Source organism: Pygocentrus nattereri, chromosome 24 (genome assembly GCF_015220715.1).
Source record: "Pygocentrus nattereri isolate fPygNat1 chromosome 24, fPygNat1.pri, whole genome shotgun sequence".
Taxonomy (NCBI): Eukaryota; Metazoa; Chordata; class Actinopteri; order Characiformes; family Serrasalmidae; genus Pygocentrus; species Pygocentrus nattereri.
In genome coordinates this window covers 22,619,981-22,724,245 of record NC_051234.1, presented here as the reverse complement: position 1 = coordinate 22,724,245, position 104,265 = coordinate 22,619,981, and the positions used below count along the sequence as shown (strand labels likewise).

General features: G+C 38.5%; 3 protein-coding genes across 5 annotated transcripts in view; 2 read left to right on the top strand and 1 right to left on the bottom strand.

Moving 5' to 3' along the window:
• The first annotated feature begins 2,982 nt into the window (after positions 1–2,982).
• On the top strand, positions 2,983–79,608 carry oxsr1b (oxidative stress responsive kinase 1b). 2 transcript variants are annotated; one of them, XM_037533977.1, is made up of 20 exons: positions 2,983–3,052; positions 22,892–23,004; positions 36,554–36,662; positions 45,157–45,298; positions 57,026–57,081; positions 60,861–60,970; positions 63,092–63,193; positions 63,389–63,522; positions 65,039–65,087; positions 65,841–65,906; positions 66,141–66,263; positions 66,877–66,954; positions 74,075–74,110; positions 74,201–74,341; positions 75,079–75,137; positions 76,289–76,341; positions 77,087–77,155; positions 77,821–77,885; positions 78,366–78,479; positions 78,561–79,608. In XM_037533977.1, exons 1-19 carry the CDS (start codon positions 2,983–2,985, stop codon positions 78,438–78,440), a joined length of 1,650 nt encoding a protein of 549 aa, XP_037389874.1. In that variant the 3' UTR covers positions 78,441–78,479; positions 78,561–79,608. The 2 variants fall into 2 exon arrangements, with proteins under 2 accessions (XP_037389874.1, XP_017573204.1); XM_017717715.2 differs by lacking the exon at positions 66,877–66,954 and having other exon boundaries at positions 78,366–79,608.
• A 6,863-nt stretch (positions 79,609–86,471) lies between these two features.
• Positions 86,472–96,396, top strand: slc22a13b (solute carrier family 22 member 13b). The gene is made up of 10 exons (XM_017717743.2): positions 86,472–86,888; positions 88,777–88,880; positions 89,971–90,125; positions 90,330–90,498; positions 92,380–92,500; positions 92,601–92,695; positions 92,899–93,113; positions 94,235–94,343; positions 95,434–95,643; positions 95,844–96,396. Exons 1-10 carry the CDS (start codon positions 86,514–86,516, stop codon positions 95,923–95,925), a joined length of 1,635 nt encoding a protein of 544 aa, XP_017573232.2. The 5' UTR covers positions 86,472–86,513; the 3' UTR covers positions 95,926–96,396.
• Positions 96,397–100,193: 3,797 nt separating this feature from the next.
• The window catches only part of LOC108439374 (xin actin-binding repeat-containing protein 1), a 21,843-nt gene continuing 17,771 nt past the window's right edge, over positions 100,194–104,265 (bottom strand). For both annotated transcript variants that reach the window (XM_017717752.2, XM_037534098.1), the window contains one exon: positions 100,194–104,265. This exon is cut by the window's right edge and continues 625 nt beyond it. In XM_017717752.2, coding sequence (XP_017573241.1) covers positions 100,484–104,265 — 3,782 coding nt within the window. In that variant the 3' untranslated portion in view covers positions 100,194–100,483.

Here is a 104,265-nt window from a genome sequence, read left to right as displayed (position 1 = left end):
AAGGTTTTCCTTAGGGACCTCAAAACACCCTGCATGTACACATTTGCCATAAAGGCATTTTAAAAATATGCTTTGGGCCAAAACCTTCTTAAAATGATCATGAAACGATGTCACAAGCATCAGGCAGCATATCCATAACCATTTTGTGTAAAAACTTTGCTTGTAGAGGTTTCAGCCATCTGGTTCCTATCACCACCACTGTGAACAGTACGTTTCTCTACAATGAACCATATCAAACCACTCTGAATGACTTTGTTCATATCTCGACTATTTAATCATATAAAAGGTTTGAAAAATAGAAAGAACTCCCTTTTAGAAATGATCACGTTTACATGATGTGCAGCTTACAGACTAATAAGGCTTATTATTCTGTAACCATATGGACTACAATGAGTACTTCAGACACAGCACTCCCTGTCCACTCTCTGTCCACTCTATTAGACACTCCTACCTTATCAGTCCACCTTGTACATGTAGTCAGAGATGTTAGCTCATCTGCTGCACAGTTTGTGTTGGTCATCCTTTAGTCTTTCATCAGTGGTCACAGGACGCTGCCCACAGGACACTGTTAGCTGGATGTTTTTAGTTGGTGGACTATTCTCAGTCCAGCAGTGACAGTGAGGTGTTTAAAAACTCTGGTCCACTCAGACCAGCCCAGCACACACTAACACACCACCAACAAGTCAGTGTTACAGCAGTGCTGAGAATGATCCACCACCCAAATAATACCTGCTCTGTGGGGGTCCTGACCACTGAAGAACAGGGTAAAAGAGGGCTGACTAATTATCAGAGAAACAGATGGACTACAGTCTGTAACTGTAGAACTACAAAGTGCTCCTATATAGTAAGTGGAGCTGATAAAATGCACAATGAGTGTAGAAACAAAGGAGGTGGTTTTATTGCCATGTCTGATTGGTGTATATTTTTGCCCTGTGTTTCTAATTTATTATTATTGTTTAACTTAGACTGGTATCCATCACTGTTCATTTTATTTGACTTTATTTTTATTATTAAAGACTTTTTGCCATTGCATATTTATTTCTTCTTACTGTCTCTTTTCTGGGACCTTATCACAGCTGTGTCAGTCTGTATCTGAACTGTGTTATGATTTCTGGTTCACCCTGACTTTAATAGCAGAACACGTGATTTTTTAAAATGTGATTATTGTGCTTGGTTTATGTTGTAAACGTGCAAATCAAAACGTTATTACGTGTTTTTGCATGATAAGACAAAATACGGCATGCTCAAGGTTCCCATGAACAGCTTACAGCACTAAGCGTGAGAATAGTGTGTACTGAGAGTGAGTGTGTAGGGCGTAGTGTGTAGTGGGCTACTCGATATGGGACGCACCGCGGAGCCTGATTTCGGCCATGATGGATGTTGCAGCCACACAGGACTTCGGTGCACATGTCCAAGTCGAGGCACAGCCTTACATTTCTCAGCTCTGTGCACCATCAGCGCTTTACATAACATCACCCCGAGGCCAGCGGGGCGTTTATCTAGGATTTATTCGTTATGTGGATTTGACGGATTTGTATATACACTCGATGACACTAGTAAGCCTAACGCGATTAAAGGGATGTCATTTCCTTCAGCTTCATTATTATTTCCTTCCTAATTGCCTTTTTGTGTTGCATTGCTTTCTGTTCTGTAGCTCAAAGACTCGTTGCTCATTATTGGTGACACGAGGTGTGCCTCTAAACTCGCCGTTGTCTATGGGTGCGTCTCAAATCTACACCCTGTTCCCTACGTAGGGATCTAACCAGGGCTACAGTTTTTCACGCTGCCAGAACCAAACTTTCTATCTAAAAACCCTTTTTTCAGGAGAAGGAGAACACGTTCTTAACTTATATCGTAAGTTAATGTAACACATGTTTATTAAGTTTATTTTGGACATGTCTATTGCTCCATTCATTGTGAAATTTCAACACCATGGCAGCTGGAACGAGATAATTAAGTCGTGGCCTCGACTTAGTAAGGCGAGGGAATTACATAATTCAGCCTTGATCACAGCTTAATAAGGCATGATCTCGTTCCCACACCTTACTAAGTCATGGCCACGGATTAGGATCTCATTCCCACACGTTAATATGGCGTGACCATGACTTAGTAAGGCATTATTTATTTTTATTTATTTGGAATGGCACCAGCAGGGCTCTGTGTGTTTTCAAATTACTAAGAAAGTGGGTAGAGCCCCCCTGTGATGCATGAGGCCTTTTACCTGCACCTGCTGTTGTAAATGTCACTGATGGTGGGTAGATCAAGGCCAGTGTACTTCAGCCTCCTCAGAAAGTAGGGCCTTCTTCACTACTGCATCATCTAATCGTGGCAGCTTTTTTTGTGTGTGTTTATGCTCATAAGTGACCAGTCTGGATCAGACATGACTCTGCGGTCATTCTGAAGTCTCACTTTACTGGTATAATGGTAAATGTTCCAATAAACTGAAAATGGAACCATGATTAACAAAAGGCACTTCTTATATTTGCTATATTAAGACATGTCTTGAATTGAGACACCACCACATTGAACTATAAGATTTCGATTGTGCTGTATAATCAATATTAAACAAATCAATAATGTGACCTAATACAGGAAATGTCTTATCGCTTTACTTTAGAAGTGTCTTTTTTATATAAATATGCCGTCTTAAATACTTAAATTTGAAGTGTAAATGTTGATCTAAATGTGAGGCACTGAGTAGGGTACCAGCTCGGTTTGCGACGCGGCCTTCCCCTCTCAGCATGGCGGCGCTGTCTCTCCGCCTCGGCGCTCCGCAGGAATGTGAAGGCGGGGGCTGCTGGTGGCAAACTTTGGGAATGATATAGTAGCAGGAGCTGTATGGGATCGGTACCATCTGTCGATGTGGACGGCCTACCTTTGAGCGTTTCTCCTTTATTGTTATTTTTCTGTTTCCAGAGCGCAGCCCGAGAGCTCGGACTCGGCGGGGGTTGAGTAGAGAGAAGCGTCGTTAGACCTAAAGCCATGTCGGAGGACCTGAGCTCCCAACCCTGGTCCATCCGCAAGGATGACTACGAGCTGCAGGAGGTGATCGGTGAGTGTCCTGCACGTTTTCTGGCCTCGTTTCCCTTCGTTTCATTGAACTGCAAACCTCGCCAACACCCGTGCGTTTCAGCGTGTGGCGTAATAAACCCGCCTCAGGCGTTTCTCTTGTCTGGCTCGCTGTCTTAGCTTAGCTCGCTAGCTACGCTAAGCTAGCTCTGGGGACGAGGTTGAAGTTGGCTTCTAAGCCAATTTTCCGTTCCACCTTAAAGGGTGCAGCAGTTGCATTCGGTATTCTGGCGCGTGTACACCCTTCAGACTGTGTCTGCTGCACCTTATTAAGGTGGAACGGAAAAGTCGAGCAAGAAGCTGGAGACTATGAAGCTAACTTCAGCTTCGTACGGTTGGGGGGCGTTTTGCAGCACTGCTGCCGCTCAGACAGTCAAAGTTTTATCCATATTAGGGCCACATGTTATGTTGTAAGTATATTGGAAGTATTTAATAGAGCACATTTGAACAGATTTAAGTTAATTGTTTTTGAAGTCAGGTCTGTCTTGAGTTTGAGGTGCCGCATTTTAGGCGCGTTAGGCTAGCTTAAAACTCTGAGAGTTGTAGCCGCTATTAGCTTAGCAAGTACTATTCTGAAATAAATGAAGTTGGGCTTTATTTTGTGTATATTTGGCCCGAGTATCTTAAGTCAAGACTTGTTTTCTGTCCATATCCTCTCTGTACAAGCTAGAGTAGGTGATGAAGCCACATTTTAAACACAGTTGTAACGTCTTCGACATACAGTTCACATTTTAGTGCTTCCTTGACCAACACACCCATTTCTACCCCGTGAAGGGTTTGGTAATGAGCTAATGAGTTGATTCAGGTGTTTCAGAGCCAAAAGGGGCAAATCCTCAGATTTTTAAAAATGTGTGTGTGTGATTGAATAATTGAGATGTAAACAAAGTCTTTCAGAGTGGTTTATTGTGAAATGGTCCGTTGTGTAGAAACTTGTCAACCCAGATTACTTTACATGGGTGCTGATAGGAACCAGGGGCCACAATGTCAACAACAAATGTAGACTGTATAGACCGTTTATTTGTGTGTGTAATCGGTCAGGGCAGTTGATCAAATTTTATTTTAAATTGCGATTTTTGAAAGCCGGATAGTCGAGAGGGAACGATTATTCTGCTGCATTTTGTTTCAGAATTATATCGTCTTTTGTCTAAATTCAGAGCAGCTCTATCCTTTTGTTATTTCTTCTTCATTATATTTAAGGTTAAAGGAAATTCACTGTTAAAAATACAAGTTTTCGAGAGGTCGGGAGCTGCATCATGTTTTCAAAGTCAGTGATTAATTGTGTTAAATAATCGTGATCTCTGTATTAACCAAAATAATCCTGATTATGATTTTTGCCATAATCGAGCAGCTCTAGTATGCAATAGTGATGATGGTAAAATAGTGCTAAATCACAAAAATGACTTCTCTTGAAGTGCCTGGCAAAGCCCTACATGCACCGCTCTGCAGCGAATAGATGAAAAGAAAGTTTTAGGCCGAAGCTTCGTCTTGAAACGATCGTAAAACGATGCCACAGTCATCGGGTCAAGTATTTTTAACTTTGATTTGATGTAATGAGCTTATGCGAGGAGCCTTTTAGAGGAACTAAACTCTTTGAATGTCTGGTTCCTATCAACACCACTTTAAACAATTTTATCAAAGTGACTTTGTTTACATCATAATTATTGAATCATGCGCATATATTAAAAAGCCGGTGGAGTTCCTCCTTCAGTACATACGGATTGGCACACCTTACCTGGCGTGTTCAGTGTGCTTGGAGACTGGTGAGTCAGACAGATAGTGCTGGGAAGTATTTTGCAAGTATGTCTCTGTATCGAAATGATTAGCATTAATAAAGTTATGGAGAACCCCTGCTTTCAGAGTACAGATGTGCTCTGCTACAAACCTGACACAGCTCTGTTTTGTCCTGTACTGTTCTTGTAAAATGACTCAGAAGAGGGAACCTTAAACAGGACTTTATCTCATAACAAGATCTCTTAATTCTGTCTTGGTCTTCATGCAACAGTTTACATTGTCTGCAGTTTAGTGGGCTGTCTGTTTGCATGGTGTAGTTCAGAGTGGCGTGGTCCGTGGTGAGCCGTCTTGAAAGATTTGGTTCTAACTAAAAGTGTGTCAGCTGAAGAGGGGCCGCCCACAGTTAGCGCGAGATAAAGAAGAGCAGTTGGAGCCATGTGGATTTGCCCGATTATCAGGTTACTGTCACTTCCCTTTGACGGCCTTGGTGCTGTAATTCAGTTTGTATGCGGTAGAATGTTTTACTTTATATTGGCTTTTATAGCTGAGTAAATAACAGACGTGTAGAGTACAACTTCACTTCCCTGCTCTGAGCCGTGCTGACTGTGTGAAGTCTTGCAAAGGCCTTTTCTTTATGCAGAAGATAAATGCTCTACGCTTTTGGCTGGAGCGATAGATATGACTTTATGCTTCTTTTAAGGGTGCATAAAAGAATTCTTGCATTTTTTTTTTTTTTTTAAATGTCATGAAGAATAAGAGTGGCGTTTGGAACCAGATGATAGTAGGGTTGGCCTGGATAGCATTTCACAGGCTTTGAAAACTTGATGCTGGTACTTGAAAGCTGATTCTTAATACTTACCTGAAAAAAAATCATTTCATAAGTACCACTAATTGTGTTCATTAATCAAAATAACATTAACCTTCAGTGAAACCATTAAACATTTACACATCCCTTTTTACAATGGGTGTCCCAAAGAGGGATATGCTGTAATGTTGTGTCAGATATTGAGAAAAAAAGAGTCTGACTGGATTTTTGCTTAACTAGACGTCAGCGATGATGCAGACGTTCATGATGTACATTTTGTAAAATCTTTGTTTAAACGACGTCTTGGTTGGTGTTGCTGGTTTACGGAATAGATAGTCAAGTTCATATTTTGCTGCTAACTTATGGGTGCCAGTTCAATTCTGTTGTCGACTCTGCATGTTATTTAATGTTTTATGCTAAATTTCTTTAGATTTACTGCTGCTCGTAACCAGAGTTGTGCAGAATACTTTAAAAAGTAGTGATGGCTGAATACTGTACTAAAAGTAGTACTGTGTAATAATGTATTCCACTACAATACATAAAAAGTAACATTATGAATACAATTATACTGGAATATACTGGATATTGCTAAGGCACATGGGAAAAATCGACAGCAGTTTTATTTACTTCACACTGTTCATCACTGTTACTGGTTGACCGTTTTCTTCATATAATTCTTCTGTTAATCTTGTGAACAATTAATGTATTTAAGCAAAGTTATAAAATTCTCATTATTTTGACTCGCATTCTCTCTTCCGTCCACTCCTGCTTCCCCGATTCAACATGTAAAGTGGGCAGCTATGTGATTTTTCAGTTAATGGTCTGCTGTCATGTTAACATATAACAGGTCAACTCTTTGGACTTGAGTAAAGCTGAGATTAATCACTGGCTCGGCATATTTATTTATCAGTCTACTCAGGCTTTACTAGAAATCTTGGTGGCTGTAAAGAAGCCATTTTCTACATGCTGGGATTTTAAAATGGTTAATAGACAAGTGTTGTTTCTTTTAAATATGGTTTATGTATCGATATGTTTTCAACGTAGTGGGTATGTACTGTAAAATATTCTCCTAAAAATATTAAAAGAAACTGTGTTCTGAGTACTGCCTTTACAAAATGGAACTTGGACTGAATTAAAGATACTAAATTTCTTACAGATCCTTCAGTTCTTTTACAATACTTGTATTCTGCTACATCCCAGCCCTGTTCACAAGGCACCACACACAAACATGGAAACGAGGAAATGCAACATTTTAGCAAATGCTGTTGATATTTTGTCAAACTATGTTCCAGTTTGTGAAAGTGTTTCACGTGTATGTTCTTCATAACTTGTGTTCTAAATCAAAGTTTTGTTGACGGAGGCCCTTTCGCTCCGGGTCAGGCCAAAAGAAAAACATGTTCATGTAAACATACATCAATCATTCTGGCACTGAGAAGAAAAACCCCACACATGTGGCCCTTATTGGAATTGGGTTACTTGGCAGAGATCATAAGCAAAGATCATGACTTTGGCCTTAGATTGATGTTTTAAGAGAGATAATTGGCTTAGGAAGCTGCTATTTTGGGATGGTAACTTAGCTTGCTAATATCCTGACTCATGATGTCAGACTTGACCACTGTTCAGCTGTAAAACGTATTAATGCCCTAATAAAACAGTAGGTCATGGTTTGCCAGCTGATTAAACAACCTCAAAGAGGCTGAAGCACTCCTGATAAGACCTTGCCCCTGTTGTAAATGCAGCCATGGACTTGAATGTCATTGACGTGGCCTGAGATGTAGGTGTATGTTCGTGGTGCAGCATCGTGAAGTCATGAATTTTTATGGAAGATTTTGATTCTGATTTCTTTACAGCCTTATTAGTCTTATATCTTTTTATTTTAAGCAACAGGTAACAATGACAGTAGGGTTATGTGCTAAGCCTTTTTTTTTTAAAGATATGAATGTCTGCATAATAATCTACATAATGTATCCACATAAAACAATGTACAACATTAAAGTAATTTCAGTGATTGAATTATGGTATCGGTATCAGGCGCAGTAAGTGTTACCGTATTGGGCCCAGACGTACCATTTTGATGCATCTCTACTCTGAAATATTAACCATCAGCCTTTTTGGCATGTTATAGCCACAGTATTGGAATGCAGTGTATGTATATAGTTGTCTGCCTCACATGTCGGACTAGGTTTGGACATTTTAACCATTCTTCTCTTTCAAATATTCTCATTTTGCAGAAGAAATTGCAGAAAAATCCAGATGTTAAATAGGCTTACACTGAAATGTCAAAATCTAAGACTTCATAAATAAACTTAATGGCAAAGGAAACAAGAAATAGTGATTAAAAAAAAAAATCTAGTCATAGCAAATGCATCCAAACAGTTTGAGCAGCAGCAAATAAATGATGAATATGGTGACCATGAGGAAAGTTGGCATGGTTTTTATGAGGGAAGTTGGACAAGAGATTGGACAGTTTCATGTTTTTAAAATAAATTATTATTCAGACCTTGCAAAGGATCATGTCATAATATAAAAACACAGGAATAATACAAAAAGTCACAGGCTTATTTCCATTGTTGTCATTTCAGTATTACATTAACACTGTAATTTTTTGCTGTTTGAATTTAAGGAGTGCAGAAATTGAACTGCGAATCCTATCCGTTAGCGGAGTCCTGCATGTAACTGTAGGTACTGGAATATAAAACAAAAATCAGCTGATGTTGGTTTTGGAAATTTTTAGCATTTCATTTTGGTATTTGCCCTGAAGTTTTCATATAGGTTGGGTCTTGGTAGACGGCTGCAGTCGCCCATGAGCAATGTGTATAGTCTGCCTGCCCACTGTAATTCATTTGTGTGTGACATGTTATTTGCTCCTGCAACATAAGGCCTGCAGTGTATTCCAGTGTATTCAGTGAATGAGCTCTCTGACAGATCACAGACGTGTCTGTTGCGCACTGTTTGAACATAAATCTGATAAATCTTGGATGATCCAAACAAGGCTTTCGTAAGTGTTGTCATAAATAATAGGTATTTATGTACTGAGACAAATATATATTGTGATGTGTCAAAAATAATGAAACTGTGTTGAGCTGTGTAGAAATATAAATTCTGTAATAGGGCACGAGGTAGTGAGGTACCATGAGCCGAAGACCATGCTGATCAGCACATACATTTCAGGTGGTAGCGGTGTCAGATTGGGGGGCTGTTGAGCAGGAAAGCACTTGATTTTGAAACATGAACAGATTGGTCAAGATAAAAGTTGAAGGAGCTCGAGTTTTTTTTGTAATGTATGTTATTGTTACTCAGGAGTGCTAAGTTGCATCTTTGATCAATTTTGGAAGTTTATTGAGAAATCGTAATAAAGTTTGTTCTTTTTGCTGCAGTTCTCTGTTCGCAGTAGAAATGTACTAAACTAACTCATGCTCAGCGAAATGATCCTTTGTTTATAAAAACATATGTGAGAATGCACTGCAGTTACATTCTAGGCATAGTTTTGTATATACCTCAAGCAGCCGTTCTATTGTATACAAAACTAGAGGCGTGTCACTACCATGTTATTACAGAACACCTGCAGGTTATTATTAAGTGCTGATGTAAAGTAAAATGTCAAAGTAGTTCTTTGTGATATAAACAGCGCTGTTTGGACTTGTGATTGAAAGTTCCATACAGCATTAACCAGAGATGGTTGTTGATATTTGAATATTTCAATATCCAACCTGATATTGGTATTCCTTGGCTTATCTATGTGTCTGTTTTTTCAGGGCATGTTATTTTCCCCCCAGATAAAAATAGAAAGAGCAGTGACGTGTAAGACTGTAACACACTAAATTTAGTTTTTAAAGATGTGAGTAACCATTGTGGCTGCTCCACAGATAGGTGAGGTGCATTACTAAGCGGCAAATGATTTGAAGCTGTTCCAGTTTCACAGCTCATAGCATGGCATGCAGTGCAGTGACTTTGCTGTGGCTGGTCCAGTAAATTCATTTACATGTTCTGTTTTTGATTCAGTTGAAATAGTTGTTTCTCATTCAGTATAAAATGTCCATCCCTCCAGTTTATAATTGATTGACATGCGTGTAAATTAGGGTCCCGACTGATACGAACATTTTGTAACTGATACTGATTTAAAGGCGCTAAACATTTGGATTACGGTTACATATACGAATATTATATGATCAAAGAGACTCCAGTAATTTTAGGAAACAGTGGTTAACTAATTAACACGCCTGTTAGTGTGAATCGTCAGATCTAGTTATTGGTTCCCAATTTTCAAATTTCAATGCCTTAAAAAAAAAGCTACGCTGAGTTTTGGGAATATGACATCTCTCAACTCATTTGCAATATTTGAAGAGAACTCGGTCAAAACTTGGTGAAGGACATGAACTTTTTTCAGCTACTTGGTCTAATATCTCGTCATATCTTCATTAGTATAATTTTTGCATTTGATTTTGCATTTGAGACCTAAACATCAAGTCAGACTCTATATGTGTCCATGCATGACACGTTTATATATATATATATATATATATATATATATATATATATATATATATATATATATATATATATATATATATATATATAATGTGTGTGTGCAAGTATTTTAAGATGTTTTTAGAGAGATGCTGAAATAAGCAGCTTTGTGTTTTATTGCAACTTGATGCAACTTTCCTGTATTTTGATCCTGGTGGAATTTTATATGGGCCATGTAAAACTTTCCAAGAAGGAACCGGTCCTGGTCTCATGCTGTTTGCGTTTTGCTCAAGCTCTCCATTTGAAATGAATACATGTGAAGAGGGACGTCCTAGCTCAGGAGCATGCTCAGCAGATCCAATATTTTGGTTACTTATTACATAGATATCTCCACAACTAAGAACAACACGTTCTTACGAACAACACTAAGTGTCAGATGTACTGTTTCCTAGTCAAAATGTGAATAAGGACAGCTTGAACTGACTCAATTCAGAGCAAGCAGCTGAACAAAGCTCACAGTGGAAGGCTGTGTATTTTTCCTCTGTATTGTGTTTTCTGGAGCGGCATGAATATCCTTTTGAGTTAATTTGGTGGTATCCTCTGGAATTCCTATATATAGAAAACAACAAAATTGTTTTTTCATAATAAAAATGAACCTATATGTATAGCACAAAGTAACAAAGGAAAAACAACCAAAAAATTGGACAGAGTCTACATAAATATTCAAGATATTTCATGTATACTGTTTTAAAATTTTTATGGTTCATAAATAAAATCCATCTCTTGCATTCTTTCCCTGAATTTTGAATATAGAGCTAACAGTGAAAGACTAAACATGCGGAACAGTTTCTCCTTCATTAAATATTGCTATTAAAGAGATCTCTCAATGAATTGATTTGCAAGCTGTCTAAGACTCTTCAGGGAGCTTTCCAATTTCAGACTGGTGCATGAAACTTTAATAAGCCAGTATTTGGATGTCTCAGATTTGGATCAAATTCCCAGACCTGGTGTAGAAAACCAGTTATGGGATGTTATTAGGCAGTGGATTAGCTTGGAATTAGTGAATAAGTCAGTTTTACCATCAGCCAATTCTTACATTCTTACACTACTAAACTGCAGCATTGTGCTGGTTTGAACATATCAGGCCAGTTGAATAAGCAGCTTGAGAGCAAACTGCTATTAGACTTTGTCACTTTATTTAAATGTTCATACAGTGCATTAGGCCACACGCTATCATTATTTTATCATATTCAAATTTACGAGATGTGGTCTAAACTTCCTCAGGCTTTAAAACATCAGCACAGTTTTCTAAAACCTTTTCATCTGCATCAGAAAGAAAAAAAAAAAGATTTGAGAAGACTCACAGGAGAAAGGTTGACTAGGATGAGGTGATAATACGAGTGATGGACCCTGGTATGTGACATTTCCCAACCACTATTCCAATAATCCCTGCTCTGTGGTGGTGACTGTCATGTCTAATAGTATTTGTTATAGTCCTTTTTTAGGAATGCTTCTTAATGACAAAAATAATGTATGTGTGGACAAATTATATAATGATAATGAAGTAATGCCTTCACATCCAGCAACTACATTGAGTATTGTTGGCAAAATGTCCGACTTGTTTCTGATTGATCTAAAATTATTTTGTACTATACCTTGAACAGTACTTAAAGAAACTTTATTACATTTTCATACTCAGTCAGTTTTTGTTGATGTGACCAGAAAACAGAATTGAATAATACAGTAAGTGATAAACTCACTTTTGAGCGATAAAGTTGGATTGATTTTGTTTTTCTTTCCAGATTTGTTCTCAGGCAAGCTCATATAACTTCATAAAACATCACCCTGGAGAGTGCTTTTCCAAAAGCTCCAGCCTAAAATGCAGTATTCTTGTGGACGGGAGGCCAAAATGCAGAGCAAAAAAAAAACTATGATTTAATGAGACCAAGGTCTGAGGAAAGCAGTAATGGTGGTCAGGCTGAGGGTAGACAGTTGGTCCTTGGAGTCAGTAAGATCCAAATGTGACATGTCTCATTGAAGGCTGGAATTATGTGAGGAATGTGTGAGGCATGCAATAGAAAGGTAATGAAGGGCTCCGGATATCAGAAGAAGCGGTCGGCCTGAGGAAATGCAAACACAGGGCCGAGCCTGAAGGAGCTTATTGACTATCACTGCTCTGAGGTAGCACTGTCCACTCACCAAGTCTGCTGAGCATACCTATACATAGAATGTCTGTCTGGAGGTTAATTAATCTGTTTATGACATGTTGGGGTTTTATGAACTCTAAAAAGAGATTTGACATAGACCGCGCACCGAGTTTGCTGGGAGCTAATGAACGACATCGATTCTTGGTGTTTGAAAGTGTCTATTAATAACGCTGAAGTTATTATGAGATGAATTCTCCATGTTTGAATGTGTGTAAGTATATTTATGCCTGTGCCACAATATTAGCAGTGCTGTTTGACAGTATTATTTTTGCGTCAAGATATATCTGTTTCTTTGCCACTTAATAGCAGAGACTCAGTTGTGTAAAAAGCCATCCACGGCTTGGTTGAATGTATTATCTGGGTTGTGGATCATTCTCAGCGCTGCAGTGAGACCGATGCAGTGGTGGTGTGTTGGCCTGCGTTACGTTGGTACAAGTGGATCGGACACAGTATTGCTACTGGAGTTTTTAAACACTGTCCACTCAATGTCCACTCTACTAGACACTTTAGCAGTGACATTGAGGTATTGCTGTGCCTGATCCACTCATACCAGTGCATTAACACACCACCACCACGTCAGTGTTGCTGCAGTGCTGAAAATGATCTACCACCAAAGTAATACTTGCTCAGTGATGGTGCTGTGGGCGCCTTGACCATTGAAGATAAAACAGGGTGAAAGTGGGCTAACAAATTATGGAGAGAAACAGATGGACTCTATATGGACAGTCTATAATTGTAGAACTACAAAGTGTATTAATATGGTAAGTGGAGCTGATAGTCAGTAAAGATTGTAGATACAAGGAGATGTACTTTGACATTGTTTGGTGTGTGATGGCAGTAGTCATTCGCTCGGAAGACGCATCTTTCACCAAGGTTTTAACTGAGTTTTCTTTCAACACACACTTAACAATCAACATGTTCATCCACTCGGGGAGGGGTATAAAGCACAGCACGTTCTTCTTTATGTTTTGTACAGTTACATGTTTCCACCAGAGAGGCCTTAAAATCCTGAAATTTCACGCTGCTTTAACTTCTATTAAAACTTAAGAATGTGTGATGGAGAAATGATTGAGGTTTTGCTCTGAGATCAACAAAATACACGAGAGCAACAATACGCTAGAACAACTTTGCTCAGTTTATTTGAAAGTCGGTGAGTGCTGCAAGAAAACTATTGAGCGACATGTTATAAATTGCCAAATTTTCCAAAATGCATTTGCCTTTTATTCTATGACCGACTTCTGAACAGAACATGGTATTAGGCAGGGTCTCTGAGGTAGCTGAGCATTTTCTCTCCATGACATATGGGGATGGAAGGAAGTGGTGGGCTGAAACATTATATTATTGATTTAATAGTACTTGTCCTGCCTTTTTGGTGCACTCAGATGATGTTTGAGGTGAAGCAGATGTCATTACAGTTGATCAAAGATTACAGGAAAATGAGAATTTTGATTTTAAATTGTAATATAAATCTTGCTAACATGGGGGGGGTGGTTAAATGAGAATTACACCCATTTTTCAAAAAACGTCTACATAGACGAATCATTAACACAATTATTCAGAGAGGTTTGATATATTTAGATTTGAAATATTTTACTATAGAGAAACTTGCTGATGGATTTCTTTACAGTGGTGGTGAAACCAGAGGTCACAAATTGTTTGCAATGCAAATATTGCCATTTTATTTACTATACAAAATGATCCATGAATCTACATGTTTTTCTGAGTTTTTATGTGTAATGTTGATGATGGTTTTATTGGGGACTGTTTTGCTATAGAACACACTGCGTGTACTCATGAATAGATTTTAAAGAACTCATTTTAAGCTAAAACAGTCTTAAAACTATCGTAAATGAACGTTTCAGGCTTCAGACAACATATTCATAAGTATTTCATGTAATAACGTTCTGTGAGGGAGCCTTTCGAGGCTTTAAATTCTTTGTGTCTGGTTCCGATCACCACAGATGTGAACAATTCTGACTCAGTACGTTTCTTTGGAATTCAACATGCCATATCAAACCACTCTTAATGGCTTTGTTTACATCTAAATGATTTCATTATGCAAAAACAACTCTATGGAATTCCCCTTTAGTTTTAATTCAGGTTTACTTTAAATGACACAACTAAAGCCTTTAGCTTATTAAGTATTAGATATTTTAAAAACAATAAAGGACATGATAGTGCACGATTAATATACTATATTTTGGTGCAGTTGGTTCAGTAAGGCTTTATTCAGCACGTGTGCTTAAAAGAATCAAAGCATTGATGGTAATTGTGATAGTGCGTACATTGGTTTGTGTGTGGTTGGGAATTCAGCCAGCTGGGGTGTAACCAAATAACGTCAGCTGGCTCTTCTTTACTTAATTCTCTAATGTGGTAACCTAGTAACCTAATATTGAATTATTTGAATTGGAAGCCAGCAATCAAAAACAGGCCTCCCTGACAGTGTTGCTGTGGCACAGACTTGAGCTGTAACGGAAAAGATGATGCTTGTGTTTCCCTCGTAATAATACTGCATAGTGGTTTTTGATGTCCGTTCATTGAGGAACACACCCTGGGCTTTCCTTGCATAATCCTGTAATCAGACAACAGCACTTTACATTGGCTTTGCTTGATATTCTGTCTGTTATCACATATACACAAACAAACAAATAAATATAATACACACACCATGGAAATAAGTACCATAGATTAATAAAATGAGGAACAATAAGTTGGCTTTGTCATGCCAATTTTCTAAAGACAATACTAGCATTCTGTCCATATAGTGCAATCTTACTGTAATGGGTGGTGAGGCCTTCACCACCCCTTACAGTGCACAGTTAAAAGAAACTGAAAAACATCACCACAGACGGAAGCAATACAGCAAGTAACGTTACCTTGTGTTAGGCCATAATCGGCAACATATGTGATGACTGCCTGAGAGAATTTCAAGCCAAGTCAATGTAAAGTGCTGTTGTCTGATTGCTGGCTTACGCAAGGAAAAACGCAAAAAAAACTACTATGCAATATTATTATGAGGGCAAACACAAGCATCATCTTTTCCGCTGCAGCTCAAGTCTGTGCCACAGCAACACTATCCATATCCTCTGTAATTCCTCAATATAGAAAACAACAAAAAAAATATTCATGATAAAAATGAACATATGTATAGCGCAAAGTTACAAAGGAAAAACAACCGGAAAAAAATCTAAGATTCTACATAAATATGTATGAAATATCTTCAGTAGCATTTAAATAATGGTTCATAAATAAAATCCATCTCCTGCATTCTTGAACAGTGTATGTGTGTCTGTGTACAAATCCATTTCCAAAATAGTTGGGGTGGGTTTAGGAAACTTTTCCAATTCCTTTCAGTCCATTTTAAATGAGATCAGGCCCAGAGAAGATGGCGGTGTTTTTGGATCCTGTTTATATCTGGTTTCTTCTTTGCAATGTTGAGTTTTAACTTTAGCGTTTGTGAATGCAGTGATTAACTGTTTTCACAGACAGTGGTTTTCTGAAGTGTACCTGAGCCCATGCAGTGATTTCCTCTACAGAACCATGTCTGTTTTTGATGTAGTGGCTAATGCATCTTTTTTTAATCTTATGTACCGTAAATGATGAAAAGCAAAAATACTTTGCAGTTTTACATTGAGGAACGTTATTCTTGAGTTGTTCTTGAATTGTTGCACTGTTTGATCGTGCAGTCTTTCACAGAGTGGTGAATCCTTCATCTTTACTTCTGAAAGACTCAGCCTATCTGGGATGCTTTTTTAAATTCCCAATCATGTTATTGACCTGTTGCTAAATAACCACAAGTTTTTTTTTTTAATTATTATTATTTATTTATTTTTCAAGTATGACACAACTTTACCAGCCTTTTGTTGCCCCTGTCACAACTTTTTTGGAACGTGGTGTTGGCACCAAATTTAAAATGGGCTTATATTATTGTTATAAATAATAACGTTTCAACGTTTGATTTGTAATATTTTCAGGGAAATATAGGTGTTAATAAAAACAAAATGCAATTATGTGCAAATAATTTAACATTTTTAGTGTCCCAACTTTTTTGGAAATGGGATTGTGTCTATGCATGTGCGCAAAATCTAATCTATACATGAAATTACTTGGAATACCATAGCAACTTCCTGGGATAACTTAGCAATACCTTAGCAACCACCTAAGATTTCGTAAGAATGAACTTTGTTAGCGTGACAAAGCCATTCACAGCATTTCCTCTTCTGGTATTGCTACATATTATAATTGGGCTACTTCTTTTAATATATTAAAATATACTTGTTTATTAATAATTTGATGATTAAAGGTTGACCTGCTCTAAATTAATTTACTTTTATTGTGATTTGACGGTTACCTTGATGGTCAGGATGCTCACAACTGTCATTAAATATATATTGTGATTTTGGTCGTGAGCCTAGTTTGAGAGATCAAGATTATAAAGGCTAATATTGCGACATCATAAACAAATGATTGCCCAACTGGTGACTGAAGGTCCCATATTTGTGTTTTCTTGTATCTTATGTTTTTCCTGAAGTCCACTTATTACATTTGTGTGGTTCTTTCGTTTGTGTACCAAAAACTCTCAGAAAATTTTTTGCATAGCCATTTTTCAACCTCTTTATTCAGAAATAAACAGGCTCTTTTTGTTACTGTGCCTTTAATACTGATATGAGCTCTATTCTGATTGGCTATCTTGTCTTGTGTCTCATGCAAAAGCAGGCTTTGCTGAAACACTCCTTTTAACTTCAGTGTGACTGGGCAGGGCTAAACTGCTGCCATTTTAATAGACAGAATAGATAAATGCAGAAGCAAGCCGTTTTTGCAGCTTACTTTCCATAAATGGCTCATATAAACTCAGCAGGGAGCAGTGTGTTTTTGTCAAATTCTTTATTTCAGAAAATTTTATTTTAGAAATTTAGTTTTCCATGATATAGACTTTCCATTTGATTCCTTAACAGTGGCAATGAACTTATTTGATATTGATATGCTATGTCTAAAGCATATAGGGGTGGTCAGGACGATGATATTTATTATTAAAAATGACATCATTGTCTTTACTGAGTAAAGCTTGGATCTCAGAAGTATTTCAACTATTTATATGGGACTTTTCATTCAGTTCAGTTCTTAATTATTCTACTTCATGGCCCCAGAGTGGAATATTATATGAGAGTTTATATTGCATGCTCCCTTTAATTTGGATTTAACTCCGATGGGTTTCATTTACTGACTTGGTTTGGTGCCACTGCAGTGTATACTATATTGAAAATGTCATGTTTTTTTTTCATAAAACAGGGAAAATATTCAAAATATTCTGCAATGTTTTTGGGTCACTAAGGACATTTGTGACCCTGACCATGTTAATCGGCTTTGTACGAAAAGGTCAGATTTTTTTTTTTTCCTTTCTTTTCCAGTGAAACTCGTGTTCAGACAACTCTCGGGTGGATTTGATCTACTCATCACAGGCATTTGCATGAACTTGTGGAGTCAAACTTCTGTGCCAGCTCGAGTGCACACTGTCTTTAAGACAAAAGAATGACTTATCAAATACTAAGAAACTCTGAAATTCACATTAACTGACGGCTGATTGGCTCTTTGTGGGGATTAATATTGGGACCTTGAGTCAGTGCTGGCATCAGAGACTTGATCTTCATTCCCCTTGACACACGTAACCTCACCATTCCTCCACATCATGTTAGACTGGAGTATTAAATATAGTTCCTGTTCCTGATTGATGAAAGTTAAGAGTCCTGCTTGGATGGTCTGCTTTCCATTCTGAGTGTGAGGAGGGTGTCTGTTAACTGTCCAGGGACTCGCACTGTGTGGCTGCTGTGAATACTTGTCTTTAGGCCAAATCATGACCGGTGAGGTCACTGGCTGAATTAAAAGGGAGCAATATGTGGGATCACTGAAAGGAGCCTTTGCAAATTCTGTCTTTGCAAATCCTGTACTTTGATCACATAACTTGTGTGGTATTTAGAGTGTGGATCAGTCCTTCCGTAGTCTTATTTTAGGGCTATTATGATTAATCAATTAAGCTTGATTTAAAAAATAGATTATCTTAAATTTCACCCACAAAATTTTACACTTCACTTTTATTGATGGCATCCATTTAGCAAAAAAAAAAAAAAAAATTAAATCAATCCCAAAATTAAAAACCGAATATCTACCCAACGAATGAGTATCCAGGTAGTTTAATATTCGGGTCTAGCTCTACCAAGCAGTGCTCAATCACCAATAAGTGCGTGAAAATGTAAACTAGAATGGTGTTTTATATTGACTGATAATTTAAAATGATTATTTTGCGGAAGACTTTGGGAAGGTGCTATAGGCTGCATCCACATTACCAGGTTGAAGTGGCACAAATCAGATTTTTTGCATTAATGTGACAGATCTGATGTTCTTGAAACTGTGTGGACATGCAAATCTGATCATTTCAAATCAGAGCTGAGCCACTTTGGCTACATTCACATTGTAGGTCTCAATTCCAATTGTTTGCTCATATCTGACCTTTTAAATTCAATGGGTTCACATTTGTGTACGTAACTGAAATGACCCTCATGTGCACATCCTAATCACTGTCATGTCACCAAATCACAGGCATCATGAACAGCACACAAAAGGCTGAGTAGGCCTTCATCTCAGAGTTTGCTCTAAACAGCTCTTAACTGTTCATTATTAGAGTAAGACAAAGGGGGAAAAGGGTCCAATACATTGATTTTGCACTGTTTACTGTCTTTAGATTAGGTGCTGCTGCCATGTTAACACTAAATGGTGCGTTCCACAATGGGGGGAAGACTCCCACATGGATTCCCTTCTAAGCATTCTAGTAAAGGTTGCATGGCCACAAATAGAATGCTTATCCGATCTAGGACCGCATATGAAAGTTCACATCGACATCTGATTGTTTTACCTTAATGTGTCACTTTTCGGAGCTGTAGTAAACATGTGTATCTTGTCTTTTCAAATCAGACCTGATCCACTTTCATATCTTCTCCTAGATCAGGTGCATATCTGATTCATGGCCATGTGATCTCATCGTCCAGTTTTGGCAGCATGTCAGCAGCAACTAACCAAAAAAACCTGGTGGTACTTCATAGAAGCTCCAAATATTTTGGCCTTTTTTACCTTCACCCTGAATCATGAACAGCTGACAGTTGATCAGAGCTGGTCAGAGCTTGAGGCTCACGTTGCTAGTTTGTTTCTTTTGTTGTTTATAAAACACATGGCTTATTCATGTGATGCTATTGATCAAGATGTGCTCTTTTGGCTCATTTCAAAGCACTGGTTTGATAGATATTGGACACTTATAAACATGATTAAAGATTTGCTCTGAGCAAAAAAATTGGAATTGATAAGATATAAATATAAGCTAAACTGCAATTATTAATTGCAGGTACTGTGAGCTAGAACTAGTTTTGTTGGTTCCTGTTTGGGTCAGTTCTTTATTTTTAATGTGCAGTGGAAAAACACCCATCGGTATCATTCTTTCATTCTTAAACTTTCTACACCCCCCCCCCCCCCCCAATTACATTTTGGCTGTTGAAAAACAGCCTTATGAATATGGTTATAAACCAGGTTTTAATTAAAAAAAAGAGGGCACTTCATTTAATCCGTGGTGCCCTGCTGGCTCAATCAAAATACTAAAGAAAGAGGTTGTTGTTAATATCTGGGCATATGGAGAGAGCTTGGGACACTGATGAAAGCTCATTGTAGGGGAAAAAAAAAGAAATAAAACGCCTCATGCTGTACTCTTTCACTACAGTAGGTAAAACTCTGCTGCAGGGAATGTGGCAGTGGTGCCGTCATTTGTGTATAGACTAACTCAGAGTGGAAACATGAGCGTATGCTGATTTGAGTCCTCTATGCCCTGGAAGTGTTCCCTAGGCTGTGTAGGCTAAAATAATGCTGCTTACTCGATAAAATGTCCATGTGTGTAACTGAAATGGGATATAGTCGCTTTTCTCGTATCTCTGGCAGGAAACTTTTCCTGAAAAGTGGAATAATTTCTTGCAGAATGTCTTACAATGGCCGACCTTTTACAAAGCTAAAGTCAGCTTCTTATTCTCCAGCTTCAGTTTCCCCATTCCACCTTAAATGATGCCTGAGGTGCCAGAATGTAACTGCTGCACCATTTAAGGTGGAACTGGACAATTTAAACCAGAAGGTGGCGAATAAGAAACTGACTTCAGTTTTGCGACTTCTTAGTGTTTTATTTGATGTTTAATCTGCAGGGAGAATTAGCACTTGTTGGCTTCTTTAACTCTAGTGTTTGACTATTTATTGTTAAAACTGCATTGAATGATCAGCAGAGCTTTATTTTACTGCAAAAGAGGTCTATTTTGTTTTTACCTAATAAAAAAGATAATTCTGCTGTGGAGCCACAACAGGGCGTAAAAGAGTTGCATGTTACTGACCCCTGCGTTAGAGCTATCTGTGAATTACAGTATAAAAGCAATGTCTTGTAAATGTCAGTGTTTTATTAGCAAGATTTTTTTCAGCCTTATTAAGGCAGAACTCCTTTGAGGGTAATAAGGTCATTCAGAGTGGTTTGATTTATAGAGTGGAAATATAGTTTATTGTAGAGAAACGTACCAGCTCCGATTTAGTTAGGGGATAGAAATCAGGTCCAAAATTACCAGTGAACTTGCATGTGTATTTTTAGTTTTCTTTGGAACAAATTTTGCCCCACAGCACCATTCATGTACGTTTAGGCCATGAAATTGCGGGGAAAAAAATTATTACCACTTCATGTAAGGTTGTTTTTTTTAATGTACCTTTTAGAGACATTAAACTCCTCAGACATCTGGTTCCTATCACTACCACTGTGAATATTTCTGACTCGCTAAGTTTCTAAGTCAGTAAGTAATTGAAAACCACTGTGAATAACTTTTACATCTCAACAATTGAGTTAATCATGAATCCTAGAATTTAAAATGGCAGAGTTTAGAAGAGCCCTCTCTCCTCCCTTTTTCTCTTCTGTGCCAGTCAGTGGCGCATCAAGCACAAGCTTATTAAACACCTCTAGAGATTAACCTTAGAAGTAAATTTGAAGTCCAAGTTTAGAATGTCCAGTCAAATCCTCTGTAGTTGGTCAGGCGTGGGCTGTGTCCTCTTCTGTGTTGTATGTCTGACAATGCTGAGGCTAAGCTGGTGCTTTAATTTTAACTGTCTAGCCCTCGCTCATGTGCGTTGTCCACTAGGACTTGTTAGAACCTGATCTCTACCCTGGACAAGTCTGTGTGCTTGGTCAGCAATAGCTCATCCTTGGCTGTTTGTTCTCTGAGGCTGATTAGTAAACGCTCTACATTAGGGGTGGGAATCTCTAGGCACCTCACGATTTGAGTCGATTACGATTCAGAGGCTGCGATGCGATTATAAAATGATTATCAATGCATCTTAATGCATCTTTTTTTTTTTTTTTTTTTTTCCTGTACAGGATTTCTGTTTTCTCAGAGTGGGAGGACTTGATACTTTTAAAGATAAATATTTGTAATGATCCGTAATGAATTTACTTCCAGTATCTTTTATTAATAAAACAAATGGAAGTGATGTGAGAAGTGAATTGGAATACTGTCATTAACTGCTCTTGTTTGGAGCACATGAGACACTGGTTCTTCTTTTCGACTACCCATCTTCTGTTTTTCTTGTCCGTTGATCCAGTGAAATCAATGACTTAAAAATATGGCATTGGACATGGTCATGTGCTGTGTTGCCATTGGTTTGATTGTTGACAAGTGGAACTTGTTCCACTAAGTTGAGACACTTGCAACAGGATGCTTTACATTACGCAACTCAAGTGCAGTTTGGTTTCGTGTAGGTTTCAGGCATCCAGAGTTGCATGAAAGTTTCACCGTGTAAAGCCAGCCTTGTAAAGTCTGTGAAAATATTTTTTTTGCTTTTTAGTAACATTAGGATTGCACTTAAATACGAATTACAGCAATTAAAAAAAAATTTCTGCATAATTCGAAGGTGGAGATGTAGGTAGTCATTTGATGGGAGATCAAATTTCTTTGTGTTGGAAGCTGGGGTTGTGATGCCTATAATACAAATATGGCCACTTTATTTACTGTCCAAACCCACCAGTGAACATGCACATCTTCTGGGCTTTTCTATGTATTGCTGTTGATGGTAAAATAGTGCCAAGTCTGATAAAATAAGTGTTCTTTGTGTACTGTTTTGCCTAGCGTGTACTTCTCTGCCCTGTTTCAGGACAAAATCTTCAGTCTTCTGTCTCAAAATTTCATGTATTAGTTTTTTGTGAAGGAATTATTTAAGGCATTAAATGCTTCGGTTGTGTGGTGCAACACCACTGTGAACATTTGTCTGTTTCTGGAGAGCAGAGCTTTTTGTATCAAATCACTCTCAATAGGTGTTCAAAGCTTGACTGTTTAGTTAAGAGGAAGTTTTGAAAAATCTGAGGAATTTCCCTTAAAGACTGTAGACTGGGGGAAGGTTTCTTTGCGAATGGAAAGCTGCTGTTAATGTGAGCTTCTGTAAGTGTCATCATACAAGACAACATACAGCACAGCTCTCTGGGAGGCGGGTGGTCTGTCCTTGCAACAGCGTTATATTAAATGCAGCGTTGACTTTAACATTAATATTTGCTTTGTTACAGGGAGTGGAGCCACAGCAGTTGTCCAGGCGGCCTACTGCGTACCCAGAAAGGAAAAGGTTGCCATTAAACGCATCAACCTGGAGAAATGCCAGACCAGCATGGACGAGCTTCTGGTAATGAAACAGTTGCACAAACACAAACAGATTTGGAAGTTTAGTTACCAAACAGCAGTACAGGTGCTTGTGATGGCAGTTATTTTATGATGTTACCATGTTGTTTGGCTTTCGACTGCTGAACTCTTAAGAAATCTGTTGCATAACAGAATGGTTTGGTGAAAAATCCGATTTGCACAAATATACGACTTACCCCAGATTTATCAGCCAAGACATGTTTGATGTCCAAGTTTTGCTTCTTTAGCATTAGAGCTGTTAGAATAATGGTGCTACTAGACATCACTAGTCACCCAAATCTTTTTTGCAAATACATTCTCAAAACTTATTTTGACCTGCTTAAACCTAATTGAGATATAAATAAAGTCACAAAGACTGGCTTTACACAGTGAGACTTTCAAGCAACTAGTTGCATGTTGCGAGTTCCCTAGGGCAGGGGGTGTGCTTTTCAACTGGCCAAAAAACCTCTTTTATTTTATTTTCTTGTCCATTGATCCATTGAAATCAGTGATATTGAAAGTTTGGCATTGGACATTGTCATATGTCGTTCACAGTAGTTTGTTGTGAAATTCTCTGTTCACACATGTACAGTGTTTTTTTTTTTAAATATCCAAAGAATCAGTGAACCCACACAACCGCTGAGTTTTTAATGTATAGTATTCATGGTAAAATCATAGTAAATCTGAAAATAAGTTCTCTGGGGGAACTATTTTTCCTTACAGCACTTGGCATGTACCTCTTTCCTGAATATATTCAAGTTTTATGTCAAATCTTTTTCAATCCTGTCATAAGTCTGTTTCAGACTTAAGTCATATTTCATGCAGTGCATTCTTGTGAGTTGGCCTTTAGATGTGTTTTTAGATGAATTCCTTAGATGCCTGGTTTCTGCCACCACCTCCTGTTTTAGAAAAGTTTCTTTAGAATTCAGATATTTAATTTCAGACTAATTTAAGTCTGAATGACTTTGATTACTTCTAAACAGTCTCATTCTGCTGTTTTTGAAAAATCAGTGCAGTTTCTCTTAAACAAATACATCCAAACTGCAGTTTATCAGAAAAATCACAGCTTTCATGTAGATATATGGACATTACAGATTATTTGTGGTTTCTGTTTTATAAATGGCTGTTTATCTACAATGTTTTAACTTAAAATACATATTTACAAATAGAAACAACATTTCACAGTGTAATTCATGTAATTATGTCCTTATGATGCTTGAATGTAAGGGGGAGCTGATACAGTAAGTCACACTTTGCTCTACACTGCTTCTACCAGCCTACACAATCTTGGTAAAGCTTTGGGCATGAATTTATGGAAAAGACTCTGGTGTGTACCGATGTGTAGTGTTTGTTAATAATGTTAGTCGTATAGCTCCAGTGCTAATCTAAAGCAGAATCTGGACACCAAACATGTCTTGGCTGATCGACTGCATCTGGGCTAAATGGAAATTTTTCACTGAAGTGTTTCTTTTAAGGCTTTCCTGAAAAGCATTCATTGTGCTGTTTTTGGGGTGGGAAATCTAATTGGTGAGTTTAAGGTTTTCTGCTGGAATGCATGTGGAACCTGTCCAGCAGGGTTTAACCAATGCAGTAGTTTCTTACAAAGAACACCTCATGACTAAAACATCATTGTCATCACGGATCATCGCAGGCCATACATGAGAAACTCCCAAAGGCGAAGAACAAAGACCAGCATTGTGGAAGTGTCGCTTGTCTTCTGACAACTGCTCATTAAATCGTTTTCCCAACTGCAAAGAGATGATGCAGTCATCCTCTCCTAAAGGTACTGTGGAGTATCAATGTAGACTCATTACGCCTGTATGGGTATTTCACATGTGACTCTCCTGGATTTAATCTTTGTCCTGCTTTATTAACTTAATTTTTCAAGGTCTTGAGGAGCTCAAAAGGTTGTCCACAGGTTGTAAATGTAACTTACCATCAGGCTGTAAATCTTCTTTGATTCTTTAGTGCTGGAAAAAGCTGATTGTGTTGTTCAGGCAGAGTGGAGGGGGATAACGACTAATATTTCTGATTTTCTACAGTATACTGTATGGAACTATTCTTCAGAATTAGTTCAGGAACTGTGATCCCCCAGTCATCTTCTTCTTTCGGCTGCTCCATTTAGGGGTCGCCACAGCGGATCATCTGCCTCCATCTTGCCCTGTCCATTGCCTCCTCTACTTTCACACCAAAAACTGTGATCCCCCAGTAAAAAAAAAAAAGCTAACCATTTAATGCCAAGGCATTTAAAAAGATAAAAATTAATATGCGGAATGTATACAAAATCACTATTTATAGAATACTTTCTATTGGGAGGGGCTGTTCCAATTTAAATTTCAACTTGTAGAAGTAATACTTTTAAAATATTTTGGCACTTTTTTCCAATTTCATTTTATATTTTAAATATTTATATTTTAGATTCATAGTGAAGTTGAAAGATTTATATTTATCATGAGTCAAATTTTAAAATAAAAACACTATATACAAAAAACACTGTCCCACATTTTCATGTCCCTATTACGTTGTAGTCTATAGGTGGATTTTAGTGTGAAATTCAAGTCAGTTAAAAGTCCAAAATGGGGTTTCAACTCTGACTTTGAACCAGTTTGTTAGTTAACCACAAATCAGACATTTTGTCAAGTTTTTAAACTATTATCAATATCGCATATAATACCAGTAGTAAGAATGGAAAATAGAACATACTACTATACTATAATTTGAGCTCATGGCAGTTCAGTACAAAAGTGGTTATACTTATTGAACATGCACATTGGTATAAACAAATGCTGCAACTATTCAGTGTTTCATTTAAGTACAGATTACACTGTGCTTTTGTTTTATGCCACTGACACAGCCATAAAATAAGTAGTACAAAGCACAGCTAGTGCAGAAGCATATCATATACTGCAGTAATACAGCCTTTAAATGTTGTTTTACAGTAATGATGACACTACCCAATCACGTTTTATTTAGATCACTTTTTTTAATACTTGGCAGTCCATGTAATTTTAACACTAGAAACTTTGGTCAGTAGGGGGAGCAGTGCCCCCACTGGTCAACCTCAGACTCCACCTACGAGCACAGCCATTGGCTCACAACTCCATTAAATGTGGTCATTTTGGCTTTCTACCGACACATCTTCATGAATTAGGGTGTGTCTCATATAAATTATGCTAGTGAGGTACTGGTATTGTGGCGCTTGATTTCACGCACTGGAGCTGATTCATCATTTGCTCTCAGATCAGCGCTTATTTTCACACCAAAGCAAAATTTCATGGTGTGGAGTAGAATTAGATGCAGAGTAGTTTCATTTATTTTTTTTTAATACAACTTTGACTAATAAGCATCAGTGTTTCCAAATATAATGTTATCAAATCAGATAATTAACTAAGAATACAATTAACTGAATAATGTTATGAGCCCATGATTCTTAAATATTGCTACTTTGTGTAAGTACCAACAAGGGAACTGTGGGACAATTATTTTATTTGTTTTTTACATATATGTATTCCAGTGAAAAAAAAAGATAAAATACATACAATGGAACTGAGCCCAGCTGGGTTAGCATTAGACGGATAACACTTAGTTGTAGAAGGACTCAAATGCAGGAAAATGAGTACAGTGCAGATGTTTCAGCATAGTAGCACACAGTCACCTAACTCTTCTGCTTTTCCGATGATTAGAATAATATAGGTGCCAATTCTGTGGCTTATTCGCACAACTTGACACAAGACTTCTGATAAAATACTTTCATGTAACAAAAACAGTCTTGTAGGTGAGTTTTGAGAGATATCTATCCAACTGCTGTCAAAAATTTCCAGGTGATGTAATACAAGATGACCAAAAGCATGTCCTGCTTGAACTCGTTCAACTACAATAAAAGATCAGTGTTCCATTTGAGCTCTTATTAAGTTCTTTAGGCGAGCCATTCCACAGTGAAAAACGTGTTCATGTAGCACTCTGATGTCGTTCTTCTAAACAACGGAGTTTTTTTTAACCTACTGGTGGGATGAATTGGATGAAGGATCAGAGTTTTGTGCAGAAGTGGCCCACATGGAAAGTAGCCTGGTTGGGTTTGCCTTTATGTCCTGCTGAGCAACTGCAGGAAGCGTTAAATTAAACACAGATTGCTACTAAAGTGCGCTGGATCTGCGGTCAGCTAAAAGCAAGCATTCTACATTTGGGCTAGAACCTTGGGCAAATTCCTCCAAGAAGAACGGTCGATTGCACGCATGATACGGCCCGTTTACCCCAGCAGAGCATGCTCTACTTCTCCTCAGTATGATCTCTGATGGTCAGTGTCTTCAAGGATCCCAAATATGTGAGAAAAATAAGAAATGATTTGTACGATTGACTCCTTTTCGTTGAGTGAGATCTTTTATCACAGAAACTCTGCTAGTGTTGTTGTGACCCAGGCTCTCACTCGGTTGAAGCCTCCAGACTAGCAATGATGTAATGGTGTGTCCATAGTGGCTCCTCTGTGTTTCATCACAGCGTCCATATGACGTGACTCTCCCCGGGTGTTCTCAAGACACGTGACGAATATGCTAATGCTTCATCTGATGAAACCGCTTGCATACTAAAAGCACTTGACTGCGAGACAAATTTCACTCTAAATTCTGAGTGAAATTCCTCGTTGTAGCAGCTGTTGCTGGAAGGAAGATCTCTGCCTGCAGCAGACACAGAATAGTTTGGTCTATATTCCCCAGTCATCCACTAATCAGAATTCATTTGCTTCCCCTTCTCTCAGCTCCAGCTCTCCTCGCTCAGCTTTCGTTTCAGAACTGCTGAATATTAAAATCTGTGCAGTCGATGTGCTGAGATCGTAGCCTTTGTTCGTTTCTGAAGGAGTGCCCCCCCGCGCCCCATGCCTCGGAGGAATGCTTCTCCCTGTATTGACAGCTCTCTTGTGAGGTGAATCAGCAGAATTTCCTTTCCAGCCCAGTTCCCTTCGGAATATCTGCTTTGATCTGACGACGCGTCCCAGTAATGAATCGGACACTTTTGTCTTTTGTTGGAGGCGCTTTTCGCCTTTTGTTGGGTGCCAAGCTGCATGAAGGGTGGGTGGGGCACGGGAGGTGGCAGCTGTCACAGAAGCCTGTTTCAGCATGAGGTCATCCTGCTGCCCACGGCTGCCCAGCCACAGGGTTCAGGGCTGGTGCAGAGCCGTGCGGTCATGTTTTCAGCTGTGCTGTCGTGGCAGCATCCTTTGGCAAGGAAGATTGATCCTTTTGGTGGGTTCAGCTGAAAATAATCACACCAGACATCAACTAAATATGGCCAGAAAAGTTCTACTCTTGTTTTTGTGAAGACACGTGTTAGAGTACGTTTGCTATTCATGCAAAGTTACCTGTTGAATTAACTGCAAAAGAAAATATACCTCGACTTGGAACTCTGATGGGAGTTTCTAGATAGATTGATAGAATATTATTGATCCTGATGGAAAATTGCAGTTAGGCATATAATTGCACATAAACTTATGTATATTAAGTGGAACTAAAAATAAAATGGAGACTGCAACAGACATAAATTAAGCAGAAATAAAAATTAGACAGAAGTTAGATTAAAGGGAAGTTCTAATATAGTCAAGTAAAAGAACCTAGTAAATCTATAATGTGGCTGAGTCACCTTTTGTGCAATGATTTTATTTATTTATTTATTTTTTTAGCCGATGTTAAACCAGCGAGCCGTATCTTCCTTCGTTTCCCTGTTAAATTTAAATTGGATTCATCGTTTAGCAGTAATACAGCTGGATCCACTGGAATTTAGTCCAACCAGGGCAGGTATGGTATTATCCTTTATCCAGAAGTCATTAACATCCCCACATTCCCACACAATGTGCAAAAAAGTTCCCATAGGTTGTTGTGGGCATGCAAGTAACGGGTTTTTAAAAAAATCAGACAGGCCACTATTTCAAACTGATATTTGGTGCCATGTTTAGTTGATGCTGGCCTCATGTGCTGAAGTAACTGGATTTTACTACATTTGTAACCCTAGAAATAAATTTTTTCATTTCTCTGTAATGCCAGTCCAAGTGGATCTTGTCCCAGCTTCTGCATTTTATAAAGGTTTATGTATCGGCACATATATACATGAAAATATCAGATCAGTACAAGCATTGGCCCAAATATCCAATATTGGTGCATCACTACTCTTCATAAACCTGCTGTTTTTGAGCTAAGCAGTGTGTAAGTTATGAGGTTTGTGGACTAACATTAGCATTTGTTTGTGTATTTTAAAAACTTAATATTGACTTCTTTTCTAGGTGTGCATTAGCCATGTCACCTATGGATTTTTGTGGTCTAGTTCTGGAGATGCTGGGCTCAGAACTGTAGAGAAGTTCTTCCTTTCTTCAGCACCTAATGTTAGCGGTGTGTGCAACTTCTTTACAAGCATTCATTTAACATTTTTGGATGTTTGTCATATTATGATATTCATTTATTTGTTGTTATTATTATGTGAAGGAATTATCTGCCTGTTAATGTGACAAGCTGTAATAATAATGTATGCAGATTTTTATGGCAAACTGAGGATCTCTTCACCTAGAGCTTAAATACCACCACTGAAAAAAAAAACGTGTGATGCTTTATTTAAGACCCATCAAGCACATGGCTTTTTTTACACATGAAATCTATATTTACTAAATGAGTTGAATTTTAAGCTAAGTAGAAAGCTGTGTTGTCTCCTAGCTAATGTATATTGCGCATTGACAGAATCAGCTGCCGAATGTTCAGGCGTTTTTGATGGTTTTAAACTGAGATGGTTTAGAATATTCCATTGACTAACGTTAGTAATGCAACATGATGAGCCTCAGTGATGTTGTAAGAGCAATGTAAGGTCATGTTCACAAATCACTTACGGTAAGAAGGGGGAGTAGTTTGGTTTGTCAGAACATCAGCACGAAAGAAAAAGCTACCATTTACTGGCTGAATTTAGATCCTTTTTGCCAGCTTCATGCTGGAAGTTTCCATTCCAGATCTGTTCTGGTGCCTGTATAAGTATTTAACTTTCAGTTTGTCCGTTTCCTCGTCATTCTCCTGCTTCAGAATCGACATGTTTTATTTCTTGGTGGTCAAAGGTAACTTTATGCTTCTGGGAAAACTGAGTCGTTTTGAACGTTGTGTGTGACTACTTTATCCTTCATTTTAAGCCATAATCATACTTCTTTTTTTTTTATTATTAATTAATTAATTAATTTTTTACACTGTCTGCTTTCATAAGTACATTGTCATCAGTGAATTGCTGTCCTTTTCAGATTAGGCCATTAACTCACTCTTGTAGCAGTACCAGAACTTTTTAGAATAAACAAACATGTAACACTACAGGATTGGCATAATTAATTACACAAAGTAATGTACTTTGGATGCCTCTGTTTTAAGCAGGGGTCACTTTGAAAATGTAAAATGTAATAAAAGATCGACTTCAGAAATATTTGTTGATTGCTCTGTGTTGTAACTTATATTGTGTAATGATTTATTTATTTATGTATGTATGTATGTATCTATTTATGGCAGTATTTCAAATATGTTTTGCATACTGCCTTACAAATGCCAATGCTGTGTCTTGTCTCTGAGGCCTGAATAACTAAACATAATTAACTATATTCATACGTTATACTGGCTGCACTCTGTTAGGACAGAGGAAAGGATTGCATTCCTCTGCTTGTGAGAGGATCTATATGGTGGCACTTTGTTCTGCTTGAGGAGCTTGTAAATGTTGCATGACTAAAGCGCCTCCTTTAAAATGGCCTCTGAGTAAATTGGGAGGAAATATTTAGAAAAATGTTAAGGAAAGTACTCTATGAATTATGCATGAGTCTGTGTGAAGTGAAAACTGCAGATTTATCCCTTTCCAATTGAGCATGAAAATGAACCGGGGGTCCTCCAGAGAGCACAGAGGCATATTATGGCTCTCTTTGCGGTTCACTCAGGGAGCAAAACCTGCCTGTAATCATGGTGAGCACCATATGATTCCTCAAATCGCATTCTGGGCCCTCCAGGGGGTCAGCCGAGCGGGCAGGACCAACAAGCAAATCTCTGCAGTCATGCATTAGCATGGGTTATGCCGTTGCACCCCTTTGTGGACCAGATTTTTAAGTCTGCATACTTCCGACATGGTGTGTGGTGACCTGTTACAACTATAAAGACACATTTTGTGGTGAGAAACATGGGACCATTGCACTGGACAGGTTATGTTGTCCTTTTAGTTTGTTTTGAAAAGAACATCAAGAAATGTGTTCTTTTCTCACCCGTAAAATACACAAACAATTGTGTGCCTCTCTTACTGTCCACACAGTCCACGAACACCGAGACCTCAGATGTTGGCCTGCAGATACATGGCTCTCTCCAGCGTTGACTGAGTTTAATTCTGGAGCAATTCAATCCGTTCCAGTTTGTCAGTTCATCTGTCTCTGCACAAGCTATTCCTCCCAGATACCAGAGAGGAGAGAGAAGAATGACAGTGACACAACTGCAGACAGGGGGCTGGGCCTGAAAAACATCCACGGGCTCATAATCCCCATCCACTCCCAGAGCAGTGAAAGCAGAGGTTCATCCCCGCCCGACTGACCAAAGTTGACCCTGAACAAAAAAGTGGAGCGTTAGGTGGCTGGGAGGACGCAATCAGGAAAGGGTTTCCCATTCTTAACCCACTTCCACCCAGACAGTGTGCGTAGCTTTGTTAGCGTAAACAGATCCAGCACTTTTGTTACTAGAAGAGGCCTTTTGACTCGAGGACATTTCTCATGCAAGTCCAAGTTTTTATTTTCTGGAGTGAGTCACTCGCACTTCAGGCGTAATTGTAATCCTAGGTTAGATCTCTCTTATTTGTCCCTCTAGTCTATCCTCTGGCAATTGGTGAACAGACCAACCTCTACCCATAATTCGTTTTTTTTCATGCTTCCTGCATTTTAGGAAGTACACATATTGAAATGTTCAAAGTTCAGTACAAGGTTGCAAAACATACAGTTTAAAAACTTCTCAACTGTGCAACAGTGTGTAGTCACTTTGCGCAAGCAAGTTATTGAATGTCATTTTGAACTCGTTTTAGCATGTTGGAATGCAGTGGCTGGATTCATTTTTGATTTTGAGTGTGAAGAAATGCTTTATTTATTTATTTATTTTTGTTGTTGTTGTTGTTGTTGTTGTTGTTGTTGTTGTTGTTAAATAATAATAATAAATAATAATAATTATTATTATTGTTGTTATTATTATTATTATTATTATTATTATTACATTTTAAGAATGTTCCCCAGAACCGAATGATCATTTTAAACCAAAAACATGCAAGTGGGTTTCTGTCATATGGAGTATTTGGGCAAAGCTGTTCCTTCCCTCTTGAGTTAGCTGTCATGTACTAAACCCAGTTTTCCACAGTAGAATGCTCTCCACAAACTCTTGTACTAGTGTGTCATTTAAACCCAAAAAGAAATTTGAGCCATTGTGCATTGATCTCATTATTTGGAACTGAATGCAGGGACCGACCATATTCCCAAACCTTCATTCTGGACAGCTACCTTCCTGTAGAGTTTGCTTCCAATAAGCTGTTTCGTCCCTTCTTTCACTCTAATACATATGATCCAGCCAGTCAGATGTTGATCAGCTGGAGCAGATGTGAAAACTGTCATTGGAACTAGGCTCTGGAGGAAAGTAGTTCTGCAGGACCAGGGTTGGAGACCACAGTGAGTGGTAGTTAACCTTTTCTTTACTGGCTGTTTCCCCCACCGGCATCTCAGTTTGTGTTTGCTAAACACTTAGGAAGTTTAGTTTTAAAAACTTTTTTCCTCTTTCTTGCTGTTTTCAGGCACTTTGTCTATTAAACTGAATACATGTTTAATGTAATTACCTTTTATTTATTAAAATGTATTAAAATTATACATATGTGTCTGTCTGTCTATCTAAATACACACACACACACACAATATAAAGAGCAACAGGTGTTTTCAAATGGTCAAAAATGGAGGTTTTCTTCAGACAGCAGCGATGTGTGTATATATATATACACATATAAAATATGCAATTGTATTTGTATATTATAATTTGTGTGTGTGTGTGTGTGTGTATATATATATATATATATATATATATATATATATATATATTATATATATATACACACACACAAACATTCTCAAGAGAGTTTTAAACCTACTTCTGTTTTCTTTTTGTTTTAAAGAGCATTCTTCTGTTTTTTTTGGAACATATTTGTGAGTCCAGACTCAGAACTTCTTGCTTCTCTTGCAGCACCTTCTCCTTTAACAGTAGACTAACTTTATAACATTTCATGGACCACCTTCTTGTTAATGGCAGTATTCATGACTCACCCGTATGGGAGACACCACACCTATGGCAGTCCTGTATCCTTGGGCTCATGGGATTTTCCAGGTTGTGCAGGTTGAAACCTACACCACAAGGTTTTTGGCTCAAATGTCCCATCATGCTAAAAGTCAAGTTTAGTGTTGTTGCCCAAGGTTGCCTTTTGTTTTCTTTGAGCTTCTGCACTCCAAGCAGTTTCTCTTGGCCTTTTATTATGATTGGCAATGTTCAGTCAAAGTTGACTTTCACTTCGTTGTGTTGAACTTGTTAAATGATTGGATTGCTTATTTTGTTTGGATTTGTAGCTCAGATGTTTGTTGATTTTGATCTCAGTTGGCCATGGAGAATACTTTTACAGAGGAGCTTCAGGGTGCAGTTTTAATCAGCTGACCATCACAAGGGACATTTGTTTTTAATCTACTATGATTTCTGGTCCTATTTCTCAGGAGTTCAGGTTCTGCTCTTTCCAACCCCGGTACCATGCGATTTGGGATTGCATCATGTGCTGTCTTTTTTTGAAGGCATCTCCTATGGGCAAGCGCAGTTGTTTGGAGAGAGCATGGTCTGTAATGGCTGGTTTGATATTGACAACGATACAAAAGAGTAGAATTAGATTTGCCAGTCAGTCAAGAAATCTTGAGGTACAGTATATGGCCAAAACTATGTGGATGCTACAAGGATGCTTTCCACACAAGTCAGGGTAATGTCTGCCCCAGTCAACAGTAAGTGATATTATTGTGAAATTAAATACTTAAAACACAATACTGGGTGTGAGAACAATCCTGATCCAAATTGGCTGCTTAGCTAAATGGTTAAGTCGCTCATCACCTTGTGATGACCAGTATAATAATAACAGAAACATAATATTGTATTGTAAGAAAATTGTAGCATTTGGGCCCTTTAAAAGCTTCTAAGACTTGAGAGATAGGCCTGAATTTAGCTCCTTCGCACCTCCACTAAACCATATTATCTTTCACTTGCGTGTTTGCGCCAGTCAACATTGTTTTAAAGGGACCAGCATGCAGTAATCTAATTTCTTCAGGAAAAAATGATTCTAGAAGAATCCAGCTTTAATCAACTAATTGTTTTCATGCAACTTGAAACTGAGGAATTGTGAGGAATCCAAATTGTGTTAGTTTGTGTAATTGATTGTACCAGACCTGCAGTGTTATATCTGTATTCAGAAAGGTTCTAGTTTTGCTGGAAGGTTCTGGCTGTTGAACACAGTGAGAGATTTGGGCAGCAGCTTCAGTGTTCCCTCAGTTCTCCCTCACGTCCAGCATAAGCGTTCTGACGTGCATGGCTTCAGTGTTGCACCTGGAGAGAGGGAAGGAGGGGTAGAGGGGAGAAAGTGGGGGAACTGCCTCTATTTATATTATAGACAAATTAACACTGGCCTATTTTTCTTCTGAATTGTGTTGTCAACATTTCTTTCTCAATTTAACCAGCTCATGAGAGAGCTGAGGCAGGAGAGTGGTGGTGTTAAGGATGAGCTTTTGCTGAAAAGAAGTGATTCATTGGGTTTTGTCTCCAACTAATTTAAGAATGAGCTTAAATATATAGTGACTAGACAGACATTAAAGGGAACTTTAATTAAAAAAAAGATTATACCTCATATACTGACTGTATGGACTGGGCATTTGTAGATTATACCTCATATACAGACTGTACTCACTAGGCGTTTGTAGATTATACCTCATATACAGACTGTGTGGAGTGGGCGTTTGTAGATTATACCTCATATACAGACTGTGTGGAGTGGGCGTTTGTAGATTATACCTCATATACAGACTGGACTGGGCATTTGTAAATTATACCTCATACACAGACTATATGGACTGGGCATTTGCAGATTATACCTCATATACAGACTGTGTGGAGTGGGCGTTTGTAGATTATACCTCATATACTGACTGTATGGACTGGGCATTTGTAGATTATACCTCATACAGACTGTGGAGTGGGCGTTTGTAGATTATACCTCATATACAGACTGAATGGACTGGGCGTTTGTAGATTATACCTCATATACAGACTGTGTGGACTGGGCGTTTGTAGATTATACCTCATATACAGACTGGACTGGGCATTTGTAAATTATACCTCATACACAGACTATATGGACTGGGCATTTGTAGATTATACCTCATATACAGACTGTGTTGAGTGGGCGTTTGTAGATTATACCTCATATACAGACTGTGTGGAGTGGACATTTGTAGATTATACCTCATATACTGACTGTATGGACTGGGCATTTGTAGATTGTACATTGTACTCTATACTCTGTGTACAGACTGTATGGACTGGGCACTGAACAGTACGCTTTTAATGTTTATTATATCAAGTAAGGAAAAATAGTTTTTTTCCATGATAAATGCTATTTAAAGGAGATATTAAGACCAATCACAGTTATTTGTGCACTCTATTTTTTCCCCACGTTCATTGAGGTTCCACAGCCTGTTAAAGTGGTCTAAAAGGCAAAGTGGAAAATGAGAACTTTGAGAATATTTTCAGTGGCAGTGCTTTACTGTGGTTAAAACCTGCAGAATTAAATAAGATTAAACGGGTTAAAACCTGTTCTAATAGCTGGTCTAGCTACTTGCCGTGAGCAGAATGCTGCTGGAAGCATTCTCCGTGTGGAACATCCTGAATTTTTTGCCTGTGCTTTTGAAGCACCATTGCCAGTAACAGGGTAATTCTCTTGAATCTTACGACCAAATCACTGTAATGATTTCCTTGTAAACCATGAGTAAAAAGGAAAACCTCAAGGACTTTTGATGACTTTGAGAGAAAATTACAATGCTCTATCTGTGTGTGTGTGTGTGTGTGTGTGTGTGTGTGTGTATTCTTTGTAGAGGACAAGTTAATGTTGTCAGAGAAATCAACGACTGTATATTGACTGGGGGTCAAATCCAGATTTATTCAGACTTTTTCAACACTGTTATTTTTACTGCTTTATTACCTTGTTTGTAATGATTTTGTTGTTGTTATTGGATCCCTTTGTTGTTTATTTGCATCTCCAGTTAAATAAAAGTTTGAACTAAATTGAGTTGTTGCTGACCTCTCCCTCTCCCTCTCCCTCTCCCTCTCCCTCCCTCTCTCTCTCTCTCTCTCTCTCTCTCTCTCTCTCTCTCTCTCTCTCTCTCTCTCTCTCTCTCTCTCTCTCTCTCTCTCTCTCTCTCTCTCTCTCTCTCTCTCTCTCTCTCTCTCTCTCTCTCTCTCTCTCTCTCTCTGCAGAAAGAGATTCAGGCCATGAGCCAGTGCCATCATCCCAACATTGTCTCATACTATACCTCGTTTGTAGTGAAGGATGAGCTGTGGTTGGTGATGAAGCTTCTCAGTGGTGGTAAGCAAGCCCTCCATTATCTTCTTTTTATCACCCAGTCTCCCTCTCATTGGCCCTTTTCCCTGAGAGTTTTCTGAACCATAAAAACTGGCATCGGTCCTTCTATTTTTCCCAGCTAGTCATCTGGTTATAACTAAAAACTAATTCCTAACTAATTAGTAGGACGCTGTTGTGCAGAATAAGTCGGAAGTGGCTCGTATTAGAAATCTTGTTGGCTTAATTGGTTCTGTGAAGTTTTGCTAATTTTTATAGCTCACAGTAACTCTTGCTGTGTCACAAACCACATCAGTACTCAGCATCACTTTAAAGAAGACCTGGATGCTATTTTAGTGGGCTGAGAAGTTTTGGGGATGTGTTCACAGGAAAGATGAGGGTGACTGTTGATTTCTAACAGTTTGTTAGCAGCATTAGCCTCATAGCTCCAGTGCTCCAGTTAAAGAACCAAAACCTGTCTTGACTGATCAGCTGCATCTGTGATAGGAGGAAAATTGTCTAAATTAGATTTTTCACCAAACTATTGTTTTAACTGCAGATCATCACATCGCACATCATCCACTGTGCTACCACTTCATGGCTCACCGCATTGATTATTCATATCGTGCAGCCTTGCAGCTCATGCAGTGAGAATGTAGCAGGCAGTAATGAGCGTTAGACTGGAGAGTGATCGTGGGGCTGGTAGCTAGGGTCTGCCAGGGGCTCCCTGCCTGGGCTAATCACCGGGCTGAGGCAATAACAGGGCAGAAACGCACTGCAGCAACACAGTTTGATGAAACTGAGAGGTGACAGGAAAAGGAAGCTCATTAGCAGTGCACTAGTTTATCATGAACAGATCTCTCCAATGTCTATCGTTGTCATGGTAGACCTGCATTTTCAAATTGTATTATATACAGCATCTCAATGCATTCTTCTTTCCCAAAATAGCTGCATGTGCAGAGCAGTTGATGTATCTCAGCCATGCTTCATCAGGTGTGATCAGCAGACAGGGAGATTACAGACTGCCTAAACGGTTGACAGCAGAGAGATGCAGCGGGTTTCCCTGAAATCACACAGGCTGCTCATTTATAGTCTCCCTGAACATGGAAGACTCTTCTCCTTCCCCCCATGCTGCTTTCACATCAGCACATATGCAAACAGGAGATTGGGTTCACTTCAGTTCAAAATGGGTGCAAAGGAAACCAAATCAGGAAGCTGCATCATGATCAGTCATGTGTCTAACAAAATGCATTCAAGCTAATGGGGCAAATTCAATCTTTAGTAATATGTGTTATTTGGCCTCTTAAACTCTATCCTAGTAATTTGACTTACAATACCTGACCCAAACCTATATAAATGTATAAAAGGGAGTCTGAATGGAATGGAATGAGAGGTTTTGGTCGTGGATTCAAAGCCAGTTACAAGGCTAGAGTTTAAAATACTATATAATATATATTGCTAAAGTGTAAATTGACTTAGAATGCATGACCCCAAAATCTATACAAATGCATTACTTCATATTGGAATCAGAGGTTGTCCTCAAAGAAAATGACCCTGTTATTATCCTCATCTTCAGCTTAATGAAATAATTTAATAATACACAATCATGTTGGATCACTTTCCGTCTACATAAACAGTAAAGCAAGATGCACTTCAATACTATTTAAAAAAGCATTCTAACTTCTCAACTGTTTGGGCAAAGAGGCACCAGAATGAATAGCTTATGAATAGTCTTCTTTCGTTCATTCCGTTGATTCCATTCATTCCATTGTATTAATTTGCTCCTCAATAACATTTCTAGTAGTAATAGAGCAGAAGCACCACTCAACATTTGCTTGCTACAATTAGCTCTTATAGGTTGGTAGCTAGCTGATTTAGAATATGTAAACATACAAGTTAAAATTGACAAAGATTCTAAATAAAACCTCAATTCAAGATCAAATCAAGATCCTGTAGTAATGGAATTGACAGACAATAGTCACATCAAAGTGTCTTTTGAAATGGATGTGAGCACAACCATTTTTGATGAATCCAAGGAATTTCAAGGAATAAAATATTGTAATTGACACATTAAAAAAAATCATGATTTATAATTCTGTAGGAAATGAAAATGGGTCATTTTGAGTAGTCATACATATTCTTTTTTCAGATTGTAAGATCAAGTATCATGAGATTTACATTTGGGAGGCTCATAAACAGGATTTTTGAGTAATACACAGAATATCAAGGGATTGAATATTTTTATTCATAAAGTATTGCAGTATTCACACCCTGTCAAGTCAGTTTGTCCTCCTTTAAGAGTTTACATGCCCTCATCCACCTTGACTCACCACTCGAATATGCGTTACGCCTACATTCCTCAAGTGACCACTCACCGTATGAGGCTAGGAGGGGACGATGTGGAGCAGATTTTTCAGATAGAATGTGTTCACCCTTGGCTGGGTTAGAAGAGGGAAATGTGTTTGATTGCGCTAATCTCTGGGCAAGTTTTACGGCTGAAGCCGACACTTCTTCACTTGATCCTTTGGCCCTTTATATTATGTCAGTGATTTCCTCAAGGAGAAGGTGGACATGGGTGTGTTCAGCTGGGGGCTAAAACAGGCTGCTGAGGATTTCACAATTGGTGATAACTGTTCTTTCTAGCTTTAAGATGGGCAAAAGTAAAATATTTCTCATCTGTTTTCTTTTGATGTGTGTTCCTCTTTTAAATAAGACATGGAAAACTATTATTATCAGTAGTGTAGTAATAATGGACTACAGTAACAGTAGCCTTTTTCATTTTTTTTTGGCAAGAAAAACAATGATGATAATACATCCTGTTTAATAGGGCTTTTATGGAAAATGTAAATATCCAGTTAAATTCCATTTAAGGTCAGCAAGTTTGAATGATGCAAAGCCTAAACAGTGTTTGCGTGTAAGAACACGATCATTTACTGTTTGCAAGTTTCTTCTTTGTTCTGGTTTGGTAAATTTAGCTGTGCTTCGCAGTTTGCACATTAATGTTACGTGCACGTGTGTTGGCAAACAGCTATTCAAACATCTATGCATGATGCAAGCCCATATCGCACACATAGTAAAGTGTAATTCAGCCTTTAGTAGGTCATGGCATGGCACTTGTTTGTGGCATGTCCAAGAGAATAGCAGCCAACCTCAGATCTAAAGCCCACCAGATGTTCTTGCCTCTGGATCTTCATCGTTATGCTGTAGTCCAAACACAGGTCAGCAATCAGAATACAAAATAGCTCTAAAGGTGTTAGGTTTATTGGGTGGTGTGTTTTTGTTTTTTTGTGCATCTCGATGAGAGTCAGTAGGCTGTGTTCTGAGAGGCCTGACTGGCTGAGAAGCCAGTCCTGACTGAAAATGTCTCTTGACCTCGATTCATATGAAAAGCAAAGCCTTTTTACAAATCCATTGTAGTCCTCATGAGCATATCTGAAGCAACCATGTGACTGCTTACTGAAAGTATTTTCAGGTCAAGCTGTGTTTTTGTATACACACTATACTGCCTTTCTGAAACTTACTATTTAGGTCAAGGCTGTCAAACTCAACCACTAAAAGGACTATTTTAAAAAATCTCAACAAATCTGTGGTTCAGAGAGCGCCTATATTTATGCCAGAGTGTGCCATTATTTATTCAAAGAATACATTTTTTTAAACCTGTGTGTTTGCTTGAACTGGACACCTGGCATCTTATCTTTTTGTGGTGTAACTGTTGTTCCATAGATGGTTGTTAGGGAAGGAAGTGAGAGTGCACATTATTTTGCGGTCCATGCTGGGGTTTGTAGTGTGGTGTATTGGGAAACAGGCTAACGTTAATAGGAAATTAAGATAATTTCGTATTCCAGATAAGATTGTACAACAGACCTGACCTTGCCTGCAGGCCTTGTATTTGTCACATGGGATTTAGGTGAATTAAACTTGGTTTGGTTTAGGGGTGTTCTTATAGGAATTAATGCACATTAATAAGGGTAGATTTCTAAAGAACATTTAAAGTGAATGGGAAATCATGACACGTTCCTCCAGTGGGTGGGCAAAATGGCAAAGATAATATGGCAAGATACTTAGACATTTTACAGATAAACGATATGCATCAAGATTTTTGGATTTTCTGAGATTTATTAAGTTGGAACAGTCCAAATAGAACATGTAGTGTCATATATAATACTATACTCATACAAAACTTAACTTTTTTACAAACTGACCTGTCCAGGGTGCATCCTGCCTTCCACCCAATGACTGCTGGTATAGGCTCCAACATATGAGGCATAAGTGTATAGAATGTATGAGACAAATAAATTAGATAAAGCTGTGGTTGGCTAATTATTTGAAACCATAATTATATATCATTTACATTTTTGGCTGTATTTTCCACTGACTGTTAGTATTTTATTTCCCATGGTGTCATTAATGATGCACACTGTGTTATAGGTTAACCAAAGTTAAAGCCTAATACATCATGACCTATAGTCACTCAGTGATTATAGTTCGAGCTTAGCAGTGGCTGTTAAAAGGGATCATAAATTGACTTGGCTTTTTTCCCATGGTCCTAACCTATTGCTCAGCAGCAGATGCTTCCTATGTTTACCTCGCCCCTCGTGACCTTCTCTCCTTCACTGAAACACTGATCCTTCCCCCGTCACTGACCTGGCACGCTTCTCTGCTCTTTGACCCAGTGGGCGTGTGTTAACTGATGCCTTCCATGCCAACCCACAGCCTACAGGAAACCAGCGCTGGCAGTTCCAGCAGCTTGTGGACAAAGAGCCTTTGCCTGCTGTGCAATCGAGGGAATTGCTCTACAGCTTTTCCATTAAGTGCTGCAAAGGAGTTCTGAGAAACATCTCATTCCAGCTGCTTCCAAGAGGGCCTTGGATTAGAATCAAGCACGTCCCTCAAATTGTAGGCTTGAACGCTGTGAATTGGGCAAAGCTCGAGTCTGCGCCCTGCCTGCCAGCCAGCTCAGTAGGGGGCTTTACATACACAGCAATCCAGATTAACCTGGGCTCTTGGCTGTCAGTGGTAATGCAAATCTCATTTTTAACTGTTCTCTCACTACTTTTCCACTCACTCACAAACCATTCCTTCAGATCGGTTGCACCTTGTGCTGCAGAACAGTTTGAAAATAAAAGCTTAAACGCAGAAGAAAACTAGCCTCTTGCTATGGGTTTGTGTATGTTGCCATGAACACCATCTCTGAGACATCTGTACAGTCCCGGTCACACTTAAAGGCTTTTCTAAACTTTTCTAGCTTTTTATACCTTTTGAATGATGAAATTAGGAATTATTTTGAATCAGAGTTTGCTTAATAATCATTGTCAAGTATCTTCACTGAAATATTTTTAATATTTGCAGTTGACCAAATTCAAATACACAGTTTGGGATGACGTCAGTGTTTTCAAACAGTTTTTTCTAAAATCTCCACCGTGCAGAGCGTTTTCAAAATCCTCCATTTCAGTTCAATGCTGCTTTGTTTGGATGGGAGGACAAAACACTGGGTAAAAAAAACTGTACATGTGGGTCGGGCGTAAGACATTGCCACTCGTGCCAGCGCTGAAATTGAATCCCAGTTGCCAGGGTACCTAGCTTTAGTGTTATCCATCAAGCTGTCTAACCATTAGGTTAGTTACTTACTGCTGACCTGTTTGGTTGCTCAAAATAACCCCTTCTACAATGTGTCGCTTTCTTGAAGTCGTTGCTGGTGCTTTATAGTAGGGATTTCTAGTGCTTTTTTCCATGTGTGCGTCCGTGAGCTAATGAGGCTGACCAGTTAGTGTATTCTCTATGAACCAGTTGCACCTCACCAGATCAGGTTTTGAACACTCTTGGAGGCAACATAAAATACAAATATCATATGTGCCCGAACCAGAGGGCACTGTTGCAGTCTGAGGACAGATGGGGCTGTGGCCAATGCCCCCTCTGGGGCTTTTCTGTGCTCTGCAGTTGACCATCAGGGAGGTTGTTTAGAAAGCTGAACTGAAGATATGCAATCCGTTTAGAGAAAGTAAGTGGCATACCCTATCAGCCTGAGTTTTATGCCTCATATCATCTCTCTGCCTCTTCTTTTCCTCTTGCCCTGCGGTACTGTAACTGGACGGTTTAGCTCATCTCAGTCCCAGGAAAGCCTCCATGACCCCTCTGCACTCTGAAATGAATGTTATTGAGCGGTCGGGAGATGGAGAACATCCTGAAGCAGAGCGCCAATAAAGATCCTCGTGGCTCTGGCCTGGCTTCATGCCCTGACCACAGTGAGATAAATCTAATGGGAATACTGCCCATTTCAGTAGCGGCACATCTCAGGACCTCCAGTCTCGTCTCCACGTACCAACTCACCCCTGCTGCCTTTCCAGTGAATTTTATTTGAGATGGTCTTTGAGATCGGTGCTGCTTTCTTCTTTCTTGGAATTCCCGTTCTGAGAATTTCACTCCAGGACTGTGCATGTGTTCTTTGTTCGGAAGAACGACCTTCAAGGCCCTTTCTGTGAAATTTCACAAGGATGGAAATGACGTGCTGCTGTTAGGCATGTTTTATCAGTGCAGAGCTTTTTTTTATTATTTAGCTGAAGACTGCGAGATTCTTTTGTGCTCAAAACTTAAAAGGATGTTCTCATGAAACTTTTACTGGTTCAGACTTCACATCATTCACATTTAAACATTTTACTGGGATGCACACGTTCATACTTGCCCTGACAGTCCCAATAAATGGGACATGACGTCTTGGGACGTGGACAGGTGCTTAAGTGCTCAGTTAAATGTGGGAGTTGGCAGTATTCGAATACCAAAATCACACATTGCATTTCATCACAAAGTAATAGTAATATTATTGTTGCACTAATACTGCTGTATCCGTCTCGTCACTGATACTATCACTTAAACGTAGTATCGGAATTAGTAACGGCGGTGCCTGTGACCGATACCATAAAGCAGTTTGTGCCGCAGTGTGGCTGCTTACTGTCTGAGTTAATGTTATTGAGAGAGCGGAAGGAACTGCTGGATCATAATGATTTAGCCTCGATTTAGCCTTCAGAGTAGTAGCCTGATAGCTGGGCCTGTACGTCCACTAGTCCTGCCTGCGGTGCTCAGCAGCATAATGTTCAGTTGAAAATGTAAACCTTGACTCCAGCACCTACTGCTTATGAATAATTCAGCTAAAAATGGCGAAAGTGAAAGCTACAACTAGCCTAGAAGACCTAGTTGTACTAGATGGAGGGACCAGTTGTAAGAGTCACTTAAAAGTATGGTCAAATAATGCAAAACACTGTTAATTCAGTACAATTCTTTATTGTTTGATGGTGCTTCTCTGTCGGTCAGCTGTATCACTTGGCAGCGGAGTTGCTTAAATAAACAAATACGGTTTCTTAAGCATAATAAATATAATGCAACAAGTAAATATCTAGCCAAGCCTAGTGTTTCATTTGTGACGCAGAACATAGACCTTACCAAAAAAAAAAAATGTAATTGTAGAAATATCAGGACTTTATAGGTAGGTTAGGTTAGATAGTTACTATCTGTATTGGTGCTCGATATCGGCTGATACTAAAGGATCAAGTATTGGTATCAGAAGGGGAAACAGTAGTATCGGTGCATCTCTATAAAATATACAAACCAGCAATGCAGTGAAACACTGATTTGTTGTTTTAACAGAACTATAAAACGTGAAGGTTTTGTTCATATTTGCAAGAATGTTAGGTTATCTCAGCAATTAAAGTTTCACATTGGGATATTTAAATACTATTTGTTTAAAAATGTGTGTTTGAATAGTGACAACTGTTGAAATGTTAATCTCCAGCGTCAAGAGCCTCTTTCAGCAGTTCGGCTTGTATCTCAGCCTGGGACGCTTACGTCAGCTTGCTCTGTCTGACTGGGAGCATCCTCAGCCAAAGGGGTCTGGCTTCCATTCAAGTGCACTTAAGATGCTATCAAGCAATAAAGATGCTGATAGTACAGTTCTTTTATTTTTGGCTTTTGCCCAATCAGAGATGTCATGGGAAAAACTGGGATCAACTATGCAGTTTACCTTGAAGCTTTTGCCTTTATGGCTGCTGTATATCGCAAAGAAAAGTCTTGTTTTACTTAATCTAATTAAGAGATGGTTCTGTAGAGACAGGGTTTCCTGGACAGCTGCCAGAGAACTAGTGTGTGCTCCGACCCTCAGATACAGCGCAGAAGTCTGTTACAGGGACTGCCTACTGCACACATGGTGTAATGCTAAGCTGGGGGGGTCGCTTGAAAGGCTGGTAAATTAATGCAAAACATTTTTAATTTAGTACAGTTCTATGATGTTTGAATGAGATGTTTCCAATATAATAAAAAATCTATATTGAAATAACAGTAGGTTGTCCTTGACAGAAGAACACTTAACAAATTTATCACATGTGGAAAAAACATGATCATGAATGAATGTGTTATTTATTTATTTTAGTACAGTTAAAATCAACATTGTTTAGAGATTGTATGGCCCAGTGCTGGTTCTGAGTGCTCTAAGGACCTTTCTCTGATGTCATGTCCTGTCTTTTCTTATCGTCAGGCTCTGTGCTGGATGTCATCAAGCACATTATTTCAAGAGGGGAGCACAAGACTGGAGTGCTGGATGAGCCCAGTATAGCTACCATTCTGAAAGAAGTTCTACAAGGACTTGAGTACTTGCACAAAAATGGGCAGATTCACAGGTAAGACATTCTTTACATATTATTATGGAAATGTCCTCATAAACCTAAAGGGGAATTTTAAAGGGTTAATCCTTTTTTGTGGTGATGGAAACCAGGGCTTGTGATTTTCTACAGCCATTTTATTTACTATCTACAATAATTGAGTTTTACATCCTTGCTGTATAAAAAATAGTAGTTTGTCAGGCGAAAGCAAAACGTTCTTTACTATTAATATAAGTTAATGCAAAGAGATTTTAAGTCATTTAAGAGCATTTCTATCGTTCCATTCACCGTGAAATTTTCACACAATGTAAAGTACAACTGCTGCGTTCACTGTGTTGGAATAGATGACTGTATATCTGCAAGTTTTCTCCTAGGACTACAGTAGAAGTTAATTGAGATTGCTTGGAAAGCTGCCAAGTATGTCTGAACTGCATAGTACAGCAGTATGTATCCACATAGGAGAACAAATGCTTACAATCACAGGCACATTGCATTAAACTCAATTTCATGACACTTAAGCTAATGTGTATACGGCATCATCTCTTCAAGTCTCAGGCTTCCCAGGCTGCAGTATAACACTAAATGTATCCATTGTATACAGTTGTGAGGTGAGCTCACCAGTTTTAAAGCTGACAGATTTGGTGACTCGAAAGGCGTTTCATCATCATGGGGAAAATGGGGGGCTACGGCACTTAGCTAATTGATTGCGTATTTGCACAGACAAGCTTCTGAAATACCATCATAGACAGAGATGGAGATCACATTTCCATTAACCTCACCCTACAGATGAAGAGTAATGCAGACCTCCAGTCATAGTTTTGCTGGGAAGTTATAGTGAGCTTCAGCGTGGGGCACATTAATCAAGTTCCTCAGTGTGACACCTAGTTGGCAGCTCTCTGTGTATGTGCACATCACTGAATTTGGTAATTGCAGTATGTATGACACGCTTTATTATTGGACGTTCCCAGAATATATGCAGCCTGATTTCCGCATAGACTCCAACATTGAGTAACAAAAAAAAAAAACGAACAACACTAAACTCCCGCCATACATATGAATTTGTGTACTTCCGTTGTGAGACACATAATTTGACCCGGGAACCATTTGAAATAATAACAAAGCTGCCTTCCTTTTCCCTTTTGTTTTTAATGTATTGTGTAACATAAGGATTTCTCTGTATGAGACCCATATATAATATAATTTGCAATATAGTTTCATTCATGTCCAGAGTTTTTTATTTTATGATAAGTAGTGAAGTATCTGGAGGTATCTATAAAAATCTTATTTTTTTCCAGCAATACTTTTCTTTTAAGGTTTGGAAATCATTTGACACTCATTTTCCAGTTAATAACACCATATTTTCACTACTCATGTAACGTCACTTGAATGCTCTGAGGTAATAGTGGATGCTTTGGGAGGCCTGCATGTGGTTGTGCGAAAAACTGTCATGCTTTTTTTGTTTTGCCAGTGAAGCCATTCATCTTGAAGATATGTGAACACTTAAATAATGAATTACATGTACTTGTAAGACCCTCAGGATTGTGTATCTGTATACATCAGGATGAGTCAAGAGAACCTTTTACTCATTGCTGTTATCATAGTGTGACTTCTTACCATGCAGCCACCCTAGAACTTCTAGTTCATCATTGCTTGAATGCTTCCAATTCATATCATCCCTGTTTGGTCACTTTAATATGAATTGGTTTCTTTTCATTTCTTGTTTTCCTCTGTATAGTACAGGGGCCAGTTGAAGCAGACAGTGTCAATAATTCATGGCCTTTTAGCCTGGTTAAGTACCTGCATCTTGCTAGCATGTGGCTCAGAATCTCAATCAGGCAGGACTCATCACTTTGCCATCATATGACTGGGAACATTCGTAGAAGAGCAAAAAACAAGGTGTCATTTTGTATTTATGCATAGTTTTGCTTTATTTAAAATAATTCCGCACAAATGAACCATCTGAACAGGCGGTGTCATACACAGGACCTTGAGGTCAGTCATATTGTGCTGAAATAACATCAATCTACACTTGAAGTAGGCTTGAGTTTTTGTTTTTTTTTTTGTTTTTTTTTTTCCCACATTTTTTTTTTTTTCTCCATTTTTGGAATAGTTTTGAATATCTAAAACCCAAATAGTAACTGGCTATTTTTGATGATCAAATTAGCTGCTCACTAACGCTGTACATTGAATGTTTAGAATAATAAAAAGTTTGAGTGAGAATTATGCCTGAAATGTCCATCCCTAATTTGAACTAGATGGACAAATGAAAACAATATGTTGCTGGATTTCAGAGGGATACATATTAAATTGTGCTCTTAAAAGAATTAAATTGTGCTCTTACTGCTGAGAAATTGGGATGGGTCAGAATTTGAGGTTTCAGTTAGTCATAATAATCTTAATTATTCTGTAGTAAATTATCATTTTTGATCATTTTACTTCTCTGATATTCCTGTATGTAAAAGCCAAGAGATGTCAGACTTCTATGCTCCACCAGAGGGCAGTGAAGAGCAGGAGATGTAAAGCTCAGCTGTAGCACATAGGAAGCATTGCAGAAAAGGCTTGAAAAGCATCATGCTTTAGGCTCATTTTACACACTGCTCATATAAATTTAATTTAATGTTTTTAAGCTTAAATGTAGGTGAAATAAGTTGATGTGATGTCAGCTGGTAAAATTATGTAATGTAGCATTTGTATGGTTATCTTAGACTTTATGCTACATTTCACAGCTGTAACTTTTGTGATCTGGTTCTGGTTTTGGTTTAAGGCAGTAGCTGAGTGATTTTGCACAGAAACAGTAAGCAATGCTGAAAAGTGTTGAGCAGTAGCAGTCTATGCACCTTCATTAAAAGCAGTGGTTTCCCAAACAAGGTTAGTATGTGGTCAAAACTGCACAGTCCATATCAGGAGCAGCCTTCCCCTCACTACAGGACATGTATCACACCAGGGTCATCAGCAGGGCCCACAGCATAATCAGAGACAGTACACACCCCTAGCACCCTTACCCTCAGGCAGACGCTGCAGGAGTGTCAAGTCCAGGACTACAAGACTGATGAACAGTTTCTATTCACAGGCCATCAGGCTGGTGAATACCTCATTCACTACCTCTTTCACCCTCAAACTCTGAACTGATTTAACTTTTGGCCAACCTTGCACTCAATAACTGCACCCTACTTCTGTTTACATCTATTACTTGCAGCATGCACTTTGTGAATCGCTGCCCTACATACTTGCACGTGCAACTTTTTATTTTCTTTCAACTTTGCACAATAAACTGTACTTTTTACTACTGTTTTTAGTGTTATTCTTTTTTTCATTTTTTTCTATTTTTCTAAGATTATGTTAAGATTATATTTGGTGAATGGAGGAACAGCAAAATAAGAATTTTATTGTATAATGTAACTGCCTCTTTCTGCTGTGCATATGACATTAAAACTCTTGAATCTTGATAGGGTGTTTTTCCAATGTTTTTTTTTTTTTTTTTTTTTTAAATGTATCAAATTTGATGTCCACCCCTGCTAAGAAACTCCTATGAAAGAGAAAACAGTCAGCAGTATGTGAACAAAAAAAACCGTAGTTTTTTAAATTTGAAACACTGGGGATGAAATAAGTATTTTCAAAAATTGGCTAAATCTTTTCATTTTGAAAAGTTTTTCCCATTGTATAACTATTTTACAGTTACAAATTCCATTTATGGGGCAGTTTCCGTTTGTCTGAGTTATACTGACAATACATTAACACTAGCATCTCTCAGATATGAGCTCACATTTGCTCTTGTTCATGTTTTGAGCTCCAAGCTGAAGCAGAGCCTTGAGCTCACAGCACTGCTGCAGAGCTTCAACTTCTGTAAGCCAGTGAATCTCATCACACTGAGTAAAAGCCCATTCTACTGAAAAAGTTTGTGTTGCTATTACTCTGTTAATCCAGGTCGTCTTCTTGGTGTTAGTGCATTGGACTTGATGTGAAGATTTGAGTGTGTTAAAACCTGTAAAAAATGTGAAATTATACAGTGTAAAATGCTGTTTGATGATGTTTTACCTGTGTGCCAGCACACCAGTATAACATTCACTCACACTGTGGCCAACAGGATTCACTGCTGTGGATGTACAAGTAAAACCAGGACTGGAGTTTTGGATAGAGATTTGCACAGTGCTTATGCAAACAAACAGAAAAGATGCAAAAATTTATTAATTCTGCGGCTTTCATGGCAGTTAATTCTCTATATGCTGTTGAAAATCGGCACAAGAAGCATGTGTTTGCTCTGTAATCTGGATCATATGAGTGAGGGGTGGGGTGGGGTGGGGTGGGGGTGACAAAGTATCTGGTGGGACGTCAGAAGGGATCACATGATATCCACTCTCAACCCAGCAGAATGCAATTAGAGGCTGTGGCCCAAGGCAGAACTCCTTTCCGTCTCTTTGTCCACATCAACGTGTTTGCCCCAGCAGCAGGGCTTAAAATGAACTCCTGACCTCTGTCCCTTACAGGTACATGATAAGCTTCACTAGCACCTTAGCCTTAAAGGCTTCAGGTGGTGCTCTAATTACTTGCATGTGGTTCACAGTTTCTCTTTTGTTTCTCTTCGTTCGAGTCAAATTGATTTTGTCGGATGGACGTTGCCAGAGCTGGAATGTGCCAGTCATCTAGGAACAGCTTGTGAACAATCCTGGCTGTTGGGGAAGCTGGAGAACATTGCTCGGGAAGCCTGTTGTAGCACCATTTGTTTGACTGGTTTGTGCTGTCACAGGTTTATGGTTACGTAGAAGGTTTGTGGCTTGAGAATGAGTTGTTGTCATGGGAACCTCAGGGTGAAAGTCAGTCCAGCTCATCTCTGGACTGTACAGAATGACCTCGCCAATGACGAGGAGCAGAGGGACCTGTTGGCTGGTATAAATCTTCAGTACACTTTCATAACGCTTACACCTGCATGGCCACAGGGAGCATTGACATCTATAAATAAATGGACCACTTAATTTATCCTTGTCCTCAAAGGATAGGCTTAGTGTTTCTTTGTATTCAGTGCCTTTGCTGAAATCCCCGTTTTTCATAATTTGGTTCTTTCAGACTGAATATCCTTGCTTTCAGTATTGTGTTTTTTTCGCTTACAACTACACAAGTGTATTGTGTGTGGAACAGTTTGTTTACAACACAGAATTGGACGAGTTTGATGAATTGTTGTTTAGAGCGCTGTGGAAGAAATATTTAGAGTTTTACTGGGCCTTTATTGATGCAACACATTGTGTTTGCTTAGTATTTTAGTTTTGAACCTCTGCAATGCCCTTACATGCAGTAAGCGTAACAGGTCCCACAGTGAAGATAAATTAACATGTGGTTTGTTAAGGGAACAGTGTTTTGCTTATATAGGACGGGACGCTTTATTTCTAAAGGACACTTTTATTATTTTAGTAGGCCATAATAGTTTGGCTAATTGGTACCTTGTGATTCTTAAGGCCTGAGCTAAAGGAATGCCGTACTTTATTACTGTATAGTTGGATAGTTCGGTCTAGAAAATACTTTTTGTGACCCTTTATATCCATATGTTTTCAATGAAAACGCAGTTTGTGGAGTTGTACTTCTGCAGCTCTTAATCCTGTTGCTGCCATTCAAAATAGTATTTGACCTTTTTGTAGAGTTGCCATTTTTCCTTCTGTTGTATTTGTGGAAGACTTCCAGGCTTGGTGTTAGCACTGAGGCATAGAGAATCCAGCTACAATCTTAAGTGGTCTAAGCTCGGCCAGCACTGGTTTAGCATCAGTCAGCCTTATAATTATAACATGGCTAAAAAGGTAAAAATGTATTTTTTTAAAAGGTTTGTGTATCTGTATGTTACACTTTCATAGACTTGCGCATTATGTTGAAGATATATTAAGCTAACAGCAAGTTAAGATACTGTTTTTACATCATGAAACAGTGTAAGTTGTAAAACATTGCATGTTCTGTAATGTAAACATCTTAATATGTTTTGTTCTGGGCACCTCTGATGATGTCATTGTTTATTGTGAGGATTGACTGGTCAGCTTGGTATAAGCAAGCAAACAAAAACAAACTGAAAACAAGATCAGACAAGACATGAGCCTCACATAGTGTCTTAAGGAGTGGATTTGCATGATTTTGTATGTATTAAACTTAGTGCTACATGCATGCAAGTGTTGGCCCTGCTGCTGTTTGGTGTAACTTTTTTGTTTTAGAATAACCCATTTTAATGATGACTAACCAGAAAGGCTGCTTCTGAAGGCACTTATAGATGTGTAATCATGTCATGAGCACTGTTATCAACAAAGCTATCTAGATTAAAAGCATTTCAAGCTGAAGTGGAAGCTTCTTAGTAAGCTAAAGTGATGTGGAATGTAAGTTAAGTCTCATGCAGTTGTGTAGGGAGAGGGATGCAGATGCAGATGAAAAGGCCTATGCTGTAGTAGGAGTGTTTCCACTGAGATAGGAGTTATCCATTAGCCTGCAGTGTAGCTTAGAGCTCCTTAGGGACCTGCTAGAGATGCCATGCCTACTCCTCATCTTTATTACCACTGTCAGCACCACACTTACATAACGGAGAGAGAGAGAGTGAGCGTGCATGCATGCATGCATATGTTCATGTTAGGTTGCACTACCATACATGCATGTGTAAATACAGTGCCTGTGTGGACCTGCCTCAGCTCGTAGTCATCAGGTATGCTTGTGGATGTCAGGAATGTTTCCCACCGCTGAAATCTAGGCGTGGATGGTACATAGAGTGAACTCCCTTTTTTAATATTTGACAGTGTTGTACCAGTTGCATGAAGTGGTCATCATGTTCATTTAAAATTCTCCACAGAGGAGAGGTCATCATTGTTGTAACTAATGTTTGCAATTTCTTCATCACTTTTGCAGATTTATAATCATATATATATATATATATATATATATATATATATATATATATATATATATATATAATGTATATATATATATATATATATATATATATATATATAATGTGTATATATATATATATATATATATATATATATATAATGTGTATATATATATGTGTATATATATGTATATATGCATATGTGTGTGTATATATGTATGCATGCATATGTGTGTGTGTGTGTGTATATATGTATGTGTGAACACACACACACAGTGGTGTTGTTTATCTGTTAATTGTGATTAACAATTAACAAAACATATTAGAGCATGACCCCCTAAATTGGCCACCCCCAGCAATTAGTGCCTCTTTTAATAAATCTTTGTGTTGTCACTAACCAAAAGCAGAGATATATCTGGTTAAAGGCACTTTTTCTTTTTTGTTCTTTTTCTTGATACATTTTTGACCTCTGTCCATGTGATTGTGGTTCCTGAGGGGGATTGTGTTATTGTGTGTGAGACTAGGGGCCCCTCAAAATGTAGCAGAGAGAAAGAGAGCGAGATTACGGTTCTATGTCTCTGGAGATCAGAACGAGGCCCCTTGTAGTAGAGAGTGTGTGTTTTATGACGTCTGGACCCGGCCTCGCTCTTCTGAGCATTTTGAGAAAATATTTCCTATGCTGCCCCCACTTGGACAGTGTGGGTCAGTCTCCTGACACATTCCAGCCAGAATTAGAAAGGCTAATGTATTCATGTATTCACTCCTTCACTGGCCTGACCTTTGTTTAGCAATTAGGCCCAAATCCCACCAGCTTTGGACTGAAACCAAATGAAATTAAATTATGCTGATACCTGAAAGGAATTTGATTATGTAATGCATGTTCAGAATCAGTTGCATTACTGTTTCCCAGGAGGCTTTTTGCTGTATTGATATTAGGGAGGGTGTCATATTGTCTGTTTTACCTTAGACTTTCATCACCAAGCCATTTACATCGATAATGTTGTGCTTATTAAAAGTCTGTCAGCTTCTCGCATCTGTCAACTATGAGCATTTTTCATGATGTAGTGTTGGGTGTTTTTAGTGAACATTTTAGCCATTTTTGCTCTTTCAATATCCACATTTTCTTTTAATGTAAGTTAATATAATGAGACTTTTTCTCAATTAATTTGAGTATTTCTATTAATGTATTTGTGAAATTTTCACACATTATGAAGGACAATGGTCTTGCTCTCATAATGTTGCAGACAGAAATAATAAAAAATGGTGATTTTTATTTGTTAATTACCTACCTAATTACCGTAAGTGATCTGTACCTGGTTGCTTGATTTGATTTTGTGATTTATCTTTGTTTAAGGTTTAAGTGAGGCTACACAGTATAAACAAACAAACAGAATCGGGGGGTGAACCCCAGCACACCATTCCTCCTGAGACACATGAAGCTCTTTTGCATCAAACTGCAACTAATGCAGTATCTCTGGACAGCTAAACACGCTTGGAGAAGAACACAAACGGTCTGTGATACATCAGCTAGAACTAATTCGTGTTGGCTAGAATAATGGGGAGAGGGAGGACAATCTTGAGCACCCAATTTTTTAAAATGAATGAACTGGGTAAGTTTATAATTACGCTGGGGTAGGTGTTTGATAAAAGCATGCACTTAATATCAGTCTTTTAAAGAATTTATCCTGTTTTTGTCACAAGGGCGCTCACACTACACAATCAGCTCAGTGAGAGTATTACGCCTGAGTTTTCATGTGCAAGAAGTACTTAAAACCAAAATTCTTGCTGTAATCAAGTGACACAATCAAAGATACACTGGATGAGAATAGTTTCTTTTATATATTGCAGAACCGCAAACTGGGGATGAATGTGTGGATGAGAAATGCAGATGTTACACTGAGTACTGGAGAAATATTTTACTATAAACTAGCAGCCGACATCTGGATTCATAATACACACATAAAGCTCCTCTGTCTGTGCAGTCTGTTGCACATGCAGCATCACTTGACCCTTTTTTTTTCCACCCTTATTGCTCGCTTTTACGTTGGCGGTCACCTTGCATTTGTTCGGTTATATTGCTGACCATCTCATATGTCTCAGTCGTTAAAAAAAAAAAAAAAAAAGTTTGAGAACATCACCTCCGGTCACTCTGGAGCTAAAGATGGACTCCTTTCCCTTCTCACACAAGCAGATGATTCCTTGTCGTCTGACATCTCTGTTAGACTTTCAAAATCGCTTTAGATCAGGGCGAAATGTAGCGCTGACTTCACGGTCTTTGAAATACTGAACTTTGTGGAAAAATTGTATGTCATGATATTTAAAAAATTTCATGATTAACGAGTGATTTTTATTCTCTAGTTCACATACTGTCCTGCACTAAAACCAATTTAACAGGACTGATTATGGTTTTGTTTGAATGAAATATGCAGTCAGTGTTCTTTAAGTACGAATGTTATTCCATGATATGCTCAGAAATGCATATTGTGTGTCACAATAACTAAAAATATGAAAACTCTACAGAAGGACTATTACAATTATGAAATTTTAGCTAATAGCATTGCAATTAACTACTAAGCCACGAAAAAACAATTCTGTTAGCATACATACTAAACACATTAGAATTAGTCAACTGACACCACCTAGTGCTGCCCTCCAAACACATCAGAGCACCAAGTTAAAGTTGTTTTGGTTCCGTCATGTGTCTCAGTGAACATGTTTACTGCTTTTTCTGAATTTATGCATTTATTGGACTCAACCCAACATCCAGTTCACACTTGCTTGTTGCTGCATATCACGATTGTGAAATCTAATGACTGTGGGAAAATTTACAGACGTCTCAAATTATTGTGATCTTCTCAAAGTTTTGGGTGTGTGTGGTTATGTAATAATTGTGCCAGGTTTACTCTATAGCCCCACTGTGACCACTTCACTGAGCAAGAGATGCAGTGTCAGCTGCTGGGGTCTTGATGTTATCTACAGTCCTATATCATAAGCTCAGTGAAATTACATATTTTGCTTTATTTGAATGCCCATTAATAAATGTTAAGATGAAAAACCTCACCCAACATTACTTTATGACCAGTCTTGCATTTCTGAAGCTAGCATTACTATATCTAAATTAGCCTTGCTTTATTTATTGTTTGTTAGAGCGCGAATGAAATATATCTGCTGGAAAGGAAATGTAGGTGTGGCCTGCCCTGTTTGTTTGATCTGTTGGACTTTGTTTATTGGTAGTGTAGGTAGAGTTTTTGTAATTTCCTTTCCCTTTCTTTTGTTAGTTAAGCTAGTTATATTTTTTTTATTGTTTTAGGCTCTTTTGTTTGTTATTTTGGGCCCTGGGCCTCCCTGAAGTTATATTTTCTTTATTTTTTTGGGTTCCATCAGTTGACTGCTGAGAACAATTTTGATGACTGGATGAAAGTGCAAAGCATCAAATAAATGATCAAATCTGTACTTGATGTTTATTATCACTGTAATTAATCAATAATATATATATATATATATATATATATATATATATATATATATATATATATATATATATATATATATATAAAATTGTATTTTTTTTTTTTGGTCTGGTCTGGCTTCTGGGTGGGCTGTCTTGCTTCCTCTTAGTGCGTCTTACCCCTAGGAGACGTAACAAGTAATATTGGCTCAATTTGATGACCCTTTTTTTTTTTCTTTTTTTTTTGTGTTAATAGTAAGGTATACATGGCATTACACCCCTATAAATAGACACATCCTGGGTTGCAACTGAAAGCTATAAAGAAATCCACAGTGTGCACTGAGGATTTTCAATAGGCCTAAACGCTTCAGTGTGGGAGTTAAATGAACTGCTTCTGACTTTCAGTTGGCTGGAAGGGCTTCAGACTGTCTAGACACACACATCCTCCCTGTCTCTCTCTCTCTCTCTCTTTCTTTCTCTCTCTCTCTCTCTCTCTCTCTCTCTCTCTCTCTCTCTCTCTCTCTCTCTCTCTCTCTCTCTCTCTCTCTCTCTCAAATCTTCTCTCTTCTCCAATCTTCTCTCTTCTCCAATCTGAGGTGACCTCCAGTGAGAGCTTTTATCGGGAGTCTGTCGCCATGACTACAGCAGGCAGGACTGTCCAGTTTGTGGCTTAGGAAAGGATACACATGCTGCACACAGCTGTCCTCAGCTGAACGTGCTTCTTGCCACTGGCGCTTGTGCTCTTGATTTGCTCAGTTCAGAATGGACAGACACGGTGTGAGGTAACGGTAGGGCAAAGGATTAGAGCCTTCAGTCTAAAATAGGACACGCTGACTGAACTTCCCTTTCAGAAAACTTCCAGTATTTGCACTTTGAGTTCAGTAGCGAGGTATAAACTCAGGCTGTTTTATGTATTTCTTTATATATTTGTTAACTGCTGTCTTAATTTCCTTCGGTCACAATCGTTAATAAAATTGCAAGGTTTAGATGTCCATAAACATGATATCTGTGGATTTAGGATGCACAGAAGTAATTTTCACATTTTCACTGAATGTGTCTTATTTGAATGTGTGACATTAGAATAACCAAACTATATGAAACCATTTAAAGAATAAACTAACTATATCAAAACCAATCAAACCATACCAATAATAATTGGTTTACCCAGAGTCAATATTGCCATGCTATTTTAAATCTGATCAGTGGTGGTCCAATTGTGGTTTGTGGTCCTTTTTTATCGATGCACTAGGTAGAGGGGTGCTGCAATTGTGCTGTAAATTTCGTCTGTATGTGCTCCTGTATTGTAGGTGTTTGTGATAAAATGTGTAAAATTATAGGTACTTGGAATAAACTAGCAGCTCATGGGCTACTGTTTATTCACTGTATTCTATTGTATGCTTTTGTATTTGTAAATCTCATTGTGTGTGTGACTGTGTGTGTGTGTTGGCAGGGATCTGAAGGCTGGAAACATTCTGCTTGGGGAGGATGGCTCTGTTCAGATTGCAGGTATGCTGTTCACTTTCCCATGATGTGAATGCATTCATTTACAAGCGGAATTCCTTTCCAGTCCAGTTTCCCATTATTCAGCACTCTGGAATGAATGAATTCAAACAAATAATTTCAAACAAATGAGATCAGTTTAAACACAAGGGATGTGTTTGTGCCAATATAAAAGGACACATACTGACTTGTTAATGGGCCTGGGGTAATGATGGGGTAAATTTACACATTTAGAAGCCCACATTAAAACTAAATCTACATTAATTATACTTTCAGTTCACCTGCAATGGAAGAACAAGGTGAACAAAGGGCTAATACTGTATATGATTGATGAAAACAGCTTTGAATGGCTCCTGAGTGGAGCACATGGCTGACAGCATGCTACTATGTAAGTCACTGCTGTTGTTGAGAATGGCTCACCACCCAAACATTATCTAATCAGCTCTGTTTATTATTTTTGACAGAGCTAATATTTCTTTCATTTCTACCGTTTCCTGCTTATGTGAAAATATGTTAAATATCCTCTGCAGAGAACACTTCTGCATATTTTAATGCACAATTGCTGTTAATGTGCTGAATTTAACATATTGGAGAAAAAATAAAACCTAAAATGTCGCCTTAGCAAAGTTGTTTGTTTTTTTTTTGTTTTTTTTCTTCTCTCTCTCTCTCTCTCTCTCTCTCTCTCTCTCTCTCTCTCTCTCTCTCTCTCTCTCTCTCTCTCTCTCTCTCTCTCTCTCTCTCTCTCTCTCTCTCTCTCTCTCTCTCTCTCTCTCTCTTCGCCCCCAAATGCAATGTGTTAATTTATTTTCACATTAGTGGGACGCTTTAAGAAGGAAAAAAATATTAGATGTGTCCAAAATGGACACAAGAACTAGATGATTCTATAATGATCAAGAAAGTTCAGGTCGCAGTGATAATAAAATTAAAATCCAAAATGACGTGTATTTGAAAAAGTGTGATCCTTGTCAGGTAACGTATTGGAAATTACTATAAAAAACAATAATTATTGTTATTATTAACTTCTTGGTGATTTAAAAAATGTATAACATTGAATAAAACATTTTAAAGGGCCCATATTCTATACTTGTTGTATTTTATCCCTAAAAGTCTACTTAGTCGATTTGTGGTCATCATTCATTTTTACGTGACCATTTCCAGCCTCTCTTTATCTCTTAGCATTATGAATTTGTTCTGTTCTGATTGGCTGCCAGAGCTGAAACAATCCTTATAAATTCAGCATGAATGGGTGTAGCTAAACTGCCTTATACTTTCATGTAAATATGTTGGATTTTGTGAAACATCACAGAAACAAGGAATTGCAAACAAGTTGTGTTTGCAGCTTGGTTTCCACAAATAAACAGTGTGGAATGAGCAGTGAATAGTATGTTTTGACACTTGTACAGTGTTTACATTCTACACGTAAATCCTTTCATTTAAAAAAGCAAGAGATATTTTGTTTTCAACAATGTGGGCCATTTAAAATAACTTTGTGTCCAATGTGTAGTATTTCCAGTTATTGAGTAAAATAAGTTATTTGGAAAAACCTGGAAAAAAGACGATGGTTCTTCTATGGCTTTGAGTTCTTTTAGTCATTTCTATCTTGGAGTATAGAAGAAATTAAGAGTGATCAGTGAAGCTCCTTGTTGAATGCTGTGAGTGGATGAGTCATTGCCAAAGGTTTTGCTGTTTGTTTAGTGAAAGGGATTTCCCAACTTGCAGAGACGTGTTGTAGGACGTGTTTTCTGCATTGTCTTTATCTGGGCCTTGACCTGAGTAGTTCTGAAGGGCTGGGAACTAGATTTCTTCTGTTTTTCCCACCATTTGTGCACGGAATCTTGCACAAGCAGTTCTACTAAAGTTTTTTAGTAGCAGTAAAAACATTTACTTATACAAAGTTAGTTCTCTCACTTTAAAGTCACTGTGTCTTTGAATACACGTGAAGAAGGAAAGGGGACATTTTCACTAGGCGGAGACAAATCCTTTGAAGATCAAAGTCATGGGAATGAGCTAAGTGTGTGGGGAGGAGAAAGGAGGTGTGTGTGTGTGTGTGTGTGTGTGTGTGTGTACTCTAATGACTCTCTTCTCATAAATTGTAAAGTGTGTCAGTTGTAAGTCCAATGGGGATTATTCATTCACTCTCAGCTCCTCTGAGAAAATCTCTGCTTGATTAAAGCTCAAAACAGCCCATTTTCCATAACCAAGACAGAAAGTCTATTTCTGTTTTGGTCACATTAGAACAGGCTTTAGACTGCCAATTATATTTGTTATTGTGTTTTTTACCACTTATTTTAATGATGTAGTTTTCTAAAAAGACCCAAATGTTTTGTCAATTTGAGAAGTGAGAAGAAGTGAAAACGTCCTCTATATGTGGCATTTTTCTGTATGCTTTCAACTTTGAGCACAAAGTTTGAAAGAAAATTAAATATAACGTATAATATGTGCTTTAACTTTTTCAAAGGCCACATTTGCACAGACTAATCTGTTCGAATTAATAAAATGTAATTTGACCTGGGGTGTCCAAAGTTTTGCGTATGACTGAAGTTTTCAAGGCTTCCAAAGTTCTTTTTGAAGAGGAGGGAAAAAAGTGAAAAGCTAGAACTCCCTACCTCCCATTCACTCTTACGGAGCCCCGCTGGTGACATCTTGTATAAATAAAATAATGCGTGGCTACTGAAGCAATTTATTGTTTTGAGTTGTGCTATATCTGTGTTACATATTCTGTGCTGTAACTGTATTTAGAACATTTTTGTCTATTCTTGTTTATCCCTATATGGTTGTGTTGGTCACACCTGTTACTTGTTCTGTATGAGCTGGGTCTAATCTTGGCATCAGTCCAGCTATATAGCTGTGTTAGCCCAATGTCTTAGGGGCTGGCTAGGTGTATGGTACCTGTGCACAACAATAAACTTCACTGTACAAACAACAGGCTGTCTCCCTGGATTCCCAAAGGGTTTGAATTTCTTCACTACTTAGTAAGGCAATAAGGCATGATCTCATTCCCAGGCCTTACTAAGGTGTGGCCACGCATTATGATCTCATTTCCACATATTAATAAGGCATGGCCATGTATTAGAATCTCATTTCAGTACCAATATATGGATGTTTATTCAGTATCGTCATTGTGCCGTTACCTGTGCCTCCTCGTACAGTCATTACTGCCCTGCCACTATCGTCTCAGGTTATAGATCTTATTGCAGATTTCAATAAATCAGTAATCTGTCTGCCTGTTTGTCCGTCCATCCATCCATCCATCCATCTCTGTCTGTCTGTCTGTCTGCCTGTCTGTTTACTCTATCTAATCTTCCATGCATTAATATATAATTATCTTTTTCCCCACACTTTACTAAGTCATGGCTACGCATTTCTACACGTGGCCACAATTTATTTTTTTTTATTTATTCATATGGGATGTCTCCAGCAAGGCTCCATACATTCTTGCAAATTCTGAGACGGCTGATTAATTATTTGCGTAAAATAAGCCACATAGTCATAACTACAGTTCAGAGGAATGAAATCAATTTATAAATATTCCGATTTATTTTCCATCAGTGTATAAGTCATGCATCGAATGAATGTGCTCAGGATTATGAGTGTACATTATTGTTCTATAAAATATTCAAAGTTTAGCATACGACTTGCACAGTGCACCACGTTAGGAATGCATTTGCTGTTTTAGTTCATGTTTATGGGTGGGGAAAAAAAAGCCCAGTCAGTCATGTCTCTGGGCAATTCCTGTCCCGTCTCTCTCTCTCTGTCTCAGTTCAAACTGTTTGTTCTTCCTGTAGACTTCGGTGTAAGTGCCTTCTTGTCCACCGGTGGTGACATCACCAGAAATAAAGTACGCAAGACATTTGTCGGAACACCATGCTGGATGGCTCCAGAGGTCATGGAGCAGGTAAGACTTCAACTACTTTCCCCTCATTCACTCACTTGCACAACCACTCACTGACCTGCTGAATCTCTACTCCATTCAACAAGAGTTGCAGTGACGTCTGGTTGTGATGCAATTTCACAGAAGAATAGAGCTGAGCAGAATCTGGTTCCACACACCACATGAGTGGAGAATCAGTGTTATAATAGTTAGACTATTCATTGGAAGGAAACAGTATGTGTTAGATATGAAATGACTACACTCCTGGTACCTGATTGCTCCCCCTGCAGTGTGATGATGCAGTTTTAAAATGAAATAAATTTCAGCTGGAATCCATGCTGCTCAGAATTCATGGGTGGGTGCAGTTGCAGGTTGGTGTCACACTTTCACATCTATATATTCTACAAAAATGTGGTTCAAAGCTTCTACATAGTTCACAGTACTACACCTGCTCAGGTACTGTCAGTCTGACGTCTGATTTGAATAATTGAGGGTGCATATTGATCCTCTGTTTAATTTACATTTATTTGATAGACTTCTCACGAGTTACAGTGCATGCTCATGTTGTCTTAGCCTTGGCTATAGCCCTATAAAATCTGTTTCATTACTGTTTTTTTTTTTTTTTTTTTTCTGGTTTATTTTGGATTCTTTTAACTTTGTCATTTAACTGTAAAACAGCTACAATAGCAAGCAATTGAGATGACTTTTTTATTAAAACTGTTGAAATAATATTTAGCAACAGAAATAAAGGTTAGTCATAAATAAATTGTATAAATGTATGAAGTCATTTAAAACTGTCGCTCACTTGCTCGCTCGTTTAGAAGGCTGTGTATTTCCCCAAGGGGGCAGTTCTGTGCTAATTATTTGAAGGGAGAAAACCCACATTAGCAGGATTTAATGAATGCAAATGTTTTCTGTAATTTTTTTTCCTTTTTGGGAGTGTATGATGTAAAAAAAAAACAAAAAAAAAAAAACAAAGAATTAATTAATTTCACTTAATTACTGAATGTTCACTTGGAGCGTTATGCCTGGCTGAAAAAAAAGACCTGTATTGTTTGTAATCAGTGACCTGTTTTTGTTTAGATATGATTAATTCCCACACTTAACCTGGTAACCCATGAGCCTTAACTGATGTATAGGGGCTGGATAGCATGTACACTATGATGTACACAGAAGCCCTAAAGCATTTATGCAGAAAAAAAAAAATTTGTGGGCGCAAAATCAGAACACAGTAAAATCCTGGGGGTGATCCGGTCATGACTGTAGTTCTGATTTTTTTACTGCCAAAATGAGGATTTCTCGATTGATTTTAGTAGCTCCACCTCTTTTAAAATGTTTGTTTATTTATTTATTTATTTAGAATAAGTAACTGTGGCACACTGTGGGCAGTAAATAAAACACACACACATTAGCATAGCTCCAGAACTTATTAGCCAAACTCGCAATAGAAGCGCCATTATTTGCTCTTAATGGGCCAGAGTAGCATTTAAAATGCTTTATTTTAATATAACGTGAATTATACAAAGGGCTACATCAGAATTATGATACGTTTTCCTGCAACTGTAGCAGCAGCATTCAAATACAGTTTCAGTGAACTTGCCAGGATCACGTTACTTACATCATATAATTGCAACACGGATCGGCCAAAATAAAAACAATACATGGGCTAGTTACTGATTTTGTGTTTTAAGCAGAAAAGGCCTCAGATTCCAATCCTGGCTGGATCCGTTTGTGCATCCACATAACATACATGTTAATGGTACTAAAAAATGAAGTACACAAACATTTGATGTGTTCAGGAATTTTATAGTCATTTCTAATGACTATTCATAATTAATGACACACAAACATATCTTATTCTTTTATACATATATATTAATGCAACAATATTAAAAAGCGAAAATAATTATAGGTATTTTGGCGGCACTACAGTTTGTCATTAGGTTAGCTAGTATTTTTTCATGGTTCTGTAACGCTCGTCCAGTGTTGCAACAACTGCTAAAAAGCATGTATAGCTTAATTGTCTGTAAGCCATAATTGGTGGTCAGGTACCTACCATCTGAATAACTGTTCATTCTCGTGTAGGTGGTAAGCACCGTTACTATGCTTGATAAATCTGAGCTGTGCTTGTTTCTCTGTGTCCAGGTGAAGGGTTATGACTTCAAAGCTGATATCTGGAGTTTCGGGATCACAGCCATAGAGCTGGCCACAGGAGCCGCTCCCTACCACAAATACCCTCCTATGAAAGTGAGTAACCATGAAGCTTACATTGGCCCGAATCAGTATAATCTCCTCTGAGTGCTAATACTAGCTTTTAAAGCAAACAAACTTATGAGTTAAAAGTTCTCATAGGACACTCATGTAAACAGCACCGTATTGTGTTACATGAAAAGGGGATAATTTAAAGTCTGAAATAACAGGCTGCTTTGTGGCGTTTTGTAGGTGTTGATGCTAACCTTGCAGAACGATCCTCCTACACTGGAGACAGGTATCACAGATAAGGAGATGGTGAAGAAATACGGCAAATCCTTGAGGAAGATGGTCTCGCTGTGTTTGCAGAAGGATCCAGAGAAAAGGTGACGAGCAGATTTCAAGAAAAAAGAATAATCTTTTTAATGTAAAATCCCAAATAGTCTTTTCATAGTAAGAGAGATTTTTGCTTTGGTTGTGGTGTCACAATAAAGGATTAAGCTTTGTCTTATTCATGAATTGGCCTTGATTAGTTAACAGTTAGCATGATAGATTTTTTTTTTAACTTCTCTCATACAGTAAACTCTCCTAGAATCTATCTTAGAAAGGCTGTGCATGATTTGATGCTACATATGTGGAATTTCTGGGCCAGTACACTAACAGCTAAGACCTTATTGTTGTCTATATACAGATATCTTGACCTGATTGTTTAAATTCTTTAATTAAACTAACAAATCTTTCCGTGTTTAACATGATTAAATATAGATATTTTATAGTGTTTAGTGAGTATTATATAATATAAAGAAAATTTCCTATAAAAAAAACAATGTGGAATCAACTGAATGCTACAACTAACAATCATTGATTTGAACTTGATAAATAATGTCATGGCCATATAGCTAAATGCTATATAGTAGAAGAACTCCCCTTTTATGAATTTGCATGTGATCGTGTATTTTGAAAGACTGAAGATAAATGAGTGGAAAAAATATCAAAACAAAAAGAAGGGGTAGCCCCCTGCAGGTTATGTTTGACTCCAGGTTTTAAATCTGAATGACATTCATAGTGGAGCTGAGAGTGCCATGAGTCACTTGTTTCACTGCAGCAGATCATAAATTTGAGACTTATAAGTTTAGCTGTTTTGTATAGCAAATGAAATCATTTTTCTATGTCTATACCAAAAACTAGAATAACTTGTACAGCCAGTTGTAAGCCTACTGACATTTTCACTTACGATTGCCTATTTACATCTGAATGGCTTGGCCTTTGCAGTGTTTATTGCAAAAGGGAGTTTATAAACAAAACTTTTGTAAACTGACTAAAATATAGTTTGTGGTAAAAGTAGATTTTCTGTCAGAATTCATGTCAGTATATAATCGTTGACAGCTGATGTGGGGAAGCTGGGATTATCCCACCACAACGACCTATACGTTTTCCACACATGTACACGTACAAACCTAAAATAGGACACACGTAAAAATGGAATTGTTGGCCATAATTTCAATGTCATATTGATAAGAAAAAAGAGAGGTTTTCCATTTATTGGCAAATAATATATCGGTTGATGATGTATTATTATTAATTTATGTAGGCTTTTTTTTATTATTATTATTCTACCTCCCTAAATGACTGCATGGTCTGATTGCTTTAATATTGAAAATGAATTGAAAATGACAGCAGCATTTCTTTGTGTTGTTGCCTGTTTGTGCTCTGTATATGATGTACCAAGTCCACATACATGCAAGCATATTTATCCAATAGAATCCAAGTGATTCTGACGCAGGACTAAAACTGTCTATGTTCTGACGAAGAAAAACTTTGAGGGGCTAGATGTAATGTGGATTCATGATGTGGTCGTCACAGTTTATCTGCAATATTACTTTTCTCTTTTTTTTTATCCAGGCCAACATCATCAGAGCTCTTAAAACATAAGTTCTTCCAGAAGGCGAAGGTAAAAGACTTTATTCTTTTCTGTTGGGATGTGTATTTACATGTGTGCCCTAATTCATGTGAATCAGAGCTGAGGTCAGTCCAGCATTCCAGTCATTACCGGGTGAGCACTGGGCTTCTGAACAAAAGCAGGGATAAGCAGCCTCGGAGCCTCTTTCCGGCTGCCTGTTACACTCACCGCCAACAGCTGGAGTGCCTTTTCAGCAGTTTGGGCAAGCCCAGTCTGCTGTGTGTCTGGCGCACTCCTATGTTTGGTGGCCAGAATGTCTTGCTCTAAAACTTAGCCAGTACTGGGAGAGGCCAGCAGGGAGCACACATGAGCTGCGTCTCTGCTAGTGTTATGATAATAGCTGAGAATGCCTCAGGTTGAGGGAGAAATGAAGTATGTGTAAAGGATGAAGGATGTGTAAAGAGTTCTTTCATAAGCAAAACTGTCTTTTTATTTGTAAACGTAAGTGTGGTTTCTAGCAGAAAATATACATTGACCGTGCTCAGAATTGAGGTGAATCTCCAATTCTGTGGTGTTAGTCGCCTGATCTTTAATTTACCAGAACTGGAACCAGAAGTTTGTTTTCTTGTGCCCACTGAGCCACGGCCTGTCAACTTAATATCTTATACTAAGCAGTAATTACAAGGGTAAAGCAGTTATTGTGCTTGATCTTCAGACTATAATTTTGAGTAAATTAGCACGTTTAACACATTGATTGAACCCCCGACTTCATCTCTGCTCTGCGTGTTCCATTTTCTTCTGTAGAATAATGAGTTTCTACAAGAGAAGCTACTACAGAGAGCACCTACAATATCAGAAAGGTCGAAAAAGGTGAGGCTCAAATACAGTAATAGTAAATTTATTTGCTGTCTAAAACTTTGTGAATGTTTTTTTAACAATCATTTGAAAATACCTACTGGATTTGATTGTTGAGAGAAAACTTGAAACAATTTGGAAGAAAAGTAGTTTTTTTTTCTTACCAGACCCCAAGTTTCCATTTCAGGAATTTTATTATGAAAATTATTCTCTGCATGAGTTTTTGAGAAAGTGACTGTGTCTGTGTAGGTGAGGCGGGTTCCTGGATCCAGTGGCAGGTTGCATAAAACAGAAGATGGTGAATGGGAGTGGAGTGATGATGAGCTGGATGAGGAGAGTGAAGAAGGCAAAGCTGCTGTTGCTGCTTTACGGGTAAAGATACACACTTACACCCTCATGTGCATGCATACATGTGTACACTGTGACCAAAAGTATGTGGACCTTTCTAATGATTTCACTAAACTGTGCTGTACACCAGCCCTCAGTCCTTCACCGCTGCCATAAACACAGGCAGTAAAATGTGATTTAATTGAGTTCAGTGAAACTGTCATAGAATGCCACTTGGCTATAAGTCTATTTTATCAGATCTATGCCCTGCTAGAGCTGTCCCTGTCAACTGTGTGTTATTTTGAAGTGGTTATGTCAGAGCAGCAACAGGTCAACAACAAATTAGTTGAGATAGCAGAAAACTCCATGTAACTCCATATAAATGCCCAAAAATTACAAAATGTTTTTGTAATAAGTACATATGGATGTGATGTTCAGGTGTCTACATAGTTTTGGTCATGTTTTGTTATTTTTCCCTTCTCAAAACTAGAAGCCTTGTGTCTGTCACGTTTCCCCAAATGTGTAGATCCCTTATTGTTCGATAACTGTAGTGGAGAGTTTTCATTAATATTCATTCACATTGCCTTTTGGGTCATTTGGAGAGCTTGTCTGTATGTGTTTGTATCTTGTGATGTGTGTTTTGTGTTCGACACTAAAGGAGCAGCCGCCCAAGTCTCTTAGCGCACCGCGGCGACAAGTGCGCTTCTCTCAGCCCCTGGAAGTGCCCCCAGCCAGGGTTGTCCTTTTCTCCCCTCACATACAGATGGCTTCCATGTCAAGGAAACACTCCCTCTACCAGAAATTACTGCACTGTCTGATGGAAACGAACAGCTTTAAGCCTGTTGGTGTTGGGTTTATTTTACCCAGAGAGGTTCTGTAATTGAAGTGCAGAATTGTATCCAGTATAAATCTGCAGTGTGTATGTTGTTTTCACCGTGTTATAGTAATTGTGGGGTAATTTTAATCCAGCATAAATTTAGTGTCTGTAATTTTTACAGCCTGACAGTAATAATCGTGGAGTGATTTTAATCCACAGTAGTTTTTATAGTGTGACCAATAATATTTGTGGAGTGAATTTAATCCAGTATGAATCTGCACTTTGTGTAGTTATACAGTCCGACAGTGATGCTGTGGAGTAAATAGTCTTTTGAAATTGACTGAACTTAGATCTTTTTCAGTAAAAGTAGTCCTGTTAGAATCTACTTCATGCTAATAGAAAAACAAAGTTTGCTAATAGACATGGCCTTACGGCATGTTGTTATCGAGTCCTGTGGTGTAGTGTTAAGGTGATCATCCTGGGTGTCTGTGGATATTTGTGAAAATTACAGATACTATATCCTGCACCAATTAACCAGTGAAATGTGACACATCACATTGCAGAACCTCCTCTGAGAAGACTACTCCAGCTCCAGCAGTGCTTAAGAAAGGCAAACAAAAACAGGAGCTAGCAGAAATAGAGGAAAGTGAATCTTGTTTTCTGCAGGTCACTGTAAGAAAGCCTTTTTTTTTTTTGATATGCACAGTTCATTATGTGTGGACCAATAGAAATGGTCCAAAATTACTTAGGATCTGCATTAAGTCTGCACTGAAGTTAAGAATGTTTCTTCTTCTGCTATAAAGCTACAATGTTTCCTTATGACAGCAGTGCTATGTTGTCCTCAACCAAATGAAATGTTATCAGGATTAGACAAATCTGTATAATATTCCTGGCAAATTTTAACAGCGCTTAAACTCTTGACCACAGCATTTTAACCTCTGATTAACTTTAAATAACAATTCAAGCTTGTCTTCTCACAAGCTTGTTTTCCAGCTGCAGAAACCCAGCTGAGCCAGGCTGTTTTGCCGTGAACGGCATTTTGCTAAGTTAATTTCTGCGGGAGGAAGCCTGGAAGGGAGGCCTAATTTGGGGAAGTGTCTTTTCTGGAAGCCATCTGTATCACTCAGTCTGTTTTGATAGCTCACACTCATTAAATCAGTGTTACCCGTTTTAACCAACCAGCATGAAATCATTTAACTGCTGAATAATTAGTGCTCCAGGTGAAGCGCTAACAAACTAAGGGCCTTTAATTAAATGTGTATTGCACACTTTTGTTTTAGAAGCCATTCGTTTGAATGAAAGGCTTCTGTAGAATATTGGTTTCCCTGTTTGTATTTCTGTATTAATGCAGTTATTCTAGGTACTTTAGAACATGATAACTGACTGCAGGTCATTTGCTGTCATTTTATTCCTTAGGTGTTAATGTGACACTGATAGAATAATCATCATCAGTAATCATTAATCTGGCTGTTATTAGTGCTTATTGATTGCTGATTGATAGATGAGTTCATGTTGTTTACTGTGGGACTAATTTTTAGCACAGAAGCTTCTGTAGTAATTCCAGATAGTTTGCATATTTCTTGGCTAGTATTTAGGCCTGTAATGAATAGTTAAACATGATTTATTACTTTCATTAATTCATCACTGATGTACAGTGAGAGCAACAGTGGCTGCATGTTCCAGCCAATGTGTGTAAATACAGTATCATATATATATTTAAAAAACCATTGCTTCTCATAGTATTTGAAACCCATTCATTCTGATTTGTTTAAATCTTTAAATCTTATTGGTTGGTATTAATACAGGTGCACTGGAGTTAATAGTACCGGTGGTCTAGTTACCTGAGATAACTAAAGGACTGGCACATCTAGGGAGTTTATGAAGGCTTCTTGCCATGTAAACCTTCAGTAAATGCAAGATGAGAGCCTGCACGAACAACATCTGATTGGACGACCAATATTTTGATAGCTATAGAAAAACAAAGAGCAGCCCAGCTGTTCGAGTTATGTGATGGAACATTTTCTCATCAATCAATCGTGTAATATCCTTTATGGTTAAATCCGCTGCAATAAATAAGGCAGTGAATAGAGTGTAATATAGTTTAGATTAGCTGCTCTGATAATTTTCAAAGCTGATGAGCCGTCCACTATCTAAAGCTGCAGTCATGGCTGAGTTCACGTTTGGTTTTTAAAGCTTGAATTACATGTGACTTGCAGCTACAGCTGAACACCTGAGTGGAACGTGGACTGAGATTTGCTTTAGTGCTGTTTAGGTTCAGTTCATGCCTGTTATCGTGAGAATGAGTGGCTGTTCATGTAGTCCACTGTGGCTGCTGTATAGCAAGCACTGGATTTGAGATTTCAGAAATTCCATCAAAAAATCTAGCTCTAGATGTTGTGCTCAGAAATTTGAGTAAGCCAGCAAACATTTCCCTCCCGTTCATGTTAGGATTATAAAATTTTGTAGGCAAATCAATAAAGAATTGGAAGAAGCGTTAGAGCTCAATGATTATATCCAGTACTATTCATTATTCATCATGTGTTAAATTTTAATTTAAGAATTTTAACCTTATAACACAGTCTGGATGTTTTCATGCCTGAAGTCCAAAGAAATGCATACGCTGGTCTTCTTGAAAATGGCCAGGAGCTTAATTTATACACAATAAATGCATTTAAATCACAACATTGGTCAGCAGAAGTCTGTTAGATATTTCCTCCAGTCGTTCAGCTCTAACAAGCTTTTAGTTTCAATTTTTGAACGAAGAAAGGCTTCATACCTTGCTACCTTGAATATGCTTTGTCTGTTGAAACAGGCCTGGATCTCTGTACAGCTCTGAACAGCTGTAGTGTATTGCTTTCAGAAGGTACGACCTTGAGCTGAAACACTGGTTACTCATCTTACAGCAGCGTCCCTCACTTTGATCAGAAAGCTTTTTTTTTTTTTTTTTTTTTTTTGAAGACCTGACAAAGATTTTGATTACAGTTTTACAGCTGTTGGTTCTTCTTTTGCAAATGCATCTTTATATATATTATTATGCAAATGTACACACTAGATTACTGATGGCCTTATTATCCTGGGATATTTAGTCTTTTAAAGTCCAGTGATGAGTTTAAGCTCAGTGGGAAAGAAAAGAAAAATTATTATTACTACTTGAAACATAATTACTGGCAACCGGGAATCCGAGTGTGTACAAAGGACTGTAAAATGAATCCTCTGTTGCTCAAATGAGGCTACAGGCTGTGTCATTAGCCAGGTTTATCATCCAGCTTTTGAATTATATTGAAGGAAATAAGTGGAACGACTCAAAACGATGAATGCAGGTTAGTTTACATCAGCTTTATACAAGAGAATAAAATTACAAGTGTTCTTTAAAAACCTCTGGGAAATCAGCTGCAGGCACCATATGTTTGTTTACTATCTAATATCATCTTTATAATAATGAAGGTACATTTGAATTTCTTCATTAGTCCACTGCTTAAGACATTTTCTTTCATGCTTTATAGCTATTGGTGCAAAAACTGAAACACTTGATAAGGCATATGACCCTTTTCTATTCACCTTGCATTATTTATCTAGCAAATATGTTTATCATAAATTATTCTTTTTTTTTTTGGCAAGAAATTAAGTAAATTCAAGTGAATTTACAAACTTGTATGTGCATTATATTTAAATGGCCCATTCATTGTGTTTGTGATGCCACAAAGACTGTTTAGCCTAGAGTAGTTTAGCTGAAGTTACGAGGTTTACAGCCTTGACTACCCTTTCAGTAAGTTGCAGTATTTACAGGGCAATCAGAACAGAGTTCATTTATAAATATTGATCTTAAAGGCACACTAATCTTTGATTGTAATGAATGTTGAGAGGAATTTAGTTTTTATTACATCATTTACTTAATTATTGAGTCAGCCCACGTTAAGCAAGTGTTCAAACCTTTATGTACATTTTGGCAATTTTATTCAGCATTTATTGAATACGTTCATATAAATACAGATATGTTAAAGGGTATGTAGCTATTTGGACTAGAACCTGCATAAAACATTGTAGCATAAAACCAGGAGAAAATGACAATAGCTTAACAGTGGTTGTGCTGTTAGCCTATAAATGTCATATTCACATAACCTGAGCTAAATGGGAGGACAGCCACAGCCCCGCTGCGATTCACTATGTTCCCTGTTCCTGAGGCAAGTTAGTGAAAGATGTTAAGATGACAATGTTTAAACAAAAAAACAAATACAGGCCTGTATCATTGCTGTTATCTCGGTAAGCAGAAATCCAGTAAGACCCATCAGACGTCTACTTATCTAACGTAATCTAACAATCCATCAAGTCTAGAGTCATTTATATAGTGCATTTTACAGCAGATGTTGTCACAAAGCAGCTTTACAGAAAATCTAGGTCCAAGCCCCAGTGAGCAACAGGTAGAAACCTCAAAAGGAAGCAAGACTAAAAAAAAAAGGGGGGGGGGTACCAGATAGCAAAACAATAACGCAACAAGAGCAATGTGATCAATAAGATTTAACAATTAATGTACTGTATGGAATGTGCCAAAAAAGCAGCCTGTCATTGGACAAAAGAATTTAGATTAACCAGTAATAATCGGTGACTACTGTTAGTAACCTGGCAGGGAAACGCACGAGAAACATAACAGTGAAAAGCAGTCACGGTTACTGACGAGTTAGTGTTACAATGATAGTTACAGTCACTGTTACTGACGAGTTGCAGAGTATTGTTACAGGCTTAGTAGTGTAAGAAATAGATCAATGAAAACCAGTCATTGGTACTGACTTATAACAGTATTGGTGTTACAGTGACAGTCACTGTAACATTGTTGATTACTGTTAAATGAGTATCAGAGTGCCAAATTAGAAACGGATCTATGAAAACCAGTGACTACTATTAGAAGCAACAGCACATCTGTCTCTCTGCAACTTTTTGATGTCCATCATAAACAAGGATGTATAAATGTATACCTACAATACTACAGATTTTGATTAAGAAATATATGCACATACTTAAAACTATGCTTAATTATGGATTATGAAAATGTTATAGTTTGTAAGGGTATTTGACACCTGTAAAATGCTGTTCAGGCCAACTGTAGTGATTAGTGCACTTGCTATGCTGACCAGTCCCAAACACCCATTGAATTTGTCAATAAGTTTAATCTACAGTGTACTGACACGAAATGTGACCAACTAATCAGCACTAATGGCAAGGAATAATTGCAGTCATATTGTGCTGTGCTTTCTGTGTGAGCTTATTACAGTATATGCTCTGTATATATTTTTCTGTAAAAAGTCATTTGTTTTAGCTCTTCCTTGTCCACAAAACATGCTTGGACAGACAAAAGTGTGCAGCAATCACATACAGTACGTTCTTCAGTTAACGCTGCCCCCTTCTGCTATACTGGAAAGCTGCAGTTTAAATGAATATTCCAGAGATTTTCAACCCAATCTCTTCTGATGTATCTGTAGTGTAGTGGTGCGGGAAAAACTCTATTCTTAGATGCATCACGATGCGGACGTGAACGATTCTGAATCGATTCGCAAATGTCAAAAATCGATTTTCTAAATATTTAATTTATAATGCAATGTTGACTGAACACAAAGGGCAGAACTTGGAAGTGTCTAAGTGCAGTGCCTGGACACTGTGGCAGCACATAACAAAAACACAGCTGGATGAGTGCAAAATCCAACCGGCTCCCTCTGCATTAAAAGCCAGGTTAGATCAGGAGTCACAACCCAAAAATAAGAAGACATTTTCCTTTCAAAAAAAAGTCAAACCACCTTGGGAGTCACAATATTTAATGTCCAGTATGTCTCAGTATGTGTTAATGTCCTAGTATAGGATAAAAAATATCCAAACAAAAACGCAGACTTTGCTCTGCTTTAAGCTTTAGCTATAGCCGCTTTTCTCCCATCTCCTTCAGGAAACGTTTCCACAAAACTAGAACAGTTTCTTGTAAAATGTCTCTCAGTGTTTGACTGACTTACGAAGCTGAAGTCATGTCTCATTCGCCAGCTTCTTGTTCGAATTTTCCTGTTCCACCTTTAATTCTGCATGAGGTGCCAAATGTAACTGCTGGAACTGGAAAATTCGAAAGAGAAGCGACTTTACCTTCGCAACTTTTTAGGGAGAGACGGTCTCTTGTTGCAGATTTAATGTACCAGAAAACCATCTCCGGTGCTTATATATGCGAATAAGTCCATTTGTCCCTAAATGTTTGTCCTAATCTTTGCCTTTTCATAGCTAGTCACTCGGTGAAACTTTGTTGCTATGTGACCTGCAGTCTGTACAGTAGTTCTCAGTCGTTGAGAACCAGGGCTTTAGCGCCATGCTGCACACTTTGGAGATTCAGCATCCAGTCTCGAAGAAATTTTACTCACACCCCCCAAAACCGAAGATATAAAATCACTAAAGAAAACTGGTTGGACGACTGTAACGTGCTGTGTGGACATCCATTACCACAGGTTCTTATTTCACTGTAACTGCATTTTATTGCACGCGATTGGCAGCAGCGTCTCATGTGCTCCTAACCAAAGCAGTGAATGAGAGCCTTCCAGTTCACTTGCCACATCACTTCCATTTGATTTATTAATAGAAGATGATTTATTAATAGAAGATTGTTTTGTAATCGCATCACAGCCTTCTGAATCGTAATCAGATCGAATCGTGAGGTGCCTAAAGCTTCCCACCCCTACTGTGATCAATTACCTCAGAATATAATCTCCCTTTATTGACAAAAGAACAGAAAACACGTTTATAATAGAAATCAACTGTTCAGCGCCCGCCCAGTGTCTTCGCTTACAGGCATGTATCGAGTTAACTTGTTTTCTGTTCCTTTAGTATGTATAGAGAAAAGTGTTGAAATTGTCTGTAATCGCTCGTTTGCTGTAGATGAGGTAGAAGAGAGCTTGAAAATCTCCAGAATATTTGTTTAAAAGCTGGTGATTATATCATAGTAATTGTCATGTTAATTATGATAAATGGTTATGAAATATTTTTTGATGTTGAACTCACTCTTTTTGTCCTCTGACAGTCACCGAGAGTTAAGGAGGGATCCCAGAACTCAGAGGTGGGCGTTAAGCTTTTCTTTTGACTCGTCCTCATTGTCATTTTACTAAAGCAAGCTCATAATAATTAAGTCTGTTTTGAATCTCTCCAGCTTTTCCCGCCAACAGAGCCTTTTAGCAGTCACCTCCAGGCTGGTGTCCCTGGCCAGGCAGAAATATCTCAGCCTGGTGGTCAACCTGTGCAGCCCAGTGCCCCTGCACAAGCCCTGCCTGTTCCCACCATCCCTGCACAGGTAAAACAGACCAGTTACAGAGACGAAGATTTAAAGGGGCCGTTCATTGTTTTTGATGTCACAAAAAGACTGTTTAGCTCAGCCCATTTACGTTGAAGTTCTAAACGGTGTTTAGCATTTGTTACTTATTCTGTAAACGTGTTTTAATCATAATTTATTGTACAAATTGGTTGTGAATAAAAGCACAAGCAGATGGGACGTACATATGAGACAAATGATTTGAGAAATTTGGACATGACAGAACATTTAACACAGCTGAGCCAGAGAAGCTGCTGTGTGCTTACATGTTCATGCTGTAGATTGTTTTCTTTATTGTTCAGTTCTGTTTTAACAACTGCATTGTAAAAATATCTCAGATTTAATTATTTTAAATAATTATTGTTAAAAATGAAAGACACCTGAATAACGAGCCAAGTTTTATTGTACAGTTTTTCTTTATTTGCTGAGTTTAAAATATTAGGAAAGAAATGCAGTGTATAATGCGTCATAACTGCTGCATGACACATTTTATGTTTTATTCAAATAATAAGTGCATCTCTCTAAATTGGTAGGTTTAGTGGGTGTTTGAGAGGGGCAACCACCAAACCATACTGTGAACTGGGCCTCCAGGACCAGAGTTGAATATAAACAGTTTTTTTTTTAATCATACCACCCATACCTAGATATTATAGACTGAAGGAGAGCTAAGCTAAAAAGACACTGCTGGAATCCTCATCACTTTTCTGTTTTACACACAGGCCCCAGTCCTTGCAAGTGATGCCTCTAAATCACCCATCAGCTTGGTATTAAGGTTGAGGTATGTTCCGTTTGCTTTTACTTTGGATATCCTTGCAATTACTACTTGTCTGAAGAAGCTTAACTGCTGGGCTCAGTAATAAGTTACAGGTTCAGTGTTTTGTTCTCTTAAATCAATCATTAACGGGGTGTACTGTTCTTTTTGTGACATTTGCTTAGCTTGACACAAATCAACATGAAGCTTGACCTACATTACTTTCCAAAGGGTGCTTTTGAAAGTCCTCCTGTCTGCAACTACTTTTTAGAGAAGCCGCTATGATCAGGTCGAGAAATGTAGTTGTACAGAATTCTACCTGAGCTTTGTCTGGCCAGTATACTGTATAGACACTGCCAATATTAAAGGGCCTATGTTGTTGAAAGCTGCTTTTTTTCTTCACCTTGATAAAATATAAGTATTTGATATAGTATGTAAACACTTTTAAAATTTCTAAATGTACCATTCATTCCTCAATCCATACAGTCCATATATGAAACCTACTGCAAACCAATATATTTAAATATATCCACCTGCTCAGCCAAGAGAATCCTAACCCATTCATGTTGAAGTTATAAGGTGTGTTTCTGCCTGGAAAACAGTACAGGGCAGCCAATCAAATCAGAGCTCATTTACATATATCAGTCTTATAGGCACTATAATAAACAGGCTGTTTAATTTTGAGAAAAAAAGAGAGGTTGAAAGTAAGTCTAGTACAAATGAATTAAGGCACTTTTTTGGTACATTTAACCCCCACAGATGTCATAATTGGCCCTAAGAAAGACAAATTCACAAGAAATGCAAGATATGGGCCTTTTAAGGTTCTGTAGATTAATGCTGCACTTCGTGCACCATGTACTTCACATTTGAGAGTTCAACACTGTTAGAGTTCATGTTATTTGCTTACTGTTATTTCTAAGGTTATGCTTAAATAAGTAGCTTAGTTTGTAATCATCAGGTATCACTTATCAGAAGTTTTAGCTCCTCAAAATTAGTATCAGTGATCAAGCATTTATATCTCAGGCTCTGATAAATATGAATGATGAAAAGAAAGCAGCAGGCTAATAAATAGCTGCTCTATATTGGTCACTGAGTGCATCCGTGCATCTACTGCTCTTGCTGACAGGATTTGGTGTTTAAGTGCTGGTGTCTCATTTCTGCCTCCACTTACTCTGCAGGAATCTGAAGAAGGAGCTCAACGACATACGATTTGAGTTCATGCCTGGCAGAGGTAAGAGGATTTTCAAACAGGGACACAGACAATTGTGGGCCGATGCTGATGGCTAATGTTTATCTCGTCTTTATCTGCCTATGCTGATATATGAGCATCTATCTGAATTAGCATTACAGAAAAATATATTTATTTCTAAGGGGTTACAAATACAACAAAATAAATACAGTGCAGATTTTTAGCACAATTAAGTGTTGCTTAAACATTCTGCTCTTCCTGAAAAGTAAATGTCATCATATATCAGGTTTGAAGTTTTAGTCGTCTGTCCGATGCTAGTCATTTTAAAGCACTTATCTGCTAATAAAGGCATGAATCTGAGAGCGTAAAGAATTGCATGGGGATAGCAACAGTAGCGACAGTTTGCTAACCCACTACCCAGCTAACGTTAGTTACATTACTTGCTATGTCACGTTATATTGTGCTCCACAAAGATCTAAAAAGTGTTGGCCTCAACAAAGTGCATTCATGAATTTGAGGGATGGAGCTTCTGAAGGATCACTGAAGAGAGGGGTGTGTTTGTTTTGCTGTTGAGTTCAAACATCAGCAATCATTCTCTGGAATCATATAGTGTTTCTTATATACAGATAATATACAGATGCCAATTTCATTATTAGTAGAACTGGAACATTGAATGAAATGAATATTTCTCTGTGCACATCTCTAGTTAAAACACAACTGTTCGTGACAGCAGTTTGACACCCCTGCCATTCCTGTTGTATTTTTCTCTTTTTCTCTCACTCTGTAGACACTGCAGACGGGGTGTCCCAGGAGCTGGTGTCAGCAGGCTTGGTAGATGGAAGAGATTTAGTTATAGGTATGTGTATATGTCTGTATCTGGGGTGTCCACTGTTACCCACAAAAGGTCATGGTGGTGATTTTGCTTGTTCAGTCAGTTGGTCTCAGTCTTCAAGAACTGAGAATGTGTGCTTCTTTGTTGGAATAAAAACCTGTAGCCATACTGGCCCCTTGCTGGTATAATTGGATGCTTGTGGTCCATACAGTGATTTGCCTTTCCATTTGCTTGTGCCAGTAAAGTTGTGTTGTACCACACCTGCTAATGCTAAAGTATGTCAGATGGCACCATTTAAAAACTGCTTACTTTGAAGGAAGGCTGTCCCTATTGCTTGAGAGTAATCAAGAAATCTGCTGATTGTTTTCACAATTAATAGAATTTTCTAGAAAGTTTTGTCAAGCAATAGAAATGGAACTGAATAATAACAAACCATGCGAAACCAAGCCTTTCAGATATTCTAAAAAATTGTACTAGAAAAACCCCTAAGAAGCCTTTTAAAAATTTTAGCCGTCCTTAAACAGTAGGAGAATGTAAAGTGTACAGTGCCATCATGAACACTAATTGTGAATTTATCAAGAAAGCAAATTTTAGATAATTAAATAAGATCAAGTTTTTGTGACGGCCCTGCTCTTAACATCAAAATAATTCACATCTGACTAACGTAATTCCCCTTTGTGTTTTTCCAGTTGCTGCTAATTTGCAGAAGATAGTTGATGAGCCTCAAACCAATAAGAACGTCACTTTTAAGCTGGTGAGTAAAGATGTTTTTACGATTGACACTTTTTAATCCCACAAATGGGAAAATTTCACCTCCACATTTAACCCATCCATGAAGTGAAACACCACATACACACACTAGTGAGCACACACACTAGGGGGCAGTGAGCACACTTGCCCAGGGCGGTGGGCAGTCCTATCCACGGCACCCGGGGAGCAATTGGGGGTTAGGTGTCTTGCTCAAGGACACCTCAGTCATGGACTGTCGGCACTGGGGATTGAACCGACAACCTTCCGGACACAGGGCCAGTTCCCTAACTTCCAGCCCACGACTGCCCCACTGCTGTAGATACAGTGACCTTTAAGTTTTTGGACATTGGACAAGATTGATACATGCAGTAAAGTGAATAAAATGCAGATATTTCAATGCAGTAACTCAACGTCACCAATACATTCTGCTTTTTCGGAGTACAGTAATTATGTCATCAAATATGTAATTCCTCTGTGTTCTCAGGCGTCCGGTGTGGAGGGCTCTGAGATTCCAGACGACGTCAAACTGATGGGGTTTGCTCAGCTCAGCATCAGTTAAAGTTTGCCTCCATGCGGGGACCATGACTTGCCTAAAAATGTGAAAAAAAAAAAAATACAAACGAAATGAAAAAACACCAACAGAATGACATTCATACTTAACCCCCCTCTCTTTTCAAAGGCCCTTCAGATACCACTGCTGCCAAAGAAAACAGTACCGTTGCATCAGCCCATAGGATTTAATGAAGCTTCCCAGCTGTGGAAGGCAGTGTGGAAGACAGGATATCATAAACTATAGGAATCACTCAAATAAAGCTTACAGTGTATATGTAGAAGGATGCAATTTTTTAACACCTACCAGGTATAACCTTATGTTTTGGTTTTTTTTTTCCATTTTCTTTTGTTTTTCTTTCTGTAAAGTCCTACATTTGCACAATCTGAACTAACACCCTAAAATCTTGATACATGTAACAATGCCTTATATTCGAGCTACTGAATGCATGTCAGGGGGGAAATCCCTCATGAATTGTGGAGTTTATCATGGAAATGAACGATTGTGGTTTCAGATGCTATGGCTAAACTTTTTACTTGTAATTCTTTCTTTTACTTTTTTTGTTCTTTGGTCTGGAGAGAAGCAACTAGAACAGTGCAGAAGAGAAGAGAAGAGTGCCCTATACCCACCCCAACCCCCCCCTCCCAGCATGACAACTTATTAGCCTTATCTTGGTGGAAAAGTCTATTTTGGAAGCACTCTTGAATCTCTAAGATTAGACACTCTGGTGTTCTTAGGCACCCCTTTAGATCCTCCTTGCTTTTTCGGCTGCTGTACAGAAAATCTTTGTCCACGTGATGCACTGGTTAATATTACCACACTGCAGATGTTCTGTGTTCTTTCAGCAGCCCACCTACATGAGACTGTTTGAACGTGGAAGCCGTGTATCACTCACTGGCACTTTGTGCACTCACTTCCACAAAATCTTGCCAAGAATAAGAAAAGTCCTTGGTTTTAAATATTCAGCCCTAAATTTTAGGTTTTCAGGTTTTAGCTCAGTTCTTATGTAGTCTTGTGTGGAAACGTTGCAAGTAAACACCACTCAAACTTTTTTTTTCAAGCACTTCTACACAACCTCCGTACGTCACACAGTAAAAAAAAAAAAACAAAAAAAACAAACAACAATAAAACAAAACCTTGTACTACTCCATGGAATTAAGTTATTGGTTTTATATTACGACTGATGTTATTCCTGTTGGGTGTCTGTCTGGTGTTGGCTTTTGTCTCTGTTTTTTGGAGTCTGTTTCTCATTGGCTGATGTGGCTGAACCAGTACTTGATTGAATCTTGTCTGTAAATAACGTGATTTTGAGATTCCTTTTTCTTTTTTGTTTTGTTTCTTTCTTTTTTTTTGTGGGTTGTTTCACTCATTGCCTTTTCGTCCGGTGGAGGGGCGTGACACTGGCTGCCAAAGGACACCAAGTTTCGGCTCTTTAGTTTTGTCTCCGCCCTCGTCCTAGCAGGTGTGGCCGTTTCCTTTTAGTGTGGAGGACGTCTGTCTAATGTTTTTCAGCTCGCATGCACCATCTGTAGTTCATTGCTGGAGCCACTGTAGCAGTATGACAGTTCACCTTTCTTTGCGACACGTACAGGGGTACAGTTAAGGGGCTGCACAATATGGACAAAATAGCACCTCGAGGCTCTTCAGAGGGGGAGCAGCTGTCTAAGCGATGGTCTTATTATTGCTGCGAGTTTTGTGACTGGGAGTCTAAGAGAATGTAATTGTCCTCACACTTTCTAGGTGTGTAGGATGGTTCTCATTCTCCCCTATTCAGTCAGAACGATGTTAGCCAAAGTGGGGGTCTGTTAGCTCCTCCAAATTATGTGCAGCTCCACAGTGATGCTAGTGGCAGTTCTACACACGTCTAGCCATTGCTAGCCCTTACCCTCTCAGCTTGGTAGCAACATGTAATGGGCTAGACTCAGGTTGACAGTGACTAAATTTGGGGGGAAGATTTGGTTAAAACAAAGAAAAACTTTGAGATTATATTGCAGTTGCTTATGCTGTGCCTACAAATACTTTGCATCTATGTCAAAACATTGGCAGAAATCCCAATTAAACCATTCGGTTTGTCAAAATGCCTGAATTTGAGTTATTAATTTGAAATTATACTTGTGTAATCATGTGAAGGTTTATGCTGTTTGGATAGATTGGATACTTTTGTCATGCTAACAGTAGCATGGTGGCAAAATTGTTGTAGCTAACTGATGTTAGGCAGGTTGGAAACATGAAAACATTTTTCAACAAATATTTTTACAGTTTCTCATTACATAGAATAGCATCTGTAAAGCCTGTACAACCTAGCAACAGTTGCTGTGAAAGTGATGAGATTGTTGAGTTTGAGACGGAGTTTGGCCAGAACGTATGTCAATATAGCATTATAATCACAACACAAGCCTGGATGTGGATGCTTAAAGATGGCCCTTTATTTGCATCTGCTGCACCATGTGAACGTCTTGATTCTTGTAAATATGCACAGAAGCCCATCAAGAACTTGCGAGATTTGGACCTGATCGTAACGTACAGTAATAAAAATAATATCTATTTCTTGCTGGTCATGCCAAACCTGATATTGTGATAATTAATAAACAACTTATTGTGCAGCCCTACCAGACTAGCACTAACCGTAACGTATTACATGCTGTCTATGAGCTCAGAAGATATTTTTTCTATCCACGTTACACAAATTCATACCGCTTTCCTGATTGGTCCGTTTCTTTACTCTAGTGAGGCAAAATCTGCTCTTTCACATGGCTTGGTGAAGCGTTCTTCTGACTTAAGAGAAATGCACATCTTCGTATTTCTCTGTACTTAATGGCAAGGATTTGAGATTGGCTTTGATTATTAATGCAAGCATTGTGGCTCCCATGGTTAGCACATGGATGCAGGCACCCGACGTTCTGAATTAATAAAATTGATTATTTCCATTATATTCAATGCATACAGTAGTGTCCAGTTCTTCTTTGGATTTGATGGTCAGATTCGAGGTTCTCAGAAGAGCCACAAATTATAAGTAGCCTCTAGTTTCTAGCAGCGTTGTCTAGCATCTGTGACGTTTTGAGCAGAAATTTTTTTTTATTCCAATCAATTCACTAACCATGTTAAGTATTTTGTGTAAATGCCCAAACACAACGAATAGCATTCTAGAATCACTCAGAAAATGCAAATCACAAGATACACGTAATTAAATTAAGCATAATATTGAGTATGGTTAAAATCTTGACCTTGCATTCTGGTGTGGTCTCAGAAATCAAAATAATGACCAAAATCTGTACGAAAATGAACGTTATTGTTTAAAGTGCCATTCACCAATATTTAATTGTTATGGCTTGAATAATTGTGAATATTGATCTGCTTGATCTTTTGAGTGAAATATACAGTGGGCCCCATTCGTAGATATTGCCCCCCCCTCCCCATTTTGCTGTAACCCTGGCCCCCCTTCCCTTTTTTCTTGTTGAACTGTATTATAACGATGCTGTAGTATTTGGACAGACTACCTTCACACTCAAATTATTATAGGCAATAACACAAAACTGTAATATATTTAATTTTTTTTCATTATTAGGTTTTATTTTCATTTCACTCATTCTTGCTCTTGTTGGTTTTGAACTTCGAAGCATGTTTCTCTGATTATTTTAAATCAATAAAGAATGAACATATCAGCTCTCTTCGATGTCTGAGTCAGACTGTGGGAGGTGTGGGTCACTGCGCTCTAATGCTTAGTCTAAGCCTAACATGAGCATTGTTCTTTTAAGGACGCCGGTATTCATTAACAGTTTGTCCCTTCTGTGGTGCCTTAAAATGAACCATTTTAATCAAAGTACTTCTCGTAAGATGGGCATCTAGAAGTGCCATCTCTAAAATGTGTGAAAAAAAATCTGAAAATGAAGTGTATAGTATAACGCTAGTGTAATACTAGCTGCTTACACTTAAAGGGGAGTTCCACTAAGATTTTAAAATTTCTGCATAATTACATCAAAATGTAAATAGTCATTGAGTCATTTGTTCTGAAATGCTCTGTCCTAGAGACAGTCAGAACTGTTCACAGTGAACAGCGATTATTTTCTCTGATTTGAACCACAAGCTTCACAAAAAAAGTGACTGGAGGTGTAAACATTGATTAGGAAGCGGTGCCTGACTGGTCAGAAGCTCAGCCCTAGTTGGTTTTGGCCCCAGAGCAGTTTATGGTTGAAACCTTGAGCTCAAAATTGATGCATTTTTCAGTCGAGATTTAAACAAAATCAGTGTTTTAAGCATGAAGTGGTTTGTTGTAGAGAAACTTGCCCCATCCAATATCTTTACAGTGGTGATGATGGGAACCAGGGGTCACAATGTCTACGACACAAATATAGCCATTTTATTTACTAAGCAAAATCACCAATGAACCTACACGTCCTCTGACTTTTTTATATGTATTGTTGAGGGGAAACTGTGGTAAAACCGGAAAAATACGTTTTCTTTGCGGAATTTTTTACCTCGCAATACCCTTCATGTACCACTCCACCATAAATAAACGAACGGAAGACGAGATTAAAAGCTTAAATATTTCACCATTTCATGTAATAACTTTCTATAATGTAACTTTTAGAGGTATTAAACGCTTCAGACGTCTGGTTCCTATTACAACCACTATGAACTGTTCTGACTTGGTAAGATTCTCTAGAATGGAAAATTTCACTTCAAACCACTTAAGTTTTAAATATTATGGAGAAAATCTGAAAAATTGGTGGAATTCCCCTTTAACCTGCCCTAAAGCAGATTAGACGTGCAACATAAATTGTGATGTGTCCTGATAATAGTGATCCACAGATAGAAAATCTGGGGTTAAACATGGAAGGATAGGCATGAAATTCTGCTTCATGATGAAAACTCCATCACAGAGCTGGTAACTGCTGCACTAGTAAGTCATGGAATCACAGATACATCATAAAACCTCAAAATCCCTGTACTGGATTAGGCAGGTAATGTTTGTAGGTACTGCATGGTTCTCTATAGAAAATAAAAAGCTTTTATTGCATCATGGCAGGACACATTGAACTCAGTCTATAGGACCCCTCTGATAGCAGTTTAGCTGGTAGATAGTCATCTTCACCACCACACCACTGCCTCCTTATCTCTGCAGTCAGAGATGCAAATGAAATGTTAGGCCACTGATGATGACTGTTAAATTAAATTCTACTTATCTACAGTTTCTAGAGCTGCACTAGTTGTACAGAGAGATGCAGGTTGAAGTCCAGTGTAAAATCATCTTTAAAAAAAATGTTAACAGCTCTGTAATAATTAATCAATGTGTAAAGTTTGTGCTTTAGAGTTTGAGGTTTATAACACTCATCAGACAAAATGATAAGAGCACAGATGATCCATACCTCAGCGATAACATCTTTTATTGTAGTCTGCTGTGCTGTTAACGGAACTAAACCTGGGTTGGATCGTACTGTTGAAATTAACACTTATTCATCAGAAAAGTTAATCTGTAATATGAGAACCAGCACAGTGAAGTGGAACATTGACATGAGTAAAAGTTTCTGGTGAGTGAATAAGGCTTCAAGTGTGATTCTTGTTTGTATTTTTGACTCTGGTTATATTTGTTTAAAATTTATATATATATATATATATAATTTTTTAAAAATGTATATGTGTATATATATATTTAATATATATGTATATAAATGTTTTATATGTATACACATTATATATGTATATAAAATATATAAATATATTTTTAAATCTATATTATATATATATTTATTTTATTTTAACAATAAATATATTTAAATAAATATATTTTAATTTTTTTCAAAATAAATTTCATATATATATTAAAAATGCATATATAAATGTTTTATATATATATATATATGTATATATATGTATATATATATATATATATGCATGTATACAATATACAACCCTAATTCCAATGAAGTTGGGACGTTGTGTAAAACAAATAAAAACAGAATATGATGATTTGCAAATCCTTTTCAACCTATATTCAATTGAATACACAGCAAAGACAAGATATTTAATGTTAAACGGATAAACTTTATTGTTTTTTGCAAATATTCACTCATTTTGAATTTGGTGCCTGCAACACGTTCCAAAGAAGTTGGGACAGGGGCAACAAAAGACTGGGAAAGTTGAGGAATGCTCAAAAAACACCTGTTTGGAACATTTCACAGGTGAACATAATATCATCAAAAGATTCAGAGAAACTGGAGAAATCTCTGCCAGTAATCGGCAAGGCAGAAAACCAACATTGAATGCCTGTGACCTTCGATCCCTCAGACGGCACTGCATTAAAAACTGACATCATTCTGTAACGGATATTCTCACATGGGCTCAGGAACACTTCAGAAAACCACTGTCAGTGAACACAGTTCGTCACTTCATCTACAAGTGCAAGTTAAAACTCTGCCATGCAAAGCGAAAGCCACATATCAACACCAAGAAACGCTGCCGGCTTCTCTGGGCCCGAGCTCATCTGAGATGGACTGACGCAAAGTGGAAAAGTGTCCTGTGGTCTGACGAGTCCACATTTCATATTGTTTTTAGAAATCATGGACGTCCCTGCTTATTTCAGCAAGACAATGCCAAGCCACATTCTGCACGTGTTACAACAGCATGGCTTCGTAGTAAAAGAGTGCGGGTACTAGACTGGCCTGCCTGCAGTCCAGACCTGTCTCCCATTGAAAATGTGTGGCACATTATGAAGCATAAAATACGACAACAGAGACCCCGGACTGTTGAGCAACTGAAGTTGTACATCAAGCAAGAATGGGAAAGAATTCCACCTACAAAGCTTCAACAATTAGTGTCCTCAGTTCCCAAACACTTATTGAGTGTTGTTAAAAGGAAAGGTGATTTAACACAGTGGTAAACATGCCCCTGTCCCAACTTCTTTGGAATGTGGTGCAGGCATCAAATTCAAAATGAGTGAATATTTGTAAAAAACAATAAAGTTTATCCGTTTGAACATTAAATATCTTGTCTTTGTAGTGTATTCGGGGGAACCAGCCTGTCCTGCCGGAACGTTTGCAGCTGGCTACACGATGGACGCATGGGAGAGGTGGCGTGTCGTGTGTCTGGCGGCTCTCTCCGTGGAGGATATTGAGGACGTCTACCTATTCGGAACCATGATCACAGGTGTTTTGCTGATTGGATTAGGCATTGCCCTGGTGTATCGAAAGATTCGTGGAATAGGGGCAGCTGTCCATGGCCCCTTGAAGCTGCCCGACATGATTGAAGTGGTGGGCAGAGCTGTCAACACTCAGACTTTGACTGTAAGTCGTACCCTGGATAACATTGTGGAGAAGTTGACGGCTTTGCAAAGGAAAATGGATCGTTGGAGTGACCACAATGGACTTGGTGAGCTACTGTAAAAATACGGCTACTCGCTCGAAGCCTACAAAATCTTCTTATCTGCTTTCAGCTCCCCGTATCAGCGTGGGCCTTGGCCTTGGCTGGTACATCACATCTCCCCCAGAGGAACACTGCTGCGAGACGCTCTCTTATCCTCCTCCACTTTCCTGGACTGCTGACTGTTGAATCTGCCTGGGCCCGATCAAGGTTGTCTTCATGGCAGTTTTGCTGTGTTATCGCCAAACCACCCTGTGATCATGAGATACCTGGACTGGGATGCCGAGCAGGGCGCCTTCTTCAGGCCCTTATCCCCCCCTTTTTGTTTTACACAACGTCCCAACTTCACTGGAATTGGGGTTGTGTATGTGTGTGTATATATATGTATAATGTTTGGGTTGTTTTTTTTTATATATATATGGCAAGTTTCAAAGTTTTATCCACATGTGCACGTCCCTCACAGCTGTAGCTCCTTCTCATTCCGCTTCATGGTCTAAAAACCTCTTAGTTCAGCAGCTGCTGTAAAATGGGATCGTCAGTAAGCAGTTCTTTTTCTACACTTATCAAATCAGCTGAGCTTTCACCTTTAGTATGACTCTCTCTTGTACAGTGTAATAGATAACAGTGCATGTGATAAACATTAGGTTTAAATATTAATTCACCTCCTCATGTGACCCAAGGCTTGGGATGCGCTGAGCGCAGACTCAGGAGAGCCTCTCTGTCAAGATGATCAGCTTCGCTCAGATCCTCTCCGAGGTTGGAGAGTTTGGGACTTTTCAGAAGCGCCTGCTGGTGGCCATATGCATCCCCAACTTCTTCACTGCTTTCCACATGTTCAGCCAGGTCTTCACCGGCCTGACCTTCAGACACCACTGCAACACAGACTGGATTCGCAAACAAGGGCCAAACCTGACCCTCCAGCAGCAGCTCAACCTGACCATCCCCAAACAGCAGGATGGCCAGTATGACAGCTGCAGCATGTTCACTCCTGTCGACCTCGGACTGGAAGACATTGAAGCTTTTGGACTAAATGAAACCACAAAGTGCACACATGGCTCTGTTTATGAAGCTCCTGAAGGCAGTAGCACTTTGATAACAGAGGTGGGCTTAATGCATTTGTAGGCCAAACAGTGTCATTTTGAAGCTAATGTTGGGTTTTGGATGTTGGTACGCTGGTCAGCAGCACTGGAAGTTGTTATACTAATCACCAGTAGAACTGGCATATGATGCATTATAGATGCTGGTATACTAGTCAGCAGCAAAACCAGCTTATGTTGGATTTTGTGTGCTGGTATAATGGTCACCAGCAGAACTAGCATATGATGCATTGTAGATGCTGGTATACTGGTCAGTGACAAAACCAGCAAATATTGGGTTTTGGATGCTGGTGTAACGGTCAGCAGTAAAACCAGCATATGTTGGGCTTTGGATGCTGGTATAACGGTCAGCAGTAAAACCAGCAAATGTTGGGTTTTGAATGCTGGTATAATGGTCAGCAGTAAAACCAGCATATGTTGGGTTTTGGATGCTGGTATAATGGTCAGCAGTAAAACCAGCATATGTTGGGTGTTGGATGCTGGTATAACAGTCAGCAGTAAAACCAGCATATGTTGGGTTTTGGATGCGGTATGCTGAACAGCAGCAATGCAAGTTAATACCCATACAGAAATCTGATACTTGGCAATATATGGATTTCAAATATATTAGCATATATTGATTTCCTTTATATCCAACTTACATTCGTCACATACAGACACACATATATGTGACACACACGCCAGCTTATTCAAAATTGGCCATTTTCAAATATGGATAATGTATTTCAGCCATATATCAACATATACAGACATATAAGTGTAATGCATATATTTAACAATACACGATAGAGAGCACTGTTCATATATTGATATGTATTGTTTATATATTTTGGATTATGTTTTGGAGTTTACTTGAAAAACATGAAACAAAAAAAAAAGCAAAAGGATAACCTTTAGTAATGAGACACAGATATGTGGACACAAAGGTCTTGAGTGTCAAAAACATTTTAAATGGGAAAGATCAAATTTACTGCAGCATATACTGTTTAGCAGGGGCGCTAAGTCCTGGTCCTGGAGATCTGCTGCCTTAAAAGTTCAGATCCAGCACACTTGACTCCAATATTCAGATAACCCTGAAGGCCCTCCTTACCTGGATCAGGTGTGTTAGATTAAGGTTGAAGCTAACAAAAACTAAACAGAGAGATCGTATCACAGTTTTATCGTTCTGATCTGCATCGTTCAGGACAGATTTAAAGTATTGCAACTAGTTCTTAAGCCACTAATTGACCTTAAAGCGCCTCTTCTGTGTGTTTATGTTCCAGCACATGATGTTAGATCTGCAGATACTGACCTTCTGCAGCCCTCTGTAAAATACAGGAGAGACTCGTTCAGTTATTTTGCTCCTACCACATCTTATTAGACAGTCAAGCTCAGTGCTCACTTTTAAGAAGCAGCTAAAAAATGTATCTCTTAACATAGCATTTAATCTCAACTCTATGTCTTGTGGTGTTTAGCTTTTAATTTCTTCTGTCATTTTATTATGTTTCTACATTAATTTCTTGTATCACTGTTTAACTTTATCACCTGTCTGTTAAGCACTTTGAGCTGCCAACGGCATGAAAATTGCTATATAATAAAACATTATTACCGTTGTTGTTAAACTCTGCAGGATTGGGCACCCATACTGTAGAACTACGAAACTGTATCAAAATTGTTTGATGTTGTACAGGTAAACATTAGTGAACATGGTTTGAGGCTGCTTTACAAGAATGGCTCGATAGCAGTTCATGTTTTATAGTTTAAAATAAGGTAGTAAACAGATATCTTAAGCTACCAGTCTTGAATAGTCCTGTTCTCCTTCACCTCAATCCAATTATTATTTAAAACCTGCTCTCATCATTTCTGTCTTCTTCTGTCCTTTCAAAGCCTGGTCTCCCATTTTTCTCTCACAGTTTAACCTCATTTGTGACAGTAAGAGTCTGAATGAGGCCTCTCAGTCCATCTACATGGCTGGACTTCTCATTGGAGCGCTGGTGTTTGGGCCAATGGCAGACAGGTATGTATAGTCACTAAACAAATTTAGTCTTTGTGCTGGAACCATGACACAGTTTTCACCCCTCACCCCAACTGTAGCCAATCTGCCAATGCGTGTTTGGCACCTGAAGTTTGCTTCTTTAGTTTTGCACTGGAGCTACAAGTCTAATGTAGCTAACAAGTAATGGAGGCTTATGTCCACTAACATTGCCTAATTCAAGCCATACTGTGGTCCATTTTACTTGATACTTAGTTAAATTAGCCTCATAGCTCCAGTGCAAAGCAAAGAAAGCAAAGATGTCTGATCTACTATGTTTGGTATAATGGAATGAGCCTGGTCAGGCTCTGTCCTGGTCTTGTCTCCTGTTTATCCTAGCTCTGCCCCCTTGTTAACTGTGTTAAGTTCTGTGTGTTTCATTTACCAGCTTGTATTCAGCTTTTGTCCCTGTTCTTTTGGTTACTCTGTTATTTTCCTTCTTTTTCTTTCAAAACTCTAATGTATGCAACATGCATATGCTTTCTGCCTCCTTGTGTGCCTCGCCAGCCAGCACATTACAGGTGAACAATTTGCTGTTCCTCTAAAGGAATAATTTGGCAAAAAAATCTAATTTAGATTTTCCAATTATCTCAAATGCAGTTGGTCAGCCAAGACATGTTTGGTGTCTAAATTTTCCTTCTTTAGTTTATAACCAGAGCTGCCATGCTAATGGTGCAAACAAACACCGGTAGTCAGTAGTCACCCAAACTGTTTCCACAAATACATGCCAAAATCATGTCGATAAACTTTGTAAACTTCTTTAAAAAATATTTATTAAAATGGCACAGACATAACTTACACATTCAAGCTAAAACTGGAACTACCTTATCATCCACAAGGTGACTAATGTCTCCCAGTGTTTGTTAGCAATGTTAACCTCTAGAGTTCCTCTAGAGTAGAGAACTAGAGTTCCAGTTCTAAATAAATAAGTAAAATTAATTGGCTGATCTAGATTTGGAGTAAGTCATTCAATTTACATTTTTTGCCAAGCTATTTCTTTTACGAACAGTCACAGCAATGACATCAACACTGAATACGTATCTGTAGACATTTATCTGTGTTTTTTCTCCTGCAGGTACGGCCGACGTTTTGTTACTCTACTCTCGCTGGCCCTGCAGTTCCTGTTTGGTGTGGGCACCGCCTTCTCCCCAAATTTCTACGTCTACATCGCCCTCCGTTTTGTGGTCGGCACATCCATATCTGGCATCGCCATCAACACTTATGTTTTAGGTGCTGATGAATTTAATACCAGCCTTGAGATTACATTTTTAAATGTTGTTCCATTGTGACTTATTTTACATGCAGATCAGACACAGTAGCCTCAAGCTAGAGCTACTTATAGATCTGTGGCCTTCACATTATGAATTTATATTAATATATCACTTCTGGTTATTTTGCACTGCACTGTGATAATTCATGACTAATTATCTGTAGGCACTGAATGGTGTGGGACATCCAAGCGGGCGCTCTTCACCATCCTCTCACATTGCTGCTACGCAATGGGGCTGATGGTGCTCTCTGGTGTGGCCTATGGCATCCGCAACTGGAGGACCCTACAGATAGTTCTATCTGCTCCGGTCCTGATCATGGCTGTGTACTTCTGGTGAGGTGCTTTTTATAATATTTATTACACCACATTCATTTGTGTTTTATTGATCTGCTCCAGCTCCCCCCCGCGACCCTGACGGAGAAGCGGCTTAGAAAATGGATGGATGGATGGATGATCTGTTTAAAAGAGATAGCGATCATTTTTCCAACTAACTATGCCCGTTCTTGGAGCAGCACAGTATCACCAGCAGAGCAGTGAAGCCTCGGGCAGTAAAGGGTTAGGTGTCTTGCCCAGTGGCACGGTCAAGAGTAGTCAGTCATTACTGGGATTTGAACAGCATAACCTTCTGGTTGCTACCTCATCGTTCTAACCACTCATGAGTCACCCGTGCATAGAATGTTATTCTAAAAGGTTGGGGGGGTCAAGCTTTTTGGCAATGTGAGAAGTTCCTCTTGTTAAGCAGTGTTTTTTTGCCTTGCAACTCTCCCATGGATGCCATTTTGCCCACTCTCTTTCTAATGGTGGCATCATGAAGGCTGTCCTGAGGCAAGCAGGACCTGCAGTTCCTTTGGGTTCATCTGGGCTCTTTTGTGACTTCCTGGACAAGTTGTTGCTGTGCTTTTGGATGAATTTTGGTATGCCAACCACTTCTGAGAAGATTGACCACTTTTTTTGACTCTATGTGGTTCACAGGGGTTGCAGAGCCTTAGAAGTGGCTTTGTAATACTTTATAGAGCGACATATTTTAATAACTTTCTCAGCTCTTCTGGGATTCCTTTTGATTGCACCATAGTGTACTGCTTTTTGAGCAATGTTCTTTAAGCATATGTCACATTGCCAGAAAGGTTCTATTTAGGTGATGTTTAGATTCAGCAGGGCTGCCTGTAATCAAGTGTGTCTAGTTTAATTCATCCTAGTTGTCAACCAAATTGGATTAATAGATTGACTGAGTAACATGGGGGCAATTACTTTTTCACACCGGGCCGTTTGGGGTTGGATCACTTTTTTTTTTCCCTTCACTAAATGAAATGGTCATTAAAAAATGATTCTGTGTTTACTCTTTCTGTAATCTAAAATTTTTAATAGATCTGATACAATGAAGTGGAACAAATAAGCAGAAACAGAAACCATAAAAAAAACATTCTCTGTATGTCCATTGCTTTTCCTAAAGAATCTATGGAAAATCTCAGTTTTATGGTGTAATTACTGGGAAATTCATTGTATGCTTAAAATAAATATAAATAGAGATTCCTACATGGTTCTTGGCTTAGATGCATGGTTTTAGGGAAAAAAATCTGAACTTAGTAGAACTTTTACATTATGTGGCAGTTCTTTGAACTTTACAAAGTTTCTTTACGTGCACACATTTCATTATCAAACATTCTTTAAAGAACTGTCCTTTACAAGGTTCTTTAGGGGTCTAAAAGTGGTTCTTTTACATTCTTTAAAAGGGTTCTTCCAAGGCTCTTTAGCAAACACAGTAGTTATATATATAGAACCATGACAAGACATGGTTCTTCTCCATGATGGAGAACTTGTTATATATAGTAAATATTATATTTTATTGTATTGCACTGTGTATTGTAGTTTATTGTATTGTACAGTATTACATTGTATGGCTCAGAGTTCTGTGTTCAACTCTTTTTCGGGGTACCTACAGTGCCTTTTGTTTCTAGCAGTATCTGAGCTCAGGACTGTCTCTTCTCTAACCTATTGGTAACTAGCAAAGATACTTTCTTTAGACAGACAAAGCACTTCTTGTAAGTCGCTCTGGATAAGAGCGTCTGCTAAATGTTGTAAATGTAAATGTAAATAGATCCATATCACTTGTGCACTGATAGTTTTATGTTTTCTCTGTTTTAGAAAACATCATCAGTGCATAATGAAATCCACAGGGACAGAAGCAGAGCTATATGACTTTTCAATGTGTTGCAGGATCCTACCAGAGTCAGCCCGATGGCTCCTAACTCAGGGCAGACAGGAAGAGGCCAGAAGAATTATCCTGAAGGCAGCCCAGGTCAACGGCCGGAAAGTTCCAGACTCTTTACTGGACAAGGTGAATTTAAAAAGAGTAATTAATTAAATGTTGTCTCTGTCCATAACAATTATTAATGGTGTGTGATTGGAGTGTGTAATCTGAATGGATGGTCCATCAGCTGGAGGCCGAGAGCAAAGCCCGAACGGGCAGCATGCTGGACCTGTTCAGGGTGGGAAACCTGAGGAAGAGGGCGCTCATCATGAGCTATATATGGTGAGTTCAAGCTGTGCTGGTCCTGCACTGTCAAGCACACAAACCTGAAGTTACTGGACATTTTTGGCACCCATTCTTGATACTTTTCAGGTCGTTGTAGGAGGATAGTTTGCACAACAGAACAAATTTGTAAAATGTTGTCAGACAGATGAAATGCATGCTAGCATTGCAACATGTTGGTTAATAGTTTACCTTTTTGGCAGGTTTGTGACCAGCCTGGTTTACTATGGAGTCAGTCTGAATGTGGGGAACTTTGGCCTGGATATCTACCTCACTCAGCTCATCTTTGGCATTGCAGAGCTCCCTGCCCGCCTCGGCTGCTATCCGCTAATTGAGCGCTTTGGCAGGAAGAAAAGTCAGAGCGCAGCACTGCTCCTCGGGGGAACGGCCTGCCTTGTGATTCTCGCCGTCCCATCAGGTGTGTACAGTGCTCGGTTTAACATGGAGCTGTAGCCAGGCACATGCACAGATAGACCAAGGAGAAGGCCTTGAGCCAGTGGCCTTTGTAATGAGACTGAGCAAGTGCCCTTTTGGTCAGCATGCATAATAATATTGTTTGTGCGGCTGTTCATCGAGATCCATTTCAGCAAGGCTCAATATCACCAAGCAAATAGAGCGGTTTGGCTGTGGTTCCAAAAGCTTCATTGCTCTTGAGCTCCCCCTTTCTGGTGAAGTACTATTGCTTATGCAGATTTAACCTCAGCAACCCCGACTTGTATGCGTCACCATAGCGCTGGAAATCCCACCAATAAGTCAAGTCAACTCAGCTTTATTGTCAGTACTACAATGTGTACAGGACATACAGTGTATTGAAATTGCATTACTCTCAGACTCCAATGTAGCAATAACATTAAATAGACGGTATACAGGAGAAGTGTGAATTTAAAGACTAGAGACTAAAAAAAAACTGTAAAAATAAACATTAATTGTAGAAAAGCCCCATTAATCTGTTAAAGAAATGGATACTTTTGTGCAGAGTGGATATTTAAGGACAACAAAGCAAAAAAGCAGTGGTAAGTGACACTAATAACTTTAGCTCCGTGGAACTGTAAAACAAGGCTAACAGCAAGTAGGCAGGATAGTGTGTAACATTACATTCTGTATGTTGGAGGTTGGGGTTCAAATCCCTGCTCAGGCAGTAACTTTAGAATATTGTTTGCTGCCTATAAGCTTAGTGTCCTCTGAAACATGATCACTCCATCTCTCTTGGTAAAAGTGGTTTCAATATGCTGTAAATTAAATTAAGTTTATTTTATGTTCATGTTGCGCTTTTTACCACTTGAGCTCCACCGACATGTCTGTGCACTGGCCCTGTACTCTGTTATTCTATGTTAGAACATTGTGTCAGAGACAAAGAATGAAGCAAAAAGACAGTCAAGCTTGTTGTAACGAAACCTGCAGTGTGTTTGTATGTGTCATGTAGAAGATTGATGGCTATAATGCAACAGGACAGACTTAGATAGAGAATATGAATTAGATATGTCTAACATTGTGAAAAAAAGAAGGTCACATTATTACTGTCTTTGCCTGTTTTTCCAGAATACCCTGTGGTGGTGACTGTAATAGCGGTGATAGGAAAGTTCTCACTTGCTGCTTCATTTTCCATAGCATATGTGTACACCGCTGAACTTTATCCCACTGTTGTGAGGTGAGTCTGTTTACATTGTAATGTAATATACTATGAATTCTTTAATTCCTGTGTGTATTTAATCACTGAGTGTATTTATATGCACTTAAAAATCCAATAGCTGTAGAAAATCAGATTTTGTTAGTAATCCAATCAATACTTTCACATGCACTTGAATAAACAGATAACGGGAAACTCCGGGTCTATATGAGTCAGGCAGTAATCGGATTTCTGCTTCGAAACCAGCCAATAAACTCACAGAAGATGATGTGATGTAAATGTAATGTAAACTCAGACTTCATACCGCGGTTTTTTAATCATTGCGCCACTTTACCTGAAAATTTGAACACGCATTATCTAGAGTACGAAGAATATTTAAACCCTTAATTTCATCAAGCTTGTAGTTGGTTTCAGCATGTTGCCATCTTGCGGGTACTGTCAGGGAATGCTGCTTGGTTATTTCTTGTACTGCGATCTATTTTCACACATACACTGAGAAATCTGATTACTGAGCTAAAATCCTCTTAATCAGATTTCTAGACAGTACTCTGATATTAGAAATCAGAGTACGATGTTCACATTACCATTTGAATAATCAGATAACTGCAAAAATCCAATTATGATTGGATTATTGAGTGCATGAAACCACACTCATTAGTAATTCATTAAAGCTGCAAGATGTAAGATTTGGGGGTTTGGAGACCTCTCTGGTGGAAATGTGCTACTGCACAAAAGATATGGAAAAACATTTTGTACCGTGGGTTGTAATTTTGGGCACTGTCACAATTGGCTCCTTCCACTCCTCCATGTGCTTTTTGTTTACTTTTGATCATCCATGTGCATTTGTTTTGTCCAGCCCCCTTGTTGTCTGACTCCACCCCTGATCGTTACCACCTGTTTTCCACCTGTCCCTCGTCTTGCCTCTGATATAAGCCCTGTGTTTGCCCTGGTCTGCGCTGGTCTTTGTTTGATGTTTGTTTGATCATGCTGTTTGATCATGCTGGATGTATTGTATTGTATTCTCTGTGCTAACATCTCAATGGCTTAATTATGCAGACATCTCGTGAAGTGAATGGAATTCCCCTTTAACCTGTTGGCCTGTGTGTTGCAGACAGAATGGGGTTGGGCTGAACTCCATGTGTGCACGTGTGGCTGGTATTCTGGCTCCTCTTATCGGTCTGCTGGACGTCTATCACTACGCCATTCCCATGATCATCTACGGCTCTCTGCCATTTTTGGGCGGGGGGCTTTGTTTCATGCTGCCAGAGACTCTGAACACCGAGCTTCTGGATCATACTGACGCTCTGATGGATCACAACAAGTGAGTTTGAACATCATGTCTCTGAAATGGTGTCTTTTCAGGAGAAAGCAAATGCACGTTTTGTTTGTTTCTGTTGTCATTCCATTGGTCCATTCATCATGAAGTGTTTGCATAATGTATAAAAATGTTTTTGACAATATAAACATTAATTTGCCAGCAAATTTCCATTGCTAATATATGTATGCATTTCTGATTTGTAGGACATCAAAGAAAGGAAGTGTTGAAAATGGACTCCATCAGCAAACATCAACTGAAGAAACAGCGAAGAGCACAAAATTATGAGACACTGCGACGTTTCCATGATGCATTTATTTCTTAAAGCTGTAGACGCTGTGCCTTATTGTGTATTATATTACTGAACAGTAGAAAAGGACCAAATGTACTAAGACATCCAAAGTGGTGTGGAGGATGAGGATGATGAATTCATTGTTGGGGTAACAGTTAATATATTTAAAGTAATAGTTTTAATAATAGTTCATATTTTTAAAATACTTGTTTATAGCTTTTATGGAACACAGTCAGTTTCAGCAGAGCTGAGCAGGCTGCAGACACAGTGGTCACAGTAGCTTTAATTCATACTGTTAATTCGTTTTCTTTAAATGCAGGTTTTGTAAGTTTGATGTTAGCGTAATGATGTCTGCTTGACTACAATAGATTTGTATCTAAAGCAAAAAAACAACATCCTGGAAGTTCTGACTGGAGAGGAAATGAATATATTTTGTACGTCTTTATGGAATAAACTCTAAAAGCAAATTCTGTGCAGCTCTTTAATGTGTGATCATATAACTTCCGGTGAATTTAAAACAAACAAAAAAAGAAAAAAGATCTACAGTTGTCAGAAGCTGTTGTGATCTTGTTTGCTATTGAAACTGCTGTATCACTAGTCAGTGTTCTTGGCCTGCAGTGTGATCATTAGTATATTATAGTGCTAAATCACATGCCAAGCTGTAGCCTCTGTTTAAGCTCCAAGCGGCGTTTTATATTCTCTTGTAGATTACGGTCGTGTGCAAAAGTTTGGGCACGCATGGTCGAAATACATTTTATTGAACTTTTTTTCCCCAGTATAAATAAGTTACACATAGGCTCAATCCCACTTGCCCCTACCCCTTAACCCTTAGCCCTCCGATTAGCGTGTTGACGTCTAGGGGTAAAGTGTCCCTATTTTTGTTGAGATAGAGGGGTAGGGCGAAGTGTTAGGGCTATATGGCGGTTTTTCAGAGACTCACTCCAAACAGACTGTTACAAGGAAATAAGAAAAACCCGCTATGCAAACATCCAAAAAACCCTCAAATGTAATTATTTTCTCCATTACAAATTACATTGGCCTTTGTATTGTCTTAGTTTAATGTTGTTTCAATGTATTAAGGCCCTTTTCTTCATAACAAGCATAAAACGCTAACAGTATGCCAATGCCTCGGTAGCTAGCTAGCTTAGCTAAATTTCCCGTTCCAACTTAAACAGTCCAGCAGTTCTGGTGCCTGAAGTGCCAGAATGTAACTGCTGTTCTATTTAAGGTGGAACCGGAAAATTCTAGCAAGAAGCTGGTGAATAACTGACTTCTGTTTCATATCACTGAAGAATTAGTCGCCAGTATTTTATGTTGGTTTTCCAAAATATTAAACTCAAATCAAAAGAAATTCTGCACCAAAATTAGGAGACAAATGCAGATTTAAGTGTGTTTTCAGTAAAATGTGTGTTCATTTATTTTCACTTAGAAAATCAACCAAACATCATTTGCCCAGGGAAGTTCAGACTTTGGCATAAGACTGTTCCTTATTGTAAATAACGCATTTATAAGTGTTACCTTTAAAAAAAAAAAAAAAAAAATCAATGTTATTTCTACACGTTTGTGTTTGTGAAATTATTTAAATACATTCATCTTAGAATTAGAATCAAATGGCAGAGGCTTTGGGTGGTGACTCCAAAACTGAATGACACTGTTGCCAGTATTTTCTTCACAGTTCACCGTCTTCAAAGATGAAAGCTCGATCTAAATAGAAACAGAATAAACACAGTATATTATGTGCTTTTGTATTATACATTCACAAAAATAAAAACATCGTATAATACAAAACAAAAAAAACAGAATTAATGTTCAACCTCAGCCCCAAGCCCACCCACCAGATCAAACACATTTGTACATATATTTGGTTACTTGGACACACAGTACTGTGCAAAAGTCTTAAAACATTGTGTTTTATAATAATAATAATAATAATAATAATAATTAATACAAATAAACAATATGTTGTGATTTGATATGTGTTAGTGTGTCACCTTAAAGGGCCACTTCAGACAAAACAATCAATTCAGCATCTGTTGTAAACATGCTTAATCACAACCTGCTGTAGTGCTGCTGTAATCTCTAGAGAGATTTCTAGCTCAAACACTTGTAAACCCCCCTTCTGATGATGTATCTTGAAGGTGGGAAGAACATTTGAAACTGCTTTGAAGTGAATATGTGAAGGTGGGCTGTTGTTTTCATTTTTTCTGACTAGCAAGGAGGCCAGATAGACAATGTTACTGCTATGAAACTGAATATCACGTAGTCATTAACTTCTACATCAGTGCATCAGGTTGCACGATGTTTGCGCAATGCGTGCTGGGTACTGTAGTTAGAGAAAAATGTTGTGTAGCGGAATGACCCTTTACTGTTTATTGTTTTTATATGTATATTTGTATATGCATAAGATAAATAGTTTTAAACCATTTTTATAGCCACCTAGAACTTTTGCACAGTCTTGCACTGCAAATAGGCTCATTGTACACTCACAGCTTACTGGGTTCATATGCCGTCAGTGCCGTTAGTTTTGCTCAGCAGCCAGCGGTTCTTATGCTGCTGATAGCCGAACCCTTCATCGTAGTTGCCTTTCTTTCGGAACAGCTGCTGGTAGTGGAACACACAGTAGAACTCTCCATAGAGGGATGCGTAGTTACGAAGACTACAACCAGGGAAGACAAACCGTTGACATAGTTGTTTTATTATCAGTGATGATGATGTATTTATAAAAATGTTATTTTTGTTGTTTATGTATTTGAATAAAGTGCGACATTGCATGATTTGCACTTGATTTGTTTCTACTACAGTAATTGACTCAGTGTTGTGCTGTAATTCGAATTGTGTATTAATTGATTCATCTGAATCACATTCCTGAAGGAGCAGAAAGATCAGGCCTAGACAGTGGCAGCCCTCAACCTACAGGTGGTAGCAGACTGCCCCACAGTGCCACTCGCTGTGTATAAAAGCAGATGCCATTCAGAAATGAAAGGGCTTGCAGTTTGTGATCACGGTTTTAAAACTTGCAGTTATCAGCTTGAATTTTCTTACCTGAGTTTCTGTTTGCAGTGCTTACAGCAGAAACATTTTTTGTGGAAAATGAATTTATCTGCTGCCATTTTCTCCATGGGGTAAACCGGTGTGAGGCATGCAGAGCACATATCCTGAGCGGCCGGCTGAAACTGCAGGCACATCAAGGTTAAACTGGTTTGGAGTCACTTGAGCTATTGTCATGTGCTTAATGTTCTCTCACTAAGCATTCCTCTCTTATTTTACATTGTCACTACATATATCAATAACCATATAATAATATTATATTTTGTAATGTTATAATATTGCTATAAAACAGTCATATGCAAATGTTTAAACCCCCCAAGTCAAATGACATGTTTTGTTTTGTGAAAACTTTCTGCGCTTTTTGTGCACAATTTCTATTCATTTTCACAGTTTAACATATTGAGAAGAAAATATGCGTTTTGCACATTCTTCAATATGTTACATTCAGAAATCAAACAGTAATTGTGCATTAAAATGCACTCTGTGTTCCTTGCACAGGATCTTACTTTTACTTGGAAGGTCAACAAAGCATGTCATTTGACCAGGAGTATTTCAAAAATTGGTTACAGTATGTGTTTGCATGTTAGCAGGGACTTTCTGCTTCTGTTTTGCTGCATTCTGCTTAACATGTCTTTACTTGGAATTGTGTTTTAAAGGGAATTACTAAGTGAACAGTGACTGTCTAATGTCTCTCATAGACACCATGAAACAGTTCCACACGTTTGCCATTTTCACTGTTAATCTTGTTAATCTGCTGACTGAATGTGACTGCATCGGCCAACTCAAACTGAAGAAAACAAGTAGGATTTTTAATCAGCATTTGTCATTTTCTTCACCATTCAAATGATTTGTATTAGATTTTGACACCTTCTTGTTAGCCTGTTTCATTTTGGGGAGGACGGAGGGGTGGGTTTGGGTCAAAATCAAAATCGCCATTTTTGTACCATCTTCGACAGAAAAAGTTTAGAGGACAGAATTTTGGTGCACTGCGAGTAATTTGAAGTGTTTTTCAGGTTTTTGTCACACTGCAACGTTTTGTGATAATAATATGAATTAAACTGTCTAATATAGCCATATTCAATAATATCTAGTTCTGCCTTTTCTTTTCAATATTTCCAGCTTTCAGATAACTTTTCCAAATGCAGAATTTGCACATGCTACAAAGGTGTTGTAAAGCTGTTGGATTTCTGATTGTATTTAGCACAGTACTATGCAATGATATACAAATGATTTATTCCCACATTTCTAGCGAATCATAAATACATGTTTTCCTTGACAGTCTGTCTGTAAAATCAGCTTGAAATGAAAATCATATGGAATGGGATTTCATAAATAAAAAACACAACAAGAATACTACTTTACCACGGAAACATACACATTACTTAAACATAAACATAATCCTATCAAATGCAAACCAAACAGGTGCACTAGAGTTTCAAACAATACATTAGTGTGTCAGATTGTAGATCTTTCTTGAGCTTTACTCTCCTATTTATTTCTATCATCTTATGAAGAAGCTGTATCTTCTTTAACAGAGGCTATATTGATTCTTGGAAAGGTCACAACTTCTGATGTGGCTGGACTGCTCCTGAAACATGCGCTTGTTTCAGGCTCAGTGGTCATGACAGTGGACGTTTTGGAGGAGTAGAACTTGTTGCCGAAACAATCCATTTCTTCGTATTTCTCTCGGATTGTCTTGGTGCCTATGATTTTCTCTCCCTCAGGGATCGTCTGCACTTCCAGTGTACTGACTTGCCGTCTTTCACTGGCAGGGCTGCAGGAGGGCCCCTTTGTAACACAGCATAGCCTGCGGTCAGCAGCCACGTTGTAACATGTTGTTGACTGAAAAGTCTCTGTCTTTGCGCTCTGAGGAATTCTTTGAGAATTTGGGGGTGCTGGATTCTCCGTGTTCTTTCTGGCAGCAGACTGGATGGAAATGAAAGAGGGCGAGGAAGGAGAACTTGACCTTGGCTTAGTTGCTGGAAGGCCAAGCTCTGGTTTCAGTCTGTCTGCTTGCATGGCTGGTTCTCCAGTAATACTCTTCCCAGAAACATCTAAGTTATTCCCATTCTGGACTCTGGGAGATTTGCTTGAGCCAATGCTAATCTTTCGTATATTTCCTGAGATAGGGGAGCTATGCACCGCCATCATGGACTCCTTGAATAAACCAGAGAGTCCTGCAATGTCGGAGTCAGATTTCAGTGTGGAGACTGAATAGAGAGCTTTCTTGATGGTTTCCTCTATGTCCATAAGCCTTGACAATGTTTGTTCTTTAAGGGTAATTATTGCAGCACTGGCTTTTTCAAGGTCTCCATACGCCACCTGCATTGATGACATCATCTCTCGTTCACAGACCATCTCTGATCTTCCTTCTTTTTCTTCTACCATAACATTTTTTTGAGGCACAACCCAATCCGGTACACTCTCGAATATCTTTTGAAGGTCACTTACATGTTCCTGGTTCGTCTCTTCTTCAATTTCTTCAACTTTAGAGAGGATATTTTTTAGCTCCTCTTGCTTTCTCAGCTGGTCAAAGATTTCTAGCGCTGCATTTGTGTTTCCCCTCATGATTTCATCCATGTGCACTGACAGCCTCTGTCTTCGTTCTTCTTCACTTTCCGTCTTGACTTTCTTTTCCCTCATTATCACATTGATCTGGGGTTGTTCCTTATGTTCACCTTCACCTGCTGGTGTGTCATTTGGGCTGTTCTCCAAAACAGCAGCAGTGGTATTTGTGGCCATTTTGATTCTTTTGGGTTTCACAGGTGGTGCAGCTCGGCCTGTCTTCATCCCAAAGTTCTGCAGAGCAGTTTGAAATCCTGGGGCAGCTTCATTTAGGCTTTGCAGGTTTGCTGGGCAGCTCCTTTGGTGTTCTTCAAGCATTTGGTCCCTCTTCTCTTCTATGCTTACATTTCCCTCAGGGCAAATGTTGATATGACCTTGACTCTGCTGTTCTGCTGTCTCATTTTCTGCACATTGTTTTAATTTGGTGTTTGTTTCAGCTTGCGTTTTATTTAGGTTCCCTGCATTTGTTGCACACCCAGGAATGGCATTGGCGTTAGAGCTAAGGTTTACCTTTAAATGGTCTGGTTTAGGTGGAATGGCTGGCTTAGGTCCAAGAGTTTTTTTGCTCTGAACAGAAGCCACTGGGTGTGCTTGGTTTTTTAGAGCGGGGCATACTGTTGGGTTATTTCTAGGCTGCCCTTGACAAGGGCCTATTTCAGCTCCCTCTTGCTGTGCCTCTAGAGTCACCTGTCCAGGCAGGGGAGAGGAAAGGCATGCTTTATTTTCCTCTGAGGCAGCAACCACGTCAGACAGTCTGACAGCAGTCTCCCCATGTATTGTTTTCTTCTGCCCAGCATAAGCTTTTCCTGAGTTCCTATAAATCATTGCAGCTCTAAAATCACCTTTAGTGACGTTGAAACTGGATTTCCCCAAAGAATCAAGAGCTGCTTGTACACTACCTTTCATTGCCTCCTCTCTTTCTTCTTGTTGGTGTCCAATTTCGAGATTCTGTGTGGACTCGCTCTCCCTAAAATGATCTTCTTTCATGGCTTCTGTGAAATGTTGGTTCTCTGTTGAACCAAGAGCAATGATTTGATGTGTAGGCTTTGCAGGAGAAGTATCTTGTTGCTTCTGTTGAATACTTTGTTGAAGAGCCTTTGCCTCCTCAGTGGCCTGCTGGAGACTCGAGATGGCTGCTTGCAGGTTCAGCAACTCATCATCTTCTGCAACATTAACCAGCTCCACCTGAAGTATCATACCTTCATCTGTGTTTTCACTGCACATGTTTTTTCCGTCCTGACACTGTAAAGATCTTCCAGGTTCGACATTTTCACTTTCAGTAATCCATTTTTCAACCTCTGGAAGGCTCAGAAGGTAATCATTTTTATGTGCTTGTGAATTGGCTTCACATGGTTCTTTTAACTCTTTTCTGATGGGGTTATCAGACTGCAGTGAAGGCCTAACATCATCTGTATTGGTGAAAAGTTCTTTGATCATCTTTAGATTACCTGGAGCAATAACAGGATTTTGCTTCCTTTCCTCAGAAGTGACACTTAGATCTTCATCTGATGGACTTCTCTGCAGATGTTTTAAGTAGTCCAGTTCTCCCTTCTCAATGCAGCTTCGAAACAGTTTCACATTACTTGTCCTGTTTTTGTCAATTGCAAAAGCTGTCAGATCATTATCCTGGATGGGGGGTGGTGGGGTACACATTTTTGGTGAGTCATCACCCTTTCTACCTAGCAGAACATCTTTATCTGCTTCAGGCACAACTCTTCCTAGAAAAGCATCATCCAGGTTGCCTCTGAAGGTGTCCATTGATTGACCTTCAAACATTTTTCTCGTGGCTTTCACGTCTACCCTGAAGTTCTCTTCTTGAGCAAGTGCTTCACTTTCGTTTTGTGGGCTCACCACAAGCTGTGGGTGAGATATTTGATCCTTGATGTTGTCACTGGAACCAAAAAGGTAGTATGCTGATTGACCTGTTGCATCGTGGCCATCATGTCTAAAAAGAGCAAAAACTAAAGTCTCCACTGATCCCATGTCACATTCCTGTATTAAAACACCTTTTCCTAGACTTGTCTCTTGTCCAAGCAGGTCTTCAATGACTTGAACCATGATTGTAGTTCTGTACTCTTTATCTTGGTGTACTGTGAATGGAAGTTGATGAGTTGGGACCTCTACATACTTCATTTCCATATTTCCTTGATCGTCCTCTTTCAGATGGGCTATAAATGATTTGAGATTTGTTCTTGCCAAAAGCTGAAGCAAAATGCTCTTCATGCTTCCCATTACTGTTTCTTCATGTTGAATTTCTGGACCTTTATCTTGGATTAAGTTGTACATTGCCTTTCTCACATGCCCAGCTTCACTGGCTTCAATGAGGATTCCATGAGAATGAATTACATTGAAGTTATGAAGAGAAGCTAAGGTCTTGCTCATGCTCTTTTCCATGGTATCCAGTTCTTCCACATTTTGCCAGTTGATCCTATCTAGTGGGGTTGACTCAAACATCTGGGTTCTGTTTCTTACATTTGTCTTCAGAATTTCATCCTCTGTGCCAACATTCTCGTTTGCTGGTGAGCTGTTTTCTTTGTCTTGTGATGCCTTTTCAAAGATCTCTTTGGCTTTAGATATGCCTAGATATGCTACGCCACTATCCTGATCCATGTTTGTAAGATCTGTAATGTTAAGTGGACTGATTCTTTTGACGGTGTCATTTTGGTAGATCTCAAAGTCTCTCTTTTGTTTTTGGACAGCTCCTTTTTCTTCCTCAGACATGA

Coding starts and splice junctions, on each gene's coding strand:
- oxsr1b (XM_037533977.1), top strand. CDS start 2,983: ATGTCGGAGGACCTGAGCTCCCAACCCTGGTCCATCCGCAAGGATGAC. Junction 36,663..45,156: donor GATGAAGCTTCTCAGTGGTG/GTAAGCAAGCCC, acceptor TCTTATCGTCAG/GCTCTGTGCTGGATGTCATC. Junction 77,156..77,820: donor TGGAAGAGATTTAGTTATAG/GTATGTGTATAT, acceptor GTGTTTTTCCAG/TTGCTGCTAATTTGCAGAAG.
- slc22a13b (XM_017717743.2), top strand. CDS start 86,514: ATGATCAGCTTCGCTCAGATCCTCTCCGAGGTTGGAGAGTTTGGGACT. Junction 90,126..90,329: donor CATCAACACTTATGTTTTAG/GTGCTGATGAAT, acceptor AATTATCTGTAG/GCACTGAATGGTGTGGGACA. Junction 95,644..95,843: donor GCTCTGATGGATCACAACAA/GTGAGTTTGAAC, acceptor TCTGATTTGTAG/GACATCAAAGAAAGGAAGTG.